At 36.4% G+C, this 136,957-nt stretch overlaps 9 protein-coding genes, 2 long non-coding RNA genes and 3 pseudogenes across 14 annotated transcripts; 5 read left to right on the plus strand and 9 right to left on the minus strand.

The window, feature by feature from the left end:
• Positions 1-11,929: 11,929 nt before the first annotated feature.
• LOC116022258 (histone H3.2-like) lies at positions 11,930-17,419 on the minus strand. The gene is made up of 2 exons (XM_031262890.1): positions 17,089-17,419; positions 11,930-12,323 (listed from the first exon to the last, which is right to left on the minus strand). Exons 1-2 carry the CDS (start codon positions 17,350-17,352, stop codon positions 12,120-12,122), a joined length of 468 nt encoding a protein of 155 aa, XP_031118750.1. The 5' UTR covers positions 17,353-17,419; the 3' UTR covers positions 11,930-12,119.
• Positions 17,420-19,686: 2,267 nt separating this feature from the next.
• Positions 19,687-21,569, minus strand: LOC116023513 (annotated as a pseudogene).
• Positions 21,570-31,722: 10,153 nt separating this feature from the next.
• LOC116021942 (cytochrome P450 CYP736A12-like) lies at positions 31,723-34,353 on the minus strand. 2 transcript variants are annotated; one of them, XM_031262477.1, is made up of 3 exons: positions 33,641-34,353; positions 32,312-32,825; positions 31,723-32,239 (listed from the first exon to the last, which is right to left on the minus strand). In XM_031262477.1, the coding sequence occupies exons 1-3, from the start codon at positions 34,328-34,330 to the stop codon at positions 32,010-32,012; spliced, it is 1,434 nt and encodes a 477-aa protein (XP_031118337.1). In that variant the 5' UTR covers positions 34,331-34,353; the 3' UTR covers positions 31,723-32,009. The 2 variants fall into 2 exon arrangements, with proteins under 2 accessions (XP_031118337.1, XP_031118336.1); XM_031262476.1 differs by having other exon boundaries at positions 31,723-32,825.
• Positions 34,354-41,899: 7,546 nt separating this feature from the next.
• On the plus strand, positions 41,900-45,646 carry LOC116023514 (protein SIEVE ELEMENT OCCLUSION B-like). Its single transcript, XM_031264519.1, has 8 exons — positions 41,900-42,028; positions 42,130-42,222; positions 42,382-42,800; positions 42,989-43,059; positions 43,207-43,343; positions 43,894-44,481; positions 44,682-44,795; positions 45,002-45,646. Exons 1-8 carry the CDS (start codon positions 41,900-41,902, stop codon positions 45,644-45,646), a joined length of 2,196 nt encoding a protein of 731 aa, XP_031120379.1.
• Positions 45,647-45,843: 197 nt separating this feature from the next.
• LOC116022172 lies at positions 45,844-46,649 on the minus strand. Its single transcript, XR_004099144.1, has 2 exons — positions 46,580-46,649; positions 45,844-46,176 (listed from the first exon to the last, which is right to left on the minus strand). It is a non-coding gene; the product is annotated as an uncharacterized LOC116022172 (long non-coding RNA).
• A 1,443-nt stretch (positions 46,650-48,092) lies between these two features.
• Positions 48,093-49,992, minus strand: LOC116022171 (B3 domain-containing protein At1g05920-like). 2 transcript variants are annotated; one of them, XM_031262770.1, is made up of 3 exons: positions 49,609-49,992; positions 49,365-49,418; positions 48,093-49,069 (listed from the first exon to the last, which is right to left on the minus strand). In XM_031262770.1, the coding sequence occupies exon 3, from the start codon at positions 48,910-48,912 to the stop codon at positions 48,226-48,228; it is 687 nt and encodes a 228-aa protein (XP_031118630.1). In that variant the 5' UTR covers positions 48,913-49,069; positions 49,365-49,418; positions 49,609-49,992; the 3' UTR covers positions 48,093-48,225. The 2 variants fall into 2 exon arrangements, with proteins under 2 accessions (XP_031118630.1, XP_031118631.1); XM_031262771.1 differs by lacking the exon at positions 49,365-49,418.
• Positions 49,993-52,063: 2,071 nt separating this feature from the next.
• On the plus strand, positions 52,064-52,999 carry LOC116022963. The gene is made up of 2 exons (XR_004099319.1): positions 52,064-52,488; positions 52,762-52,999. It is a non-coding gene; the product is annotated as an uncharacterized LOC116022963 (long non-coding RNA).
• A 7,106-nt stretch (positions 53,000-60,105) lies between these two features.
• On the minus strand, positions 60,106-61,709 carry LOC116021566 (cycloartenol synthase-like). 2 transcript variants are annotated; one of them, XM_031261998.1, is made up of 4 exons: positions 61,449-61,709; positions 60,557-60,631; positions 60,362-60,442; positions 60,106-60,142 (listed from the first exon to the last, which is right to left on the minus strand). In XM_031261998.1, exons 1-3 carry the CDS (start codon positions 61,644-61,646, stop codon positions 60,392-60,394), a joined length of 324 nt encoding a protein of 107 aa, XP_031117858.1. In that variant the 5' UTR covers positions 61,647-61,709; the 3' UTR covers positions 60,106-60,142; positions 60,362-60,391. The 2 variants fall into 2 exon arrangements, with proteins under 2 accessions (XP_031117858.1, XP_031117857.1); XM_031261997.1 differs by lacking the exon at positions 60,106-60,142 and having other exon boundaries at positions 60,303-60,442.
• Positions 61,710-61,983: 274 nt separating this feature from the next.
• On the minus strand, positions 61,984-72,052 carry LOC116023515. The gene is made up of 6 exons (XM_031264520.1): positions 71,907-72,052; positions 68,263-68,433; positions 68,000-68,096; positions 65,561-65,618; positions 63,752-63,855; positions 61,984-63,406 (listed from the first exon to the last, which is right to left on the minus strand). The coding sequence occupies exons 1-6, from the start codon at positions 72,050-72,052 to the stop codon at positions 62,192-62,194; spliced, it is 1,791 nt and encodes a 596-aa protein (XP_031120380.1). The 3' UTR covers positions 61,984-62,191.
• An 8,694-nt stretch (positions 72,053-80,746) lies between these two features.
• On the minus strand, positions 80,747-83,703 carry LOC116021966. Its single transcript, XM_031262502.1, has 5 exons — positions 83,194-83,703; positions 82,979-83,078; positions 82,332-82,431; positions 81,706-81,791; positions 80,747-81,255 (listed from the first exon to the last, which is right to left on the minus strand). The coding sequence occupies exons 1-5, from the start codon at positions 83,363-83,365 to the stop codon at positions 81,051-81,053; spliced, it is 663 nt and encodes a 220-aa protein (XP_031118362.1). The 5' UTR covers positions 83,366-83,703; the 3' UTR covers positions 80,747-81,050.
• Positions 83,704-87,845: 4,142 nt separating this feature from the next.
• LOC116023516 lies at positions 87,846-90,446 on the plus strand. The gene has a single exon (XM_031264521.1). The coding sequence runs from the start codon at positions 87,846-87,848 to the stop codon at positions 90,444-90,446; it is 2,601 nt and encodes an 866-aa protein (XP_031120381.1).
• A 381-nt stretch (positions 90,447-90,827) lies between these two features.
• On the plus strand, positions 90,828-123,206 carry LOC116023517 (annotated as a pseudogene).
• A 123-nt stretch (positions 123,207-123,329) lies between these two features.
• LOC116023518 lies at positions 123,330-124,336 on the plus strand. Its single transcript, XM_031264522.1, has 2 exons — positions 123,330-123,984; positions 124,134-124,336. The coding sequence occupies exons 1-2, from the start codon at positions 123,330-123,332 to the stop codon at positions 124,334-124,336; spliced, it is 858 nt and encodes a 285-aa protein (XP_031120382.1).
• Positions 124,337-133,486: 9,150 nt separating this feature from the next.
• Positions 133,487-135,913, minus strand: LOC116023296 (annotated as a pseudogene).
• Between the last annotated feature and the right edge of the window lie 1,044 nt (positions 135,914-136,957).

Raw genomic sequence — 136,957 nt, forward strand, 5'->3', positions numbered from 1 at the left:
TATATATATATATATATATATATATATATAAACGTGCTTCTTGGTAACATGGATGCGAATGATTTAAGTGTCTTGAACTGATGCACCTTAAGTGTCGAACTTATGCACTTTAAGCCCTGAACTAATACACCTTTAAGTGTCAAACTAATGCACCTTAAGTGTGCGAACTAATGCACCTTAAGTCTGAAATTAATGCACCTTAAGTGTCAAAATTATGCACCTTAAGTACTGAACTGATGCACCTTAAGTTTCAAAGTGTTGCACCTTAAGTACTGAATTGATGCACCTTAAGTTTTGAACTTATGCACCTTAACCTTCATACTTTTGCACATTAAACTTTAAATTTATGCACCTAGAGTATGGAAGTTGATATTCCTAATAAATCAAAGTTTTGCACCTAAAGAGTTAAATTCATGCACCTTAAACTGGAAACTGATGCACCTTAAGTTTGAAATTTATTCACCTAGAGTCTGTAAGTCATGCACCTTAAGAGTTAAAGTGATGCACCTTAAACTTTAAACATATGCACTTTAAACTATAAATTTATTCACCTTAAGTTATAAATTTACGTGCTTTAAACTTTAAACTTAAGCACCTTAAACTATACACACACACACACACACACACAAACACACACACAGAGAGTACCAAAAAAGCTAACATTCAAGTGCATCCACTTGTTCCCTGTGAGTCCCATGAGACCCTTTATAAATGCACACAAGCAACTACACAAATGCACACAGATTATATTGTGTGTAATTCGCGGCATGAATGCACACAATCTACCATGTTTGCATTCATATTGACGGTAATAATGTGTTACCGGATATATTATTTGAATGTAATGTTGATACAGTGTTTGAGTATTTGAGTACAATATTGAGTGTAGTGCTCAGTGTACAAAATGAGTTGAGTGTTGTTTTGTCTAATCAGAAGTGTCGTCCCTCTACTTTGCGTTGTGAGTCCTTTTATTCCCTTCAGCTCAGTAATGGGTCATCAATGCTGAGGAGCTGAACGTTGGCCATCAATACTGAGGAACTGAACGTTGGGCATCAATGCTGAGGAGTTGAACCGTTGGTCATGCTGAGGAGCTGAGGAGCCGTTGAGCATTGATGCTGAGGAGTGAAGTGTTGAACGGTTGGTTGACGTCCGTTGCCTTGCCTCTGGGTCCTGCCAGTAGTTCCGGGTCGGGTGTTGCTAGCCTGATTACTCTGTCACATATATATATATACATATATATATATACATATATATATATATATATATACACACACATATATATATATACATATATATATACACACACACACACACACACACACTCTTACTTTGTTCATGTGTCTACAACTCAAATTTACTAGTGACAGAGTAATCAGGCAAGCAGCATTCAACCCGACCACCAGCACTGACCCGAAGGCAACAAACGGCCACCCGTTATACAAAGACGACACGTTGAAGAGGAGTGGTCAGCACATTGAAGGGGAGTTACTTCTCACCATCATTATCAACAGCTCCACTACCATTGAAGGCTCAACATCATTGAACAACCGTTACAAGTCACAAATAGTCGTTGTACCTCAAGTATAAGAGGAGCCCTGTTGTAGAGGAGAGGGGGGCTTCGTTTTTGATACACAACACGAACATATTGTACTCACTCACTCTCACTAATACACAGATCTACGTTGTGGCACCTAAACCGTGGTTGCTCACTTGTCTGTTGTACTGACTACTCATTGTACTTACACATTACACTCATACTTCAATAATACTCAGATTATATACCGGTAACACATATTTACCGTCAACTAGTGTCCAATAATAGTTATATATATTCAGAAACCTCAATAATTCACTGGACAAAATAGCCAGGGAACTTGTGGTGTATGAGAATAGTACCATAGGAAAGAAATAAGAACCAACCTTAGTCTTAAATCTATAAAAACTTGACGGATCTGATCATATTTTTTAAAAAGAAATGCAGTGATATTTTCATAATTTCATCAGCTTCACTATACAAACTTGAACACTTAAATATGCAATCTTTAACAACTAAATATGCAAATCTAGTAAATTTATAAAATCAACAAAAATGCTGTTTTAAATTGAAATCGTAAATACTAACCTTAAGCAGTAAAAAGTGAACTGCTAAACCAAATAAAAAGTAAAAATACAATCATAAACTCTAAAATAAAAACTCTATGTGTAATCTTTTAATACTAAAAATGTAAAATAATGTTAATATTAAATGTACAAAATTTAAAAAGTCTGAAAATTACAAATTTTAATATTTAAATTTACATAATAAATTAGTAATAATTCTAATTATAAAAATATCACCACGTTTTTTTTTAATCTGATACACCCTTCACATTTCCTACAACTCAAATTTACTTGAGCGCTTGAGCGCAATAAAAATTATATATACTCCATCCACGTGTCTCAAACCCAAATTTATTTTCGACATTTTTGGAAGCATATATGTTTTTGTGGACCCTGTTGAATCTGTCCTGTTATAAGTCTAGAGAATTCCAAAGGGCTATGTGATTATATAGGCCTAAAAGAGTGATAGTACATGTCTCGCAACCAACACCGTCAACCATATCACCTCATAAGATTCTTTGGGACAAAAACGCTAAGTCGAGAAAAGAGACTAAGAAAAATGTGTATACACTTGTGACAACCAAACAAAAGAAAAATATTAAATACAAGCAAACATTAGCCTTTACGGGCTTTACAAAGTTCTACACTTGTTTTCAAAAAAAAAGTTCTACACTCTCTTTTTTTCTTTTTAAAAAATAGAGAAATTCATTAACTCAAATCAAAGTACAATTTATTGACGATAAAAGATGAAGGGATCATAATTCATTCTTGACATACAAATATAAAATAGGCTACCTTAGTAAGAGATAGAGTGATGGGTTACCCTATTCACAGTACAATTAACATGAAAGATAACTATATTGGTAGATAACCATAGTATATCTTTTACATCAAGAAGCACTAGATCAAAAGAATACACATCATCCACCTGGTTTAAACTTTGATAACCTGGAGCATGTCCGATTCCACTAATCCACCTCCAGGTTCCCTTATTACCACAGTCTCTGCTTCCTTTGGTGTGAAGACGGTATCCCCTTGCCCAGAATACTTGAAGTTGCAACGAAGAACTGCTCCTGCTCGTCTCATAAAATCCATCCAAACCCCATATGTCCTTTGGTAGTGTCAACGGAAGCATCAGTGAGTGACGAGATAAAAAAAATTTCCCACCTCTTCGAGACTCATGAAGAGCTAAATCGAACTTACCTCCCGACTTTAATTTCAGTCCAAATTAGTAAACTTTATCTTGGTATTGTTAGTGGTGGAGTTCAGACCCTACACCCTACCACTATAATAGAGTTTCAAATGCGATCTCTCAACCACTAGACTACTACCTAGTGTTTGATTAGAAGTTAAAAATGTCTTTTTTATTTTTTTAATTTAAAAAATTAATAGAAATGTATTACAAAATTAGTTCATATAAAGGATTAATTATTTTAAATTGATAAATGCAAGGGTCACACCTGTGTAAGACAGTCTCACGGATCTTTGTCGGTGACACAGGTCGGTCAAGATAAAATGCAATATTTTATTCATAATTTAGTATTACATTTGCTAATATAAGTACTACATTTCATCTTAACTCGACCCGTCTCATAAATCTGTCTCATATAAATTTTTGCCTAAATGTAATATTTTCATGTTAAAGACATTGAAAAAAAAAATTATTTTTTGACCTTGGGTTGGGTTGGACTAAATTTGTTACTGTTCAGTTTGTCACGCACTCACGCCTTGCCCAATCCAAGTCAATTTATATAGTTAAAGAGTAAATATCTAAAATGGCCTATCGACTATGTCATAATTGATAAATTAGTAATCAATTATCAATTTTATCAATTATTCAATTCTTACTCAATAATTCATAAATCAATCCTTCGTTAAGGACATTATTGAGTAAGAATTGAATAGTTGAGGACTTTATTGAGTAAGAATTGAATAGTTGAGAACGTTATTGAGTAAGGATTAAATAGTTGAGGACTTAATTTGCTAAATTTGATAGTCGAGAACCAATTTGTGAATTTTGTTATAAGTGAGGGACCATTTAGAGTATTAACTCTATAGTTAATTACGTCGAAACAGTAATTGGACAATCCTTATGTCATGAATACTGTGAACCCTAGTGTACGTGTATGCGTCTTATATTGCAAATTTTTATGTCTTGTGTTATATATGAAATCCTATACCCTAGTGTATGAATTCTGTATCGGGAACAAATTAGTATTTGTGTCATATGTTATGAATTTATGTGTCTTGTGCTGTGAAATTTTGTGCTAACGTAAATTGTGTACCTAAATCAGATTTTAAAAAAAATAAATATATAACATGTGTATGTGTCTTGTGTTATTTTTTGTCGTGTGTTATGAAATTATGTACTTTATGAGAATAAATTATGTACCTCGTCATTTCGATCCATTGTTCATAATGTTACGTGGACTTTGATTCATGATATAAATTGTCGTAATTGAAAAAAATGATATGTCAATATGATCAATGGTCCGCATAGTATTATGGACCTAAAAAAAAAAAAAAAAAAAAAGGTACATTACAAATTTTAAAAATGACCTTTGAATATTATTTTTAGATTCCTAAACGACCCTAATCTTTTGAGCAACAAGAGCTCCTTTTTATGTTATAACATAGTCAATTCAAAATGAAGATCACATTTACCTGCAAATTATAATGTGGATCATGGTCATGGTTGATATTGCAATTGTGTTGAACGGATTCTGTAATTGTATTGAAAAGATACTGCAATTGTATTGAAAGGAAACTACAGTTGCGCGGAACAGAGGTCGTTCATCCGTTCAAGACATCTACAGTATTCGTTCAACACAACTGTAGTTTCTGTTCAACACAAGTGTAGTTTCTGTTCAACACAACACTTCCAGACGCATGAAACGGTCTCTGTTTTGTACAACTGCAGTTTCCTTTCACCACAACTGCAATATCCGTTCAACACAACTGCAATATAAGTCATGACCATGGTCCACAATGCATTGTGGACCATGGTACACGGTATAGCTATTGCACATTGTGGACCATGGTACACGGTATAGCTATTGCACATTTACCTACGCATACAATCAATCAATAATTTACTAATAATTCAACAATGTGATGAAAAGATATATACTTTCTAGAATTGTATAGAAACAGTCATATAGTTAATAATGGAATATTATATTCATGTATTAAAGTATCAAAAAGTTTCATAGATGGAGACCATTGGTACATGAAATGACCCATCTTGCTAGATAAAAACCATTCCTGGAAAGTGCTATAAGAAAATAGAAAATTTATAACCTCAAATCTCACTTTATCGTACACGTCGGTCGTTACTTTCGTTACTTTCTAATCTAACCTTTGTAATTTTAACGAGAGAAATTCACCTTATTTAACGATGTATATTAAATAAATCTTATTTTGTAACTGCTTATAAATGATTACGAAAAGTTTAATCATTTATGTTATTCATAGTTAATTAGCTCAAATAAAAAATATCAATAATAAATTATTCACATTAATAGTCAAACTTATAATCTCGTGGGTACTAAGTCAAAAGTGTCTTATCAACTAAGGTTGCTCAATTTAACCTTTGTTTTATGGGCATCATTGATTTATTTTAACCTAGATTTTTAGTACCAATTCAATGGCAAGATATACGCCACGGCTATAAGTGGGGTGTAAAAGTAGAAAGCAAGTGAGACATGATCATTTTGAGTAGAATAAAGCTAGTTCATAAAAAAACAATTATTAAAATTATTATCAAATGTTAATGTGACATATGCTTAATCAAGAGAGGTTTTCATAAATTGATTAATGACAATATATACATTATACCAAAGTCTTTACCGACTAAGAAGAGTTTTAATATGCTTACACACTCAAGCCTATACCACTTATATTTGAAAAAAAAAAATCACAAATTTGATTCATCAAATATTATATTCCACATTTTGAAGTATGGTTCTTCAATTTCTAAGTATATTGATGAAGAATATTTTTTCTTAATATACTGATATGTCATTAAATAGCCTCATATTTATGCTCATTTACGCTTGCTTTTTCTTCAAATGCTATATAAAAGAATGTGGAATAATGCTTAATTTGTTGTATTTTGTTTGCAAGAAGAAAAGATCAAGTAAGGGGCAAGCAAGCATGAAAAGATGTTAATCTTAAGAGAAAACGGGACTTTAAAGCACAAGAAAAACACCAGAGGGCACACCGGAGACCGAAGGAGTAAAACAATGGCGTAGAGGTCAATTAGAAGAACTCACGCTGATACTCACACCGTGAGTGTCAGCATGAGTCCTGAGCATGGTTTCTGATCAGGGACTCACGCTGAAACTCACGATGTGAGTTTCAGCGTGAGTACTCTGATCAGAAACTGATCATTGAACTCACGCTGAGTGTCAGCGTGAGTCTCAATGATCAGTTTCACCGTGACTCCTGATCCTGAAGAGTGTGAAAGTGCGCAAATTTGGACTATAAATATCTCTTGGAAGTTATTTTTTAGAAGACTTTTGAATTTCTAAACTCCCCTTTTAGTTTTTCTCTCTAGCTAGGAAACTTCAAAAACATTCTCCCACACTTGTAATCTACCATGAATTAGGGAATTTAGAAGAAGAATTCCTTTGTATTCACAACATTCAAGTTCAATTTCAAGATTATTTCCTTCCATTAAATAATCAAGTTAAGTTCTTTATATCATACTTTAGCATTTATATTTCTTAAAGTTTCTTTTGAATTCCATGTTTATTATTTCAATTGCTTTTAGTTTTACATTTCAAGCATGAGTAGTTAAACATTCCTAAGATTTGAATTGAACTTCCTTGAATCTGAATCCCAATATGAATTGAATTGCATAAATTAGGTTTTGTATTGTCTTAATGTTGAACTTGGCTATGAATTGAGTAGAATTGATTTGACTCTTCATAATTATGGCCAAATTATGCCAGAGATATTTGAAATTGGTGTTCCACCTATGAGAATAGGGCTACACCATAGCCACACCTCTCATATTTCTTACTCACCTTTGAGAAAAGGGAGTTTGAAGGAAATAAGCATACAAAGTGTTTGTTAAATCGCCCCTTCTAGCCAAGTTGCCATGAGAATGGGACTTATGATTAGTTAATAGTCCAAGTGATCACGAGAGTGACATTGGCACTTAAACCATTTCCCCAAGTTCATCATCTAGACTTGCGTAACTTAAACTTTAGACATAAACATGATTTTATTCAAGGATGTTTGATTCAAATCTCTATTTCATTTATTATCTTTTAATTCCCTTATTTGTTCTCGTTATTGATTTCTTGAACATGCAACACTCCAATCTCTTTAGGTTAGCTTTCAAACACTCTATGAACTTGTGCTTAACCCCTCATTACTTAAACTCCAATTAAGTCATTCCTAGAGGATGACACTCACTAATCAAACCACTAAAAATACAACTTTCATTGAGTAATTGGCGTTCTCTTGAGAATTGTTGATAGATATTTACTTAAGTTTCTCTCACTCACAAAATACTAAAACTTTTATACAAATCTAGCCCTAATTAGTGTAATTAGTGTGAATGAATATTATAGGCTTGAGTTGTATAAAGATTATTATATGGAGCCTCATAGTATTCTTCTTGTGGCATGTAGTCCTCATAGCCACCATATTGATTCAACCAATAGAATAGAGGATTATTAGATGGAGCTTCATAGTATCCAGCTCGCTTTTTTTCACTTTTTGACATCCCAATTGAGTTCTGATTTACAAGATTTTATAATAAATGTCTCAAAATCACCTTAATTACACAAAGGGGTCAAATAAGCATATACTTAGATTCTAATTAACACAAAATTATATTAGTTTGATGTCAAATATGCACATAAAAATAATAAGAAAATAAAAAATTGACACTCATCATGTACAAATGCGACCCATCAATTTTTATTCAACTCGTCACTTTGATCTTTCAATTGTCGGCCGTCAAATTTGTTATGTGGAGGAAACAAACTCACGACTTAAACAAAAATTGTGGGACTACATTTGTTTACTTAGAAATTGAGATATTACATTTTAAAATATAGAATTAATTGAAAAACTAAAAATATGATTGTTTTTCTTAAAATATATTTTAAAATTATAACTCAAATTGATACTTTAGTTGTTCTTTTATAGACACACCTTCACATTCAAAGCCATAAGGATATCCAGGTAGGTTGTTATTTTTAAAACAATCTTTTTTTTTTTTGGTAAATTAAAACAATCTTTTAATATGTCTATTTTCTATCTAAGGGAGGGGGAACTAGACACTCATCGTAGGAATCTCTATGCGGTCATTCCAACACAACCAACCTATTATGTCTATTATGTCTAACTGCCCTTAGCTTCATTAGCCAAGATAGATGTTTTGATCTCACCAACCACATTTGTGGTAGATTAGGTAGGGCAACATCTGATGCTTGCACTACCGGTGTCACTCCTTAGTTGCATATATACAAGTTTCTTTCCATCAAATTCCTTCTTCTGGTAACCACCCTTAGACGTATTGGACTTTAATTTTAAAATGTTAAAAATTTTAGTTGAGTCCGCTAGATAAATCTAATAGTTTAGTGGTTTAGGGTAAGGGCTAAAAAAATTTGTACCTCATATATAAAAAAATCAGTCTGAAACTAATAAGTACAACAATATGATAGGGTTGACCCAAAACCTATAAGGTTGGACGGATTGACATCTAGTAGTAAGGTATAAAAAAAAATACATTTTTAGAAGGATTTGAAGAATATCCCTGATATTCGATTTGCAACTATACAAATCTTTTTATAATGTTTTTGGTGTCGTTGCTAGGGATTATGATATTAGGAACACTTTAGTTTTATTGATCTAGTCAAAAATTATTTTAACTTTTATTTTAGCATTTCTTTTATTTTTTGGATACCTTCGATTTGTTTTTGTTTTTTTTTGCAAGGTGTGAAGATTGAAGACAATCCATCTAGAGTCATGGAAGATGAATATAACTCTCAATACTATCCATCTCAATACTCACCATCATATCATCAAAATTAATGTCCACTACAACATATATATATATATATATAGATGTGCCAACTATATATCTTCATCCACCACATTATTCTTTAAAATTTTAATTACATTAATTCTTCTTGTGGTATTCTAATGTATGCTCCACCCATGGCTATTGATGAGCAACAAAAAAGTAACTTGGATGAGGTATTTGCTACCTTCATGTATACTTTTAATGACTTCAAGAATTATCGTGAAGCATCTAAAATTTGTGCTCAAGAAAGTGCTTCGCAAATGGCCATTGAAGAGCAACTGAAACATTACTTAGAGGATGCACTAGGTCGCTTAATGGAGAGTTGCTAAAAAAAAAATGTAACTTAATGGAGATTGTCGATAACTTCAAGAATTATTGTGAAGAATCTAAAATTTGTGCTCAAGAAAATGTCACTTATTTTAAAGAATGGACATCTATCAAGAAACTTTCATCTATAATTAATAAGCCACTAACCGCATTATCAAGATGCTATTGGAGGAGTTAGGGAGAGCTTTGCCTAATAACACTGAATCAATTCCAAATGAGCAAGTGCAAACTATCTTCCTTGAGAGTGTGATGAATGCCAAACTGTACTACTTTTCGTGCATTTAAGGGCTAATTTGAGATTGGATTTGCTTTATTTGTGCTTAAAATGTTCAAATATGTGATAAATTATGTTGAATGACTAATTTTGGGTATTTTCTGTATTTTGAAGGTAAAAATGACAAATTCATGGGTAATTTGGAAAAAAGGAGCAAAAATAGGATGGTAGCCAACTTTCTACTATTACGAGCAGTGTTACCCTCGTAACCGGGCTTGTAATGCTCAAGTTCAAAAAGTCCATCTATGCTATTACAAGAGTAGCGTTACGCTCATAACAGGGTTTGTAATGAGAAGCATTAGAAAGTCATCTTTGTTGTTACAATCAGTGTTATGCTTGTAACAGGGTTTCGTAATGTAATGCATCTGCATGTCATTTCTGTTGTTACAAGGCACGTTACTCTCGTAACAGACGGGGTAACGCATACCAAGTCCTAGACTTTAAAAGGAGAGAGTTAGTTTTTCATTAAGGGGGTTAGATATTAAGTTAAGCATTAGTTTCATTTCTCCATTCTTAAAAGCCTAGATAGAAAATTTGTCTTATTTCTCCTTTTAATTCCAAGTCTTAGTTCCACTCAAATTCCATTTACTACTTTTAATTTGAAAAAAGCAAGTTTTGAAGATTCAATTTTATCTCCAAATAGCTAAGTTCATTCAAATTTCTTTTTTATTGCAATTTTACTTTTGTCATTTTTTACTTTTATCTATTATTTTGTGCTTGTTATGAATTACTTCTTTGACCTTAAATCTACTTATATTTCTATTATGTCTGATTAGTTATCCTTGGGGGAGAGAAATATAATATAGATTATGTTCATGGAGATGTAACATTGAATTGGTTTATTAGGAGTGATGAGACTTGGTTTTGACGATGTTAATCACCATGACCTTTAATAAAAGGGATTTGGATTAACTTTACTTTACCTTTAAGCAAAAGGGATGTTTGGGATGGCAAGACTAAAGTATTTGATGATATGCCTCTTAGACACTCATGAGTCATGAGAATGTTATTATGTGTTCTTAGAGTGTGAAATGACCTTAATAAAGGTTTCCTCCTGATTAACATTCCATCCATCAACGTAACAAGTCATTAAATGACCTTAATGCAAGTTTCTATTCCCCTCCAGCTTTCCTATTATTGTTATTTTTTTTGTTTTTGCTATGTGTTTTATTATTTGCCATCATCAATATTTGTTAGGGCTAACAATAAGATCATGTATGTTTTGCTTGAGAACACATAAGCTATGCTCCTATCCCAAGTCCTAATCAACAGCTAGTCCGTCATTGGGAGACCATGTCACCAGAAAACCAGTGCAGGTCCAATGGCAGAAAATCAGTGGTCTGGACACACCACAAAATATTGTTGCAAAAGTTAATTGTAGGGATCACAGGACTATTTGTAGTGTTGCTCATATACAGCGTTAATGTTTAATTTTATAACTTTAATTAATATAAGTGTTGTATTGATATATACTGCCAGATCCATGAAGGACGGATTCGGGTGGATATTCACAATCAAAATTATCATCCCTAGATATGTTGCCTTTCAAAATCTATAAAAATAGAAGACAGTGAGCCTAATTTATTTTGTCATTACTCATACCAATGTCCTTAAGCCAACCGAGAGCTTCCCAAAGCCTTAGAACCTCAGCTTCTTTTTAACTGTATAATTCCCTGGCTTACACATTCTTGGCTGCGAGCCTCAGCCTGACTTTCATTTCTTTTAACTCACAAATTACATGCAATATTTCAACCATTTAACATTTCAATCCTTTGAATTTTCAAAATTAAAAAAACATTTGCAAAGAAATTGAAGATCATTGCAAATTTTGTTGCAAAAATTGTGACCAATGTAGGCTTCAATTGCAATTTTTGTTGCAAAAATATTTCTCCATTTTTTTCACCAAAATTTAGACATTGGTAAAAATTGTAACTGAAAGTTTTTTCCATTGCAATTGTGTGACAGAATTCATTCAATTGCAATTTTCAACTGTAACTCAAACTTTTTCCAGTAGTGCAATGAGATCCGACCTCTTCCCTACCACCAACCTGGACACCAGAGAACCAAGTATCACCATTGATGCCCATGGTTAGTGGCTACACCATGTTTAACATTTTGTTGAAACATTCCAAGAAGGTTTGATTATGTTTGGGTTTTCTTTCCAATTTGCAGCAATGAAGGTATAATCCAAGAACAGAATAATATTAAGACAATGGATTGATTGATAAACATCAATACTACTACTGCATCAAAGGTTTACATCAATTTCTTACCGATAAACTCTAAGATTTACACCACTTCACTTGGCAATAGATCTAATTTAAGAAAACACATTAAGCACAATCTAATAACCAACCTTCTTCATCTCAAATCTTAAGCCCTCTCCCCACGAATCCTCCTAGCGAGCTGCATATCCTTGGGCATAATGGTGACCCTCTTTGCGTGAATAGCACAAAGATTGGTGTCCTCGAACAATCCAACAAGGTAAGCCTCAGCCGCCTCTTGAAGAGCCGCAACAGCGCCGCTCTGGAATCTGAGATCGGTCTTGAAATCCTGAGCGATTTCCCTCACCAGCCTCTGGAATGGAAGCTTTCGGATCAGAAGCTCAGTTGATTTCTGGTATTTCCTGATTTCCCTCAGAGCCACCGTCCCCGGCCTGAATCGGTGGGGCTTCTTCACTCCGCCGGTCGCCGGAGCAGACTTCCTGGCGGCCTTGGTGGCAAGCTGCTTCCGTGGAGCCTTCCCTCCGGTGGATTTGCGGGCGGTCTGCTTAGTACGAGCCATTTCAACAATTGATTGTTGAGATCTTGAGAGAAAATAGGGAGAGAGAGAGGGAGGGAGAAATAGGGATTGGTTTGTTTGGCTATGAACTGAGAGTAGAGAGTGTTTTATAGGGAATTGAGGATTTGAGGGCTGGGCGGGAGCGAAAAGAACTTTGAAATTTTAGGAGGCGGCTTGAAATTTGGGGATTTTGAAGGTGAGTAGGAGCCGTAGATTGAGTGAAAATTTTGATGGTCAGGATTGGGCATGAAATGGAGAGTCGGATAGTGATCCGCGTGAGGATGCTTATGCCAATGATGTTAGGACGCATCACTTTTGGCGTTTTATTTTGGCGCTTGCTAGCCAAATTATAATATAGAGCATAGTATATCTTATATTGTAGACTCTTCAAAATTTTGTATTTATAGTTCACATATTTTCTTTCAAAAGGTTGAATTTTCAATCTTAAAAGTCTCTTATATCTTGGTCCAACAAAGTATCATGCAGTTAATTATTTTTATGCTTGTAAATAAATTGAGTCAAATTATGCTATGGACCCGGGTCCACCTTGCAAGGTAATTTAGAACTCTACGTTCACAAATTTAAAACTTTATGTTCACAATTTTAAAATTCAATATACAAAATTACATTACTCATTATTCACAATTTTGTTATATAGATTCAAAAGTTGTTTTATACTGTTGAACATAGAGTTTTTATATTATTGAACATAGATTTGTGAAATTGTGAACATTGAGTTACGAAATTGTGAACTTAGAGCTATAAAATTGTGAACATGAAATTATGGAATTGTGAACATGAAATTATGAAACTGTTAATATGGAGTAATGAAATTGTGAACATGGACCCGAGTCCACCTTGTAAGGTGGACCCGGGTCCATGGCAAAACAACTGATAAATTGAAAACATATCACCTGATAATTACATACATATAACATGTTAATTATAGACACATAAATTATTATTTGCAAATACATAATATTTTAACTATAGACACAACATGTTAACCAACAACATTTTATGTGTTCGCAGTTTACAATTTATGCGTTTGTAGTTATCATGTTATATGTCTGTAACTACCTTTAATTTATTTATAAATACAGAAATTATTAACTGTAAGTATAAAATATGTTAACTACAAATACATAATCTTTAGACTATGGTTCACGATGCAATATAATCTTGGTCCATATAAGAATTAATATCACTTTTGGTCCCTCGACTTTTGGGTTTTATCAATTTTGGTGCACAACTTTAAATTTTTTCAATTTTGGTATCTAACTTTGTTGTTTTTATCAGTTTTGGTCGTTCCAACCAAATTGACAGCGAAATGTTGCCGAATTTTATATTTGAGTTTTTTGCACTTTTGGTCCCACTACTATAATGGTATCAGCTTTGTACCAGGACTTTTAAACCTTGCAATCTAGGTCCACGACTATTATTTTTGTAGTAAAAATGGTCATTCCGGTGCATTTTTCGTCAATTTCTCACCGGAGAAAAAAATTTCCCTTTCAAGCGGGGTTAAAATGGAAATTTCATTTGTTCATCCCTTGCGAAATAAAAATAAAAAACGAAGCTAAGCCTAAATCAATTTCCAAATCATGAACCCTAAACTCGTGAAGTTTAATCTCTTGATTTTGGGTTAGAGTTGTTATCTGAGAAATTGAGATGATAAAGTGATAAGTGATGATGTTTAAATATTAATATGATGATTACGAAAAATTTGTAGTCTTTAAGTTATTGAAAGTAAAGTTTCTGACTCGCCAAGTTCTTGAAAGTTTGGTGGATTTGGGGATAAGTAAGTTCTTCTCTGAAGGGTTTGGATTTATAGGAGGTGAGAGAGAGAGAGATAGTTTCTGAGGTTGAATAATGGAAAAACAAGCTAGTTTTCGTGGGGTGATGGAGAAACGGCAAAGTTTTCGAAATATGGAAAAGCAATAGAGTTTCAAAGGACTGATGGAAAAGTAGAAAAGCTTTAGGATAGCAATGGAGATGCAGTTGAGCTTTGGTGGTTAGAGGAAAAGGGGTAAGGATTCACCTGGGAAACGAGGTGATAAAACGCTTCACCTTGCTGCACGAGCAGGGAATTTACGTAAGGTGAGAGAAATTTTACAGAGGTTTGACAGTAAAACCATCAAGGATATGCTATCAAAGCAGAACTAAGAGGGTGAGACTACTATTTATGTCGCTGCTGAGAATGGGAACACCTTGGTTATCGGAGAAATCTTGAAGCAGCTGGACCTTGAAACAACCTATATTGTCTCTAACAATGGATATGATGCATTCCATATTGCAGCCAAGCAGGGCCATCATGTGTATAGGCACAAGAACACCAATGAACAATACCTAGAGAGCGAAAGACATAGTGCAGTTTTTGATACTTACCCCTAAATCAGACTGGACAAACTTGATTAAACTGGAAACCAAACGCTCAACCATCACACGAAAGTGCTCAAACACTTTATAAACATCAGATTTTAAGCGTAAAGGAAACAACCAAGAGTAACGTGTATGATCATCCACAAATAAAACGAAATATCGATTACCAGTAAAAGAAATACATGGAGCCGAACCCCAAATATCAGTATATACCAAATCAAGAACATGTCTACTTCTAGAATCAACTCTATATAAACTAAATCTCGAGGACTTGCCCATCTGACATGCAGAACACAAAGTCAGTGAACTAACATTATTAGACCTAACTAAACAAGTGCATAAAACACGACTTAAGACTTTATAATGCGGGTGACCTAAACGATGATGCCAAACCGCAGATGACGCACGAGCAGACACGTAAGCAACAGGTGAACCCGGAAGAAAAAGAGTACAATCCCCCCGAACTGGGTCCTCTAAGCAGAACCGCCTTGGTGACGCAGTCCTTCACAACAACAAAAAAAAAAAGAAGAAGAATGGAATTCAAAAAACACATTATTATCGGAGGTGGTTCCCTTCTGATTGAAAGCAATCAGGCTTTCATCCAAGTTTCATGAACTACTTCTTGGCAACTTCAACATTTGTTCCTCCTTGAAACGTTAACTCTTATATATACTTCAATGTTACTCAACTGATCACTGTAAAATTAAATACCTGTGTTCATTTGCTGACAGACTAAAAGATCAAATACAAACCAATAACAATCCAAAGCAGTCAGACTTACAAGATCGAAGCATTACTACTCGAATGATGATTTCATGAAAGAACTTCGGCAGTTCAACAGTATCTTCAACAACTTGATTCCTTGCATCCTCCAATGCAGCGATCTATGAGTCACAACAAAATCTAGGTAAAAAACCATGCTAAGCTATTAGGCAATATTGAGTGCCTCCACTGCTAAGATTTGTTGCAGTGAGAAAAAAAGAACATCAATGAAACTAACACAAAACTCGCCCCCATTACCCTGGACTTCCTGAACATTATTGCACATTGCTTAAAACAAAATCTATCAAATACATAACTATTTTCAGAATATGAACAAAAAGAAAAAACAGAACAAAACATAATGAAAATATGAGCAGGCCTCTACAGAGATGGTGCTAATTAAGCCTTTAACAAGGCTATTTCCCAAGTCATGAAGGTCTGTAGAAGGCATCACTTTTCTGCAATCTCAATAAGTTCAAGGGGATCATTCATATTCTCATCTCAATAGTCTCTGTTGACAAATCTATTGTCAAAAAACAAATAAATGTTCCGTTTTGTTCAACTACATAAATTTCCCTCTTAACTTTCCAGATATGAAGTAACTTAAATAATTTAAAGCAATCACAGTTTGATTTCCAAAGCATAGCGGGATATGACAATTAGAATGTGTAAGAAGTCAGTATAAAATTGAAATACAACAATTATGGTGGAATATTTGCTTTTTGCAATTTGAAAGTGAATCTCAATGCATGTAATCTTTGCTGCAAAAAAATCCATTCACTACATCTTAGAATACTTAAGACACATACCTGATTCCTGTATCATCCCATTCCCATTCAAAAGGCTAGCTTATTCATAAAGATGCAGGTCCTGTCAAACCTGAGCCAGTAAATCATTATTTGGAATATGCAAGGAACACTCAATATAAAGAACAATTTGGAGACATCCAGAAGAAGAACCTGCACTGATATTATGAATTCCATAACACAAAATAAGAGCATTTATATAACAAAATTAACCATACTATCATTCAAAATAAATTAAACAGTATTTGATAGAAATTCAGAACTCTTTGAATTAATTTTAAAAACACAATAAAGCATATACAAAGAGCATAGTTGAATCTCCTAATTCCTAAACTGAAGTGCTAAGTTGACTAAAAGATCAAGACAGCCTAACTAGAGCCATCTACATGTCTATGTTAACCCAAATAACCCACAATTGAACTATCATCTCGCTTTCAAATTTACTCCATCTTCGGATTTCATCTTAATTAAGCCCTCTCCCCACGAATCCTCCTAGCGAGCTGCATATCCTTGGGCATAATGGTGACCCTCTTGGCGTGAATAGCACAGAGATTGGTGTCCTCGAACAGTCCAACAAGGTAAGCCTCAGCGGCCTCTTGAAGCGCCGCAACAGCGCCGCTCTGGAATCTGAGATCGGTCTTGAAATCCTGAGCGATTTCCCTCACCAGCCTCTGGAACGGAAGCTTTCGGATCAGAAGCTCAGTTGATTTCTGGTATTTCCTGATTTCCCTCAGGGCCACCGTCCCCGGCCGGAAACGGTGGGGCTTCTTCACTCCGCCGGTCGCCGGAGCAGACTTCCTGGCGGCCTTGGTGGCAAGCTGCTTCCGTGGAGCCTTCCCTCCGGTGGATTTGCGGGCGGTCTGCTTAGTACGAGCCATTTCAACGATTGATTGTTGAGATCTTGAGAGAACGAGAGAGAGAAATAGGGAATGGTTTGTTTGGCTATGAACTGAGAGTAGAGAATGTTTTATAGGGAATTTAGGGCTGGGCGGGAAATTTTCAGAGGCGGCTTGAAATTTGGGGATTTTGAAGGTGAGTAGGAGCCGTAGATTGAGTGAAAATTTTAATGGTCAGGATTGGGCATGAAATGGAGAGTCGGATAGTGATCCGCGTGAGGATGCTTAAGCGAATGATGTTACGACGCATCACTTTTGGTGTTTTATTTTCGCGCGTGCAAGTCATTTTTCCGGCGGAGAGGGGAAAACATGGGATTCCTAATAGGAACTTTTTTGGTTTACGAGATAAGGAAAAAAAGACTTTGTGTTAGGCTTGTTCTATGTGAATAAAGGTCTTGCCAAGGATTCTGTTAGTAGATATTGGACAGCACATTGGGCTTGTTTAGTTATCAACGGTTGGTGGTTAGCGGTAGCGGGTTGTGTTAGCAGTTATCAAATAGCGGGTTGTGTTAGCGGGTTTGACTAGCGAAATGTATTAGCGATTTGTAAAAAGATGTTCGATAAAATTATCTGTTTAGATTAGCGGTTAACATGTAAAATGAACAAAAGGGTATGCATATATTTAATAATAATGTTTTAATAATTGCTACCACATACTGGCCAAGCGTATTATGGCATTCTAATTAGAGATGGAGCTGGTGGATTTGTGGCAGCCAATAATGGCCCTCTGCGGTGTTTAAATGACCCTCATTTAGCTGAGGCTCTTGCGGTGAAGGAGGCTCTTTCATGGACAAAGGAAAGGGGCCTCTCAAAGATTAAAATTTTCTCGGATTGTCATAATGTCTGCAACTTCATTAATGGTGAATAAGCTCGCCCACACTTTAGCTAGAGTGCCTCATTCTCAGTATGGTTCTCTTAGTTGAATTTTTGATATTCCGTCTTGTATTGCGCATTTGATATAATAAAATTCGATATTTTTCCTCAAAAAAAAAATTTAAAAATAAAAAGAAAAAGAGATTAATAATTTAATAATAATAATAATGTTTTTAAATAAAAAATAAAAGCGCGGCTCCCCTAAATCCTCACTTATCCCACATCGATGGGATAAGTGAGGAATGGAGCCTTGAGGCTCCTATAAAAGGAGCCTCAAGGCTCCACAGTGTGTTTAACGGAGGCAAGCTTAGCATGTCCCCTTAGTTTAATTTTTTTTTTTTAAATGTAAAGGCCATTGGAAATCCCCCAAAACGCCATTGCAACACGCTGCAAATTGTAGCGTGTTGTACCTTGGTGGCTTGGAGCAAATCTGCTGCTCCAAACCGCCATCAACCAAACATGGTTTTCAGTGTTGGCAGATCCGCCATTAAACAAACACAGCCATTGTGTTAATGGGTTTGACTAGTGGATTGTATCAGCAGTTTTTAAAAAACATTAGATTAACGGTTAAGATGTAAAATGACCTAAAAGAACATGCATATTATTATTATTATTATTATTATTATTATTATTATGTAATAATAAAATAAAATTTGTATGAAAAATAATAATCCAAAACACAACAAAATCATACGTAAATTAAAATAAATAAATAAAAAACTAACTAACGATGATATAGGATCATTTTTATCCCACATGGAAATTCTTTGGAATAGGAACATTTGAGCATCTCTACATAAGAGGAGTAATGCTCCTCTTCTAAACCAACAGCCAAAAAGGCTCCTTAATTTATGGAACTTTAATGGCTCATTAATAATTTTTTTTATAATAATAGGGACATTTTTGGGAAAGTTTGAACTTTCCCCAAAATTCTGAGTTGAAACGTTGCAATATGCAGTGTTTCAATTCTTAGCGATTTGGAGTGCTGAGTTATCAAATAAGGTTTTTGGCATTTTGATTGAAGTAAAAAAGCGAAAATGATGGATTCGTCAAAATTTTGGCGAATTTGTCATTTACCGAACATGGCCTACAACCATCTCAACACCAAAACACTAAATTTTTACATCAAAAGAAATATTCTCAGCATATTCTCACACCAAATTTTATTCCTCCCCATTTACACCAAAACATCAAACTGCTACACTAAAATAATTTGATTTCTCAGTTATTAGTTCGAATTTAATTAGTTTAATATAATTTAGTTTGAACTTAATTAGTTTAATATAAAATATAACGTGTGATATAAATAATAATTTTTATTAACATTATTTTTTTATAACATTAATGAATTTTAAAAAATCAAAATTAACAAAAATTTAGTTTATTCCACAATAATAATATAGCAAAAAATATCTAGTACATTTAATTATCGGAATTACTATATCATTCCCACAAATGCTCAATCAATGCATTACGGAATGCATAATGAGCTTCTTTATCTTTAATTTGTCGAAGCCAAGCAAGAAATTCTTGAAATATAATATTTTCATCTCTAGCTATATCAACTTCAGGAGCCGGTGCTTCCCTCCAACCTTGTACATTTGCTTGCTCATCACGTTCATCCTCAATGATCATATTGTGCATTATAATGCACGATGATATTATATCATGAAATACACTTTTATCCCAAAAATGTGCCGGTCCCTTGACTATTGCAAGTCGTGATTGGAGAACTCCAAATGCACGTTCTATGTCTTTTCTACACGATTCTTGCATCATTGCAAATAACTTATTTTTTTGCCCTCGAGCTTCATGAATGGTTTATATCAATGTAGACCATTTTGGATATATATCATTGGCTAAATAATATCTTGTGTTATACTCTTATCCTTGAATAACATAATGACAATGAGGTGTTATACCGTTTATAAGATTTGCAAACAAATGAGATGCCTCCAACACATTAATATCATTATTTGACCTTAGCATACCAAAATGTGCATGCCAAATCCACAAATTATAATCAGCTATAGCTTCAAGAATAATAGTTGGTTCTCACTCCACCTAGCATATTGTCCAGCCCAAGTAATTGGACAGTTTTTCCAGGTCCAGTGCATGCAATCTGAACCTACGTTTTTGCCAATTTGAAGCAATCTTGCAACATCATTAGCATCAGGTGTTCTTATATATCACTCCCCAAAGACCTCTACAATTGCTCGACAGAATATCTTCAAACTTTCAATTGCAGTTGATTCTCCAATCTGGATATATTCATATGTTGCATCTGCTGGTATTCCATACGCCAAAATTCGAAATGCCGCTATTACTTTTTGTAAAGTAGATAAGCCTAGTCTTCCGATTCTATCCTTCCGTTACACAAAATAGTTGTCATCAGAGACGGAACCACCCTGGGGGCAGTGGGGGCACCTGCCCCCACCCCATGTATAGCCTTTGTATGTATATATGTATATATAGTACATGCTTTAGTATAAATATATAAAAACAGATATGGTAATTAACAGAGGTGCTAGATGAGGTGGTATAACTGTTTGTTATCATGTCAAATCTTGTTGACAACACACTCTCTTTGGCTTTATTATATATATATATATATATATAGATTTTTATTCAAATGTGGCCGCGCCCTTACGTGCGGCCGTGCGGTTTACACCACTCAATGTTAAGAAATGCACCACTCAATGTTACGAAATGCACCACTCAATACATTGAGTGGAGTGGTGTGTTTCTTAAATATGAAATACACCACTCAATGTTATTGAGTGGTGCATTTCGTAACATTGAGTGGTGCATTTCTTAACATTGAGTGGTGTAAACCGCACGTAAGGGCGCGGCCACACCTGAACATGACCCTATATATATATATATATATATATATATATATATATTAATAATGAGATGTGTAATTTACAATGTGTTCTTTTTTTCTTTTTTTTGAAAAGTACAACGTATTCTTTATTTGAATTATTTTATCAAATTAATTATGTTTTATATTTCATTATGAATATTTTTATGAAGTTTTAATGTGTTGTATTTTTCGTCAATATCTAACAATATTTATTGCTATATTTCGCCCCCACTGGACTACATTTCTGGATCCGTCCCTGGTTGTCATGGCCTTTAACAGCATTGGCAATTCGTATGAACAAATTTTGACTCATTCGAAATCGTCTACGAAACATTGCTTCAGAATATTTTGGATACTCTGAAAAATAATCATTCCATAATCTTCAATATGTTTCTTCACGATCACGATGAATCACTCTATGACCAAAAGTCAAACCTCCATGCCTTGGTTGATTTTCCATATTTTCTAGGAAGATATGGCAAGGTTGTGGCTAGTATATGTATTGGTTAATAGTTGTGCTTGTGCTCGTATTGCACTTGTGAGATCAAACTCAGCGTCCGATGATGAGGATGATGAAGAAGAAAATGGCATAGGACGTTTACCAGTGCTGGAATTCATATTTGAATTCATATGTTTAGAAATAGATGATAAGTGGATGGATGCTCAATTTGTTGGTGATGCAAAATGTTTTTATAGGCATGATAAGAATTGATTACAACAGCTAGATTAGATCGCAAAGATCTCATCCGTTAATTGGTATGCATGTCCTTTTTTCAAACACATATTCCAATAAAAGATATCAAATCTTTGAATAAGCTTTTATTGGAATTGTTTATAACCGTTATATTAGACCGCAAAGATCTCATTTGTTAATTGGTATGTATATCCTTTTTCAAACACATATTCCAATAAAAGATATCAAATCTTTGAATAAGGTTTTATCAGAATTGTTTACAACCGTTAGATTAGATCGTAAAGATCTCATCCGTTAATTGGTATGCATGTCCCATTTCAAACACATATTCCAATAAAAGATATCAAATAATTGAATAAGCTTTTATCAGAATTGTTTACAACCGTTAGATTAGATTGTAAAGATCTCATCCGCTAATTGGTATGCATGACCTTTTTCAAACACATATTCCAAGCAAAAGTAATAAACAAGAAATACCAACGTAAGATTAAAAGGAAATAGCAATGAAATTAACTAAAACAATAGTAGAGAAAAGTTACCACATGGATCTAGGATATCCTATTACATATTCACTCTCATCTATCTAGCTAAATCTCCATGGGAGAACCAATCTAAGCTAAGGAAATGGGGGATTTCCCCCAAAGGGGAAAAAGCAAATGAAATCAGATCTGGAAATTGGGCCTCACTTCTCAAAATTGCAGGGGAAGGGTTTAAATAGCCAACTCAAAGTCAAAATCCTGAAATTGCCCTTAATGGCCTGAACCGCGTTGCATCCACGCGTGGATGGAGGCGTGGTTGCGTACTGGAATCGATCCATGCTACCTCCACGCGTGGATGAAAAGTGATTTGATCCTACCCGGTTGCTTCTTCGTTTGCTGATTCTTTTCGGCCTCGGATCCTGTTCCGTCCTGCGGAAATGACTTTGAAACATTTTATAAAATGGAGTTTGCAATTTTAATCACATCAGAGTCTCTAACCGACCCTAATCTCGACTATTCTTGGCGCTTATCAATTTGCAAGAATAAAAACTCCACAAAACTCACCTCTTTCATTAGTAAAAAAATCATAAGTTTTTTTTTTTTGCTTCCTCAAAAACTTAAAAAAAAATAAAAATCATTGAAGCGAATTATCTAAGAAACCAAATAAGATTTTGATTTTATGAAGTACTGTTGAATGTTAACATTGAAAACGAAAATAAATGAATTGAAAAGAAAATTTTGTATTTTGGAATTATATATATATTTTATAATTTTTATTGCAATAGTAATTGCATGATTGTGTTAATTGATTTGAACAAGTATTAATTGTTTATAAAAATCGTAAGATAAAATTAATGATTCCGTACTAATTTTAGCTTATAACATGAAAAATGCCTTTTAAGGATATATATTTAATTTACAACAGTAATTTATTAATCATATATAATTACATATAAATAAAAATAGTTGTTAATAATTAATTTTGTAATAATCAAAATAAAAATTAAAGAAAATTAGTAAAAAATATTGGTTTTCACAAAAGAACACATTAGAATTTAAAATAAAATAAAAATTATAGGATGAAATAAAAAGTGTATATAATTTTCAAAATACCAAGAAAGCATATTGCTTCTACAAGTTCTTAGCAACGTCTTTTCATTCTTTGTAAATGGCTTTGAGTATGTAATTGAGCTATAGCCTTTGTGATATTTATGGTGTGACAATTGTAACTCTTTGCGACCTATTTATACTTTGTATGAGTATCCTCATAAGTTGAGGATTTTTGTCATATCCATGTAGGAGAGAAAGGGAGGAGGAGAGAGGAAAGCAAGGAAAAAAAATTAAAAAGTTCTCTATTTTTTTTTGAATACTACTAACTCTATTACAATGCAGTATCTGTTCATAACTATTTTCTCAACCTATTGAAGCACAAGAGTCAATATTGCCTCCACTGAGGTTCGAACCCACCACCTCCCGTATAAAGGGAAGGGTTTGGTTAAATTAAAACAGATAGCTCTAATATTAAATCTTCATTTTGTACACATAATTACGAGAATAAGGTGTATTGTCTTTTTATTTAGGAGTATTTATATTTGTTAATTGTTTCAATTATGCTTGTTGGTGAAAAATTCTAAACACTTTTATTTTATGACCATTATATATATCAATTTGACGATATTACCTCTAGATTTAACACATATTTAACAGAAATTTTAATGGAGGACTATTTGTGGTCAAAAAATGAAAGTCAGAGGACCATTTGTGGTCGAATTGAAAGTCGAGGACTAAAAGGAGTACTACCCCAATAGTCAGAGGACCATTTGTGGTATTAACTCTTATTTAATCACATAGTTGTTGCGTGCGCAGTAGGTGAGCAAAACACACACCTGCAGATTAACTCTTCCCATTTCTTCTCAAAGCCTTGTGCCCACAAAAAATCAAATTTGCAAGAATAAAAAATCCACAAAACTCACCTCTTTCATTAGTAAAAAAATCATAAGTTTTTTTTTCTTCCTCAAAAACTTTAAAAAAAAAAATCATTGAAGCGAATTATCTAAGAGACCAAATAAGATTTTTATTTTATGAATTATTGTTGAATGTGAAGATTGAAAACAAAATTTTTTATTTTGGAATTATATATATATTTTATAATTTGTATTACAATAGTAATTACATGATTGTTAAAATCGTATTGTGAATCTTGAATGTACAATAAGCGTCTAAGGTTCCTACTTCATTTTAAGCGAATTATTTATCTGAATAAATTATTAAATTAGAAACCGATAAATAACGAAAAGAAACTATAAAGCAAAGTAAAAGAACCAGATACCAAGAATTGTTTACGCAGTTCAGAGCTACACTCCTACGTCTACGGGGCACTTCACGTCAGCCCAATCCACTAGATGATCACTAGGGTTACAAGGAGTCACGAAGCAACCACACTACAACAATGATTACAAAAAGTACTCCTAGCTAAGCCTTCATCATCTTCAAGCTGACACTATGCGTTCCATACTTGATCACCAACAATGACGAAACATCAAACACACTTCCACGCTGATAATAACTCAAGAATAATAGAATAGTTCTGTATTTAGAGCTCACGTAAATATGGAATATATATATAAGAAAGAGTGTTATGAATCCCATGATTTAGAGCTCTATATATATAGCCGAATGTCCAACCACTTAAACCTGGAATTTTGCTGCTGTTATTTCCTCAATTGAAGCTCCAACAAGTAGTGTATATCAGACCCAAAATTCGTTGATCAAGAAGACTTAGTTTGGTTTGAATAAAACTATCTCTGACGCTGATCTAGACTGTGTGGGAAGAAACTCCAGTGCTGATACAGTTGATTGAAACTAACTACCTATAATATAAACCTAATCTAAGATTTTTGACAAATAATTAAGCCAACAAAACAGAGGTCCAAACGTGTATAAATTTTTACACTTACAATTGTGTTAATTGATGTGAACAAGTATTAATTGTTTATAAAAATCGTAAGATAAAATTAATTATTCCATACTAATTTTAGCTTATAACATGCAAGATGCCTTTTAAGGATATAAATTTAATTTACAACAGTAATTTATTAATCATAAATAATTACATATACATAAAAATAGTTCTAAATAATTAATTTTATAATAATGAAAATACAAATTAAAGAAAATAAATAAAAAATATTGTTTTCACAAAAGAAGACATTAGAATTTAAAATAAAATAAAAATTATAGGATGAAATAAAAAGTGTATATAATTTTCAAAATAGCAAGAAAGCATATTGCTACAAGTTTTTAGCAACCGTCTTGTCATTCTTTGTATATGGCTTTGAATATGTAATAGAGCTATAGCCTTTGTGATATTTATGGTGTGACAATTGTAACTCTTTGCGACCTTTTTATAGTTTGTATGAGTATCCTCATTAGTTGAGGATTTTGTAGGATTTTTGTCATATCCATGTAGGAGAGAAAGGGAGGAGGAGAGAAAAAAGCAAGGGAAAAAAAAGAAAAATTAAAATTTTTTCTATTTGCTCACATAGTTGTCGCGTGCGCAGGAGGTGCGCAAAACACACACGTGCAGATTAACTTTTCCCATTTCTTCTCAAAGCCTTGGACCCATAAAAAAAATCAAATTTGAAAAAATAAAAACTCCACAAAACTCACCTCTTTCATTACTAAAAAAATCATAAGTTTGTTTTTTTCTTCCTAAAAAACTTTAAAAAAAAATGATTGAAGCGAATTATCTAAGAGACCAAATAAGATTTTGATTTTATGAAGTATTGTTGAATGTGAAGATTGAAATTGAAAACAAATGAATTGAAAACAAAATTTTTTATTTTGGAATTGTATATATATATTGTTTTAATTTGTATTACAATAGTAATTACATGATTGTTTTAATTAATTTGAACTAAGTATTAATTAATTGTTTATAAAAATCATAAGATAAAATTAATTATTTTGTACTAATTTTCGCTTATAACATGCAAAATGCCTTTTAAATATATAAATTTAATTTATAACACTAATTTGTTAATCACAAATAATTACATATAAATAAAAATAGTTTTTAATAATTAATTTTATAATAATCAAAATAAAAATTAAAGAAAATTAGTAAAAAATATTGTTTTCCACAAAAAAAACACATTAGAATTTAAAATAAAATAAAAAGTATACGATGAAATAAAAAGTGTATATAATTTCCAAAATAGCAAGAAAGCATATTGCTTCTACAAGTTTTTAGCAACCGTCTTGTCATTCTTTGTAAATGGCTTTGAGTGTGGAAAAGAGATATAGCCTTTGTGATATTTATGGTGTGACAGTTGTAACTCTTTGCGACCTATTTATAATTTGTATGAGTATTCTCATTAGTTGAGGATTTTGTTGGATTTTTGTTATATCCATGTAGGAGAGAAACGGAGGAGCTGAGGAGAGAGGAAAGCAAGGAATAAAAACTTAAAAAGTTCTCTATTTACTCACATAGTTGTCGCGTGCGCAGCAGGTGCGCAAAACACACACGTACAGATTAACTCTTCCCATTTCTTCTCAAAACCTAGGGCCCACAAAAAATCAAATTTGGAAGCAGAACAAAAATTCCCAAAACCTCACCACTCCCATCAGTATAAAAAAATCATAGGTTTGTTTTTTTCTTACTCAAAAACTCAAAAAAAAAAATCATTGATGCGAATTATCTTAGAGACCAAATAAGATTTTGATTTTATGAAGTATATATATATGTTGTACAATTTGTATTACAATAGTAATTACATGATTGTGTTAATTGATTTGAACGAGTATTAATTGTTTATAAAAATTGTAAGATAAAATCAATTATTCCGTACTAATTTTAGCTTATAACATGCAAAATGCCTTTTAAGGATATAAATTTAATTTACAACAGTAATTTATTAATCATAAATAATTACATATAAATATAAATAGTTTTTAACAATTAATTTTATAATAATCAAAATTAAAATTAAAGAAATTTAGTAAAAAAATATTGTTTTTCACAAAAGAACACATTAGAATTTAAAATAAAACAAAAGTTATAGGATGAAATAAATAGTGTATATAGTTTTCAAAATAGCAAGGAAGCGTATTGCTTATACAAGTTTTTAGCAACCGTCTTGTCATTCTTTGTATATGGCTTTGAGTATGTAATAGAGCTATAGCTTTTGTGATATTTATGGTGTGACAATTGTAACCTCTTTGCGACCTATTTATAGTTTGTATGAGTATCCTCATTAGTTGAGGATTTTGTTTGATTTTTGTCATATCCATGTAGGAGAGAAAGGGAAGAGGAGAGAGGAAGTAAGGAAAAAAAGAAAAATTATTTAAAAAGTTCTCTATTTACTCACATAGTTGTCACATGCGTAACAGGTGCGCAAAACACACAAATGCAGATTAACTCTTCCCATTTCTTCTCACAGCCTTGCGCCCACAAAAAAGCAAATTTGCCAGAATAAAAACTCCACGAAACTTGACTCTCCCACTAGTAAAAATATCATAGGTTTGTTTTTTTTTTCTTCCTCTAAAACTGAAAAACAAAAAAAAAAAATCATTGATGCGAATTATCTTAGAGACCAAATAAGATTTTGATTTTATGAAGTATTGTTGAATGTTAACATTGAAAACGAAAATATATGAATTTAAAACAAAATTTTTTATTTTTGAATTATATATATATTGTACAATTTGTATTACAGTAGTAATTACATGATTTTGTAAATTGATGTGAACAAGTATTAATTGTTTATAAAAATCGTAAGATAAAATTAATTATTCCATACTAATTTTAGCTTATAACATGGAAGATGCCTTTTAAGGATATAAATTTAATTTACAACAGTAAGTTATTAATCATAAATAATTACATATACATAAAAATAGTTTTAAATAATTAATTTTATAATAATGAAAATACAGATTAAAGAAAATTAATAAAAAATATTGTTTTCACAAAAGAAGACATTAGAATTTAAAATAAAATAAAAATTATAGGATGAAATAAAAAGTGTATATAATTTTCAAAATAGCAAGTAAGCATATTGCTTCTACAAGTTTTTAGCAACGGTTTTGTCATTCTTTGTATATGGCTTTGAGTATGTAGTAGAGATATAGCCTTTGTGATATTTATGGTGTGACAATTGTAACTCTTTGGGACCTATTTATAGTTTGTATGAGTATCTTCATTAGTTGAGGATTTCGTTGGATTTTTGTCATATCCATGTAGGAGAGAAAGGGAGGAGGAGAGATAGGAAAGCAAGGTAAAAAATTTAAAAGTTCTCTATTTACTCACATAGTTGTCGCGTGCGCAGCAGGTGCGCAAAACACACACCTGCAGCGCAAAACACACACCTGCAGATTAACTCTTCCCATTTCTTCTCAATGCCTTGGGTGCCCACAAAGAATCAAATTTGCAAGAATAAAAACTCCACAAAACTCACCTCTTTCATTAGTAAAAAAATCATAGCTTTTTTTTTTCTTCCTCAAAAACATGAAAAAAAAAATCATTGAAGCGAATTATCCAAGAGACCAAATATGATTTTGATTTTACGAAGTATTGTTGAATGTGAAGATTTAAAACGAAAATAAATGAATTGAAAAAAAAAATTATTTTGGAATAATATATATATTTTATAATTTGTATTACAATAGCAATTACATGATTGTGTTAATTGATTTGTACAAGTATTAATTGTTTATAAAAATTGTAAGATAAAATTAATTATTTCGTACTAATTTTAGCTTATAACATGCAAAATGCCTTTTAAGGATGTAAATTTAATTTACAGCAGTAATTTATTAATCATAAATAATTACATATAAATAAATATAGTTTTTAATAATTAATTTTATAATAATCAAAATAAAAATTAAAGAAAATTAGTAAAAAAATATTGTTTTTTCACAAAAAAAAAAACACAATAGAATTTAAAATAAAATAAAAATTTATAAGATGAAATTAAGAGTGTATATAATTTTCAAAATACCAAGTAAGTATATTGCTTCTACAAGTTTTTAGCAACCATCTTGTCATTCTTTGTATATGGCTTTGAGTATATAATAGAGCTACAACCTTTGTGATATTTATGGTGTGACAATTGTAACTCTTTGCGACTTATTTACAGTTTGTATGAGTATCCTCATTAGTTGAGGATTTTGTTAGATTTTTGTCATATCAATGTAAAAGAGAAAGGGAGGAGGAGAGAGAAAAGCAAGGGAAAAAGAGAAAAATTAAAAAGTTCTCTATTTACTCACATAGTTGTCGCGTTCGCAGCGGGTGCGCAAAACACACTCGTGCAGAATAACACTTCTAATTTCTTCTCAAAATTAAACCTTGGGCCCACAAAAAAATCAAATTTGAAAGAACAAAAACTCCAAAAAACTCACCTCTCCCATTAGTAAAAAAATCATAGGTTTGTTTTGTTCTTCCTCAAAAATTCAAAAAAAAAAATCATTGATGCGAATTATCTTAGAGACCAAATAAGATTTTGATTTTATGAAGTATTGTTGAATGTGAAAATTGAAAACGAAAAATAAATGAATTGAAAACAATTTTTTTTTATTTTTGAATTATATATATATTGTACAATTTGTATTACAGTAGTAATTTCATGATTGTGTTAATTGATTTGAACAAGTATTAATTGTTTATAAATATCTTAAGTTAAAATTAATTATTTCGTACTAATTTTAGCTTATAACATGCCAAATGCCTTTTAAGGATATGATATAAATTTAATTTACAACAGTAATTTATTAATCATAAATAATTACATATAAATAAAAAATAGTTTTTAATAATTAATTTTATAATAATTAATTAAAGAAAATTAGTAAAAAAAATATTGTTTTTCACAAAAAACACATTAGAATTTAAAATAACATAAAAATTATTGGATGAAATAAAAAGTGTATATATTTTTAAAAATAGCAAGAAAGCATAATGCTTCTACAGGTTTTTTTGCAACCGTCTTGTCATTCTTTGTATATGGCTTTGAGTATGTAATAGAGCTATAGCCTTTGTGATATTTATAGTGTGACAATTGTAACTTTTTGTGACCTGTTTATAGTTTGTATGAGTATCCTCATTAGTTGAAGATTTTGTTGGATTTTTTTAATATCCATGTAGGAGAGAAAGGGAGGAGGAGAAAGGAAAGCAAGGAAAGAAAAAGAAAAATTAAAAAGTTATCTATTTACTCACATAGTTGTCGCCGCAGCAGGCCGGTGCGCAAAACACACACCTGCAGATTAACTCTTCCCATTTCTTCTCAAAGCCTTGGGCCCACAAAGAATCAAATTTACAAGAATAAAAACTCCACAAAACTCACCTCTTTTATTAGTAAAAAAATCATAGGTTTGTTTTTTTCTTCCTCAAAAACTCAAAAAAAAAAAAAAATCATTGATGCAAATTATCTAAGAGACCAAATAATATTTTGATTTTATGAAGTATTGTTGAATGTGAAGTTATCTCCTATTAGTTGTTTTCGATACTCCTTCTTTATTAGCCATTAACTCTCAACCCCATTCCAAGCCGAATAGGTCCGTATTCCAAGCAGAATAAAGACTTATTTGATCTTGACATGCCGATCCCATTCAAGGTATTACTTTCTTTCTATTTGGCTGGATCAAATTGCAATTAATGACTTGTTATTTATGGGATTGACTTTTTTAATTTAGTCAAATATCTTAATGAGTAAAGGGTGTAGTATAAATACCTTGAAAAAGGAATTGTAAAGGGTTTGTATTTACCTATTCTAGAAGACAAATAGCACTATTTCATTGTATAATTTTTGCAAAAGCTTCTTTATTCCATTTATGGTTGATTGTGTTGACGTACCGATTGGTGTAGTACGTAATTAAAACCAACAAAGGGTATATTTTGTAACTTTTGATATTGGTTGACCAAAATGATCAGCTCCAAATCATTGATAAACAAAAATGCATTTTCCATCTTTGAGTCGTTGAGATTTACCATGAACGTGCCTCTTAACACAAAAAAATTGAACTATATTATATTCAAAATTGGTTACAAGGAATATCAATGCGGTGCGGGTACAAGATCTCTGAACATTCCATTGAAGGACTCAAATTGGCTTGATCTTCAATGGAGGATTGGATCAACATGCTTGACATAGTCTTGGAAGGAATTTTAGAAGTATTTTATTTTCAAGAGCAAGCTATAAGCTTTCCTGAATCTTTTCGGGATGATCCCATGATTTCTAGGATGAATGAGAGCTCCTATATATGTTTAAACTCTTTTTATATTATCTAATTAAAAAAATTAGATAATATCAATATTATCTAAAAATGTATTTAAATATATTAATATTAAAAATATTTATCTTTATCAAATTTTCAGTGATAATTGTGCCAAAAATTTGTAAACAATGCAAAGCATATGCACTAAAATGTGAAACAAATCGAAATGAAAGGATGTGGGTAAATTCTTCATTCCAACCGGACTTAATGATGTTTATTGTGATAATAAAAACAACGATTCCAATAAAGCATGGTATTTGACAACAACTCTATCAACATTATAAGCGATAAGAGACCAAGGTTCAACCATTGACAGCAGCAATGTGGGAATTATATCTAAAGTGGGCATATCCTTTGTGCACACTAATATTTGACCCTGTCTACTAAGTCACAGTGATTGACATCTTCCTAAATGTTTTGTCAAACCCTTAAAATTGGAAATTCAATCTTTTCAGAGAAGTAAGTGATAAGATGGAATTGCAAGCAAGTGCTTTGATTTTGCAGTTACCAACCCATAAGCCTCGTCCATGTCCATCTCACTAGGTGACTTACCTTTAGGCAACTCCCAATTAAAGCCATGAACCAAATGACTCACAATCAATTTAACATTGAGTAGCCCCAACTTTGCTCCTGGACACATTCTCTTCCCATATCCAAATGGTAGAAGAACAAAATCATGCCCTACAATATTAACATCACTATCAATAAATCTCTCGGGAATGAAATCATCTGCATTAATGTTAGGACAAATACTTGAATTACGCCCAATTGCCCAAGCATTTATTATAACTCGTGATCTTTTAGGTATGTAATACCCATTTATCTCGATGTCCTCCATTGACTCTCTAGGAACGAGCAAAGGTGCTGGGGGATGGAGCCTGGCTGTTTCTTTAATAACCATCTCTAGATATTGCAATTTAGGCAAGTCTTTCTCCTCAACCATTCTATCGAGTCCAACATTGGCTTCAAGCTCCTCTTGTAGACGTCTCATTGCCCTAGGACTTCTTAGGAGTTCAGCCATAGTCCATTCGATCCATGTGTATGAGGTATCAATGGCTCCTAGGATTAAATCGAAAAGAAGTGATTTAATGTTTTCTTGGTCAAGTTTGTCTGCCGAGGATAATGTTTTCGAAAATAACATCATATCTACGAAATCCATGTTGCCCTTTTTATTGCCATTTCTTGCATCTTCTTCATGTTTGTTTATAATTTCCCCAATTACGTTGTCCATGGCTTTTCGAACTGCCTTCATTCTCTTATACAGTCCCTGCAGTTTGTTTGCACATTAAATCAGACGAAAAATACTCTCTATTTCAGTTTGATAGGTACATTCTCTGATTTATTATTTTTATAATCAATTTAAATTTGGACTAAAGTTTAATTTAATACTTCTAAGCTTAACTCTTATTAAAAAAAAAACTCGAAATAGTCAATTAACTACGACCAAATACCAATAGCTACAAGAATTTGAGGGGAGATGTTAATGTAAGAAGACCAATTATTATTGTGTGGATCATACGATCAAATAATGTATATTCAATATACAATAATATACTTTAAATATATTAAAAATGTAAATTATATTTAAGAAAAGTACATTATTTTTGTATAAAGTACATTCAATTCACGAATAATGTACTTTTAGTATATTAAAAATGTAGTACAACAATGTGTAATTTGCCTAAAGCCATCCATACCAATGGTTATTGCTTTGGTTTATGTCAGATTGAGGCCAACTTGGAAGAGAGAGGTGAAGGAGAGAGAAGGAAGAAGCATTGCCTGCAAATGAAGAAATAATACTAACGAACTGGGACCCATTGCTTTTACTAACCAACCGGGACCCACTGGAACCCACGCGTGGCTGCCACTTTATGCGCAGATTTGTTTAATTTTTTTTTTCTCCTTTCACATTTTCTCTTTCTTAATCACACTTAAAAAATCCCTCAATAACCGCGAAAAAACTCCATTCATAAGGATGCTCTAATGTACATTCAGTACACCAAGTACATAGATGATTTGAGGTTTGAAACTAGATTCAAACATGATTTTAACCATAGCAATAAAAATGTGAATGTTATTTACCTGAAGATCAAATGGCTTGAGAAAGGACACATAATCCGCAATATTGAAGGCTCCTATCAATGCCATAGCCTCGTGAACAATGCGCTTCAACCCATACTTCTTCTCGTTGCTCCCAAAAAGCATTTTATAAGTCACCTTCTCTATCAACTCCCCCACCATCTCACTAAGATCCACCACCTCCCCGCCGGAGGCCGCCGTCTTTATAGACGCTAACAAAGCCTCAACTTCCTCTCTCCTAACGCCGGCAAAAGACTCAATCTTGGCGGAGTTGAGGAGTTGTTGAATTGAAAACTTCTTGGTTTTTCGCCACTCGGGAGAATAAGGAGGCGCGAAGGCCATTCCCTTAGAACTATTGGTGATATGTTCCACGGCATCGAGCCTCGGCCGGTCGGAGAAAACGTTGTCGTGAGTTTTAAGGATGAGCTCGGCGGCGGAGGGGGAAGAGATCACCACCATGGGTATGCTGCCTAGTTTTAAGAACATGATGGGACCGTACTTTTTGGATAGGCCATTTAAGGCACGGTGAGGGGTATTGCCTAGCATGTGGAGGTTTCCGATGATCGGAAGGCCGCGCGGCCCAGGTGGAAGCTTCTTGTGGGTTTTTGACGATGCCGGAGTCCATCTCCGGGCGATGAACCACAGGAGGATTCCGGCGAGGATTGGTAGAAGAGATGATAGAATGAGGAACATTATTTGTACGAATTATGGTGCAATGAGTGGTGTTGATGATACTTAATAGCTACGGATTACAGTATTATATCTGCACACGTCTTGTCTGTCGTAGCTTTTCATGTTTTATTGGTTGAAAACATTGACAATGAGAAAAGAATGGGTGCCACTAGTAAATACAAGTGTGCTAGGTACATGAATCTAATTTTACTTATGTAATTGCTTAAAAACCTTGTCAAGTCAATGATAAAAATGAGTGCCAATAAAGACAAAATGAAAAAATATCTAATTAAAACTTGTTTTGATGCTAACAATTATATAGTGTGATGATACCTCAGTTATCCTATCATTTCAAATGGGTGCTCACAATATCGAACCAGGTGTCTAGTGGTGAAACATTGATTCTTTAAGTTGAGAAAGTATAAAACATATACTACCTTAATAATAAAGAATTTTGAGTGTACAAAAAAAAGGGTTTTGCTAATGAGAAATTGACACTATTTTTTTTGGGTGACAAAATGAACTTGCAGCCGCTATTTGATAGTACGTGTGTTGAGTAAATTCTAGTCATACGTAACAATATATAGCTTGTAACTGCACCGGAGAAACTTGACACAATTTTATTTGTATGTTGCAAGTGTTAGGACCAACATTCTTTCTGTAGCCGCCTAAAATTTGTTTGGCAAAGTTAGCACTATGCTATTTGTTCCTTGGATTAAGTTTTGTACTAGGTGTAGGTGTGACTCTTCGTGAAGCATATGCTAACAATCATTTTATCAAACTCAAATGGTATAATTTAAGAATCAATTTTTATTCATTCATTATATATTTTGAGTGTATAACATCTCAAAATACATCTCACTTAGGAGAATCAAATTTCACTTTGACCTAACCCAGCCCACTCAAAACTATGTTAGAAAATTATTATCATTTTTACATACCAAAAATTAGTAATGTGTCAAAATGGGTAAAAACTTGTCCAGCTTATAATGGGTCGGGTTATGCCATAAAAAGAATAGACCGCAAAAAGAAAAAGTGAATCTCACGGCCTTAGTCAGCAATGGACTATGTATTATTTTATGTAATAGTTATTATGTCAACCCGTATATTATACTCCATAATACATATATATTATATTAATATATATAATACTATACACACACATGTGATACTTGTGTGCTGCGCATGCACACACACATGTGATAATTATGTGGTTGATATAATTTGGATATTATAAAAATTGGCAGCCACAATTATAATAATATTGTTGTTAGATTCTTTTATTTTTTTATTCGATCAAGAATATTGTTGATAGATAAGTGGTAGGTTATCGAATCACGTACGATATATTAGGGACCTATATTAGTTATACGTTGTACGTTTAATTAATAAACATGTTGGAATTTGTTTATATATATAACTCAGATTTTGTCATATTATATCTTAAATTCTATTAACTTGTTCTTAGGTTTATAAGTTGTGATAAATCGAGTCTATCTAATTTTGAGACCAATCTCAATTCGATACTATCTCCAAGATCTCTTGGTCATTGGTCTCATTAGGCAATTCAACAAGATGCCAAATCCCATTGCTCTTCATGGAATTCATTTCATCCCTCATGACTCCAAACCATAAGTCAGAATGTGCACAATTTGTGGCTTAAGAAAACGTTTCAGGATCATTTTCGGCTCCTATGTCAGATTCTTGTAGATATGAAACGTAATAACTAGAAACTGCTGATCGTCTTATTCTTGTAGACCGTCTTAAAGTTGGAAGCTTAGAGTTGCTTAATTAGCATACTCCGCACCATATCCAGAAGGGTTTTGTTTCTTCTTTCAGCTACACTGTTTTGGTCTAGATCGGAGAACCAGACATGGTGTATTGGGCAACAATCTCATGCTCTTGAAGAAACTTAGCAAAGGGACTAGATGCTTGTCCATTTTCAGTATATCTACCATAATATTCACCACCTCTATCAGATCTAACAATCTGTATTTTCTTGTTACATTGGTTTTCAACTTCAGATTTAAATAATTTAAAGGCATCCAATGCTTCAAGTTTATGATTAAGTAAATACACATAGGAAAATCGTGAGAAGTCATCAATGAAAGTGATGGAAATATTTTTGACCTGGTATTGTCATAGCAGGAAAACATATGTTAGTATGAATAATTTCCAACAACGTTGAACTTCTATTGACACATTTCTTTGACTTGTTTGTCTGCTTACCCTTAATGCAGTCAATGCAAGTCTTAAAGTCAGTATAGTTTAGAGTAGATAGTACTCCATCCTTTACCAATCTTTTAATACGCTCAAGGGAGATATGACATAATCTCTGATGCCATAATATTGAGGAATTTTCGTTAATACTGCACCAATTAGTGCCGTTTTGAACATGTAAAGAATTATTAACTGAATCATTCTTTAAGTTAAAACGATAGAGACCATCAAACATGTACCAGTACCAACACAAGTAGAATTATGAAATAACTTGAAATAATTAGTATTAAATTCAAAATTGAATCCGAAGGGTACAAGTCTAGAAACTGAAACTAAGTTCTTTGAGAATCTAGGAACATAAAATGTTAACATCAAAACAAAACCACTATTCAAAACTAAAGTGCAAACTCCGACAGCTTCCACTGGTGATGCAATCTTATTTCCAGAGAAGATGTTACACTCAGTTCCCGTCGGCTGTCTCAGTTTTGTCATATCCTTCAAAGAATTTGCAATGTGGATTGTTGAACCAGAGTCAACCCACCAAAAATTAGTATTAACTTCTGACATATTGGATTCATAACATACAAAAGAATGGGAAACATTACCTTTCTGGGACATCCACTTCTTAAACTTGATACAATCATTCTTCATGTGTCTCTTCTTTTTACAGAAAAAACACTTTTGTATCTTCTTTATGTTAGCTTTTGGGGTTAGTTTGCCCTTAGCCGCTATGGTGGATCCCTTGGTCTTTCCAGATTTCCTTTTAGACTTTGTGGTAACCACTAAAGCATTCTCCCCAAGCTCAATCATAAGCCTTGTTTCCTCTTGTGCACACATGGTTATCAATTCATTGATACTCTAATCCACTTTATGTGTGTTGTATGAAATCTTAAATGGGTTATATTCTTGAGGAAGGGTATTCAGTGTAAATGCACCACAAAAGTATCTGGTAAACTGATTTCCAACTTCTTCAATTGAGCCGCAACCTCTCTTACTTGCATGATGTGTTTGCGCGTGCCCTTAACAGTGGAGAGAAGAAGATTGATAAACTTCATTATTAGAGTGCTCACCACAGATTTCTTTGAATCAATGAATTGATCATCAATGGCTTTGAGCAAAGGCTTAGCTTTCTGAATGTCCTCAACGGAACCACGCGCTTCTTTGGGAACTTTTGAGTTAATGAAGTATACGCCCAAGCGATTGGATCTCTCCCACTGGGCGTGAAGCTCCCTAACTTCCTCAGTGCTTTGCGTAGTAACCTCAGGAGGTTTGTCATTGAGAACAGCATAATCTACCACTAACAATCCTAAATGAAGGAGAATAACATCTTTCCACTCTTTGTGGTTATCGTCGGAATATTAATTGTTATTGATTGAGTAATGGGTAGAGTTGCTATAAAGAATAATAATGGAAGCTTGATTAGAATGAATAATAATGGAAGCTTGATTAGAATTTTCGAAGCACAAAATAGAGAGAGTAACTGAAGTACATAATACTACCAATGTAAATTATGCAAAAGACAAACTCGAATGCCATAAAAATTGCATGTGGGCTAAAATTTTACGCATAATGAATCTATCAAAACTGAATGGTGGAAAACAGAATGGGTACGGTTTGAGTTTAATTTTTCCACCCTTAATGATAAAACTACCTAACTATGTGCCGATACATAATCCCTGTGAGCAAATTATGATTATAGTTTAGTATTTCATCCTAATTAACCCTACAAATATAACAAAATTGCTTGTGGGCTAAATTCTGCCATATTACGCAGAGTTAACTACAAGATTCTTGCCTGAACTTTATGTGAGTAAAACTTAATATGTAATTTCAGTAAAGATGTTGTGGCTACTCTTTAATTAACCAAAACTAAACATAATCACAATGACAAGGGTATTTAAAGCCTAATCAAACAAATTAAACCAAAACATGATAGAAAATTCTTAGGTATACTCCCAAGAAAGTTGGTTGGTGCTAAGGCTCCATTAGCAACCCTTAGATAGAGTAGCGTCGCAAGGCCGGGGACTAGTAGCAATAAGGCTTTTAAGCCAGGGCAAGGGAACTAGTATTCCTCCCCAAGAAACTTCATTCCCTAATTCATGTGTTCTCATATTTGAAGTAAAATCGTTTGGTTGATCTATAAGAAAGTAGATTCACCTATGGATAAGGCTTTAAATAGGGTAATACTATGAAGATTTTTATGTACTTTATGTGCTTTAAGATCTTTTAGAAGAAGCACGAATGGAGTAATAACCGAAGAGTAAGGTGCGTAATCTATTCTTAAAGGCACTAATTCACCTAAAAAGCACTAAATCATGCATAATAGGCATTTAATTCAAACTTAAAAGGCTCTAAATTCACTCTTAATAAACATGCTTTTCTAAAGGCAAATTTATAACAGCCAAATAATTATTGCAATAAAGAGATATATAGAATGCTCAGATTATGCATATTACTAACTCACACTCCACAATGAAATATTTAAATTGCAACACTTAATACAATTTAAACTGAAAATTCAATATTAAAATTAAAATTCAAACAAATTTAAAACTTAATAATTTGTTCAAAATTTAATAATAATTTTAATATTGACTTTAGACAAATTCAATTGGATAATTTAATAGAAAAAGTCCAAATATGATGAAGATTATAAAAAACCTTAAGCAAACCCAAACCAAATAGGCCCAGAATAATAATTTTTTTATATGAAAGGCCCAAGTCCATCCGAATTGGGCCAGACTCGGCACATACTTAAGCTTCATCATCTTCTTCATTCTCGCCCTAGCGGTAGCCATGGATGGACGTGCAGCAGCTCAGCGAGGGAGAAACCATGGTCGTCGGCTTAACTGAATGGAGGGAAGACAGCAGTGACATCACCGGAAAACTAGCTCCGCCACCGCCACTTAGCCTCGATGCAACGCCAGCGCCCGCCGCCTTTCGTCAGCAGCTGCGACGCGAACCAGCCACCACTATCCTACTTGCAACCTCGAAGTTAACCAGCCGTGCCAACGTCTACCTCCGTCTCTTAAGGCCGCCGGCGAACCAAAAAAAAAACCGGCGAGCGTAGTAGTCTAGTAGATAAAACAACATAGCAATAGGAAGAATCCAATTGAATTTTTTTTTTTTTTTTTTTTTTTGTTTCTTAATGCGAAATAGACAAAATTTCCAGTAGCCCAAGAAATTAATTGCAAAGAATATTCAAATATGTATCTCAATTATACAATGTATACAATATATATATTTCAATATCATATATATGCAATTAAAAGAACCAGGCAGAGGTTATACCGGCTCGGATACTAACTGTTAGATTAATTATATCACATGGTAACATAATATGCGATAATATGGATTGTACTAACCTACAACCATAGCTCTAAATCAACGAAGGTTGAGTGATCTGGACTGCTGCAGAGTTTATGTAAGTATTTTTTCTCTCCCTTTGCTTAGCTCTCTCTATGGGGAATGTAGTGTGAGCAGTGAGAGGACTTGTGACCTTATATAACCACCTACTATCGTTGGGATTGTTGTATATCAATAGGTCTCCAAAACCCTAACCAGACTCCGTTGGGGTTGTTGTATATCAATAGGTCTCCAAAACCCTAACCAGACTCCTAACTTATTATTGTTGTATATTAGGTTATTAGTGTTGCACCACATAAACACTTAATATTATCATAACTTATCCTAATGTTATAATAATAATAATAATAATAATAATAATACTAATAATAATAGGAAAACGTTACAACTTAGTCATAATTGGTGGATACCCAACATGGGTACCCAATCAGAGCCATTCACCAGGTAGTTGGGCACGCTAGTAAGCCAGATAGTCAGACTAGAGCTCGGACTCGGCATGTGATTGGCTTTGGCGGCGAAGGAAAGAATTAAAGTGACAATCACGAGATTATGGCAAGTCAATCCATACAAACTACTTTCCAAAATATCATCATTTTATTCCCCAAATCACCTGCACTACCTAAATATTTTTACATTTACTAAATCTCTCTACATCCTATAAACACTAGTACAAAATAGAGCATAAATTTAGGACCAGCTGCGTCCGAAGTTGAAACTCCGGACGCACAAAGTGACGCGGTGGCATTTTTGTAATTAAATTGTATACATTTTTTTTTTTAAATAGTATACATTCTACATCTCGTGAGAAGAAGAAAGTGAAATAGATAAAGCTCTTTAATTTATTCGTTCCCGTAACACTTTGATTTATGGAGAAATCTGCAACCGTTATCTAAATATACATTTTAAATGAAGGACGCCTTGTAATTTTAACGGACAAAAGAACACAAAGAGATAAATCAATCTAAATTTTTCTTGACTTACTCAAACAAAGAAGATTAATAGACCGTTTCCACAAGGAGTTAAACTCGGTACCTTGTAGTTACCAATCTAATTGTAAAACGAAATTCGTTAGGATTGCACATGCTATTATAACACTTTAATCTACTATAACTCACCTTAAACAAGTTAAGAATCAGATCATTTGCAAAAAATTCTCGTTTGATGCACCTATATACACTTCATATTGTGTCTTCCACTTAAGTTATGTTTGTTCTTAGAATAAAATTTGATATAGTCTCTGACTTTTGTAAAGAGAATATATGAAATATGTTTATGTATTGGAGACAAAAGAAAATAAAAGATAATAGGCATTACATTCTATATATGCTTTCCACTTTTATTCTTTTTATATTATTCTTTGAATAGATAGGAAGCAATTTCTCGTGATTTAGCTCCAATACTACTTTTTAAGATCAAGTTAAGTGCTTACTACTATGTCGATCAAAAGTTATAGCTAATAATGAAGACGTAATTTTATTTCCTTTACCGTCACATTTTGGAGAGACATAGAGCTGGACTTCATACTTTAGGCCTCCACCCAATTATCCCCTAATCACATTGTGCTGGACTTGACTCTTCACGGACCTCCGCCCAACAATCCCCTAGCACCTGCCAACCGCCTTAATTGCACTCGAACTATGACCTGACTCTGATACCACTTATTAGATCAATAATTTACCACTACGCCAAAAAGTTATAACTCTTTGGTGAATATTAACTTTATTTCCTAATACCCTCCACATGGTGCTGGACTCAACCCTTCACACCTCCGCCCAAAAATTCTTTAGCCACTTGGTGCTAAACTTGACCTTTCACCGGACTCCACCCAATAATTTTCAACTTCTTCGGTCTTCATGTACTATATATATATATATATAGGTGATGAGCGAATAGCACACCAAGAAATGGTATAAACAATATTATCAGAGGATCGGAAGGTCTTTTTGTCATTCTTGAATTACTATACATTTGGCTTGGCTCTTTTCTCATTAATTAGAATTGAAGATGGAGAAGTTGCATATTGACGACAATGCTATCATTGAGCTTGTTTCTGCAACTCACAATCCAGATGGTACAGATTTTGACATCAATGTTGCTCTCAGTGTAGCAGAGACTATTCTCAATTTTGAAACGGTTAGCCAATTTCTTTATCACTATATATCGACATTTGTAGATTACTATATGCATGTGAATAAGATATGATTAGAGCATACACTTGGATTTTATGAGTTTAGGCCACGGATGGAGAAGCCATGGAAGGGAAATTAAAGGAGCTTGGTCTCAATTATAAGAATGTTCCTTTAAAAATACGACAACTTTGCTTGGAGGTATGATTCTTAATTGACATATGAATAGTGGCAAATTAACTCACATAGGATATAGTGAAGTCAATTAACTCCACTACCCAAAAAAGTTTTTGTTTTTTTTTTAATAGTAAATTTTGTCTTTAATATTCCCTTTTATTTTGAATTATTTCATTTTTTTAGATACCGTCCGAGCAGTTAAGCACCATAGACGGACACCTTACCACAATATGTTTATTGAGCACACTCTCAGCGTATTCATGGGAGGCAAAGTTGGTGCTAATGCTTATAGCTTTCTCCATTAATTATGGTAAACTCAACATTATTTCTCGATTAGGCTACAAGAAAGGATTGACAAAGCAGTTGACATTCGTAACACAAACCACCAATCCAACATCAACCTCTTATAAGCAAAACCCATTTAATGATTCGATCAAGCATGCCTTAGACCTCACTAGATGCATTGTGGAGCTCAAACAATCGACATCTTACTCTTTGACACAATCAGTCATTTCAGCCATGCCAATTGCTAGTTATTGGATTGGCAGAAGTGTTGTTACTAACGCTACTTATTGTCCCGGTCTTCTTACCGCGGGTGTCAAGTAAGATTTATATTCTAACATATTGATATTAGTGTTGAATATACATGTGTATTTGCTCAAACAATAAAATTAAATTATTAGAAACAATACATATTTAGCATACCCCGTATTTATCTTAAAATTAAAGCCAAAATATAATTAAATTGGAGTGAATATTTCATATTTTGGCGTGACTATTAATTTTTCAGGTTTCAAAATGAACAAGATGTTATTACTACCAAAATCAAAGGCATACTCGCCACATGTTGCCCTGCACTAGGTTGGTTTCATAGTAGACATAATTATTTATATATATATATATATATATATATATATATATATATATATAAAATGTAAAATAATTATTTTTCTATTTTAAATATTTTTGTTTTTTTGTTTTTTGTTTTTTTGTTTTTTGTACATACAGAAGAGAAAAGGGAAGAGGAATCTTATCAAGCATTACAACATGCTTTGCTTAACAACTCTTCTACTAATGTGGAAGTTTTAAAGTTAATATTGAATGTTAATGATGATAATAAGGATGTATATTTTAGAAGGAGCGAGGTAAGGCTACATGCTTTGACCAACATCTTTGTAACTTTAAAGGTTGAGCCTATGCTAAGGCATTATATATTGATTTTAGGGTGTACAACAACAATACTTTTAAATAACATTATAACATTAAAAAAAGAAAAAATAGTAGTTTATGGATTATAAATTAAATCTATAAATATTCCTATTACTTTTTTCATTTGAAATATGAAAACACATATTTTGTATATTCTGATGGCTTTCCAAGTTGGTGTAGTATAATATTTGATTTCCCATAGGTAAATTGGCTTAATTTTTAACAATGACATTATAATACACATTATTGTTTTACAGTAAAAAAAAAAAAAAAAATAGCTAATCAGCCGACTAGGCGGCCTAGTCGGCACCTAGACCACCGATTATGGTGATATGCTAGGCGGCCGGCTCGCACCTAGCGCCTAGACGCCGATTAATCAGCGCATAGGCGGGATTTTTGTTACACTGCTAAGTAAACATGTTTGGCACTCGAGATTTTATATGCTTCTCACAGTTTGTATCTTTGTTTTAATATTTTGTACATTAGCGGCGGGAGAAAACAAAGTTAAAATTTTTCAGGCTCAGAAGAATGCTGCTCCTACTAATAACATCAGGTCATGACATCTCTGAAGAAAGAATTTGGGTTCTCAATTCCTTTTACTCGGCAGCAAGTTTAGAAATGCTTTGGATTCCAATTGTGGATGATCATGTCGCATGGACAAATGAACAGTTTGAAAAAGTGGTACTTAAGATGCGATTTTTGTCAATGGATGATCCAAGGAAACAGATCGCACAAAGATTCATTAGATTCGTCAACGAAAATCTCTCCTCTACCTTTCACATTGGAAAGGAGCCCGTCATCATTTCACTAAACAAACAAGGAAAGATCATTCATTCAAATGCAATGCACATGATGCTAATATGGGATCCTCGTAATATTGAAGGACAATCAATGAGAATCCAGGAACGAGACAATATAATCCCATTTATCGAAAAAGAGATGAAAGAAAGGACTCAAGGTATTGATGATAGTTTGATGACTAATATTGATGAACTGATAAGTCATTTGGCCTGTGAAGTTAATGACAAAATAAATGCTTGGTCACGGGACATTCTAAATAAGATACAAAAGTTGGTATGTTTTTCTTTTACTTTCACTACATTTACATTGTTACCAACATATAATTTCTAACTATGCAATTTGAAAAGCATAAAAATACTGTGAATAGATGATTTGCAATTTTATTGCCCAAAAAAATTTACATTTAAATTTTTTAATCTAAATTATGTCATTTTGTAGCATTACTTACCTATTGTGCTTTCATTCATATTCAGAAATCTACTTCAAGTATGTACACAAGTGAAAGAGAAATTACTCTATGGCAAAAAGAAAAAGCTTGGAGTCTTGGCCTTTTGGTGGGGAATATTGATGATATCATAAAATCTTGGGTAAGTCCATTTTCAACCTCTTATTACTAATTACAACTATAAAATCTTATATTGTTTGAAGGAGTAAGGGTCACAAAAACTAAATAGAATAATTTTTTAAGGATTAAATACACAAAATTTATTTTCAATTCTTTAACATTCCATATGCTAATAAAATATTATTTAATATATTATTATTGTTTGTAACACTTATTTTCTTTCACCAGATTATCCAGGAAAATTATATTTTCTTATATGGAGGGAATGACGCTAAATGGGTTCGAGAGTTCACTTCTAAAGTAATTGAAGTAAGCTCTAAAACTCACTCAAATATACAGTTGGCTTATGTAGGGAAAAATGAAGTGATAAGAGCAAGCATTATTAAAGAAAACACGGGCCGTATATTGACCAGTCCCTACCATGTTTGGTGGTTTTGGACACGACTCCAAAGCTCTTTCCTATCAAGGATCAATTATTTAAATGCAACAAGTCCGGGTGGTGATGAGTGCAATGATGAAATTGCACGAGGGTTCAAAAATCTATTGGCTTATGAAAGTGAGAGCGCAACAATAAAAGGATGGGCATTGTTAAGTAAAGGGCAAAAAGTGATTGTTAGTGGTTATGGAGCTAAAATGTTAAGAGTCGTGAATGAGTACCAGAATTGGACGAAAAACATGGCTCCTGAAAGTTTTGGCCAAGAATTCAAAGATTACTACCAGATGCTTTCTTCTAGTTCATTCAATAGCCATCCTTATTGTGCTCTTGAATATCCAAACACTTTGGAAGAAACCATAGAGAATGAAAAATGTCCCGAGTGCTCCTATCATATGCAAAAGTTCATCACATTTACATGTAACCATGGTGATATTTGATTACAAGGATGATGACAAACTTTTTCATGGCTAGGCATTCAAAGACAAGCACATGATGAGCAGCTTGTTTTCTCTTGTGCAGTGTATTCCTATACCACCCACTTTTGTGTTTATGAGAACCCAACTACTTAGATAAATTTGCGGAGCACATTAAATCCTTCAAATATTTATGAACAATCCAGCCATTCTTGTAGGAATTTTCTCACAAATTCTTGGCTCAAAATAAAACTGCTCATGGAAAATATAATGTGTATAGTTGAGCTAAAAATATATACTTGAATTCTTAAACAGAGACACAACTCACACAAGTAATAAGTAAAATTAGTACAATAAAATTTTGGTACAAAATCAACTTTTCTCATCTGTGAGACGGGCTCGACCAAGAACAAGTTAGCAAGAATCATATTGGTGACCAATACAAGAATCATGCTCCACCACCCGCTTGACCATCTTGGCTTCATATTCTGGCCATTGTGCCTCAAATTGTTTTACTTGTTCTTTTATTGCTGCATTTTCCTTTTAATTTCATTCTGTTCAATGATAACCTCAAGCCATAAGAACCCACTTTTGGAGTTATTCAACAATAGATGCCAAAACTGCAATAACATTAACACTAGAATAAATATGCACCAAAAAAAGGTTGTTACACTTCATTTCCAGTAAGAGATATCGTTAGCTTCAATTCAAACACATGAAGAGAAGCTAAACCTTCAATCTTTATCTTAAAGCAAAGACTTTTCAGTTGTCTCACTAAAGGAGAAAATTTTATTTGCTGTCATTCCCAATTATCCTATTTGGATGAAGATTGAAAAGGATACACATTTGTTTTAACAGAACTTTGAAATGGATTTCGGTGCCACCCTAATGACAGACTCAAGTTAAGGAAAGAGATAAAATTGCAGGATTTCAACTGATTCTCATGTTACATAGTACCTTAAAACTCCAAAGTCTTTCTGCCTGTTTCTTGTTTCTTAGTAATTAATGTTTGTGAATTCTGCAGGCTATACAGATGTGTTCAAGACAAAAAGCCACATACTGCTGCATTAGGATACAAATTTGTCATTGTTAATGGAAATGTCAAATGACTAAAACCTTACCTTACCTGATTGCTATTTTTGTGAGCAAACTGAACTTTTGAATTCACCAAAGCATTATACTGCCTTCTGGGAATTTCACCACCAACAAGACTACAAGAAAGCGCATTAACCAATATGAAGCCAAAGCCTGATTAAGATCCACTAAAACAAATGATAGTTTCTAACACAATTTATAAGAGTACTCTGTCAATAAATTTAGAAATTCTTTCTCGGTATATTGGTTCATAAAGAAGCCTAGCAGATGGTAAATTTTAGAATCACCCTACTGGCTTAACTTCTAATGTATTGGTTCTATAAGATTTTTTAAACCAATAACAAACCCAAAGCAGTCAGACTTACAAGATTGAAGCATTACTACTCGAATGATTTCATGAAAGAACTTCTGATTTATGAGTCACAACAAAATCTATGTAAAAAACCATGCAAAGCTATTAGGCAATATTGACTGTCTCCACTGCAAAGATTTGTTGCAGTGAGAACATCAATGAAATCTATCAAATGAAACTAACACAAAACTCACCCCCATCACACTTGACTTCCTGAACATTATTGCACATTGCTTAAAACAAAATCTATCAAATACATAACTATTTTCAGAATATGAACAAAAAGAAAAAAAAAACAAACAAACATAATGAAAATATGAGCAGGCCTCTACAGAGATGGTGCTAATTAAGCCTTTAACAAGGCTATTTCCCAAGTCATGAAGGTCTGTAGAAGGCATCACTTTTCTGCAATCTCAATAAGTTCAAGGGGATCATTCATAGTCTCATCTCAGAGTGCCTAAGAATAGTCTCTAAATTATTGCGCAAGAAGTGTGTTAAATTTATTCTATTGTCAAAAAACAAATAGATGTTCCATTTTGTTCAACTACATAAATTTCCCTCTTAACTTTCCATTAGATATGAAGTAACTTTAATAATTTAATGCAATCACAGTTTGATTTCCAAAGCACAACAGGAGATGACAATTAGAATGTGTAAGAAGTCAGAGAGCATAAAATTAAAATACAAAAACTATGGTGGAATTTTTGCTTTTTGCAATTTGAAAGTGAATCTCATGCATGTAATCTTTGCTGAAAAAAACACCCATTCACATCTTAGAATACTTAAGAGACATACCTGATTCCTGTATCATCTGATTCCCCTTCAAAGGGCCAGCTTATTCATAAAGATGCAAGTCCTGCTGGACCTGAGCCAATAAATCATTCTTTAGAATATGCAAGGAACATTCAATATAAAGAAAATATTGAGAGACATCCATAAGAAGAAGCTGCAACAATATTATGAATTCCATAACACAAATAAGAGCATTTATATAACAAAAATAACCCCTACTCTCATTCAAAATGAACTGAACAGTATTTGATAGAAATTCATATCAAAATTCAAAACTCTTTGAATTAGTTTCAAAAACACAAAAAAGCATATACAAAGAGCATGTTTGTATCTCCTAAACTGAAGTGGTAAGTTGATTAAAAGATCAAGACAGCCTAACTAGAGCCATCCACAAGTCTACATCAACCCGAATAGCCCACAATTGAACTATCATCTTGCTTTCAAATTTATTCCGTCTTCGGATTGCATTCCAAGTATTAGCTATGACATAAGACACACTGAAAACTCCACTTTCCTTCTTCATCTCCCACCTCCTCAAGCTCCCCTTTGCTACTTCCATCATTGGTGTGATCAATGGAACTTCTATAGAACACACATTCTTCCCATTGTGCTGACAAAGTAGAAGATGCTCTTCTTCCGTAAGGAACTCCTCCCTCACAAGACTTGCTGGGATTGACAGCCTATTCTGGGTGCTCTTTACATCTGTTTTGGTAAGCTCCTTTTGAATCACCAATTTCTCAACACATACTGCCCGGTTACCATCCAATTGGAGAATTAAATTTTTGAATTCAACCGGTAGTCCGGGTGGTGGTTCTGGACCGTTTTTGGGCACCCTCTTTCGCTTCTTGGAATTATTGATCCTCTCTGCCACAGCTTCTCCCCCAACCTCATCACTGCCACTGGAATGTGAAATAACTGGCTCTGGGATGTTGCTTAGTGCTGTACTTTGCACCACAGGCTTCACAACAACAGTATTGTGCCAAGATAAGCAGCCATAAAATGAACCCATCAGTTTTTTCCTCCATTCCTCCTTATCAGGCAGTGAAGGCATGATCAAACTCTGATTGAGATCAACCCCACCTAAATAGTACTGATCATCATCATCATCATCATCATAGCATCCTCCTTTCTTTTGTTGCTTACCCTTCTGTTCCTCTTTCTCAAGTAGTAATCTCTCCCGCTCACACACCGCAAGTAGATAATCAAATCTGCAAGAACCCGCGGGAAGGGTAATGTCAGCAAAGTCTTTACGACAAACCATGGTGAAAATAAACACCACACCAAGCCAAGGTATGTATTAAAAACTGAATATACAGCAGAGCAGATAAAGAAACTGAGTTGAGAACAGAAGAAAAACTAAAGAAACTCTAGTTAAGAATGAATGAAGATTAAGGATATGTGTATCTGCGATGGATCATATACATATATACTAAATAAATTTGTATGTTTCCAAATCCCATCAGAAATCAAATCCCATCAAAAAGCGAATTGGGATATAGTTACCGTTGGTATGATACGCTTATTCCCTCCAAACTTCCCGCCGCTCCCCGGCCGACTCTGAGTAATTAAAATTTCAAATAGAAAGTAAAATCGTCCCTTACCGGAAGCATTGAGTTATAGGAAATCTTGAGTTACCGTTGGTAGTATGATTCCCTCGAAACTTCCCGCCGACCCCCGATAATTAAAATTTTAAATATTCGTATTTAATTTTTATTTAAAAAAAATAGAAATTAAAAGCGTCCCTTACCGGCGGCACTTCTAGGTTGAAGAGCAGCTCCGGCTCAGGCGATGATAAGAGCTCCGATCCACAACCACCGGTCCACCCCTCCTCTGCTCCTCCGCCGCCGCATTCTCGTCAGAACTGCTGTGCTTTGCTGCTGCTGCGGAGGAAGACTCTTGGCCCCCCAAGCAAGAGAAGAGAAGAGAAGAGACGCAGCGCCATTCTCGTCGCGTTGTCTAAAGAAAATGGTTTTCACTGTTTCAGACTAAGCGAGAAATTAAAATGGTTTTGAATGTTTGGAAAAGCAGAGATTAGCCCTAAAAACTGCTTTTGTGTAGCCCTACAATTGCATCCCATTTCAATTCCATGAAATCATCTTAAGCCTAAAAACAAAATTAGTATCACTTGAATTGTTAGATTATCAATTTTTTTCCTCGAAACTCATCCTAACCAAGACTAATCAATAATTAACTCATCTAATCAATGCATTATTGGAAATATTATCTGTACGTGAATTTCCACAATGTTTTAAAACATTATGGCATTTTTATTAAATTTTTAAATAAGCAAATAATTGTTTGATATGTATATGGTAAATTGTTGAATTGTTGAATACTTGGATGTATTAGTTTAAATATGTTTACCTACGGGAAGTATAAATAATATTTTTGTATTGTTGAGTTGAAAATATTATTTACTTGTTGAATTTAGGGTGTGTTTGGTTCGCACATGGGAATCGGAATCGGTATGAGTATCAAGGGTGTGTTTGGTTGATAGGTTTTGGTATAAGGTATGGTTATTAAAGTGATTGTTATTGTTTGATTGAAAGGTTTTTAGAATACTACTATGGGTTTGGAATACCCTATTAATTGAAAAACATACACCCTTATTAAATAAGGGTTTCATTTCCCTTCATCATTTCTTCCTCAACTATTAATAATCATTCAAATTCCACCCTACTACCAAACATGTAAAATACTTTTACCAAAACTCATTACCATTAATTACCAAGTATTTGATACCCATTCTGATTCTGATTCCCATGTACAAACCAAACACACCCCAAACACTTGGTAAGAGTAATGAGTTTTTGTGAAAGTAGTTTGCATGTTTGGTAGTATATTGGAATGGGAATTAATAATAATAGTTGAGGAAGAAATGAGGAAGGGAAATGAAACATTTATTTCATTATGGTATGGGTTTTCCAATTAATGGGTATTCCAAACTCATAATAATATTCTAAAAACCTATCAATTAAACAATAACAATCACTTTGATACCCATACCTTATGCTAAACCCATGAACCAAACACACCATTTATTAGATTTCCATTCATAACAAGTATTATATATTGATCATAGAATTTTATTTTATTTTTGGATTGTGGGTATTAGAATTAAGCACCTATATATTTATTAGATAGTAAACATATATCTTAAATATAGTAATAAAAACATGACAATTTTTTTTGTTGCTAAATCAAGCTAAAGGATTACATATTTTGTTGTGACATTATATTACATGTCTGTTATATTTGGTAGTTGAGATGTTGAAGGTTTGGAGAAGCAAAGAGAAGAGGGAAATTAGGATAAAGACTAAAGAGAGTGCGTGGTAAGACATTTTTGGCATCTAGTCAAATACTCAAATGTGTTGTCTTGTTAGATTTCCCATTTACTTTGTCTTCTTTTTCATTTTGGATAAGATTCAAAAGTCTTTGAACTATACATACTTATGCAATTAAACTCCTAAACTCTAAAAAGTTTTAAATATATATTCAAATTAACAAAAAAAAAATCAGGTTTTACTTAATTACCTATATACTAGATCACATAATAAATGGTCTCCTAAATGTTCTCTAGCTTATTGATCAATATGGGAGTCTTCATCGTAACCACTAGTCGTGGATATTAGAGATGGATTGATGGCGATAGGGTTATTCAAGTATGTATTATTGAATTTTCTGTGGTTTGGACCAAACGAAGTGACTTAATGGCGGGATCGGAAACCCAATGATCATCTCAACTTTAATTAATCAAGAAGGGATTGGAAACCCATCAGGGGTACCTTTTATGGAGGAATGACAATGGGGGAAAATATGTTGGGATACATTCAAAAGACTGTTGTCTCACATTGCTTTTTAAAGGGTATTCTACCCATTTTATAAGTAGGGAGCTAGACTTCTATGAAAACTTGAAATGTTATAGAAAGAAAATAAGAGAGAACTATTACTTACTCATTATGTCCTGTTTTTGGCATGATGTAGCTTTTAGGGCAGTGTTACACGTCACATTTTTTTTTCTTTTAATTTTTTCTTAGTTCTAAGCCAACCTACATTCAACGTAGTTCTACTACAAAATTTTCCTTTTACATTCCCAACAGTTAAAAGCGATTCGCTAAAAATATCAACCTCTGTTAGTAAGACTACTGCAAATCTATCTCTCAAAAATCGAGCCTCTTACCGCTCTAAAACAGCCAAGGAGGAGTGTAAGCGGGATTGTGGACTTGAAGGCAAAGAAGAGGATTGTCAAAGACTAATAATGGACATCGTGTCCTAGTCTATGGAAGGCAGAATTGGTATTTTTGACACCATGACCAACTCCAAAGCAATTATCATGGAGTTAGTTTTGAAGAAGCACAATGCTAGCTTGCTGGTTACCTTTACTGGATAATGAGGGATAAAGAATGTCACTTTCAACAGAAAACAGTCTTTGGTTGGATACATGTTGGAGAAGAAGAGAGTTGAGTTGAAGTCCAAGAAGAAGAAGAAGAAATCTAAGAAAGCACTGCCAAACCCTTAAGCTACAACACTTTCAACCACAATTATTACTCATGATATAGAACCAACAACCAGGAATGCAACAACGTTAATCTTGCGTAGCAGTCAATTTCATCACGTCAATCCTGAGGTAACCACTGAATTGGGTGTAGTAAGCATGCCATGTCAATTGGGTGTACTTTATTTCCTTATACTTATACTGAAAACTTGCCTATGCTTTACTAGAGAATTGAAGTTCGTTGCAGAGAGTGAATTCATGCCCTTATTTCTTTTTTCCCCCTCTAAAATTGTATTGTTGATTAAGTCTCTCTTTATATAGAAGCATGTTCTTTATTCTATCATTAATATTTCTTTTTCATTTAGTAATTTTTTTTTTTTTCAAAATCATTGTTTATAATGGAAGCTATCAGGCAGTATATATGCAGAGAGAGACTAAAGTCTGTACTGGAAAAATCATGTGAATTATCTGTTCTAGTGGTATGGATTCCAAATGGCCAAATGGGAATGTGGAATGTGAAATAGTAAGCAGAAGATCGATAATAAGATGCTTGGGGCTTATTGAAAATAGTAACCAGGTAAGCTTAGTGAATAAGATGCTTTGCGTGATTGAGCACTTTCTCGGGAGTATTGGTGTTAAAGAAGATGAAGTAGAGTGCTATGATGTTTATGGCTTGCAATGGTTATTGCGTGGACCACATGAAAAAACAACGTAATTTTGCTTAGTTTCATTGTTTCGCGCCCAACTACAACAATAACTCATAATTTACATTATTTTAAAATGTAAGGTACATTATTCTAAAGTATAATGTACATTATTTTAAAACATAATATAATTATATTAGCTCAAATGTTTCATTATTCCAACACGTAATGTACATTATTTTAACACCTGCATAATATACATTATCCTAACACATAATGTACATTATTTTAAAACATAATGTACATTATTCTAACACATAATGTATATTATTTTTACTCATAATATTTATGACGATATTTTGGACCGTGGTCCATACACCTGTGTGGACCACAACCCACACAATAATTTGCCTATGGCTTGGTTGAAGAGCTTCTGACTATGGCCCCTACTCCCTAAGCCTGTGTATGTATATATGTGGTTCTCTTTGTGTATCTTATCTCTTTCTGGCTATGGTCCCTAGCCCCTGTGGATAAAATCGAAATTTAGTTTCCTGTGATTATGGGTATATGTGTGTGATAAGATAATTGAAGCTAGTATATGCACTGTCAAGTTTAATATGGAAAGAAAGTGTTGTTGTGGGTATTTATTGTATCTTTACTTGTCTGCTCCACAATTTTAATGTGATATTTTAATTTTGAATATTAATAGGTCGCTGGTGGTTGGAAATGATTTTTTTTTTTGTTTTTTTGTTTTACTTCATTATTTTTTTATTACAGGTGGTCGGAAAATATGTAAATGCAAACTTTCTCGCCCCAAACAATTTTTTCGATCACTTTACAATTGTGGACGCTATTTCCAACCACTTCATGGGGTGGTCGAAAATAGTGACGAAAATTTTTCCAGATCCTTTAAGTGGTTGAAAAAATGGTTAGAACAAGGGTTTCTGACTGGATGTTGGGGATTTTCGATCACTTTTTGGTGGTCAGAAAATTAATATTTTCAGCGGGACAAGAGAGTGTGGGAGTCTATGTAGTATTTTCGAAATAAAAAATGGAAAAATTGATTTAAATTGGTCAAAATTATTGTAATATTAGCAATGGAAAAAGACAGAACAAAATTGAAAGGACAAGAATAACACAAGAATCGAATTGATGTTTCAGCCACATCATAATAATAATAATAATGCATTTACAAATTTGTTACAAAGTTAAGTAAATTGAACACAAAAATTTGAGCAATGAAAAGAATGTGTGGTTTATACTACAATTTATTGAATAAAATTTGAGCAAAGAAAGAAGCAGCTATACAAAACCATGTAAGTCTTTGAAGAATGGTTGATTGGGTATTGTTCGATGGGTGATTTCCATGATGAGGAACCACCGGTAACGGACGCACTCTTCTACTTCCACCACCGCTTCTGCCATAACCGCCTCTCCCGCCGCCGCCGCCGCCGCCTTTGGCCCATCCTTCGCTTACGAGGAGGCATATGATGCACAACACAAGAACTAGCTTCACACCTTGCTGCATTATATTTTTCTCCCTCAATATAATTTTTCTAAGCTCTTATGCTTTGTAATTTACAGCGTATTTATATTTATATTGGGCGTCTGTTTCAGATCCGACGGCGAATAAAGGGTCAGGCACTCACGCACGAAGTTTCTGTCACGCGCTCTGGGACTTTCGTACCAGTCAACAATTAACGACAATAATGATGAAATAAGGACGTGTGAATGAGTCATGTGCCCATGTTGGTTTGGTGTGAGACACGCAATTTATACTCTGGACTATGGTCTAATTTAGTACATAATTCATGTTTATAATGCACAGAATTATATAGTTAATTTAAATGTATTATTACATATTTTTTATGAGTAACAAACACTTAGCCAAAAGTGTAATACTTTTGATTAAAAATATACTCCGTAATACTTTTACCTCAAAATGTAAAAGTAACAAATACTTTATCCATGATTAGTATTACATTTTTCAGTATGGGTATTACATTTTCATATTAACCTGACCTGTCACCTATCTTACGGATAAGGATATGTGAGACCATTTCATACAAGTGTGACCCTTGAACTTTTTAAACTGTACTAATTTAAATGGTAAATTCTTGTGTAAGACTATCTCACAGATCTCAATCTATGAGACAAGTTGAGTGACTTGAGTCAGAAAGGTTTGAGTCTTATGATATATGAGTTTAGTAATATTATTTCTTGCAAATGATCTATTATCGTTTTGCGAAAAAATATTCCATTATGCTATAAAGTATTATATATAAGGGCAACTACACCAATGATTTTTTTTATGGCTTTTGTCAGATTAAAAATTTCAAGATAGTTTTTTGTTGATGTGGAGCATGGTTTTCATGGTGGTCTTTTCTCCTACCAGCACTATTGCAAAAATCCCGCCTAGGCACTGATTAATCGGCGCTAGGCGCTGGCCGGCCGCCTAGCGTATCACCATAATCGGTGGTCTAAGCGGCTGGCCAACTAGGCGGCCGCCTAGACTTTTTAGGCGCAGACTCGACCTCCTAGGCATCAACTAGGGCGCCTAGGCACTGACTAGGTTGCCTAGTCGGCTGATTAGCTTATGTTCCCATCTTTTTTAAATGGGTTATTTCACTCAAAACGACATTGTTTTGAGTAAATTAAAGTAACCCTAAATTATTCAAACAATGTTTTTAGATTAATATTTAATATTTAAGTATTAACTATTAAAGAATTAAATAGTTTATAATTATCAAGTCTTTAAAAATTAAAAAAATTTAAACAAATTTTAAGAAATAAAAAATAAAAAAATACGCAGGCACCTAGGCGCCGATTAATTGCCGCCTAGGCACTCTAGGTGCTAGGCGCTCGTTTTCAACCATGCGTACAATAACATATTTTTTGTGGGTCCCATTGGAGAGAGAAAGGGAGAAAATACTCAGCTATCTTCTTACGTGTGTTTCGTGCACATTAGTGTCCAGCTGAGCACGTGCCATCCATGTGCCCGTTAGGCCTATTCTTTTTTTTTTTTTTTTTTTTTTGAGATGTCAGCTTTTGTTTTTTTCTTTTTTTTTTTTTTTTTTTTTTGAGATGTCAGCTTTTGTTTTTTTCTTTTTTTTTTTTTTTTTTTTTTGAGATGTCAGCTTTTGTTTTTTTCTTTTTTTTTTTTTTTTTTTTTTGAGATGTCAGCTTTTGTTTTTTTCTTTTTTTTTTTTTTTTTTTTTTGAGATGTCAGCTTTTGTTTTTTTCTTTTTTTTTTTTTTTTTTTTTTGAGATGTCAGCTTTTGTTTTTTTCTTTTTTTTTTTTTTTTTTTTTTGAGATGTCAGCTTTTGTTTTTTTCTTTTTTTTTTTTTTTTTTTTTTGAGATGTCAGCTTTTGTTTTTTTCTTTTTTTTTTTTTTTTTTTTTTGAGATGTCAGCTTTTGTTTTTTTCTTTTTTTTTTTTTTTTTTTTTTGAGATGTCAGCTTTTGTTTTTTTCTTTTTTTTTTTTTTTTTTTTTTGAGATGTCAGCTTTTGTTTTTTTCTTTTTTTTTTTTTTTTTTTTTTGAGATGTCAGCTTTTGTTTTTTTCTTTTTTTTTTTTTTTTTTTTTTGAGATGTCAGCTTTTGTTTTTTTCTTTTTTTTTTTTTTTTTTTTTTGAGATGTCAGCTTTTGTTTTTTTCTTTTTTTTTTTTTTTTTTTTTTGAGATGTCAGCTTTTGTTTTTTTCTTTTTTTTTTTTTTTTTTTTTTGAGATGTCAGCTTTTGTTTTTTTCTTTTTTTTTTTTTTTTTTTTTTGAGATGTCAGCTTTTGTTTTTTTCTTTTTTTTTTTTTTTTTTTTTTGAGATGTCAGCTTTTGTTTTTTTCTTTTTTTTTTTTTTTTTTTTTTGAGATGTCAGCTTTTGTTTTTTTCTTTTTTTTTTTTTTTTTTTTTTGAGATGTCAGCTTTTGTTTTTTTCTTTTTTTTTTTTTTTTGTTTCTTTTCTTCCTCCCTCTTCTTTCTCTATTCTAATGTCACTGCAAAAAAATTCAATAAAATCTAAAACAAATGTGGTTGCTCTAAGGATTAAAGTATTTATTATATCTGCAAATCTTTTATTATATATTTTTTATTTTCTACAACTGTATATTACATTTTTACTATAAAGTATTATATATAAGGCTTAGAGTATTGATGATATCTGTAATTATGTTATGTTATTACTTTATTTCATAAAAATTGTCTATTACAACTTTGATATACATTATAAAGTACTACATTTATGATAAAGGCACTAGTGTGGCACCGCCTAGGCGAGCGCCCAATTTTTATTATTTTTTTTAAAGTGTTTTTTCTGTCCTATAGGGCGCAGCAACATTGCAGCTCTTGTCCAGCTTATCATCACGGCTACTGCTCCCAACATTGCGTTCTTCCGCTGCTAATTTGCGTGGTGGAATCTGGCACCGGTTTGGGTAAAGAGAAGACCACCGTTTCCCTCCAAAGAAGTATACAAACCACTTAATAAAGTACCACCCTCCAAAAAATGTAGACACTTATATTGAGATTCACAAAAAAAAAAAAATAGTTTATCAAAACCCGCCACATCAGAAAGTAAATTGAAAAAGTAAGATTTGAAAATACATTTAGTAGAACTCATCAACTTGGAATGAAATAAGTGTTGTGACACTCCTGCATGGAAATCAACCAGCTCAAACATAACTATTTCATCAATTTTGATAAAATTGTCCCCATAAAATGTAAAGGGCAGTATCCTGTTAGACAATCTCATGGAAAGAGTTCGGTCAAAACGAAAATGTAGTACTTATGTTGAAAAAAATATAATACTAATCAAAAATAATTTTTTTATTGAAAAAGTGAAATATTTTTAGTAAAATTGTAACACGTTTGAATCAAAATGTAATATTCACGGCTTATTTGGTTGGATGGAATTAGAATTCTGCTCCTACCTCATTTTGAAGACAAGCACTGTGCGAGCTTTTCCTGCGACTTTAGTCTGTTTTTCTAGGGGTGGACGCTTTGGACTTTGGTTCAATTTTTTGTTTCGGTTTATGTTTAAAAAAAAAATGAAACCATTCAGTTTAACATTAGAGTTCGGTCTGAAACAGTTCGATTCGGTTCGGATTTAATTCGGTTCGGTTTAAGATTCTCAAATTTCAACATTTCCTAATTTTTCAAACAATACTTAAACGTGTACCTTTCCGCCAGATCAATTCTTTTGGTGAATCACTTGGAATGCCACACAAAAAATTATTAAAACAATAACTTTCAAATATTCATAAAAAATTTCAACACATAACCGTTTAAACAAAGTGGAATGAGCTGCTTAGGATGTGGCGAAGAGGAGACTGATGTGCATGCCCTCTTTACGTGCAGCTCCATCTTCAGAGTCTGGTCCGCTTTTCGGTGGCCATTACTAGACAACACCTCACTGAAAGTTTGGCTACAAAATCTCATGACCTCTGCCACCAAAGAGGAGATTATTGACGCAATATTTAAGCTTGATGCAGTATGGCATGCGCGTAATCAGTTGCTGTGGAATAATAAAAGGTCGTCAATCACTGAAATTATGAAGGAAGCAGATGCCCAACGGCTTGCATGGAAGCACCTCGGTCACAAATGCTCCAATCTTGAACAAACGGTGAAGCCACTCGAACCAGACCCTCTATCAGTAACTATCTGTCAAGTGGATGCTTCATGGATCTCACCAATGTCAGCTTCGTTTGGAGCAATCCTCCTCTCTAATGCAGGTGCTTTCATAGCAGCCACCAATGGAAAACTTCACGGAGCTATTGATCCTTATATGGCAGAAGTTATGGCCTGTAGAGAAGCCCTTTCATGGCTTAAAAATCGGGGTACAACCATAGTCAGACTAGAATCAGATTGTGCCAATGCAGTATCAGCTTTGACTCATAAAAAAATTGACTTTTCCGGTACTGGGCACATTTCAAGTCATTGTTTTAATATCATGTCCTCCTTTCAATTTTTCTTTTGTTGTTTTATTAAGAGATCAGTGAACCTGCTAGCTCATACCTTAGCTAAAGATGCAGACTCTCAATCTGAGTCTCACTCTTGGGATACTTATCCCCCTGATTGTATTCTTTCATTACTATCAGTTTAATATAGCTAATCTTTTGCTTTCAAAAAAAAAAAAAAAAAAACAGAGTGGAATGAAATTCCAAAAAATTTAAACAAACTGGAATTGAAATTCCAAAAACTTATTACCGAGTACTATTTTATTAGTATTATAATATGTTATATGTATTTTATTAGTATTATTATTCTAATTTCTAAATAGCCCTTTTGGTCTGTAATAACTAACTTCTAAATATGTAGATTTTTTTTAGGTTATGGACTTGTGTCGTTGTGCTAATCTTGGATTTCAGGTTTTTTTGTTTAGCATAATAATTACTAAGTTGCTAATATGCTTCTATATATATTAGTAATTTAGTACATTATTATACAAGTATTTGTTAGTATCACTTTTGTATAATATATATTCTTAATTTTTTTAGTACTTTTGGTTAAATTTTTAATTGTTTTTCTAGTTGTTTAAAAATCGAACTAAAGTTGGTTAATTTAAAAATTTTTTAAAAAATTGGATATTTAGAATTGAAATATGAAATTCACTCGGTTATCGCATCCATCCATCTGAACCGATCCAATCCGTCTGATGCTCAACCCTATATATATATATATAGAGAGAGAGAGAGAGACGTATGCTTATATATCTGTATTATATTTTTTTATTTGTTTATTTTTATTTTAATTAATTAATTATTTATTTATTTATTTTGATTTCAATTCTTATTTACTACCAAACAAAGTTACTATGTTGGGTAAATATGCATGAAGTTACAATTAATCCCCATCACTCATTCACTCTTCACATTTCTTCAAACCCTTTCTATGCTATGTAGCATGAAAAACACTCCCAATCTTGTGAACATGCTATGCTGGACCAAGGATTTCCATATCACACAAACATACACCCTTTTCCCCCTCCCCTCTATTCCCCCCAGGTCAAGATTTAATCTTGCTGCAATCTGCCATGGCCATCTTGCTGCAAAGGTTAAACACCTAATGTAGAAAGGGAAAGAAGAAAGGAGAAGGGATCTGTTGATTTTGCACTTCTGCTACCCCTGTTCCAGCTGCATTGAATATCTCCACCTATCCAAAATTTTGCAAAACCAACACAATAAACTATACAATATATTCTTCATAATTACACAATAATATATTATAATCTTCACAATCATACAAAACTAACCATCCAAACCTAATCAACAATATGAGAATCATGTAAATTGAAATTCACATCCCTAATTAAGAAACCAGCAGAGTTCATTACACCAGTAAACCATTTCAAGCAGCAAACTTGATGCTTACCTCTCCAGCAACAATGAGAGACAGCATAGCTCATGCCATATGTACTACATGAGATCTGTTGCCTTCAATATTTGTATAAACCTAATAGTGGAAAACAGACGGTGAAGAACAAAAATAAAAACAAAAACTGTTGAAATTTCTGCATTTGAAGTTCCTATGTTGTTAACAAGAATACAAATTCAACACAATACTTACCACTTCACCACTAGATAGGTAACTCTCTCCCCAGCCACCAGAAGGAAGTTGCTTGGACAACAGAAACTCACAAACCTTGCAAATGCAGCCACCATATGTTAAGTCTCAATTTTCTTGACAACCCAATGAAGAAAAGCCAAAACGATGTTCCAACTAAACATACATCTCAACAATAGTGAATATGGAGAAGAAAAAATAAGCAAAATGATGATATGAGAAAGGATTGTTAGTCCATTGCCAGCATTTTTACTTCAGGGAGTCATTTGGTTCATAAAATTGGAATTCAACAAGTATCCTAATTTAATCCCTCAAGGCATTGAGTAAGGGAAGTTGCAAACCTGTAATGTCTTATGGCTTCAGTTTTGTTTCCTTGAGTAACTATTCATAAAAGTTGAAATAAAATGTCCCTTGATATCAACTTATAAGAATTGAATTGAATGATGTGCACTTTTGAATTTTGATAAAGCTTTAATCAAATAATTGGTAATAACAAAGTTACAAATTAAATAATCCACTTTCAAGTTTCAACATTTCAAGCAAAGATTAATTATATAAGTTACGTATTCTACAACAATTATATATAATTTAAACCAACAATTCTTAGGTAACTTGGAGTTGATTACAGATTATTTAGAATCAAGAATCATAAACTATAATCAAAATAAAAAATTACAAGCATTATCAGATCAGACCTATGTATTCCAACAAATTGGTCTTGGATTACACTGAAGCCTACAATTAAAGTATCTCTCATGTTCACATAACCAAAGGTGTACCACGAGAAGTTTGATAAATAGTAGTTTCATATAGATATGTCATGATCCAAATTCCAAATCATTGTTCATTATTCTTAGATGATGTATGGAAACTTTAACAGTTTAACTGAACATACCTTCTGTTGATACTTGGGGTCTCCTGTCCTTTGAGAAAGAGCAATAAATTCAAGCTGCTCAGTACCAGAATCTGCCAGAATACTATCACCCTGAGAGCAGAATTTTATAAATTCACGACATAAATAAAATCTAAAAGCAAGAAAAAAATTCAGTTTCCTTACAGCTTTATGTAAGGAATCCCTCCATCTACTTCTCATTGGAAGACTTATAGCCAGGAGCTAAATAAGTTATAAAAGGCAAATATGATATTCAGAAAACTATCTGACCACTTTAGATATATAATCAGATCAAGGACATTATATTTGTATCAAGGTTTAAGTTTATGGCAGCAAATGATTATATTGTAACTTTATAGAGTATGTTCTCAATATGTAGAGTCCCAGTAGTATTGAAACAGCTAAAGGAATAGCAGATATTTCTCCTCACATGGAACCATCAAAAGCCATTGATCCAAAAGTTCTGCAATTTAGTAAAAAAAACTTGCAAGGAACACTCAATATAAAGAACAATATAAAGACATCCAGAAGAAGAAGCTGCACCAATATTATGAATTCCATAACACAAATAAGAGCATTTATATAACAACATAATCCCTACTCTCATTCAAAATGAATTGAACAGTATTTGATAGAAATTCATAACAAAATTCAAAACTCTTTGAATTAGTTTCAAAAACACAAAAAAGCATATACAAAGAGCATATTTGTATCTCCTAAACTGAAGTGGTAAGCTGATTAAAAGATCAAGAAAGCCTAACTAGAGCCATACACAAGTCTGCGTCAACCCGAATAGCCCACAATTGAACTATCATCTTGCTTTCAAATTTATTCCGTCTTCGGATTGCATTCCAAGTATTAGCTATGACATAAGACACACTGGAAACTCCTTTTCCCTTCTTCATCTCCCACCTCCTCAAGCTCACCTTTGCTACTTCCATCATTGGTGTGATCAATGGAACTTCTATAGAACACACATTCTTCCCATTGTGCTGACAAAGTAGAAGATGCTCTTCTTTCGTAAGGAACTCCTCCCTCACAAGCCTTGCTGGGATTGACAGCCTATTCTGGGTGCTGTTTACATCTGTTTTAGTAAGCTCCTTTTGAATTACCAATTTCTCAACACATACTGCCCGGTTACCAGCCAATTGGAGAATTAAATTTTTGAATTCAACTGGTAGTTCTGGTGGTGGTTCTGGACCGTTGTTAGGCACCCTGCTACTTCCCCTCTTTCGCTTCTTGGAATTATTGACCTTCTCTGCCACAGCCTCATCATACTTTAAAGAAGCAGCCTCATCACTGGAATGAGAAATAACAGACTCTGGGGTGTTGGTTAGTGTTGTACTTTGCACCACAGGCTTCACAACAACATTATTGTGCCAAGATAAGCAGCCATAAAATGAACCCATCAGTTTTTTCTTCCATTCCTCCTCATCAGGCAGTGAAGGCGTGATCAAACTCTGATTGAGATCAACCCCACCTAAATGTAAATAGTACTGATCAGCATCATCATCATTGTAGCACCCTTTCTTTTCTTGCTTATCCTCCTGTTCCTCTTTGTGAAGTAGTAATTTCTCTCGCTCACACACCGCAAGTAGTAATCTCTTCTTTAGAGAAGCTCTTCTGTCATCACTGCCACTGGAATGTGGAATAACAGATTCTGGTATGTTGCTTCGTGCTGTACTTTGCACCACAGACTTCAAAACATTATTCTGCCAAGATAAGTTGCCATAGAATGAACCCATCAATTTTTTCCTCCATTCCTCCTTATCAGGCACTGTATGGTTTGAAGGAGTGATCAAACTCTGATTGAGATCAATCCCACCTAAATAGTACTGATCATTATCATCATCATCATTGTAGCATCCTTTCTTTTCTTGCTTATCCTTTTGTTCCTCTTTGTCAAGTAGTAATCTCTCTCGCTCACAGACCGCAAGTAGATAATCAAATCTGCAAGAACCCTCAGGAAGGGTAATGTCAGCAAAATCTTTAAGACAAACCATGATATGATGAAAATAAACACCAGAACACAGCAAGGTAATGAATGAAGATTAAGTTGAGTTGAGTTGAGTTGAGTCTGCGTGCGTATATGTAGGGAGGGATGTTTCCAAATTCATCATCAGAAATCAAATTAGAAATAGGAAGGAATTAGGAAATTGAGTTGAGTTACCGTTGGTATCAATCATACCGTACCGTTGCTATGATTCCCTCCAAGCTTCCCGCTCCCCCGCCCCCGCCGACTTAGTAATTAAAAAATTTCAAAATTCCGTATTTAAAAAAAAATAAAAATTAAAAGCGTCCCTTACCGGCGGCACTTCTAGGTCGAAGAGCAGCTCCGGTTCAGGCGATGATAAGAGCTCCGATCCACAACCGCCGGTCCACCCCTCCTCTGCTCCTCCGCCGTCGCATTCTCGTCAGAACTGCTGTGCTTTGCTGCTGAGGAAGAAGAGGACTCTTTGCCCCCGAAGCAAGAGAAGAGAAGAGACACGCCATTCTCGTCGCGTTGTCTCAAGAAAATGATTTTCAGACTCGGCGAGAAATTGAATGTATGGAAAAGCAGAGTTTAGCCCTAAATAAGGCGCCATTCTCGACTTCTCGTCGCGTTGTCTAAGCAGACTTTAGCCCTAACTGGTTTTTCCATTCCAAAACAAAATTAGTATCACTTACGTATTAGATTTCTTCCATAATTACCAATTTTTTTTTGCTCGAAACTCCTTTCAACGTATTTAACAATTCAATGAAGACTTTGATATTGAATGTCGTGCTTGGGCCTGTCTTCACTAACATTAATTTTGTAATTAACAAGATAGTAATTCACTTTTTAACTCTTAAATTTCATGGGACAAATGAAACTGGATGGTAATGGATGACTAAGTCATAAAAATGTCACCCTAACCAACACTAATCAATAATTAACTCATCTGATCAATACATCATTTAAAATATTATGTGTGAGTCAAATTTCGCAATGTTTTAAAACATTATGATATTTTTTTTAAAAAATTTTAAATAAGCAATAAACCAATAATTGTTGGAAGATAGTGATATTCGTTATTCCCATAAGATCTTCTATGTTGGTGAAAGTCTAATATTAAATATTATATTTTTAATTTGATAAATTCTTGATCAAAATTTAGTAGATGATTTACTATCTATTGACTATATTTCTATATGTTAACCATTTATAACTTTTTAAAAACTTAAATAAAATGGTAATTAATTAAAATGAGGTAACAGTATTTCAACATTTGCAACAAATCGATTACATGCAAATCATATCTTTATCACTTGAAGGGTCACTTCGAATTGTTCTCCTTCAAATACTGACACGTTTGGAAAAGGATAATCAAGTGGTATTACATTAGACATGATCACAAATCCTGGACAATGATTGATATAACATTTAGTTTTTCCATGTCTATAAATTTGATACATTATTGGTTTACATTAGTTAATTATTATTGAAAAAGCAAAAGTCTTTTTTTATAATTGTAAAAATACTAACTGTCCATCTTCTAAACAATCGAGTACGTGAATCACCGTATAATGCAGGGTATACCTAAATAAACATATTAGAATTACATAATAATTGGATAAAAATTATTAATTATTGCATATTGAATTCAAAAGCATGCATAAAAGAGTAACTTACTATCCATCTAGCTCGTATTTGGTTATCTCCATCCTCTACGACTCTACGTACAAAGAAGTTGAGCTATATTGGTGATCTCCTCTTATTATTGGATTCCAAATAGACATGGTAGCTTTAGCACCTGAAAATCTTTCAGAATGAGCATTTCCAACTTTAAGCCTTGCAAATTGAATAATAATAATTTTAATCTCAAAATCAACATTAATACTTCACATTTAATTACTAAAAATTTTCATAAGTGTCTTACATCAAGATAACTTTCAGCAACATATGAATGATTGTCCAACTTCTGCGGGGTGTATGTAATGGACTCTTTGTAAGTTTTGAATTTTTTGTAATTGTTGTTTGGACATTTGGCGAATAGGGACACTTCCAATAGGTCACCCTTTCTTATTCAACCATAAGTGTTTGGGATTGATACTATAATTTTTCATAGCTCCATTATAATATTTAGTCGTTGAACTTTGTTGATCATATGCAAATATTGCCTTTTGCTTCTCTAATTCCTTAGCAATTATCATCTGCGTATACAACATTTTAGTAATTCCATTTTGCTAAAAATGAAAATAAAACTTTATATAATAGATAACATTTGAACAACATACCCGAGTTCTTTTCATTGCCATTATTGGATGGTCCATACCCGATTGTTTATATATGTCAACACAATCATAAACATCACCATAGATAGTCTATCATATATACAAATATACACGTGTCAAGTTATAAAAATATTTGTATATATATAATCAAACACATGTATGTAGTAGTAGTAATAATAATAACAATGAAAATGTAACATTAATATTTAAATTTAAAAAGTATATCTTAACAATGATCAAGAATACCTTTAGACTCGTGATAATTGAACTGTTGTTGTATCCTTCTGATCTATCCAAAATATCAACCTTATTGTTTATTTTTCCATAGCAAAAACTGATAACAAAGGTAATAATTACAAAAAGAATTGCATGTACTCTCAAAGCCATGAATTGTCAATCCCCGCTAATGATTTCTATAGCCTGGTGATTATATTTATAAGTTGGCAAAAAATTGTGTGAGACCATCTCACCGCGAGACGGGTCGGGTCGGGTCAAGATGAAAATGTAATACTTATACGCACAATTGTCATACTTATATGCTCAAATGTAATACTAATAAGGAATAAAATTTTTGTTAGTTATAAGAGCAAATGTAATACTTTTAAGGGAAAATACAATACTTTTACATTTCGATTTAAAAGTATTACATTTTCCTCAAAATTATTATATTTTCCTTTATAATAAGTATTATGGAAAATGTAATACTTTTTCTCTTATAAGCAACAAAAATTGTATTCATGATTAATATTATATTTGAGCATATAAGTATAACGTTTGCATGTTGCTTTGACCCGACCCGACCCGTCTCACAAATAAGGATATGTGAGACGGTCTCACACAAGTGTGTAGAGTTGGTTGGCATCCAATAGGAAAAAAAACCAAAAAAAGAAAAAGAAAAAGAATATTTCATAAAAAAATGTATACTATATTTCATATAATTGGATAATGGCGTATATCAATATAATGCGTATATTTATAAAACTTGATAGAAATGGATATCAATATACATGGATTTGATTATGAATCTTAAATTTAATCGGTCACAGTTGTGTAAGACTGTCTCACGGATCCTTATTTGTGAGTATAGTCGGGTCGGATTGAATCAACATGCAAATGTCATACTTATATGCGCAACTATCATACTTATATGCTCAAATGTAATACTAATTAAGAATAAAAATTTTGTCATTTGTAAGGAAAAAATGTAATACTTTTGAAAAAAAACATGTATAGTAATCTATATCTTTCAACTATCTCATTCAATACGATACATTAATGTTCCCTTTACTTATAAGGAAAAATATGAGTAAAACATGTAATACTTTTAGATCGAAATGTAAAAGTATTGCATTTACCATTATAAGTAACAAAAATTTTATTCCTAATTAATATTACATTTAAGCATATAAGTATGACATTTGTGCGTATAAGTAGTACATTTTATATCGACCTGACCCGACCGACTCACGGTGAGACGGTCTCAGTTTTAGCATTCTTCTTTTCATTTTTGTGGGAAGAAAGGCTAAAGAAAAATCTTAATTACTATCAATTGATTTTACTGTAGGCTTTGCTTATTTCTTTCAAGGTAAGTCTTAGTTTTCTTTAATGTGTTTATAACAAATTTATTCTTAATTGAAAAATAATTAAATGAAGAAAAAAATCAAATCATTATATGTTATTTACGTGTTACCAACTAACATTAAATAACTAATTTACTACGGAGTATATTTTTTAATTTATAAATAACTAAGGGTGTGTTTGGTTGGTGGATTTAGACATAAGGAATGGGTATGAAAGTGATTGTTTGTGTTTGGTTGATAGGTTTTGTGAATGCTACTATGGGTTTGGAATACCCCATTAATGACAAAACCCATACCCTTATTAAATAAGGGTTTCATCTCCCTTCCTCCTTTCTTCCCCAACTATTAATAATCATTCTCATTCCACCAAACTACCAAACATGTCAAATACTATCACCAAAACCCATTACCATTACCAAGTATTTGATACCCATTCCGATTCCGATTCCCATGTGCGAACCAAACGCACCCTAATAATATAAATCGTTGATTAAGCTACTAATGCAATACGCTAATCATCATATCATATTTAGTAAATCAAGATTTGTAAGATTGTTTTCCATTATTAGCCAAGCTATTCATAAACGTACACTTGGTAAGGTGACAGCAAACGCAAATTATATTGTGGACCATGATCGTGGCTGATACTGCAGTTGTAGGCATCTTATTAATCAAATATACCGCAGACTCAAAAGCATAGTCCCAAAATCGAGATGGAACAGAGACATGAGCTAACAAAGTAAGACCGGTCTCAACAATATGACGATGCTTACGCTCAACGCGACAATTCTGCTCGTGAGTGTACGCACACAACTGCCTATGAAGGATACCAAGTGTAAGAAACTTAGAGTGTAGCTTCTTATACTCAGCACCAAGATTAGATTGAATGGTCTTAATGGAACAACCAAAAGAACACTCAACCAAAACACGAAATTGAGCAAAAATGGTATACAAATCTGATTTCAAACACATAGAAAAAAAACCAAGTATGACGCGTGCAGTCATCAACAAAAATATCGAAATAGCGATAACCATTAACAGATAAAACAGGAGCAGGACCCCAAATGTCAGTATACACCAAATCAAGAACACGCAAACTAGAAGACTGAACGCTAGAAAGAGGGAAACGCGCAAATTTCCCCATTTGACACTCACTACAAATAGAATCTAACCGTCACGAATTACTACACGAATGCGCAGTGCATTCATGTAGCAGTCACAGAGATGGAGTAGTTATTGTGCATTCATGTAGAACATAGCATTATTGAAGAAGTTTGCATGTTCTCACATTAAATGATATTCACCCCTAAGAATAAATAAATAAATAATATTAAAGAATGACATTATCACTAGTGTTGAAAACCAATATGTAACATTCATCCCAATAACCTGAAATTTAATTCTAAAATAAAAATTGAAATTAATTCCAAAAAGGTTATAATTAAATCTTCTAGAACGGTACTCCGAAAAGTAGTTGCGTACACGTGTCAAGCATTTTCAGACTCATTTTGAAATTTGATTTACACCTCACATGCGCACAAGAGAGAGCATATATGCTATACAATTCGACCCATTTCTAAAAGGCTTTTGTATATATATAGTGTTCAAATCCACTTCACAAATGAATGAGAATAAGTGCTTTTTACAAACTTTTCCACCTTCATTTTCTAACTCAAATGTCATTTTATGCTAAGAATTCCAATGCTTAATGGGGAGGATTAAGGCTAGACAAATTTGGCCCACGAAGCTCATAGAAATTCTAGTCCATGGTGGGACGAGTTTGCTTACATTGACACTTCTAAAGTTAATCTTGTATTTTCTCTTCCTATTTATTGGTCTAATAGTCTTGATAATTACTTCTCACCATTATGAATGACAACGAATAAGATACCTGTATACATATACACACTTTAATTTTTTTTTTTGAATATTACTAACTCTATTACAATGCAGTATCTGTTATATACACACTTTATTAGGTATCGTTTATTGGTTATCAGGTTTTTACAACAACTTAGAATCCTACAGAAACCCGTGACACGTATTATTTTATCTATATAAACCTGTTTGTTAAATATTTAAGACATATAATATTAAAAATATCCAATATTATTTAACTCATTATCATCCTTACTCACCTTCTATAAGGCTCGCCCACTCTTAGATAAATGGAAGCACGTAACTGTCTACATGACTTTCAATAGCACTTTCACCAGTTGCTATACCGTGGAACATGGTCATGACTGATAGTGCAGTTGTGTTGAACTGATACTGTAGTTGTGTTGAAAGGGAAATGCAGTTTCGCGGAACAGAGATCGTTTCATCCGTATTGTGTTGAACTGATACTGCAATTGTGTTGAAAGGAAACTGTAGTTGCGCAGAACGGATATCATTTCATCTGTTTGTTTATAATCAAAACGACGGCGTTTTGATGCCGCGTTCCGTAGTATAAGTTGCGCACTTTCACCACTTCTTGAGGCTAACCGATCAATCCTACTGTCAAATGATGCTTAGAGCACCACCGTACACCTTCTAAATTTGACATTTTGCATTAAAAATGTTAGCTCAATTGGATCAAAGCAAATTATTAAACTCGTTAAATCTATAATTTTTGGTCAAAATGTTATTTATCAAACCTGCTCATGGTACTACTTATCAAGCATATTAGTCAATTTTGACTTATTTGACCACTATTAATTAGTCGTTTGACTTAGTTAAAAAATCAATATAAGTGTTTGGTTAATAAGCTTTTTGTAACTCCAAAATGCTAAAATTCAAAATGCTACTCAAAGCAGTCTTTTCAATTAGCTTTTTTAGAAAAGAAATTTGAGTTAATTTCATCAATGGTCCTCCGATTATGTTGATTTTTCAAAATTAGTCCCTGACTTTTAATTTGGACAATTTAGGTCCCTTGACTTTCAAATTCTTTCCAATGTTGGTCCTTTCGTCAAATTTTTGTTAAATTGAGGTCAAATGAAGGGGTAAAATTGTCCGTTCACTTGTATACTTGTATTTCTTCTGTCTTATACGCTATATATATGAATATAATATCAGTCCAAGAGACATCGACTGAGATTATATGGCTTCGATTGAGACTTCGACTGAGATTATATTCATATATACAGCGTATAGGACAGGAGAAATACGAGTAATAATACACTAAACAGGTGAACAGACAATTTTACCCCTTCATTTGAAATCAATTTAACCAAAATTTGACGAAATGACCAACATTGGAAAGAATTTGAAAGTCAAGGGACCTAAATTGTCCAAATTAAAAGTCGGGGACTAATTTTGGAAAATCAACATAGTCGGAGGACCATTGCTGGAATTAACTCAAAGAAATTTTATCAAACAACTTTCTACAATTAGCTAATGTTATTAACAAATCATACATTCTAACCCAAACAGGGCCTATATGAAAACGATAGCTTTTATAGAGTATTACTTATCAAACCAGCTCGTGGTACTCCATATATGAAAATGATACTCCAGCCGTCTTATTTTATGTGTCTGTTTGTTTAATAAGGCTTTACAACTAAAGATATTTTTAATTCAATTTTTAATAATATTAAGTTAAGTATTAGTATATAAATTAAAATTTATATATTTATAAATTACATTAAAAGTATTTTTAAACACATAATAAAAATTTAAAAATAATTAAAAAATATCAAAGAAATTAAGTAAATAAGAATGATTGATTTAATTAATGAATAGTAAACATAATAGGTAAAATGAGAAAGAAATACTAACTTTTATTGTTACCAAAGTGCATTTTAAACCACTAAAATTGTCAGAAAAGGTAGCTGGGTGAAGGAAAATAAAAAATGGACAAATTGATTTATGGGAAATTTGTACTTTTCGTTCTTAAGTTATACGATAAAGGTAGAGTTTGTCCCTAATTGTTTGTCATGTTTACTTTTCGTTCTTAAATTATCATTGGCGTTCCACTTTTTGTTCATTTACTAACAAAATATTATAGACGAAATTTGCAATTTTAATATAACTTATGGACAAAAAATGAGAACGAAAAAGTTAATTAAAGGATGAAAAGTGCAACACCAATGATAGCTTAGGGGCGAAAAATAAACACAACTAATACTTAGGGACAAAATTTTACAATTACCCTATATAACTTACGGACAAAAAATGCGATTTTTCCTTGATTTAAATTGGTCACAAATAATGTAACTTTAGCGATTGAAAAAGACAGGACAAAATTGAAAGGACAAGAATAATACAAGAATCGAATTGGTGTTTTAGCCACATAATAATAATAATAATAATGCATTTACAAAGTAAAGTAAACCCAATACAAAAATTTGAGCAATGAAAAGAATGTGTAGTGTAAAGTAGCTTAATGGTACCTTTATAGCTTTTCTAAATAAGAGGTTACATATTCGAATTCTAATGAGGCATTGATCTTTTGTACTTTAATAAATTAATCAAAATATATGTATAGATAAATATTATATTACAATAAATTGAGGACTTCTAAAAAAAATTATATGGTTTATACTACAATTTAATGAATAAAATTTGAGCAAAGAAAGGGGCAGCTATACAGAGCCACGTAACAATGGGTGATTGGATGTTGTTTGATTGATGATTTCCACGAGGATACACTCCAGATCCGGCGGTTCTGCCAGTACCGCCGCCGCCAACACCACCACCGCCTCCTCTTCCGCCGCCGCCGCCTTTTGCCCATCCTTGGCTTACAAGGAGGCATATGGTGCACAACACAAGAACGAGCTTCACAGCTTGCTGCATTTTTGTCCCTCAATTTTCTGATTTTTGTTTCTAAGGTTTTATGCTTTGGGCGAGAGTTTTAATTTACAGGCTACAGCGTATTTATATTCCAAATCTGACGCGAATACACGTTCAGGCGCTCAGCCACGAAGTTTCTATCACGCGTTCTGGAACTTTCGTATCAATCAAGAATAACGACGACTGATGAAAAAGACCCGTGTGATTGTGTCGTGACGTCGTGTGGTCAGTTGGTGCGCAAATTATATTGTGGAACAGGGTTCACAATGCATTGTGGACCATGGTCATGATTGAATTGATACTACAGTTGTGTTGAACAGATACTGTAGTTGTGTTGAAAGGGAACTGCAGTTGCGCGGAACAGAGGCCGTTCATTGACTTCATTCGTTCAACACAACTGCAGTATTAGTTCAACACAAGTGCAGTATCCGTTCAACACAACTGCAGTATCAGTTCAACACAACTAAAGTTCTAGACGGATGAAACGGCATCTGTTCCGCGCAACTACAGTTCCCTTTCAACACAACTGCAGTATCAGTAATGACCCATGGTCCACAGTATAATGACTGCAGTTGGTGCAAGACAGGTGCAGTTGTTATACACTAGAACATGGTCCATTCATCGCTGTATGGACCATGATCGTCTAATGATATGTAGTAAAATTAAAATAAGGGAAAATTGTAATTTTTGTCCCTTCATAATATGTCAATTATCAATGTCATCCCTAAATTATTAGTGGTATAAATGCATGTTGCCCCTCAATTTTTAAAAACGGTACATATATTGCCCTTCCCGTAACGAAGGAGAGGCAATATTTACACCACTAATAATTCATGGGGGACATTGGTAATTGGTACATTATGGAGGGGCATAGATTACAATTTTCCCTTAAAATAATGATTTAGTGTTACTATATTGAAACTAGTATATGTGTAAAATAAAATTTAAAAACATAGTACATTATTATCAAATGAGATTGTAATATGATTATAATTATACTTTAGTATTACTATAATAAAACTAGTATACATGAAAAATGAAATTAAAATTCAGAGTCATACAATAACATATGTTGTCAAATGACCTAAAATGCAATTAAAATAATAGCTTAACATTACTATAATTAAACTAGTGTGTAGAAATTAAACAAAAAATAAAGCTCAAGTAATAACGTATATAATCAAATGAAACTAAAATGTAATTTATATAAAATGATACATACTTCATGGTCATGATGCTAATAAGCTAAAAATGGAAAAGTTACTTTGAAATTTGAATAGCATGAATATTAATATCAACTTATTGTATTTTCGTTTTAAAAGTCTAATTTACACTAAGTGTTTATATTTATTCAAGTTTTATTTAAATTTACATTTTTCATATTATCAGAACCCTCCTAAAGCCCAATATATGAATTGACTATCGACTCAAGACACTTTATATATATATATATATATATATATATATATGGATGAGTTCAGGTGAAGATATAGCTTTCAGTGTGGTTGTGCGGTTAACACAAAAAGACGCACTTTAAGCATTAAAATGGTACACCTTAAGTACACAAACCACGTAACTTAATCACACAAACAAACCATTTTAAGAACACAAACCATGCACCTAAAGTTTTAAAATGAAGCACCTTAAGTACACAAACCACACATCTTAAGCACACAAACAAAGCACCTAAAGAACACAAATGACACACCTAAAGTTTTAAAATGGCGCACCTTAAATTTCAACAACTGACGCTACCTTAAGTACACAAACCACGCACCTTAAGAATGAAAACCACACACCTAAAGCTTAAGATCAACGTACTTAAATTTTCAACACCTGACGTACCTTTTTGCATCTAAGTCAAATTTAAGGTGCATGATTTTCTTTTTTAAAGTGCGTGATTTTCCTTCTTAAGGTGCGTGATTTTTTTTTGCTTAAGGGGAGTGCATAATATATCGATTTAAAACTCTTACTTAGGAGAACTCAAATACACCTTGACCCAACCCGAATTAAAAATTAAACTCACTCGAAACTTTGTCTCAAATTGACCGTTTTACATACCAAAAATAGGTAATTTTCCAACAAATTAAAATTCATTTTGATACAACCCACTCAAAATAATGTGTGAATATAACCACTCACATGTCATTTTTATACAAAATTTCAACCTTTATTAATATTTATTATGATATAATTCGTAAAAGGTACTTTTTTTTTTCAAATGTTGTTTAGAGAAACACTTAAATTTGACTTTTTGGACAAAATGTGCTAATAGAAAATGTTGTTTACCAAACATTTATTTTATCAGTTTGATTAAGTCAAACTCTTGAAGTGATCAAATTAATCAACTTTTGTAAAAACATTATTTAAAAACATAGTACTCCTGTCCTCCATTTAAAAATGGTTGCTTTTATAGTCATCAAAACACCTATAGATAGGCAAAATGAAGAAAATGGAAACATGGTGAAGGAAATGGACAAATTGAATTAAATTGATCGAAATTATTACTGTAGTATTAGCAATACAAAATAAAAATAAAAAATTGAAACAACAAGAATAATATATGAATAAAATTGATATTTGAACCACTGCACATAATAATAATGCATTTACAAATTTCTTTGCAGACTTTACAACTTAAAAGTAAATCCAATAAAGAAATGCTATTTCTCTACTCCAAGGGATGTATATTCATGTCACGCAGTTTTATTAATTGAACAAACTATCAAGATTTAAAAAAAAAAAACCAAAAAAACAAAAATAGACTTTGGGAATGTTTTGTAAATAGCTATTAGCTGATTGAGTTAGTGGGTTTAACTAATTTATAACATTAGCTGATTGCAGAAAAATATTTAGTAAATTAACTGTTAGCTAATATATAGATGATTACATGCAAAATGACTTTATAAAAAAGTTTATTGAAAATTTGTATTTTAGTGTTTTTGGAGCAATACGCCATTACAAAAGTTAATTAATTAAATACTTATATTGGTGTTAAACAACTAATAGTAGTCAAATAAATCAAAATTGACTGATAAACTAACTATATTACCAAACAGAGCCTTAATCTTTAAGAGCGACTCTTCTGTATGATGTCTCACCAATCCTTATTCGTAAAACGGATCGGGTCAAGATGAAAATATAATACTTATACTAATTAAAGTATTGCTAAGTACTATATAATCGTCGATCACCTCTAATACCATTCCAAATGAATTGTCCATTAAACTCCGACAAAAATATTTAAAAAGTATTACATTTTGATCGGTTCTCACACACATTTTTACAAACCTTTAAAAAGGGTAGGGTATAAAATGGGAGTAGGCTAATTACACACAAATGAAATTGAATAAATTTATGAAAAGAATACATACATACACTACAATACAAGCAATGAAATATGAGCAAAGAAATATGCAGCTATACAGAGCCATGGAACAATGGTGGAGGGGCTGTTGTTTGATGGATGATTTCCATGAGGATACACCGGTACCGGACGCACTCCACTTCCGCCGCCTCTGCTCGCCGTATCTCCGCCACTACCGCCGCCAACTGTGCCTTTATCACTTGCGCCGCCGCCGCTCCCACCGCCCTTGGAACCTCTCCCACCGCCGCCTCCTCTAAAGCCGCCGCCTTTGGCCCATCCGCCGCTTACAAGGAGGCATACGATGCAAAACACAAGAATAACCTTCACAGCTTGCTTCATTTTTCTCTGTCAATTTTCTGAGATTTTTTTTTTGTTTTTTGTTTTTTTCTAAGCTCTTATCCTTCAGGTTAGAGTTATAATCTTCTGCGTATTTATATTGGGAGATCGTCTGATCTCTAATATGATAAGAACGTTGAATACACGGTCAAGCACAAAGTTTTAGAGAAAGTTTCTATCACACGCGCTGAAACTTTCGTATTTGTCGTGAATTAATAAAATGAATGGTGAACCAGCTAAGGACCCATTTACCTATCAATGATTGAGTGTGATATTATCTTTGAATTCTTTAAACTAATGTATGCTGTAAGCTATTAGTTTTAAAGATTTTTTTTTTAATTATTAATTGGATAAGGGCAAAAAGTGTTAATTTGATTTCTATAATATACCTCAATGTCGTCAAATTTTTATATGCTTATGTTCTGTTTAATTAAAATGTCAATAACTAATAGCCTCCAAAACCCACGGGTAGCTGAAGCAATGGGCTGCACTGAAGCACTTTCTTGGTTGAAGGGCAAATGTATAAGAAAATTAAGGCTGGAAGTTGATTGCATTGGCTTAATCAATTTGCTGAATAATTCAAATCCAAATAGGACTTTCCTAGGGTATATTATTCATGCATGCATATATTTGATGAGTAGCTTCTATAGTTTTTCATGCCATCATATTAATAGGTCGGCGAACCAAGTTGTCTACTCGTTAACGAGGGCAGCTAGCTTTATAAGTATGTTTATTTGGTTGTCAAAAAAAGTCAATAACTTGACTTTTTTTAAAGCATCAATAACTTGACTTAGTTCCATTTGATTATATCTTTTTTATTCAAAGAACAAATTTCACTTTTTTTTTGAGTACTTAGAACAAATTTCAATTTTAGTTATCAAGAATTATGGTATTATATGTTATATTTAATAAAATTTTTTAAAAAAAATTGACTTTATCCATCACTTCTTTTTCTTTGAGGTGTGTTTCCCCCTTGGATTGCTTTCCCTACATGCGGGTTGATGAATCGCCTTCCGTTGCAAGCTCCTTGGGCCACCATCCCTACGTGCAAGCCCGCACAACATTTTTTTTTTCTCTCATTTTTTTGCTTAATGTACGTTACCTCTCTAGATCGTCTTCCCTACTTGTGATCCTACAAAAGATGATTTTCAACCACCTTCCCTACATGCGGGCCGATGAGCCACCTTCTTTGCTTTTAGGTTCATTGGATCACCTTCCCTACATCCAGACCCACCAGAGATGATTTCCAAACACCTTCCCTACATGCAGGCCGATTATAGACTTCCTTACTTATAGGCTTCTTGGGCTGCTTTTCCTGCATGCAGGCCCACATAACTTTTTTTCCTCTCTTTTTCTTCTTTGAGGTGTGTTACCTCCTTGGGCCGCTTTCCCCGCTTGCAGGGCCACTAAAGATGATTTTTCAGCCATCTTCAAGCTTCCTGACTCCTTGGGATGTCTTCCCTGTAAGCAGGCCTGTACGAATTTTTTTGCTCTCTTTTTTTTTTTTCCTGGTTGTTTTAATGTGTGTTGCCTCCTTGGGCTACCTTCCCTATCTACTTGCAGGCCAACAAAAGATGATGTTCAACCATTTTCCCTACATGCTAGCCAATGAGCCGCCTTCATTGCTTGTAATAAGCTCCTTGGTCCACCTTCCTTACATGTTGGCATGTATGACTATTTCTTTTCTCTCTTTTTTTTTTTCTTGAGGCGCGTTGCATATTTGGGCCACATTCCCTACATGCGGGTTGGATAAAAAATGTGTATTTTTTTTTTATCTCCTTGGGCGGCCTACCTAGTTTGCAACCATAACTAGAAATGTAGAAATATTTTTTCTTACCTCCTCGGGCTGCCTGCCCAACTTCCAAGCCCACCCAAGTGTTGTTGTTCGATCTCAGGCAAGGTGAGTTGATCTATCTCTTTTTAAGGGCATGACACTCATTAATATCGTGTCCATGTCGCTTGTGGAATCGACAATACCTAGACTTATTGACTTCATAAAACTTCGTGGTGGATGGCTATAGTAATTGCTCAATTTTACTCTCTTCTACATGAAGGGTGGGCTAATCGTGATTTTCGGGATCACTAGTATATCTACATGTTCCTTCTACCGTACCAGTTCTTCGATTTTCTCATTCTCTTTGTTAGCCCACCCCTCAAGAAGGGCTACACAAGTTCTGCTATGCATGTTGATAGTCCGTAGGCCTTTAATGGTTGGGGTGCAATCGGTACTCTCATACATAGTATCCATATGAATGGGCTCGGCCGCTCGGGCACTCCCTTAGCGAGTTCCCTCTTTTTGGCCCAGTTCACGACTTTGGGTTGCCTGGCTTTAGGCCCAGTCTTTGGTGGCATCCTCTTCCTAGCTCACGGAGTGCTAAGCCGGGACGCACTCCCCACAGTTGTTGAGTTGTCCTATGCCATTGATGTTGGCTATCTCTAGGGCCCAGGGCTGGGCCTCAGAGACTCTAAGTTGGTTCCATCGACAGTAGCATCCTCCCCGATGGCTAGGGTGTTGATGGTACCTCTAATGTTTCCTATTTGGGGAATTAATCCTCGCGAACCGAAGTCACCCCCGCCTATGTGTTAGAATAATGAAATTTTTGGGGTAAGATAATGTATTTTATGAGTTAGAATATTATTGTATTTTATTAATAGTTAAAATGATGTACTTTATATGTTTTTGGACCACGGTTCACGCAATAATGATTGACATTCTTCCCCCCTTCCTTGTGGGTTCCTCTCTTTAAATCCAATAGTTGGCCTAGGCCCCAAGGTGCCATTTAAAAAAACTAAAAAAAAAAAAGAGGAATAAGAGTCAAATAGGCTATCAAACTACACACGAAATTGTAATTGGATCATTGAACTCAAAAAATTACAATTGGATCCATGAACAATGCAAAATCATGCAATTGAACCAAACGTGACATGTTTACCTATTGACCAAGGGCGAAGAGTGGTTGTTTTTTTTTTAATTATTAAAATAAAATTAAAAACATTAATTCTGTAAATGTCACATCAGCCATCAACAGGTAAATATGTCACTTTTGATTTAATTGCATGATTTTGCGTTATTTAGAGACCCAATTGCAACTTTTTCAAGTTCGATGGTCCAATTGCAGTTTCGTGTGTAATTCAATGACATATTTGATCCTTATTAAAATAAAAAAAAAATCTCACTAATTTAAAAGTAATTGCATGCTCAACACCTTTGGTTAAATTGAAAAACACATACACAATCTCATCTGTATCACATGGATTCTCTACATGAATTTAAATCTAAGCATTTCAATGATCTTCAAAGAACTCTAGAATATTTAATTTTGTCAAAAATGATAACTTGAACGCTACTAATTTGAGCTTAAATACATTACAAATTTGTAGTTAAACTTGAATAATTGAACAACTTGCTTAAAACTTCTCTAATACTTCGACTGAAAGAATACTAGAAGAACTTTCTATATTTTTGTCTTCAAAATTATTCTACCACCCCCCCCCCAGTTGTTTTTTTTTTTTTTAAATATTATCCCCTCATCTTTCTTTAAAATAAATAAAATAAAAAGGAACACTATTTATATTTTATAGTAAATAAAATAAAAAGGAACACTATTTATAGTGGTGGAACATTTGAATTAAAAATGTTTAAATTTAAATATTTGAATAGATACATTGATAGGGTAAATTAAAAATTAATTGACCAATTAATTCAGTAAGCCAAATTAATTAGATAACTCAAATATTTTGCCCACAAAAGAAAAAATCTCTCGCCCCAAAGGCACACTCTCTGGCCTGACAAAATGGTAGATGAGTAAATCATGGTAACTTAGCGATTTTTTAGATGGGATGATCAATGTCTAGTGTCCACAATAAACTCACCATATTAGATGTAACTCTTACACTTGATTGTCTAATCTTGATTTTCCATATTTACCCACAATTTATCACCAGAATTGCTCATGCAAGTGTTACTCAAATAAAGGATGACAATATGTTAGGAGTGGGTTGGGGAGGATTACATCCATCACCCGACCCACCTTATATTTTTTCTCCACCAACCCACACTGGGTGGACTTTTTCAAAGCTCACTCCTGCTCCACTGGGTGTGGGTGCCACAATAGGTACCCACAACTTATTATCTTATTAAAAAAATAATATTTAAATTACTTACACATAATAAAATAATAAAATTCACTTGTCATATTAAATTAAAATATAAAATAATAGAAATATTCAAATATAAAAATTAAATTGTTATTTAAAAAAAAAATAAACTTGTTAGTTTAAAACTAAAAATAATAAAAAATTAATAAAAGTGTTAGAAATTTTTATAATTAACTACATACTAGTATTTATATATATATATGTGTGTGTGTGTGTGTGTGGGGTCAGATTGGATTCGAGTTTTATGTACAAAACTCTCTTAGAACCCCACCCAACTCACCATGGGTATATATGTGGGGCTCTAAGTGAGTTTTGTACATAAAACCCGAATCTAATCCAACCCACATCGAATTTAATTTTTTAAAACTCACCCCGACCCACCACTCATTATCACCCAAAAAAATCTGATACATATAGGGTGAATTCGGATATATATGTACAGAATGGATTGAAATTGCCATTCCTACAAATAACTTGAGTGCTCCAATTAAATATGCGTCGTTATTTGCAACCCAAAGTGATTCAAAACTTCAATTGCTACAGAATAGGTAAGTAATACGAGAGAATTAGAGAAGTGTGTAAATAGTGCATGAAACAAGATGCTAGACAATTAGTGTTGATCCAAGCAAGCAAGACTCTAAAAGGGAAAGGGGTTTAAACTTTTTAAAACATTTTAGATTTAAAAATGTAATTGAGTAAGAGAATGTGCAACAAAAGTCTTTGCTTGCGAGTTACGACTTACGACTTGATATAGTAATTACAATTTGGTTTGAATAAAGTTGTTTGCGTGAAAGTGTGCTAGTGTAATGTTTTATGACCCTCTAGTAGACCAAATCTGGGGCAAATTGAATAACAGTTCTCATTGATTATTGTTTTCTTGACCTTGATTCCAAAGTAACAAAGTATTACGGAGTATTAATTAATCCAAAACTAATAACCGTAGTATCATACTGCAGAATCACTGATATGCATATTAGAGTTCCAGAAATGTACATGACTAGTTTCCTCAAACGCCAAATTCTCAAAATCTTACCGCTCTGCCTTCCTGTCTCGTTCCAATTCAAGTTTAACATTGTCGTGTAACTGTACTTTTCCAGAACTCGCTACGACTCTATCAGCTAGTCTTTTTGCATTGCTCTGTCACCCCTTTCGTGTCTCTGATCTAGAAAATCTACTGTTCGAGAACCACTTTTTCAGGGAAGGAGCCGACCTGCATTCATAGTTGCTTGCAACAGTAACACAGTCTTCCTCATCGATGTCGATATCTATGGTATGGTACTCTAGCTTTCCCTGATGATTATTTTCTTCTTTGCATTCCTGCTGCCTATCCCCGTTGCCTTTAGATCTGCATAATGCATTTTATTGCCAATAAGTTACGCAGAATTAAGTAAAATTCAGAGCTGTTTCAAATTCATCTGAACATTTTGGCACCCGTTAGTTGATATATCAATGCATGTGAACTATTTCGGGATACTTGTAATATAATGGTGCTGTTAAGAGTCCTCGTTGAAAAATAAGAGAGAAACATATGAGTTTATAAGGTCATGGGTTAGACTTGCTAATTGATTGGATTTAGTTTTTAGTGTGGTTTGACCCATAAGAGGCGCCAAGACAATTCGGATCAAATGGCAATGATACATGCAAGGTACAGTTTATAGGCCACAAATTTTATTAAATTATGGCAAAGCAATATTTATATCTTGCTCAACAATTATGGCAAAACAATATTTTTAACAAGAGAATGATTTTCTGCCACGATCTCATAAACAAGAATGCAAGTGAAAAAGGAACTTACTCTCTAGGCTCATCCATATAGGTGTCCTCTCTTTCTGATCGCGTTTTTACAGGGTAAGTAATGGAGACATGTCGCACAAATTCAATCTGCAAATATTATAAGCAAGGAAAACACAGACACACACAAAAGAACATTTTAAAAATTTTTATTAATGCAATTTTTGAAGATATATTTAAAATATCAAAGGGTAGCATAAGGTCTGAAATGAGAAACTGGGGAAAGTGTGAGCAAGATGTAATGCTTTTGCCTCAACTAGCTTTTCATTTCTATTTAATGTGTACTTGGACATAAAATTTGTAACCAAAGGACATTAATACTTCAAACTCATAAATCACATGTTATTCACAATCAAGACAACGCTAATTATTATTTGCTTTCACCTGCAATGAGAGGGAACATTCCAATAAGGGCTAGGAATCCAACAGAAATAAGTTAAAGTGTAGAATTAGAAAACTAACTTCGTGATCCTAAATCATTCAATTGCTCGGAGTATGTAATGCTCAAAGGTTTAATCTATACTTGCATTCTTAAAGTTATCCTAAGCATTTTCCCCATTACAAAATGTTTTTAATTTCCAGCAACAACAAAATAGATCGGGAAGGCCTGGCTAGCTATTGACAGCATACCTGACCACCGTCCTTGATTTCATAATCTCCTATAGAATCAGAGTCGGTGAGAAGCTTCTGACCATCATAACTCAAGCAAAAATTTCCCCATACATGCGACCTGTATAAGATCAAAACCAAAGTTAACAAAAGTTAGAAAGAGCTCCTCAAGACACAATCCAATCACATCTTGCAAAGAAATAGATGACCTTTGAGACAGTTCAAGTCTAATCAGGACTCGAGAGAATTAAGTAACCTCAACTGCTCAGAAAAATGACAACTACAATAAATTAATTCACTTTGGCAAACACCCTCAAGTTCAGGAACCAAACAGTGAACTGAAAGAAGTCAAAGAACAAAAGAGCCAATATAATAGCATAACATCTAAACCAAGAGGGGTTATTATCAATGCAAGCCAAAATAAGCATAAACAGAAGTGGCAAAGAGAGTGTTTTAGCTAGTCTCTTAACAAGATGATTAAGGACTTTAAACTCCATTATCCTCTGCACATGAATCATCCAAATCAGAGAATTTCCATGGATCTTTTTAGCATGAAATACAGAAATTCCTACTCTAATAGTATGGATACAAAACCAAAAATTTGAAAATTCACTAAAGATGCAAATTTGATCCCACTTTTCCCTGTAATATACAATATACGCACATACCATGAGACTGTGCCCGGACCATTCTTAGGCAAATGACGGAAAGCCATCTCCACCCCTCTTTTCAGGTCAACAACGGTCCCATTCCTCGCTACACAGATCTCTACAAAACCCCACAAGAACCAATTGTTAAAAATTACTAAATATACGAATGCTCATATACACATTTAAACAAACAACTTATAAGCAGAGATAGAGGGGGTTATATGAAAGGATACCAAAACAAGTGCCGTCCAATTTAAGAACGTTGATCCTCATTGGCTCCTGCGGGAGCTTGTTGTAGGAAACGCTTTTCCTGGATTTTTGATCGCGCAGCGAGAATGGGACTCCACAGGAGGACAATGAGACCCTTGGGCTTTCTTTATATGTTTTCGCCCTGTGAACCTGCATACTCAAAGACTAGAAAACCACAGCCACCACCGCCTCAACGTTCATCACCATTTATAAGAACACAATTTTTTCCCCTTTTTTATTATTATGATTAGTGTTCTCTCTTTTTTTTTTTTGTCTACTTGGAATAGCATAGAGAAAACCTTCTCCAAGGGCTTTCGTATTGATTTCAGAGATTCTTTGGTGAAGAGTTGAAGGCAGGGCTTGGCTTGTGTTTGGAGAGATTCTAGACTGAGAACGAGAGAAGAAGAGGAGAGAGAGAGAAGGATCTCTCACCTCTTCTGCCTCACGCAGTCACGCAACTTTTCCTGTGTGTTTTGGGTGATTTCTGCAAAGAGGAAGTGCCGCCGAGGCTAACTTTATCCTAGATTTCATTTCAAATTCAAAAATTGATTAGGTTATCCGCAAATCTCTCTCACTCTCAAAAATAGGTTCTATTTTCACGTCACCCAATTTATATTACATTCCTGTAAATTTATAAAATGAAAATCTAAACACATAATTGTTTATATAAATTACTTTTAAATATTACAAATAGCGATACTGAAAATCTAAAAACGTAATTTTTAAAAAATAATTTAAAAAATTATTCGTACTATAGATTTTTATTCAAATGTGGCCGCGCCCTTACGTGCGGCCGTGCGGTTTACACAACTCAATGTTAAGAAATGCACCACTCAATATTACGAAATGCACCACTCAATAACATTGAGTGGTGTATTTCATATTTAAGAAACACACCACTCAATGTATTGAGTGGTGTATTTCGTAACATTGAGTGGTGCATTTCTTAACATTGAGTGGTGTAAACCGCACGGCCGCACGTAAGGGCGCGGCCACACCTGAACATGACCCTCGTACTACATATATAACCGAATGCAAATTATATTACGATTTGAAGTGTAAAAATAAGCCTCAAATGAACCTTGCAAATTCAAAGTAATTAGAATCATTAAAATTAACTCACGTACAGATTTGAAGACATTGAAATAATCAAATTAAAAATTCAGAGACACTGAAATCATTAAAAGTTAAGAAATTACAAGTAATCGATTCCACTGAAAGCAAATACATTTATTCATATATTTCGTCTCCATCAAACCGATTACATATCTTCTCGATCAAGTCTTCTTGTAGTCGATGGTTTGTTGGCCTATTGCGAATCCTTGCATGATTTCGAATATAATACTCATTTCAAATGAAGTGGTTAGGACTATTTTCAGGTAGAGATACATTACAATTCACACTTTCATTCATATAATTAAAATCAATAATATATGAATCTCGTTCATCCTCTACAATCATGCATATTGTGAATGATTATACATGCTCTCATAATTTGTCCAAGTGTTTATTTAGAACCACGGCGGGAAATCATCAAATTTCCGACAACTTTTCCGACCACCTACAAAAATGGTCGGAAAAACTAACATTTTTTCATTTTTCCGTCGAGCAGTCGGTTTGGACAGAAAAGGGTCGGAGTTTCCAACCACTTTTAAAAGGTGGTCGGAAAATTCCGACCACCAAGTAGAATGACATTGTTGCATTTTGTTTTGGAATAAGCATGGTTGTTGTTAACTTGCCAACTTATATTCTTCAACCTGTATTTTTGTTCACTTTTATCTTATTTTTGGTTCTGTATTTTGTTTATGCTGACAATTCAGGTGGGTGGCTAACCTCTACTTCCTTATGATATCAATTCTGTCATGCACTCTAATCAGGTATGTTCTTCCTCTACTTCATTTGCTGTGAGAGTATTTCTGTGACAGATCATTAACTTGAGTCTTGCATAACTTAAACTCTGCTGTCTATTTTGATGTGCCAGAACTACTGCTTATATTCTCTCTTCAAAATTGTGCACAGAAATGTTTACAGAATGACATGTCAATTTATAATACTCCTGTAGTGGTCTTTCAAGATCAGAAATGGATGAGTGTTCCTTGGAAGAAGCTTTAGGTTGGGGACATTGTGAAAGTAAGTAGACCGCTAAGTCTAGTGCTATTGGACCCTAGTCCACACGTGTTTGATCATTTTGTAGGTAAAACGTTGTGCAAAGAGGTGAAAAAGGCATGGATTTCAAAGAATGATTCACGGGCCAAAATCGGAAGCAAAGGACAGGCACGGACGCGCCTTGGACGCGCGTCCGCCCAGGCGTCCACGACTACACGCTGCTGAGGTTCGAGGCAGAGCGCTGCAGACGCCCCGCGTTTGGAAAATAGCCCTCTGAAGTTGAGACATCTGCTTAGGACGCGGGAAAGACGCGGACCGGACGCCCCACGTCCGAAAAAACACCTCTCTGAAGTTGCAATGTGTGCTTAGGACGCACAGCGGACGCGAGTCGGACGCCCGCGTCCGATTCCGAGATCTCTCCGAAGTTTCAAAGCCGCGCACAGAATCCCGCTGGACGCGCAGCGGACGCGCGTCCAGTCGGGCGTCCACTACATGTTATTTTGGCGGTTTGGCGCGATTTAAATAGAGATTTGGGGCATTTTTCAGGGGGATCCCATTCATTTTTCCAGATTAGTCTAGTCTAAAATTTCTCTCTCTAGAATTAGGTTGAAATTCTCTCCCAATTCCACTTCAATTCCATTCACATTTCATTTCAAGTAGCTAGATTTGGAGAAGATTGTGGACATCAACTTGCAATTGATCAAGATTTGTAGAAGAATTCCATTTACATTCAAGTAATCATCCAATTTCCTCTCTTGTTCTTCAATTTTAGTTTGTGAATTGAGTTGTGATTTGCTTTGTTGATTTGATTTGTGCTTTGATTTGTGTTTAGATTTCAATCCTTATAGCTTAGATTTGTTTAATTGCTTTGATGATGCTTAGCTTAGAGATGTGTGGCTAGTTACCTAGTGGATTTGGACTAGTTGAACATGCATGTTGTTCTTGAGCTCTTATGTCATATATCTAGGGTAGAATGATGCTTTTTGGATATCTTGATAGCGATTTGGGATGTTTGTGTGACCTCTACTCCGATTAGGCCAATCGGACTTGAGAGTTAGTGTAGAAAGCTTTCACCTATGAGATTAGGGAATGCTTGAGACCTCACCAACCTCTTTTCCTTCTTACCTTTGAGAAGAGGGAGTAGGAAGGCAAGAGGCACATAACGTGTTTGTCATAATGCCTCTTCTAGCCTAAATTTCACAAGGATAACTTTATGGTCTAAGAAGTGAGTCCATTGACCACGAGAGTGGCGGTGGTGTGAGTGACCTTGTCTCATGTTAGTCCCTTAAGCGTTTTCAAACCCCTAGTACCTTAGGAAATCAAGAGTGGCATGTGTGCTAGATTAGTCCGAATCCTCCCTTCCAATACTTGTTTACAACACCTTTCGTTTTAGTGTTTGAGCTATTCTTAGAATGACCTACACAACCCTTATGCTAGGACTAGCTTTTGAAACATAGGAACTCTTGTGTCTAATTCCTTGTCTACCAAATCCTTTCTTACCGTTCCTTGAGACGATACTCGGGAACTTCTTCCCGTTTTATTCACCTACACTCTTTCCACCTCCCGCTAAAAATCCAACTCTTCAAATGGCGCCGTTGCCGGGGAATGGTAACGGTTTTGTTTAGACAAGTCTTTGTGGATTAGCATGAGTAGGTTCCTTAAGTAGAGAGCCTAGTCCTTTTTACTTGTTTTTGTCCCTTTACTATCAGTTCTTTTTAGTACTTGACACTTCTTGTTGAGCTACTTTGAGTTGCAAACCTTTCTCTTGTTCTTGAGTGTTCCATATATGCACACTCGCTCTAGAGGGAGTGAAGGTCTACTTCCTTTTAATCCGGAGATTTACGCATTGAATCGGAGGAGAAAGAAGGCCAATAGAGACCAACAATGCCAACAAATAGATCAAGAAGAAGACATGGCAACTACTAGTGCAAACATCCCTAACGTCAATACGAATGAATCACCAATACACACCGATACGGACATACCGAGAGAAAATGTTAGAGGTGATCAATTTAATGTCCATGAGGCACCTCCACCACAAAGGGAGGAGTCCTGACAAAGACCACCACCACCCAACCAACCACAATATCAACAAGAGAACGTAGCATATGACGAACCACTACCATGTAGGAGATATGCACCGAATTTTCAAGAGCAATTCAATAACCCTCTCTATGACATGCCTCCAAGATAACAACAACACCAACCTCCTAGACAAAGGAGGGATGCTTACTACGAACCACGATATGATGATGAATATTATGAACCACAAAGGCCAAGAAGGAACGAACCAAGGAATGAACTAAGAAATATACCAAGGAACCAACCGAGGGGAGAGGAAAGGAGAACCATAGCGGATTATATGACACCCGACTTTAGTGTCCACAACTCTATTTACATTCCCCCGGTTGAAGCCAACAACTTTCAAATCAATTCCGCTGTCATCACACTAGTACAAAATCAACCTTTTGGAGGATTACCGGCGAAGGATCCACACGTACATATCACCCGATTCATCCGATAGTGTGGTATGTACCGTCAAAATGGAGTTACCGAAGAGGTCGTAAGACTCAAAATGTTCCCGTTTTCGTTAATAGGGGAAGCCGCGAGGTGGCTTGATTCCCACGTAGACAACCACTTTAGATCATGGGAACAACTTCACCAAGAGTTCATGCAAGAATTCTTTTCGTTGACCAAGACATTGAAAATAAGAAAGCAAATCCAAGACTTTAAACAAGGGTCGTTGGAAACTTTAGCGGATGCGTGGAGACGGTTTAAGACACTTAAACATCAATGCCCACCCGACGTTCTACATCCATGGGACGTCATTAGTTCATTCTATTCCGGTCTCACCGATGAATGTAAATTACTTTTGGACTCATCTTCTAGAGGATCTTTCGTTTCTACAAGTCCTGAAGACGCGGAAGAATTGATAAGAACTATTTCATCAAATACCGGGAATTGGTACAATCAAAGGGAGTCCAAAGGAGGTTTGTATGAAGTTAGTGCCGACACCGCATCTCAAGCCAAGGTGGAAGCACTAGGACTTGAAGTCAAGAGGCTACAAGCACAATTGGAAAAGATGAATAAGAGTCAAAGAGGAAATCCGTGCATGACATTAGCACTTTATTGCGACAAGTGTGGGGGTGCACACGGAGCACACGAATGCACTTCCAACTACGAGGATGTTCCGTATGAACAAGTCGAGGCCGTAGGATATCAAAGGCCGAATGACTACAATACTTATGAAAATAATAACAACCAAAATTGGCGTCAAGGTCAAGGATGGCAAAACCAACCATCCCAAAATCAATACAATCCAAGACCGAGTCAAAGTGAGCCAAGTTACAATGCAAACTACAATAGAGGATACCAAGACAATCGAGGGAATCAATACAACCCAAGACCTAACCAAGGGGGAGCGTATCGACTACCTATGTACCAAGGAAATAATCAACAAAGAGAAGAAGCTCCTAAAGAAAGCATAGAAGACAAAATGGTGAGAATGTTTGGCGAACTAAGGCAAGATGTGACGAATATGAGGCAAGAGTGGAAGCAAGACTTGAGGCAAGAGATATCCACAATAAGACAAGAGGTCTCTAACTTGAGACAAGAAAATAATGCTTCCTTGAGGCACTTGGAGACACAAGTTGCACAAAACTCCAAGGCTTTAGCCGAAAGACCACAAGGCACACTTCCGAGTACCACGGTAAATAATCCTCGAGAGAGGGTGAAAGCCGTGACCCTTCGGAGTGGAAAGGAACTTCCCGAGCCAGCATTGAAGAAGAATACTATCTCCAAGAATCCAATCGAAGAAGAGAAAATAGAAGAAATCCTTGAAGAAGACAAAGTGCAAGAAAAGGAAACATCTCCAGTACCCTTGAGTCCAAAAGCCACTCAATCTCGAGATAAAGGAAAGGAGAAGGTGGATTTACCGATGTACCAACCACCACTCCCATTTCCCGGGAGGGTGAAGGAAAGCATAGACAAGACACAATACGGCAAATTCCTTGAACTACTAAAACAATTGCATATCAACGTACCTTTCCTCGACGCATTAGGTCAAATGCCGCGTTATGAAAAATTCTTAAAAGATATACTCACCAATAAGAGAAAGCTGGAAGAGTCAACTACGGTTTTGCTAGGGGAAGGATGCTCCGCTTACGTGCGCCATCAACCACAGAAGCTCACGGACCCCGGAAGCTTCACCATCCCATGTCAAATTGGCGAAGCCGAGTTTAAGAGAGCTCTAGCGGACTCTGGGGCAAGTATCAATATAATGCCTTTTTGTCTCTTTAAGAAATTAGACTTGGGCAATCTAAAGCCCACTCGCATTTGTATCCAGTTGGCCGATAGATCAATCAAGCAACCCAAGGGGGTTGTAGAAGATGTGTTAGTGAGGGTAGACAAGTTTATTTTTCCCGTGGACTTTGTCATTATTGACATGGATGCCGATCAAAAGGTGCCATTGATTCTAGGTAGGCCGTTCTTGGCCACCGCTCGGGCCCTCATCGATGTAGGGAATGGGAAACTTGTCCTAAGGGTAGGAGACGAATGTGCTACCTTCGATGTGTCGAAGTTGACTAAGTACCCGATGACGACAGATGATGCGTGCTACTTTGTGGATGTTTTCCATGAGCACGTTAATTCTATTTACCCCAATCTTGTGGGTAAATTGAAAGATGACGCCCTCTTAAGAGTTTTGGATAATAATGATGACCTTGAATCTTTTACTTTCGATAATAATGCTTCAATTAATGAGAATGATGATGCTTTACATAAGATAGTGTGTGGTGATGATGATATACATGTTGATGATAATGTGTGTGATGTGAATGAAATTGAATTTGTGAATTTCTTTGATGATTGTATTGATGATGCTATATATATTCATGAATTGATTGGTGAAGTTGAGGAGGTGATGGATGGAAATGAAGGGGATGATTTGTTGCATAATGAGAAAATAAATGAGAAAAAGAATATAGTAGACGAGAAAGAAGTGAAAAGTGAACTTAAAACGTTACCGGATAGTCTACAATATGCTTTTCTAGGAGAAAATTCAACCTTACCGGTAGTAATCTCATCAAAACTAGATGAAAATCAACAAGACAAGCTTGTGAACTTGTTATGAAAATATAAAGGAGCAATAGGGTGGAAATTACAAAACTTAAAATGCATAAGTCCTAGTATGTGTACGCATAAGATCTTACTAGAAGAGAATGTTAAGCCAGTAGCCCAACCCCAAAGGAGGTTGAATCCAAATATGACCAAAGTGGTGAAAAACGAAGTAGTAAGACTTATGTATGTAGGAATGATTTATCCAATTTCTAATAGTGCGTGGGTAAGTCCTACCCACGTAGTACCTAAAAAAGGAGGAATAACTGTAGTGAAAAATGACAAAGAAGAATTAATTCCTACACGAAGCGTAACGGGGTGGCGGGTTTGTATAGATTATAGAAGACTAAATGATGCCACTAGAAAGGACCACTTCCCTTTGCCCTTTATTGATCAGATGGTTGAGAAGGTGAGCGGGCATGCTTATTACTGTTTCTTAGATGGTATGAGCGGCTATTTCCAAATACCCGTAGCATTAGAGGACCAAGAGAAAACAACCTTTACTTGTCTTATGGGTACCTTTGCGTACCGACGCATGCCATTCGGTTTGTGCAATGCACCAGCGACCTTCATGAGGTGCATGCTAGCAATTTTTGAAGATTATATTGGGGAGTTCATGGAGGTGTTCATGGATGATTTCACCATATGGGGAGAAACCTATGACGAATGCTTAAGTAATCTAGAAAAAGTCCTCAAGCGGTGTTTAGAAGTAAACCTAGCGCTTAGTTGGGAAAAGTGCTACTATATGGTAGAAGAGGGCATAGTATTTGGTCATAAGGTATCAAACAAAGGAATAGAGGTAGACAAAGCCAAAACATCCGTGATTGACACCCTACCACCTCCAAACTCCGTCACAAGTTTAAGAAGCTTCCTAGGTCACGTCGGTTTCTACCGACGTTTTATAAAGGATTTTTCCAAAATTGCTAGACCGTTGACCAAACTCCTAGAGAAAGATATAGAGTTTGAATTTGGAGAAGACTGTTTAGTTGCTTTCAAAACCCTTAAGGAGAAACTAGTGAGAGCACCGATTTTAGTTGGACCTGATTGGAACCTTCCATTCGAAATGATGTGCGATGCTAGTGGGTTTTTAGTAGGAGTCGTGTTGGGGCAGAGGAAGGAAAAATACTTTCAACCAATAGCGTTTGCAAGCAAAACACTAGACAAGACCCAACAAAATTACACTACTACCGAGAAAGAGTTGTTAGCGGTGATATTCGGTTTAGACAAGTTTAGATCCTACCTCCTCTTATCCAAGATTGTAGTATTTACGGAACACGCGTCCCTTAGATACTTGATGTCGAAAGCCGAGGCAAAACCGAGACTAATTAGATGGATTTTATTGCTTCAAGAGTTTGATATAGAAATCAAGGATAAAAAAGGAAAGGAGAACGAAGCCGCAGACCATCTTTCTAGAATAGAGAATCTAAACTTAGGGGAGGAAAGCGCTAGCATCTTAGAATTGTTTCCAGAGGAGAAATTGTTGAAAATTGATGATGTACCGTGGTACGCCGATATCGCAAATTATGTTGTAGGAGGAGTTATCCCGAATTATTTTGATGTGCACCAAAAGAGAAAATTCTTAGCGGAAAGTAGGCATTATTTTTGGGACGATCCCTACTTGTTCCGAGTATGCGCGGATCAAGTAATTCGAAGATGTGTAGTGGGACAAGAGGGATTGAAAATCATAGGAAATTGTCATGCCGGACCCACCGGGGGCCATTATTCAAGCAATAGAACCGCCAAGAAAGTTCTTGAGGCGGGTTTCTATTGGCCCTCGTTGTTTAGAGATGCTCAAATGTGTGTACCAAACTATGATCGATGTCAAAGAGTTGGAAACATCACAGCGAGGAACGAAATGCCGCAAACATACATTCTAGCCTGTGAAGTTTTCGACATCTGGGGCATTGATTTTGTGGGACCATTCCCGAGTGCAAAAGGGTTTAAGTACATCTTGGTTGCAATCGATTATTTATCAAAATGGGTATAGGCACAAGCCTTACGAAACAATGACGCTAGAAGTGTAATCAACTTTCTAAAGAAGTTGTTTACAAGGTTCGGAGTGCCTAGAGTTATAATCAGCGACCGGGGGACACACTTTAGGAATGCGTTGATGGAAAAGATGTTGGCCAAATACGGAGTGCAACACAGGGGGGGAGTTCCATACCACCCCCAAACCAGTGGCCAAGTGGAGAACGCCAATCGTGATATTAAAGCAATACTAGAAAAGACGGTTGGAATCCACCGAAAAGATTGGCCCGATCGCCTAGATGATGCTCTGTGGGCATTTAGGACTGCTTATAAGACCCCGATTGGAACGACACCCTTTAGACTTGTATATGGGAAAGCCTGTCACCTACCCGTCGAAATCGAACACAAAGCCTATTGGGCGATTAAGAAGTTGAATAGCGATATGGACCTTGCAGGGCGTGAGAGGCTGTGGCAACTTGATGAATTAGAAGAATGGAGATTAATGTCATATGAGAATTCACGTGCCTACAAAGAACGCACAAAGCTTTATCATGATAAGCACATCAAAAAGGGGAGAGAATTCCGGGAAGGAGACCAAGTGTTATTCTTTAATTCGAAATTGAAACTCTTTCCGGGAAAGTTGAAATCAAGATGGTCGGGGCCGTTCACGGTCACAAAAGTTTTTCCCTATGGAACGATCCAAATCAAACATCCGAGCAAAGGAGAGTTCAAAGTGAATGGGCACCAAGTCAAGAAATATTTCGGAGGAATGGAACCGCGCGAGGTAGATGCCTTGCGTTTGATTCAATTGGAAAATTGAAGCTTACAAAGACGTCGGGCTAAAGACGTTAAACATAGCGCTTCTCGGGAGGCAACCCGGGGTTACTTTTACTTTTAAATGCTTTATCTTACATGTTTTTATTTTAGATGTAGTATGTTTTTGCAGGGCCACAACAGGTGAAGTCACGAAGACCGAAGAAGAACAAGAAAAAGTCAAAATTGGCGAAAATCCGAGCCTGGACGCCAGACCGGACGCGCGTCCGATCCGCGTCCAGTAGCCCAGTTCGAAACGTCAGAGAGCGCTCTGATAGACGCGAGGCGGACGCACGCGTCCGACCCGCGTCCATCAGAACGCGAAGCAAGTACTGAGACCGTAGTTCCTGACGCCAAGCGGACGACTANCAAGTACTGAGACCGTAGTTCCTGACGCCAAGCGGACGACTACGTCCGGATTTCGCCCGCCACATGCAGAACGAAGGAGTAAACCGGACGCCAAGCGGACGACCGCGTCCGGAATTCGCCTGCCACATGCCGAACGAAGAAGAACTTCGGACGCACGCGTCCGACCCGCGTCCGATGCTACGGAAAATCGCAAGGAATTAAAATAAAATGCGGACGCCATGTGGACGCGCGTCCGACGGGTTAGCCTAGGCAGTTTTGCGGACGCGATTGAGGGATTTAAGCCAAATTCTTCCTCTTCTACTTCATTCTAGCGGACGAACACCCACTCCAAAAATTACCAAGTAAGTCTTTCAAGCTCCAAAGCTATTCCAAGGCAAAAATTTGAAGCTTTCATCTTTGTACAACCTTTCTACAACAAAATTCAAGGTATGTGCATCTTCTTCAACCCTATTTTTAAGCTTTCACCATTGTTATGACCTTATTTTGGGATTTCTTGCTTTGACAATTGCATTGCTTGTTTGTTGTTAGAATGTGATTCCTTATGTTATAATGAGCATGCTAATGAGTTTTAATTGCAATTTGTATGGTTAAACATGAATTTGAGTGTTGAAAAAAGCTTGAAACCCTACTTTAATGGTGGAAAAATTTGGGTTTGAATAAGTGTGCTTCATTGTTGAAATTAATGGTTGATAAATGAAATTAGATGCTAATCAAGAGCTTATATAGAACCAATTTGTGATTCTTGACATTGCATTATGCTTAATTGAAAAGTTTGTTTACTAGTTTCACAAATTTGGGGCTTTTTGAACTTTGGCATGAAATTATGATATGTGATAGGATTAACATGGTGTTGTTGATGAAGAATGGTTGTAGAATTGTTTTAGGTTGATAAAAGTTGGAATTGCTTATCACATTGTGTGATTTGAAAATAAATGTACTTAAAGTTTGTAAATTTGTGAAGTTTTGGAGTTATGCTATGAATTGTATATGCATGAATAACTTGAAACTAGATGATGATACATGCTATCTTTTGTTATCTCCTTAGTATAAACACATGTAGTAGTAATATGCTTAAATGTGCATGCTTTCCAAACACATGTAGTAGTAATATGCTTAAATGTGCATGCTTTCCTTTCACATGTAGTAGTAATATGCTTAAATGTGCATGCTTTCCTTTTGTCTAGAATTTTAATTGATAAGAAAAATGGTTAAGTATGCTAAATAGTGATGATGTTGTTGTGCTAAGTTTTGCCTTTAAATGGGGAGTCAATCAAGCATGTGTATGGCTTTACTTTCTTGAAAATTTGTTTAAATGCAATAGATGCTTGTTTAATCACCTGAGTGCAAAAGATTCAACTATGCTATGGCTCACATGCTTTATTATTAAAATAGATGCCTCCAAAGACTAGACGCAAGGAATGTGCCAAGAAGAGAAAGCACGACGTTGGATCAAGTTCAAGGGTAGTAGAAGGCGAAAGTGACCTTTTGATTGCAGGAGGCCGAAGCCTGAGACACCTAACTGCTAAACAATATGAACGGGTGGAATAGCTTATAACAAAAGGAGTATCGGGAGGCTTTTACTTCGACTACACAATGCTCGATGCATATGGGTGTCGAGAGGAGGTGGAGAGGATGATGTCGCGGCGATCTTGGGAACTTCTCTTTAGCTGGAGAGATGACACATATGAACCCGTCGTGCACGAGTTTATTGCTACCTATACGCCTATGCCATCAAACCACATGTGGACTCCTTGCATGAAGTTCACACTATTCGGTCGAGAGCACGAAGTCTCATTGATCCAATTGGGGGAATACCTTGGATTTTACACCGCTGAGGACATTCACACAAAAGAGTGGCGCAACCTTCCCTCAGATTTTGACTCCGATGCGGCGGCAGAAGCTTACTAGGACAGAATTACTAATGGGCAAGGAGGCAGGTTCACCGGTATTAAGCCAAACACCTCAAAGATCGTGAGCCCGGCACTATTGATGATGAAGCTTCTACTAAACCTTACATTTGGAGGAAGGAATAAGAACCTCCACAAGGTATACAGATTTGATCTCTTCAACCTTTGGAGTCTAGAAATGAATGAGCCAATACAAATGGCCTGCATGGTGCAACAGCTGTTCACCTCTCAGACACACCCGAAGTGCCCATATGTCTGGATAGGGCCGGTGGTCACAAGACTGTGCCACGGGTTGGGCTTGCAAAGAGAGTTGACGAGGGAGAAGAGTATTGCCTCCATGCGACCGTTTACTGATGCGCATCTCAATAGGAGCTATGCCCCAAAGATTGGGGCCGCGCCTAGACCTCCACAGGGTGAGCCTCAACAAGAACAGGAGCCGGTAATTCAGGGAGGTCCGGATGTGCCTCCGGAATATGCAGAGTATCCCCCAGTATATGACTGGGCATCCATGAGGGCTTTTAAGCTTCAGTTGCATAATCAGTCTATGAACACTTTCAACCAGAGGATGGACCTTCACCATGAAGAGTTGATGAGGCAGAACGAAGCAATCATAAGGCAGAACGAAGCAATCCTAAGGCAGAATGAAGCATACGCGAGGCAAGAGGAATGTCAAGAGCAACAATTTCAAGCAATCGAGCAATTGCGCCTATGGATGGAGCATCGTTTTCCACCCCCCTCACAGGGTGGGGACGCACCTTATTGACGCTGCTTGGGTTTTTAAGTTCTTGTGTTGATGTGGCCCGGCTAGAACAATAGGTACCCCGTGCGTGGGGTGCCGACTTTATCTTTCTTTTACTTTCGTTATTCGGTTTGTTTAATTTCGGTTTTAGTACTACTCTCGTTTACATTTACTCTCCACAATGCACTTTGGTTTATGATGCTTTCTTTTAATTGCTTTTAAGTTTGAAGCTTATGATCGTTACTTCTAATAATTGCAAAAATTTTCAAAAATATTTGTTAGTGTTGTTTTTAAGCTCAAGACGACAGGGGGTACGAAGACATACGAATAAGCAAAAATGCGGGGGAAGAAACACGCGACATCATAGATAAAAATGAGCTGGAAAATGCAAAACCTAGGGCCGGACGCGCGGCGGACGCACGCGTCCACCCGGCATCCAACAATTAACCGAAGCAGAAAGAAGCAGAAACAGAGAAGTCTCTGCTGGACGCGCCTCTGGACGCGCGTCCAGCAGGGCGTCCGCCCGACGAATTTAAATACTCCAAGGGTTTTTCAACTTCATTCTTCTTCCCTCACTCCAAAATTCCTCTCTATCACTCCCTACTATCAGAAAATGATGAACATAGGTAACCTCTTCTCCTCTCCTTTATCAAGCATTTGTGGATCACCTCCACCGAGCCCAAAGGTAATTCTCTTGACATTTCTTCTTCTTCTACTTGATTTATTAGGATCTTGATCTAGTTTCTACTCAATTTTAGTAAGATCTTATTTTGATCCTTTACTCTTGTGAGCTTTGGGTGATGATATGCTTGTGCTTTTGTACTCTATAGTGTGCAGATCATGCATATTTCATACATTTGTGCTTTTGTAAAACTTGCATACCATGTGTTTGATAAAATGCCGCTTATAATATATGGTACAAGTTATGCTTTGAGTTGAGATCACAATGCTTATTTTGAGAATGTCATAATGCTTATATTGAGAATGCAAATACTTGAAATGAGAATGTAATATCTTGAATTGAAAATCCAATGTTGTGAATTGAGAATCTAATGCTTGATTTGATAAATATAGGGACTTCCAAGGGCCGAAATGATGGTCCCTAGGCACACTCTTGAAAGAGGTGAACCTAGTAGAGTGCCCAATGAGGACACATCAAGCGAAGAAGGGGAAGCACCGAATATGAAATTTGCACACTGAGGCCTCATGATCAAAGTGGAGGATCTTTTTAGATATAGGCACTTCCGAGACAAGCAAATAGTCGAATGGAGTTACATAGAAGCCCAGTCTTAACCATCCTAGGCATTCGAGAAGAATTTGAAAGGATGACGTCCCAACCATTTTGGAGACACATTTGTAGTTGGAGGGATGCGACGTATGTCCCTATCGTTAGGGAATTCATTTCTACTTTGGAAGTCAACGAGGGGGTGCATAACCGGAGACAACCTAGCATTAAGTTCAAGCTATTTCATAGACAGTACGACATCTCGTCGGATGAACTTGGTAATTTGCTAGGATTCTACACTTTACATGACCAAGAGCAAAGATGGTACGCAAACCTTGTTGACGACTTCCTTAATGAGCATCAACCCGAGTTGTTTTGGTGGGGAATAGCTAGACAGGGGATAGCTTGGAGACCCTCATACACGAGTGCCAAATATATCAAAGTCCCGGAGCTTAAGATCATGTGGCATATTATAGCACGGTCATGGTTGGGAAGGCAAACTCCGAATGACAATGTTACAAGGAGGGAACTATTCATGCTTTGGAGCATATATACGGAGATGCCAATCCACATGGGAGAGCTTTGTAAGACCCTTCTAAAGCGACAAAGCTATGAGGATAGTGAGAGTATCTTTGTGGGGCCTATAGTTAGTAGGCTATGTGAAGCATTGGGGTTTGGAGACGCACTTGCATATGAGGTGGTAGCAACCACCATGACACCGTTAGACATAGGTGACTTTATCCAATTTGGAGTGCCACCCGAGGAGTCTAGTGATGACGAGGCTAGAGGAGAGCAAAGAGATTTGTGGGGAACTATCGAGAGGCTTGAAAACCGAGTCAATATGCTTGAACATGAAGTAAGAAGGCTCACACTTGATCAATATGAAGAAGAGTCCGATGGGTCGGGCGAATGATCTTGTGCGCCCCGATGATCGTAGTTGCTTAGTTGTAGGGATTTTTGAGTTTTAGCACTTGTTCTTTTATGCACTCGTACTTTGTTTTTAATTCATATTTTGTTTGCATTATTGTTTTGGGTTTTTACTTTTAATATTGAGTCTTTATCTTGTTGATCTCTTGAATTTAGCTAATCGAATGTGAATCAATGTGTTTGGAAGCTTATGTTGTGCAGGGAATTTAAGGAAAAGAGAGATGATATGAGCACACTCATGTAGATCTTTAATGCCGTAGGGGAGTCTCTTTATCTCCCTTACCCTTTCTTTTACCTATATGCTTTTGTTATAAAGTGTGGAAACCGGGTGTGATGGCATGACTTTTGCATTCGCTTGTTTTAAATCATTCATAAAAGCATGTTGTGTGACCCAATAGCCCATAGCACACTTCTAAAGTGTGGAAAGGGGCATTTTATGTTGAGACCTTTGTAGCTTTCCCACGTTATGCTTAGTGTGAACATCGAGGACGATGTTCGGTTTAAAGTGTGGAAAGGAAAGCACCTTTGTGCTTGAAAGACTTTGAATTGCAAAAGTATTGCTTGACTTAGAACGGTGGACATGTTTGAAATGAATGCGATGCTTAATCTATCTTGGAAAATGTGTGTTTTGAAGGTACACTTGATTCTCAATTAGGACTATCCCGTGGAAGAAAATTCTTATACTTTTGTTTAAATTATTGAATTGTTGCATGATTGTGTGATGTTCACCTCTCATTTAACCTGGACCATAGTCAAGGAGGTAACGAAGTGGGAGTGTGCACCTATCAAACCTAGTAATATAATGTTTACTAAGCCCGGAAATGAACCTAATTTTCTTTGTTTTTGCTCTCCCGAAGGTGTAGTGTGGGGTTGTGAAGGTGATGCTTTGCTTTATTTTGTTTAAAAGAGCCCAATGAGGCCAAAACCCCAAAAGAGCCCAATGTGGCCACCTTAGGATATGAAAAAGATGAACCGTCTAGCTAGGACAAGTTGGGGGGCAACCATCGCACTGTCTTCGAAAAAGCGTAGAGCTCTACGTGAAGTCGGTTGCCCCGATACGAGGTCTTGGGAGATGAGAAAATTGAAGAGAGCCATTCCGCCAAGATTCGGGCACCCATTGCACCATCTTCGAAAAAGCATGGAGATCCATGTGAAGTCGGGTAGCCCGATGAGGTTATCTTGGGGAATGAGAAAAGGAGAGATCTATCCCGTTGGGACCGGGCACCCATTGCACAGTTCTCGAAAAAGCATGGAGCTCCATGTGAGATCGGGTAGCCCGATGGTCGGTCTTGAGGGGTAGTAGATAACCTTAAAGCCTTTTTGTTTATCAGGTTAGAATCTAGGGGGTTTGAGGTTACAAGGGTGGTCTAATAGGTTTGGTTTGTGCACATCGGTCCCACTAGTTGGCTCGGCTAGTGGCCCGCTTTAAATGGTTGGTGAACTCGTTATTGGATTGCATGCTTGACTCGTATGATAATGAAAGTTAATCAAAACGCTTTATTTTTGCGAAAGGTTTTGTTCTTGGGATAGTCGTTATTGAGAATCAAAGGTTGTTTAAAAGCTCATTTTCATGATAACTTGAGAATTGTATTGATTTCAAGTGTGTGCATCATTCTTGTGGTTTAGCTTGCTTGCATATCAAAGTGGTGGCATCATTTGCACTTAGTTTTTGCTTTGTCAATGATAGCTTGCCTGAGGACAAGCAAGTTCTAAAGTGTGGAAATTTTGATAAGTGCAAAAGATGCTACACTTATAGGGTCGTTCTCGTGTCACATTGCACGTACTTGCTAGCTTTTGTGATTGATTTAAGCTTTAATTGCGTTAAAATGCTTGTTAGTGCCATTGGATCCTAGTCCACACGTGTTTGATCATTTTGTAGGTAAAACGTTGTGCAAAGAGGTGAAAAAGGCATGGATTTCAAAGAATGATTCACGGGCCAAAATCGGAAGCAAAGGACAGGCACGGACACGCCTTGGACGCGCGTCCGCCCAGGCGTCCACGACTACACGCTGCTGAGGTTCGAGGCAGAGCGCTGCGGACGCCCCGCGTCCGGAAAATAGCCCTCTGAAGTTGAGACGTTTGCTTAGGACGCGGGAAGGACGCGGACTGGACACCCCACGTCCGAAAAAACACCTCTCTGAAGTTGCAATGTGTGCTTAGGACGCACAGCGGATGCGGGTCGGACGCCCGCATCCGATTCCGAGATCTCTCTGAAGTTTCGAAGCTGCGCACAGAATCCCGCTGGACGCGGAGCGGACGCGCGTCCAGTCGGGCGTCCACTACATGTTATTTTGGCGGTTTGGCGCGATTTAAATAGAGATTTGGGGCATTTTTCAGGGGGATCCCATTCATTTTTCCAGATTAGTCTAGTCTAAAATTCCTCTCTTGTTCTTCAATTTTAGTTTGTGAATTGAGTTGTGATTTGCTTTGTTGATTTGATTTGTGCTTTGATTTGTGTTTAGATTTCAATCCTTATAGCTTAGATTTGTTTAATTGCTTTGATGATGCTTAGCTTAGAGATGTGTGGCTAGTTACCTAGTGGATTTGGACTAGTTGAACATGCATGTTGTTCTTGAGCTCTTATGTCATATATCTAGGGTAGAATGATGCTTTTTGGATATCTTGATAGCGATTTGGGATGTTTGTGTGACCTCTACTCCGATTAGGCCAATCGGACTTGAGAGTTAGTGTAGAAAGCTTTCACCTATGAGATTAGGGAATGCTTGAGACCTCACCAACCTCTTTTCCTTCTTACCTTTGAGAAGAGGGAGTAGGAAGGCAAGAGGCACATAACGTGTTTGTCATAATGCCTCTTCTAGCCTAAATTTCACAAGGATAACTTTATGGTCTAAGAAGTGAGTCCATTGACCACGAGAGTGGCGGTGGTGTGAGTGACCTTGTCTCATGTTAGTCCCTTAAGCGTTTTCAAACCCCTAGTACCTTAGGAAATCAAGAGTGGCATGTGTGCTAGATTAGTCCGAATCCTCCCTTCCAATACTTGTTTACAACACCTTTCGTTTTAGTGTTTGAGCTATTCTTAGAATGACCTACACAACCCTTATGCTAGGACTAGCTTTTGAAACATAGGAACTCTTGTGTCTAATTCCTTGTCTACCAAATCCTTTCTTACCGTTCCTTGAGACGATACTCGGGAACTTCTTCCCGTTTTATTCACCTACACTCTTTCCACCTCCCGCTAAAAATCCAACTCTTGAATAAAATAGCACGATCCTCATCGTCAATTACGACATCAATATTTTCCAAGTTCAATAAAATAGAATTGAATTCATCCAAATGAGACTGAATTGAAGTACTTTCCGTCATACGGATTGTATACAGCTGCTCCTTCAGGCGCAGCGTATTCGCTAGAGATTTGTCCATGTAGAGCGAATTCAGCTCGGACCATAAATCTGACGTAGTCGTCTCACCTATCACCTCACGTAGAACCGATTTAGACAGGCACAACTGAATGGTTGAACGTGCCTTGTCATCCAAATCTTCCCAATCTTCATCTGTCATTGTAGCTGGTTTCTTCTTCTTCCCAGCTAGAGCTTTTTTCAAACCGTTCTGGGTTAGAACGGCTTCCATTTGAACCTTCCAGATAGANTTCCTCTCTTGTTCTTCAATTTTAGTTTGTGAATTGAGTTGTGATTTGCTTTGTTGATTTGATTTGTGCTTTGATTTGTGTTTAGATTTCAATCCTTATAGCTTAGATTTGTTTAATTGCTTTGATGATGCTTAGCTTAGAGATGTGTGGCTAGTTACCTAGTGGATTTGGACTAGTTGAACATGCATGTTGTTCTTGAGCTCTTATGTCATATATCTAGGGTAGAATGATGCTTTTTGGATATCTTGATAGCGATTTGGGATGTTTGTGTGACCTCTACTCCGATTAGGCCAATCGGACTTGAGAGTTAGTGTAGAAAGCTTTCACCTATGAGATTAGGGAATGCTTGAGACCTCACCAACCTCTTTTCCTTCTTACCTTTGAGAAGAGGGAGTAGGAAGGCAAGAGGCACATAACGTGTTTGTCATAATGCCTCTTCTAGCCTAAATTTCACAAGGATAACTTTATGGTCTAAGAAGTGAGTCCATTGACCACGAGAGTGGCGGTGGTGTGAGTGACCTTGTCTCATGTTAGTCCCTTAAGCGTTTTCAAACCCCTAGTACCTTAGGAAATCAAGAGTGGCATGTGTGCTAGATTAGTCCGAATCCTCCCTTCCAATACTTGTTTACAACACCTTTCGTTTTAGTGTTTGAGCTATTCTTAGAATGACCTACACAACCCTTATGCTAGGACTAGCTTTTGAAACATAGGAACTCTTGTGTCTAATTCCTTGTCTACCAAATCCTTTCTTACCGTTCCTTGAGACGATACTCGGGAACTTCTTCCCGTTTTATTCACCTACACTCTTTCCACCTCCCGCTAAAAATCCAACTCTTCAAATGGCGCCGTTGCCGGGGAATGGTAACGGTTTTGTTTAGACAAGTCTTTGTGGATTAGCATGAGTAGGTTCCTTAAGTAGAGAGCCTAGTCCTTTTTACTTGTTTTTGTCCCTTTACTATCAGTTCTTTTTAGTACTTGACACTTCTTGTTGAGCTACTTTGAGTTGCAAACCTTTCTCTTGTTCTTGAGTGTTCCATATATGCACACTCGCTCTAGAGGGAGTGAAGGTCTACTTCCTTTTAATCCGGAGATTTACGCATTGAATCGGAGGAGAAAGAAGGCCAATAGAGACCAACAATGCCAACAAATAGATCAAGAAGAAGACATGGCAACTACTAGTGCAAACATCCCTAACGTCAATACGAATGAATCACCAATACACACCGATACGGACATACCGAGAGAAAATGTTAGAGGTGATCAATTTAATGTCCATGAGGCACCTCCACCACAAAGGGAGGAGTCCTGACAAAGACCACCACCACCCAACCAACCACAATATCAACAAGAGAACGTAGCATATGACGAACCACTACCATGTAGGAGATATGCACCGAATTTTCAAGAGCAATTCAATAACCCTCTCTATGACATGCCTCCAAGATAACAACAACACCAACCTCCTAGACAAAGGAGGGATGCTTACTACGAACCACGATATGATGATGAATATTATGAACCACAAAGGCCAAGAAGGAACGAACCAAGGAATGAACTAAGAAATATACCAAGGAACCAACCGAGGGGAGAGGAAAGGAGAACCATAGCGGATTATATGACACCCGACTTTAGTGTCCACAACTCTATTTACATTCCCCCGGTTGAAGCCAACAACTTTCAAATCAATTCCGCTGTCATCACACTAGTACAAAATCAACCTTTTGGAGGATTACCGGCGAAGGATCCACACGTACATATCACCCGATTCATCCGATAGTGTGGTATGTACCGTCAAAATGGAGTTACCGAAGAGGTCGTAAGACTCAAAATGTTCCCGTTTTCGTTAATAGGGGAAGCCGCGAGGTGGCTTGATTCCCACGTAGACAACCACTTTAGATCATGGGAACAACTTCACCAAGAGTTCATGCAAGAATTCTTTTCGTTGACCAAGACATTGAAAATAAGAAAGCAAATCCAAGACTTTAAACAAGGGTCGTTGGAAACTTTAGCGGATGCGTGGAGACGGTTTAAGACACTTAAACATCAATGCCCACCCGACGTTCTACATCCATGGGACGTCATTAGTTCATTCTATTCCGGTCTCACCGATGAATGTAAATTACTTTTGGACTCATCTTCTAGAGGATCTTTCGTTTCTACAAGTCCTGAAGACGCGGAAGAATTGATAAGAACTATTTCATCAAATACCGGGAATTGGTACAATCAAAGGGAGTCCAAAGGAGGTTTGTATGAAGTTAGTGCCGACACCGCATCTCAAGCCAAGGTGGAAGCACTAGGACTTGAAGTCAAGAGGCTACAAGCACAATTGGAAAAGATGAATAAGAGTCAAAGAGGAAATCCGTGCATGACATTAGCACTTTATTGCGACAAGTGTGGGGGTGCACACGGAGCACACGAATGCACTTCCAACTACGAGGATGTTCCGTATGAACAAGTCGAGGCCGTAGGATATCAAAGGCCGAATGACTACAATACTTATGAAAATAATAACAACCAAAATTGGCGTCAAGGTCAAGGATGGCAAAACCAACCATCCCAAAATCAATACAATCCAAGACCGAGTCAAAGTGAGCCAAGTTACAATGCAAACTACAATAGAGGATACCAAGACAATCGAGGGAATCAATACAACCCAAGACCTAACCAAGGGGGAGCGTATCGACTACCTATGTACCAAGGAAATAATCAACAAAGAGAAGAAGCTCCTAAAGAAAGCATAGAAGACAAAATGGTGAGAATGTTTGGCGAACTAAGGCAAGATGTGACGAATATGAGGCAAGAGTGGAAGCAAGACTTGAGGCAAGAGATATCCACAATAAGACAAGAGGTCTCTAACTTGAGACAAGAAAATAATGCTTCCTTGAGGCACTTGGAGACACAAGTTGCACAAAACTCCAAGGCTTTAGCCGAAAGACCACAAGGCACACTTCCGAGTACCACGGTAAATAATCCTCGAGAGAGGGTGAAAGCCGTGACCCTTCGGAGTGGAAAGGAACTTCCCGAGCCAGCATTGAAGAAGAATACTATCTCCAAGAATCCAATCGAAGAAGAGAAAATAGAAGAAATCCTTGAAGAAGACAAAGTGCAAGAAAAGGAAACATCTCCAGTACCCTTGAGTCCAAAAGCCACTCAATCTCGAGATAAAGGAAAGGAGAAGGTGGATTTACCGATGTACCAACCACCACTCCCATTTCCCGGGAGGGTGAAGGAAAGCATAGACAAGACACAATACGGCAAATTCCTTGAACTACTAAAACAATTGCATATCAACGTACCTTTCCTCGACGCATTAGGTCAAATGCCGCGTTATGAAAAATTCTTAAAAGATATACTCACCAATAAGAGAAAGCTGGAAGAGTCAACTACGGTTTTGCTAGGGGAAGGATGCTCCGCTTACGTGCGCCATCAACCACAGAAGCTCACGGACCCCGGAAGCTTCACCATCCCATGTCAAATTGGCGAAGCCGAGTTTAAGAGAGCTCTAGCGGACTCTGGGGCAAGTATCAATATAATGCCTTTTTGTCTCTTTAAGAAATTAGACTTGGGCAATCTAAAGCCCACTCGCATTTGTATCCAGTTGGCCGATAGATCAATCAAGCAACCCAAGGGGGTTGTAGAAGATGTGTTAGTGAGGGTAGACAAGTTTATTTTTCCCGTGGACTTTGTCATTATTGACATGGATGCCGATCAAAAGGTGCCATTGATTCTAGGTAGGCCGTTCTTGGCCACCGCTCGGGCCCTCATCGATGTAGGGAATGGGAAACTTGTCCTAAGGGTAGGAGACGAATGTGCTACCTTCGATGTGTCGAAGTTGACTAAGTACCCGATGACGACAGATGATGCGTGCTACTTTGTGGATGTTTTCCATGAGCACGTTAATTCTATTTACCCCAATCTTGTGGGTAAATTGAAAGATGACGCCCTCTTAAGAGTTTTGGATAATAATGATGACCTTGAATCTTTTACTTTCGATAATAATGCTTCAATTAATGAGAATGATGATGCTTTACATAAGATAGTGTGTGGTGATGATGATATACATGTTGATGATAATGTGTGTGATGTGAATGAAATTGAATTTGTGAATTTCTTTGATGATTGTATTGATGATGCTATATATATTCATGAATTGATTGGTGAAGTTGAGGAGGTGATGGATGGAAATGAAGGGGATGATTTGTTGCATAATGAGAAAATAAATGAGAAAAAGAATATAGTAGACGAGAAAGAAGTGAAAAGTGAACTTAAAACGTTACCGGATAGTCTACAATATGCTTTTCTAGGAGAAAATTCAACCTTACCGGTAGTAATCTCATCAAAACTAGATGAAAATCAACAAGACAAGCTTGTGAACTTGTTATGAAAATATAAAGGAGCAATAGGGTGGAAATTACAAAACTTAAAATGCATAAGTCCTAGTATGTGTACGCATAAGATCTTACTAGAAGAGAATGTTAAGCCAGTAGCCCAACCCCAAAGGAGGTTGAATCCAAATATGACCAAAGTGGTGAAAAACGAAGTAGTAAGACTTATGTATGTAGGAATGATTTATCCAATTTCTAATAGTGCGTGGGTAAGTCCTACCCACGTAGTACCTAAAAAAGGAGGAATAACTGTAGTGAAAAATGACAAAGAAGAATTAATTCCTACACGAAGCGTAACGGGGTGGCGGGTTTGTATAGATTATAGAAGACTAAATGATGCCACTAGAAAGGACCACTTCCCTTTGCCCTTTATTGATCAGATGGTTGAGAAGGTGAGCGGGCATGCTTATTACTGTTTCTTAGATGGTATGAGCGGCTATTTCCAAATACCCGTAGCATTAGAGGACCAAGAGAAAACAACCTTTACTTGTCTTATGGGTACCTTTGCGTACCGACGCATGCCATTCGGTTTGTGCAATGCACCAGCGACCTTCATGAGGTGCATGCTAGCAATTTTTGAAGATTATATTGGGGAGTTCATGGAGGTGTTCATGGATGATTTCACCATATGGGGAGAAACCTATGACGAATGCTTAAGTAATCTAGAAAAAGTCCTCAAGCGGTGTTTAGAAGTAAACCTAGCGCTTAGTTGGGAAAAGTGCTACTATATGGTAGAAGAGGGCATAGTATTTGGTCATAAGGTATCAAACAAAGGAATAGAGGTAGACAAAGCCAAAACATCCGTGATTGACACCCTACCACCTCCAAACTCCGTCACAAGTTTAAGAAGCTTCCTAGGTCACGTCGGTTTCTACCGACGTTTTATAAAGGATTTTTCCAAAATTGCTAGACCGTTGACCAAACTCCTAGAGAAAGATATAGAGTTTGAATTTGGAGAAGACTGTTTAGTTGCTTTCAAAACCCTTAAGGAGAAACTAGTGAGAGCACCGATTTTAGTTGGACCTGATTGGAACCTTCCATTCGAAATGATGTGCGATGCTAGTGGGTTTTTAGTAGGAGTCGTGTTGGGGCAGAGGAAGGAAAAATACTTTCAACCAATAGCGTTTGCAAGCAAAACACTAGACAAGACCCAACAAAATTACACTACTACCGAGAAAGAGTTGTTAGCGGTGATATTCGGTTTAGACAAGTTTAGATCCTACCTCCTCTTATCCAAGATTGTAGTATTTACGGAACACGCGTCCCTTAGATACTTGATGTCGAAAGCCGAGGCAAAACCGAGACTAATTAGATGGATTTTATTGCTTCAAGAGTTTGATATAGAAATCAAGGATAAAAAAGGAAAGGAGAACGAAGCCGCAGACCATCTTTCTAGAATAGAGAATCTAAACTTAGGGGAGGAAAGCGCTAGCATCTTAGAATTGTTTCCAGAGGAGAAATTGTTGAAAATTGATGATGTACCGTGGTACGCCGATATCGCAAATTATGTTGTAGGAGGAGTTATCCCGAATTATTTTGATGTGCACCAAAAGAGAAAATTCTTAGCGGAAAGTAGGCATTATTTTTGGGACGATCCCTACTTGTTCCGAGTATGCGCGGATCAAGTAATTCGAAGATGTGTAGTGGGACAAGAGGGATTGAAAATCATAGGAAATTGTCATGCCGGACCCACCGGGGGCCATTATTCAAGCAATAGAACCGCCAAGAAAGTTCTTGAGGCGGGTTTCTATTGGCCCTCGTTGTTTAGAGATGCTCAAATGTGTGTACCAAACTATGATCGATGTCAAAGAGTTGGAAACATCACAGCGAGGAACGAAATGCCGCAAACATACATTCTAGCCTGTGAAGTTTTCGACATCTGGGGCATTGATTTTGTGGGACCATTCCCGAGTGCAAAAGGGTTTAAGTACATCTTGGTTGCAATCGATTATTTATCAAAATGGGTATAGGCACAAGCCTTACGAAACAATGACGCTAGAAGTGTAATCAACTTTCTAAAGAAGTTGTTTACAAGGTTCGGAGTGCCTAGAGTTATAATCAGCGACCGGGGGACACACTTTAGGAATGCGTTGATGGAAAAGATGTTGGCCAAATACGGAGTGCAACACAGGGGGGGAGTTCCATACCACCCCCAAACCAGTGGCCAAGTGGAGAACGCCAATCGTGATATTAAAGCAATACTAGAAAAGACGGTTGGAATCCACCGAAAAGATTGGCCCGATCGCCTAGATGATGCTCTGTGGGCATTTAGGACTGCTTATAAGACCCCGATTGGAACGACACCCTTTAGACTTGTATATGGGAAAGCCTGTCACCTACCCGTCGAAATCGAACACAAAGCCTATTGGGCGATTAAGAAGTTGAATAGCGATATGGACCTTGCAGGGCGTGAGAGGCTGTGGCAACTTGATGAATTAGAAGAATGGAGATTAATGTCATATGAGAATTCACGTGCCTACAAAGAACGCACAAAGCTTTATCATGATAAGCACATCAAAAAGGGGAGAGAATTCCGGGAAGGAGACCAAGTGTTATTCTTTAATTCGAAATTGAAACTCTTTCCGGGAAAGTTGAAATCAAGATGGTCGGGGCCGTTCACGGTCACAAAAGTTTTTCCCTATGGAACGATCCAAATCAAACATCCGAGCAAAGGAGAGTTCAAAGTGAATGGGCACCAAGTCAAGAAATATTTCGGAGGAATGGAACCGCGCGAGGTAGATGCCTTGCGTTTGATTCAATTGGAAAATTGAAGCTTACAAAGACGTCGGGCTAAAGACGTTAAACATAGCGCTTCTCGGGAGGCAACCCGGGGTTACTTTTACTTTTAAATGCTTTATCTTACATGTTTTTATTTTAGATGTAGTATGTTTTTGCAGGGCCACAACAGGTGAAGTCACGAAGACCGAAGAAGAACAAGAAAAAGTCAAAATTGGCGAAAATCCGAGCCTGGACGCCAGACCGGACGCGCGTCCGATCCGCGTCCAGTAGCCCAGTTCGAAACGTCAGAGAGCGCTCTGATAGACGCGAGGCGGACGCACGCGTCCGACCCGCGTCCATCAGAACGCGAAGCAAGTACTGAGACCGTAGTTCCTGACGCCAAGCGGACGACTACGTCCGGATTTCGCCCGCCACATGCAGAACGAAGGAGTAAACCGGACGCCAAGCGGACGACCGCGTCCGGAATTCGCCTGCCACATGCCGAACGAAGAAGAACTTCGGACGCACGCGTCCGACCCGCGTCCGATGCTACGGAAAATCGCAAGGAATTAAAATAAAATGCGGACGCCATGTGGACGCGCGTCCGACGGGTTAGCCTAGGCAGTTTTGCGGACGCGATTGAGGGATTTAAGCCAAATTCTTCCTCTTCTACTTCATTCTAGCGGACGAACACCCACTCCAAAAATTACCAAGTAAGTCTTTCAAGCTCCAAAGCTATTCCAAGGCAAAAATTTGAAGCTTTCATCTTTGTACAACCTTTCTACAACAAAATTCAAGGTATGTGCATCTTCTTCAACCCTATTTTTAAGCTTTCACCATTGTTATGACCTTATTTTGGGATTTCTTGCTTTGACAATTGCATTGCTTGTTTGTTGTTAGAATGTGATTCCTTATGTTATAATGAGCATGCTAATGAGTTTTAATTGCAATTTGTATGGTTAAACATGAATTTGAGTGTTGAAAAAAGCTTGAAACCCTACTTTAATGGTGGAAAAATTTGGGTTTGAATAAGTGTGCTTCATTGTTGAAATTAATGGTTGATAAATGAAATTAGATGCTAATCAAGAGCTTATATAGAACCAATTTGTGATTCTTGACATTGCATTATGCTTAATTGAAAAGTTTGTTTACTAGTTTCACAAATTTGGGGCTTTTTGAACTTTGGCATGAAATTATGATATGTGATAGGATTAACATGGTGTTGTTGATGAAGAATGGTTGTAGAATTGTTTTAGGTTGATAAAAGTTGGAATTGCTTATCACATTGTGTGATTTGAAAATAAATGTACTTAAAGTTTGTAAATTTGTGAAGTTTTGGAGTTATGCTATGAATTGTATATGCATGAATAACTTGAAACTAGATGATGATACATGCTATCTTTTGTTATCTCCTTAGTATAAACACATGTAGTAGTAATATGCTTAAATGTGCATGCTTTCCTTTTGTCTAGAATTTTAATTGATAAGAAAAATGGTTAAGTATGCTAAATAGTGATGATGTTGTTGTGCTAAGTTTTGCCTTTAAATGGGGAGTCAATCAAGCATGTGTATGGCTTTACTTTCTTGAAAATTTGTTTAAATGCAATAGATGCTTGTTTAATCACCTGAGTGCAAAAGATTCAACTATGCTATGGCTCACATGCTTTATTATTAAAATAGATGCCTCCAAAGACTAGACGCAAGGAATGTGCCAAGAAGAGAAAGCACGACGTTGGATCAAGTTCAAGGGTAGTAGAAGGCGAAAGTGACCTTTTGATTGCAGGAGGCCGAAGCCTGAGACACCTAACTGCTAAACAATATGAACGGGTGGAATAGCTTATAACAAAAGGAGTATCGGGAGGCTTTTACTTCGACTACACAATGCTCGATGCATATGGGTGTCGAGAGGAGGTGGAGAGGATGATGTCGCGGCGATCTTGGGAACTTCTCTTTAGCTGGAGAGATGACACATATGAACCCGTCGTGCACGAGTTTATTGCTACCTATACGCCTATGCCATCAAACCACATGTGGACTCCTTGCATGAAGTTCACACTATTCGGTCGAGAGCACGAAGTCTCATTGATCCAATTGGGGGAATACCTTGGATTTTACACCGCTGAGGACATTCACACAAAAGAGTGGCGCAACCTTCCCTCAGATTTTGACTCCGATGCGGCGGCAGAAGCTTACTAGGACAGAATTACTAATGGGCAAGGAGGCAGGTTCACCGGTATTAAGCCAAACACCTCAAAGATCGTGAGCCCGGCACTATTGATGATGAAGCTTCTACTAAACCTTACATTTGGAGGAAGGAATAAGAACCTCCACAAGGTATACAGATTTGATCTCTTCAACCTTTGGAGTCTAGAAATGAATGAGCCAATACAAATGGCCTGCATGGTGCAACAGCTGTTCACCTCTCAGACACACCCGAAGTGCCCATATGTCTGGATAGGGCCGGTGGTCACAAGACTGTGCCACGGGTTGGGCTTGCAAAGAGAGTTGACGAGGGAGAAGAGTATTGCCTCCATGCGACCGTTTACTGATGCGCATCTCAATAGGAGCTATGCCCCAAAGATTGGGGCCGCGCCTAGACCTCCACAGGGTGAGCCTCAACAAGAACAGGAGCCGGTAATTCAGGGAGGTCCGGATGTGCCTCCGGAATATGCAGAGTATCCCCCAGTATATGACTGGGCATCCATGAGGGCTTTTAAGCTTCAGTTGCATAATCAGTCTATGAACACTTTCAACCAGAGGATGGACCTTCACCATGAAGAGTTGATGAGGCAGAACGAAGCAATCATAAGGCAGAACGAAGCAATCCTAAGGCAGAATGAAGCATACGCGAGGCAAGAGGAATGTCAAGAGCAACAATTTCAAGCAATCGAGCAATTGCGCCTATGGATGGAGCATCGTTTTCCACCCCCCTCACAGGGTGGGGACGCACCTTATTGACGCTGCTTGGGTTTTTAAGTTCTTGTGTTGATGTGGCCCGGCTAGAACAATAGGTACCCCGTGCGTGGGGTGCCGACTTTATCTTTCTTTTACTTTCGTTATTCGGTTTGTTTAATTTCGGTTTTAGTACTACTCTCGTTTACATTTACTCTCCACAATGCACTTTGGTTTATGATGCTTTCTTTTAATTGCTTTTAAGTTTGAAGCTTATGATCGTTACTTCTAATAATTGCAAAAATTTTCAAAAATATTTGTTAGTGTTGTTTTTAAGCTCAAGACGACAGGGGGTACGAAGACATACGAATAAGCAAAAATGCGGGGGAAGAAACACGCGACATCATAGATAAAAATGAGCTGGAAAATGCAAAACCTAGGGCCGGACGCGCGGCGGACGCACGCGTCCACCCGGCATCCAACAATTAACCGAAGCAGAAAGAAGCAGAAACAGAGAAGTCTCTGCTGGACGCGCCTCTGGACGCGCGTCCAGCAGGGCGTCCGCCCGACGAATTTAAATACTCCAAGGGTTTTTCAACTTCATTCTTCTTCCCTCACTCCAAAATTCCTCTCTATCACTCCCTACTATCAGAAAATGATGAACATAGGTAACCTCTTCTCCTCTCCTTTATCAAGCATTTGTGGATCACCTCCACCGAGCCCAAAGGTAATTCTCTTGACATTTCTTCTTCTTCTACTTGATTTATTAGGATCTTGATCTAGTTTCTACTCAATTTTAGTAAGATCTTATTTTGATCCTTTACTCTTGTGAGCTTTGGGTGATGATATGCTTGTGCTTTTGTACTCTATAGTGTGCAGATCATGCATATTTCATACATTTGTGCTTTTGTAAAACTTGCATACCATGTGTTTGATAAAATGCCGCTTATAATATATGGTACAAGTTATGCTTTGAGTTGAGATCACAATGCTTATTTTGAGAATGTCATAATGCTTATATTGAGAATGCAAATACTTGAAATGAGAATGTAATATCTTGAATTGAAAATCCAATGTTGTGAATTGAGAATCTAATGCTTGATTTGATAAATATAGGGACTTCCAAGGGCCGAAATGATGGTCCCTAGGCACACTCTTGAAAGAGGTGAACCTAGTAGAGTGCCCAATGAGGACACATCAAGCGAAGAAGGGGAAGCACCGAATATGAAATTTGCACACTGAGGCCTCATGATCAAAGTGGAGGATCTTTTTAGATATAGGCACTTCCGAGACAAGCAAATAGTCGAATGGAGTTACATAGAAGCCCAGTCTTAACCATCCTAGGCATTCGAGAAGAATTTGAAAGGATGACGTCCCAACCATTTTGGAGACACATTTGTAGTTGGAGGGATGCGACGTATGTCCCTATCGTTAGGGAATTCATTTCTACTTTGGAAGTCAACGAGGGGGTGCATAACCGGAGACAACCTAGCATTAAGTTCAAGCTATTTCATAGACAGTACGACATCTCGTCGGATGAACTTGGTAATTTGCTAGGATTCTACACTTTACATGACCAAGAGCAAAGATGGTACGCAAACCTTGTTGACGACTTCCTTAATGAGCATCAACCCGAGTTGTTTTGGTGGGGAATAGCTAGACAGGGGATAGCTTGGAGACCCTCATACACGAGTGCCAAATATATCAAAGTCCCGGAGCTTAAGATCATGTGGCATATTATAGCACGGTCATGGTTGGGAAGGCAAACTCCGAATGACAATGTTACAAGGAGGGAACTATTCATGCTTTGGAGCATATATACGGAGATGCCAATCCACATGGGAGAGCTTTGTAAGACCCTTCTAAAGCGACAAAGCTATGAGGATAGTGAGAGTATCTTTGTGGGGCCTATAGTTAGTAGGCTATGTGAAGCATTGGGGTTTGGAGACGCACTTGCATATGAGGTGGTAGCAACCACCATGACACCGTTAGACATAGGTGACTTTATCCAATTTGGAGTGCCACCCGAGGAGTCTAGTGATGACGAGGCTAGAGGAGAGCAAAGAGATTTGTGGGGAACTATCGAGAGGCTTGAAAACCGAGTCAATATGCTTGAACATGAAGTAAGAAGGCTCACACTTGATCAATATGAAGAAGAGTCCGATGGGTCGGGCGAATGATCTTGTGCGCCCCGATGATCGTAGTTGCTTAGTTGTAGGGATTTTTGAGTTTTAGCACTTGTTCTTTTATGCACTCGTACTTTGTTTTTAATTCATATTTTGTTTGCATTATTGTTTTGGGTTTTTACTTTTAATATTGAGTCTTTATCTTGTTGATCTCTTGAATTTAGCTAATCGAATGTGAATCAATGTGTTTGGAAGCTTATGTTGTGCAGGGAATTTAAGGAAAAGAGAGATGATATGAGCACACTCATGTAGATCTTTAATGCCGTAGGGGAGTCTCTTTATCTCCCTTACCCTTTCTTTTACCTATATGCTTTTGTTATAAAGTGTGGAAACCGGGTGTGATGGCATGACTTTTGCATTCGCTTGTTTTAAATCATTCATAAAAGCATGTTGTGTGACCCAATAGCCCATAGCACACTTCTAAAGTGTGGAAAGGGGCATTTTATGTTGAGACCTTTGTAGCTTTCCCACGTTATGCTTAGTGTGAACATCGAGGACGATGTTCGGTTTAAAGTGTGGAAAGGAAAGCACCTTTGTGCTTGAAAGACTTTGAATTGCAAAAGTATTGCTTGACTTAGAACGGTGGACATGTTTGAAATGAATGCGATGCTTAATCTATCTTGGAAAATGTGTGTTTTGAAGGTACACTTGATTCTCAATTAGGACTATCCCGTGGAAGAAAATTCTTATACTTTTGTTTAAATTATTGAATTGTTGCATGATTGTGTGATGTTCACCTCTCATTTAACCTGGACCATAGTCAAGGAGGTAACGAAGTGGGAGTGTGCACCTATCAAACCTAGTAATATAATGTTTACTAAGCCCGGAAATGAACCTAATTTTCTTTGTTTTTGCTCTCCCGAAGGTGTAGTGTGGGGTTGTGAAGGTGATGCTTTGCTTTATTTTGTTTAAAAGAGCCCAATGAGGCCAAAACCCCAAAAGAGCCCAATGTGGCCACCTTAGGATATGAAAAAGATGAACCGTCTAGCTAGGACAAGTTGGGGGGCAACCATCGCACTGTCTTCGAAAAAGCGTAGAGCTCTACGTGAAGTCGGTTGCCCCGATACGAGGTCTTGGGAGATGAGAAAATTGAAGAGAGCCATTCCGCCAAGATTCGGGCACCCATTGCACCATCTTCGAAAAAGCATGGAGATCCATGTGAAGTCGGGTAGCCCGATGAGGTTATCTTGGGGAATGAGAAAAGGAGAGATCTATCCCGTTGGGACCGGGCACCCATTGCACAGTTCTCGAAAAAGCATGGAGCTCCATGTGAGATCGGGTAGCCCGATGGTCGGTCTTGAGGGGTAGTAGATAACCTTAAAGCCTTTTTGTTTATCAGGTTAGAATCTAGGGGGTTTGAGGTTACAAGGGTGGTCTAATAGGTTTGGTTTGTGCACATCGGTCCCACTAGTTGGCTCGGCTAGTGGCCCGCTTTAAATGGTTGGTGAACTCGTTATTGGATTGCATGCTTGACTCGTATGATAATGAAAGTTAATCAAAACGCTTTATTTTTGCGAAAGGTTTTGTTCTTGGGATAGTCGTTATTGAGAATCAAAGGTTGTTTAAAAGCTCATTTTCATGATAACTTGAGAATTGTATTGATTTCAAGTGTGTGCATCATTCTTGTGGTTTAGCTTGCTTGCATATCAAAGTGGTGGCATCATTTGCACTTAGTTTTTGCTTTGTCAATGATAGCTTGCCTGAGGACAAGCAAGTTCTAAAGTGTGGAAATTTTGATAAGTGCAAAAGATGCTACACTTATAGGGTCGTTCTCGTGTCACATTGCACGTACTTGCTAGCTTTTGTGATTGATTTAAGCTTTAATTGCGTTAAAATGCTTGTTAGTGCCATTGGATCCTAGTCCACACGTGTTTGATCATTTTGTAGGTAAAACGTTGTGCAAAGAGGTGAAAAAGGCATGGATTTCAAAGAATGATTCACGGGCCAAAATCGGAAGCAAAGGACAGGCACGGACACGCCTTGGACGCGCGTCCGCCCAGGCGTCCACGACTACACGCTGCTGAGGTTCGAGGCAGAGCGCTGCGGACGCCCCGCGTCCGGAAAATAGCCCTCTGAAGTTGAGACGTTTGCTTAGGACGCGGGAAGGACGCGGACTGGACACCCCACGTCCGAAAAAACACCTCTCTGAAGTTGCAATGTGTGCTTAGGACGCACAGCGGATGCGGGTCGGACGCCCGCATCCGATTCCGAGATCTCTCTGAAGTTTCGAAGCTGCGCACAGAATCCCGCTGGACGCGGAGCGGACGCGCGTCCAGTCGGGCGTCCACTACATGTTATTTTGGCGGTTTGGCGCGATTTAAATAGAGATTTGGGGCATTTTTCAGGGGGATCCCATTCATTTTTCCAGATTAGTCTAGTCTAAAATTCCTCTCTTGTTCTTCAATTTTAGTTTGTGAATTGAGTTGTGATTTGCTTTGTTGATTTGATTTGTGCTTTGATTTGTGTTTAGATTTCAATCCTTATAGCTTAGATTTGTTTAATTGCTTTGATGATGCTTAGCTTAGAGATGTGTGGCTAGTTACCTAGTGGATTTGGACTAGTTGAACATGCATGTTGTTCTTGAGCTCTTATGTCATATATCTAGGGTAGAATGATGCTTTTTGGATATCTTGATAGCGATTTGGGATGTTTGTGTGACCTCTACTCCGATTAGGCCAATCGGACTTGAGAGTTAGTGTAGAAAGCTTTCACCTATGAGATTAGGGAATGCTTGAGACCTCACCAACCTCTTTTCCTTCTTACCTTTGAGAAGAGGGAGTAGGAAGGCAAGAGGCACATAACGTGTTTGTCATAATGCCTCTTCTAGCCTAAAGTTCACAAGGATAACTTTATGGTCTAAGAAGTGAGTCCATTGACCACGAGAGTGGCGGTGGTGTGAGTGACCTTGTCTCATGTTAGTCCCTTAAGCGTTTTCAAACCCCTAGTACCTTAGGAAATCAAGAGTGGCATGTGTGCTAGATTAGTCCGAATCCTCCCTTCCAATACTTGTTTACAACACCTTTCGTTTTAGTGTTTGAGCTATTCTTAGAATGACCTACACAACCCTTATGCTAGGACTAGCTTTTGAAACATAGGAACTCTTGTGTCTAATTCCTTGTCTACCAAATCCTTTCTTACCGTTCCTTGAGACGATACTCGGGAACTTCTTCCCGTTTTATTCACCTACACTCTTTCCACCTCCCGCTAAAAATCCAACTCTTGAATAAAATAGCACGATCCTCATCGTCAATTACGACATCAATATTTTCCAAGTTCAATAAAATAGAATTGAATTCATCCAAATGAGACTGAATTGAAGTACTTTCCGTCATACGGATTGTATACAGCTGCTCCTTCAGGCGCAGCGTATTCGCTAGAGATTTGTCCATGTAGAGCGAATTCAGCTCGGACCATAAATCTGACGTAGTCGTCTCACCTATCACCTCACGTAGAACCGATTTAGACAGGCACAACTGAATGGTTGAACGTGCCTTGTCATCCAAATCTTCCCAATCTTCATCTGTCATTGTAGCTGGTTTCTTCTTCTTCCCAGCTAGAGCTTTTTTCAAACCGTTCTGGGTTAGAACGGCTTCCATTTGAACCTTCCAGATAGAAAAGTTAATTTTCCCGTCGAATTTCTCGATATCGAACTTGGTAACAGTCGTCATCTTTGAAAATAATTCTCAATTAAACCGCTCTGATACCACTTGTTAGGAATATAGCGGAATAATGCGAAAGCGAATAATCGAAAATTGAGAATTATAAAAGTTAAATAATAGGAAAAATATAGAAATAACAAATGAATTTCTAAATGGGACAATATAATAAATATATATATATATATATTAAACTCTTAATTAAAAGAGTAACAAAAGAGAATATATATNCGAATGAATCACCAATACACACCGATACGGACATACCGAGAGAAAATGTTAGAGGTGATCAATTTAATGTCCATGAGGCACCTCCACCACAAAGGGAGGAGTCCTGACAAAGACCACCACCACCCAACCAACCACAATATCAACAAGAGAACGTAGCATATGACGAACCACTACCATGTAGGAGATATGCACCGAATTTTCAAGAGCAATTCAATAACCCTCTCTATGACATGCCTCCAAGATAACAACAACACCAACCTCCTAGACAAAGGAGGGATGCTTACTACGAACCACGATATGATGATGAATATTATGAACCACAAAGGCCAAGAAGGAACGAACCAAGGAATGAACTAAGAAATATACCAAGGAACCAACCGAGGGGAGAGGAAAGGAGAACCATAGCGGATTATATGACACCCGACTTTAGTGTCCACAACTCTATTTACATTCCCCCGGTTGAAGCCAACAACTTTCAAATCAATTCCGCTGTCATCACACTAGTACAAAATCAACCTTTTGGAGGATTACCGGCGAAGGATCCACACGTACATATCACCCGATTCATCCGATAGTGTGGTATGTACCGTCAAAATGGAGTTACCGAAGAGGTCGTAAGACTCAAAATGTTCCCGTTTTCGTTAATAGGGGAAGCCGCGAGGTGGCTTGATTCCCACGTAGACAACCACTTTAGATCATGGGAACAACTTCACCAAGAGTTCATGCAAGAATTCTTTTCGTTGACCAAGACATTGAAAATAAGAAAGCAAATCCAAGACTTTAAACAAGGGTCGTTGGAAACTTTAGCGGATGCGTGGAGACGGTTTAAGACACTTAAACATCAATGCCCACCCGACGTTCTACATCCATGGGACGTCATTAGTTCATTCTATTCCGGTCTCACCGATGAATGTAAATTACTTTTGGACTCATCTTCTAGAGGATCTTTCGTTTCTACAAGTCCTGAAGACGCGGAAGAATTGATAAGAACTATTTCATCAAATACCGGGAATTGGTACAATCAAAGGGAGTCCAAAGGAGGTTTGTATGAAGTTAGTGCCGACACCGCATCTCAAGCCAAGGTGGAAGCACTAGGACTTGAAGTCAAGAGGCTACAAGCACAATTGGAAAAGATGAATAAGAGTCAAAGAGGAAATCCGTGCATGACATTAGCACTTTATTGCGACAAGTGTGGGGGTGCACACGGAGCACACGAATGCACTTCCAACTACGAGGATGTTCCGTATGAACAAGTCGAGGCCGTAGGATATCAAAGGCCGAATGACTACAATACTTATGAAAATAATAACAACCAAAATTGGCGTCAAGGTCAAGGATGGCAAAACCAACCATCCCAAAATCAATACAATCCAAGACCGAGTCAAAGTGAGCCAAGTTACAATGCAAACTACAATAGAGGATACCAAGACAATCGAGGGAATCAATACAACCCAAGACCTAACCAAGGGGGAGCGTATCGACTACCTATGTACCAAGGAAATAATCAACAAAGAGAAGAAGCTCCTAAAGAAAGCATAGAAGACAAAATGGTGAGAATGTTTGGCGAACTAAGGCAAGATGTGACGAATATGAGGCAAGAGTGGAAGCAAGACTTGAGGCAAGAGATATCCACAATAAGACAAGAGGTCTCTAACTTGAGACAAGAAAATAATGCTTCCTTGAGGCACTTGGAGACACAAGTTGCACAAAACTCCAAGGCTTTAGCCGAAAGACCACAAGGCACACTTCCGAGTACCACGGTAAATAATCCTCGAGAGAGGGTGAAAGCCGTGACCCTTCGGAGTGGAAAGGAACTTCCCGAGCCAGCATTGAAGAAGAATACTATCTCCAAGAATCCAATCGAAGAAGAGAAAATAGAAGAAATCCTTGAAGAAGACAAAGTGCAAGAAAAGGAAACATCTCCAGTACCCTTGAGTCCAAAAGCCACTCAATCTCGAGATAAAGGAAAGGAGAAGGTGGATTTACCGATGTACCAACCACCACTCCCATTTCCCGGGAGGGTGAAGGAAAGCATAGACAAGACACAATACGGCAAATTCCTTGAACTACTAAAACAATTGCATATCAACGTACCTTTCCTCGACGCATTAGGTCAAATGCCGCGTTATGAAAAATTCTTAAAAGATATACTCACCAATAAGAGAAAGCTGGAAGAGTCAACTACGGTTTTGCTAGGGGAAGGATGCTCCGCTTACGTGCGCCATCAACCACAGAAGCTCACGGACCCCGGAAGCTTCACCATCCCATGTCAAATTGGCGAAGCCGAGTTTAAGAGAGCTCTAGCGGACTCTGGGGCAAGTATCAATATAATGCCTTTTTGTCTCTTTAAGAAATTAGACTTGGGCAATCTAAAGCCCACTCGCATTTGTATCCAGTTGGCCGATAGATCAATCAAGCAACCCAAGGGGGTTGTAGAAGATGTGTTAGTGAGGGTAGACAAGTTTATTTTTCCCGTGGACTTTGTCATTATTGACATGGATGCCGATCAAAAGGTGCCATTGATTCTAGGTAGGCCGTTCTTGGCCACCGCTCGGGCCCTCATCGATGTAGGGAATGGGAAACTTGTCCTAAGGGTAGGAGACGAATGTGCTACCTTCGATGTGTCGAAGTTGACTAAGTACCCGATGACGACAGATGATGCGTGCTACTTTGTGGATGTTTTCCATGAGCACGTTAATTCTATTTACCCCAATCTTGTGGGTAAATTGAAAGATGACGCCCTCTTAAGAGTTTTGGATAATAATGATGACCTTGAATCTTTTACTTTCGATAATAATGCTTCAATTAATGAGAATGATGATGCTTTACATAAGATAGTGTGTGGTGATGATGATATACATGTTGATGATAATGTGTGTGATGTGAATGAAATTGAATTTGTGAATTTCTTTGATGATTGTATTGATGATGCTATATATATTCATGAATTGATTGGTGAAGTTGAGGAGGTGATGGATGGAAATGAAGGGGATGATTTGTTGCATAATGAGAAAATAAATGAGAAAAAGAATATAGTAGACGAGAAAGAAGTGAAAAGTGAACTTAAAACGTTACCGGATAGTCTACAATATGCTTTTCTAGGAGAAAATTCAACCTTACCGGTAGTAATCTCATCAAAACTAGATGAAAATCAACAAGACAAGCTTGTGAACTTGTTATGAAAATATAAAGGAGCAATAGGGTGGAAATTACAAAACTTAAAATGCATAAGTCCTAGTATGTGTACGCATAAGATCTTACTAGAAGAGAATGTTAAGCCAGTAGCCCAACCCCAAAGGAGGTTGAATCCAAATATGACCAAAGTGGTGAAAAACGAAGTAGTAAGACTTATGTATGTAGGAATGATTTATCCAATTTCTAATAGTGCGTGGGTAAGTCCTACCCACGTAGTACCTAAAAAAGGAGGAATAACTGTAGTGAAAAATGACAAAGAAGAATTAATTCCTACACGAAGCGTAACGGGGTGGCGGGTTTGTATAGATTATAGAAGACTAAATGATGCCACTAGAAAGGACCACTTCCCTTTGCCCTTTATTGATCAGATGGTTGAGAAGGTGAGCGGGCATGCTTATTACTGTTTCTTAGATGGTATGAGCGGCTATTTCCAAATACCCGTAGCATTAGAGGACCAAGAGAAAACAACCTTTACTTGTCTTATGGGTACCTTTGCGTACCGACGCATGCCATTCGGTTTGTGCAATGCACCAGCGACCTTCATGAGGTGCATGCTAGCAATTTTTGAAGATTATATTGGGGAGTTCATGGAGGTGTTCATGGATGATTTCACCATATGGGGAGAAACCTATGACGAATGCTTAAGTAATCTAGAAAAAGTCCTCAAGCGGTGTTTAGAAGTAAACCTAGCGCTTAGTTGGGAAAAGTGCTACTATATGGTAGAAGAGGGCATAGTATTTGGTCATAAGGTATCAAACAAAGGAATAGAGGTAGACAAAGCCAAAACATCCGTGATTGACACCCTACCACCTCCAAACTCCGTCACAAGTTTAAGAAGCTTCCTAGGTCACGTCGGTTTCTACCGACGTTTTATAAAGGATTTTTCCAAAATTGCTAGACCGTTGACCAAACTCCTAGAGAAAGATATAGAGTTTGAATTTGGAGAAGACTGTTTAGTTGCTTTCAAAACCCTTAAGGAGAAACTAGTGAGAGCACCGATTTTAGTTGGACCTGATTGGAACCTTCCATTCGAAATGATGTGCGATGCTAGTGGGTTTTTAGTAGGAGTCGTGTTGGGGCAGAGGAAGGAAAAATACTTTCAACCAATAGCGTTTGCAAGCAAAACACTAGACAAGACCCAACAAAATTACACTACTACCGAGAAAGAGTTGTTAGCGGTGATATTCGGTTTAGACAAGTTTAGATCCTACCTCCTCTTATCCAAGATTGTAGTATTTACGGAACACGCGTCCCTTAGATACTTGATGTCGAAAGCCGAGGCAAAACCGAGACTAATTAGATGGATTTTATTGCTTCAAGAGTTTGATATAGAAATCAAGGATAAAAAAGGAAAGGAGAACGAAGCCGCAGACCATCTTTCTAGAATAGAGAATCTAAACTTAGGGGAGGAAAGCGCTAGCATCTTAGAATTGTTTCCAGAGGAGAAATTGTTGAAAATTGATGATGTACCGTGGTACGCCGATATCGCAAATTATGTTGTAGGAGGAGTTATCCCGAATTATTTTGATGTGCACCAAAAGAGAAAATTCTTAGCGGAAAGTAGGCATTATTTTTGGGACGATCCCTACTTGTTCCGAGTATGCGCGGATCAAGTAATTCGAAGATGTGTAGTGGGACAAGAGGGATTGAAAATCATAGGAAATTGTCATGCCGGACCCACCGGGGGCCATTATTCAAGCAATAGAACCGCCAAGAAAGTTCTTGAGGCGGGTTTCTATTGGCCCTCGTTGTTTAGAGATGCTCAAATGTGTGTACCAAACTATGATCGATGTCAAAGAGTTGGAAACATCACAGCGAGGAACGAAATGCCGCAAACATACATTCTAGCCTGTGAAGTTTTCGACATCTGGGGCATTGATTTTGTGGGACCATTCCCGAGTGCAAAAGGGTTTAAGTACATCTTGGTTGCAATCGATTATTTATCAAAATGGGTATAGGCACAAGCCTTACGAAACAATGACGCTAGAAGTGTAATCAACTTTCTAAAGAAGTTGTTTACAAGGTTCGGAGTGCCTAGAGTTATAATCAGCGACCGGGGGACACACTTTAGGAATGCGTTGATGGAAAAGATGTTGGCCAAATACGGAGTGCAACACAGGGGGGGAGTTCCATACCACCCCCAAACCAGTGGCCAAGTGGAGAACGCCAATCGTGATATTAAAGCAATACTAGAAAAGACGGTTGGAATCCACCGAAAAGATTGGCCCGATCGCCTAGATGATGCTCTGTGGGCATTTAGGACTGCTTATAAGACCCCGATTGGAACGACACCCTTTAGACTTGTATATGGGAAAGCCTGTCACCTACCCGTCGAAATCGAACACAAAGCCTATTGGGCGATTAAGAAGTTGAATAGCGATATGGACCTTGCAGGGCGTGAGAGGCTGTGGCAACTTGATGAATTAGAAGAATGGAGATTAATGTCATATGAGAATTCACGTGCCTACAAAGAACGCACAAAGCTTTATCATGATAAGCACATCAAAAAGGGGAGAGAATTCCGGGAAGGAGACCAAGTGTTATTCTTTAATTCGAAATTGAAACTCTTTCCGGGAAAGTTGAAATCAAGATGGTCGGGGCCGTTCACGGTCACAAAAGTTTTTCCCTATGGAACGATCCAAATCAAACATCCGAGCAAAGGAGAGTTCAAAGTGAATGGGCACCAAGTCAAGAAATATTTCGGAGGAATGGAACCGCGCGAGGTAGATGCCTTGCGTTTGATTCAATTGGAAAATTGAAGCTTACAAAGACGTCGGGCTAAAGACGTTAAACATAGCGCTTCTCGGGAGGCAACCCGGGGTTACTTTTACTTTTAAATGCTTTATCTTACATGTTTTTATTTTAGATGTAGTATGTTTTTGCAGGGCCACAACAGGTGAAGTCACGAAGACCGAAGAAGAACAAGAAAAAGTCAAAATTGGCGAAAATCCGAGCCTGGACGCCAGACCGGACGCGCGTCCGATCCGCGTCCAGTAGCCCAGTTCGAAACGTCAGAGAGCGCTCTGATAGACGCGAGGCGGACGCACGCGTCCGACCCGCGTCCATCAGAACGCGAAGCAAGTACTGAGACCGTAGTTCCTGACGCCAAGCGGACGACTACGTCCGGATTTCGCCCGCCACATGCAGAACGAAGGAGTAAACCGGACGCCAAGCGGACGACCGCGTCCGGAATTCGCCTGCCACATGCCGAACGAAGAAGAACTTCGGACGCACGCGTCCGACCCGCGTCCGATGCTACGGAAAATCGCAAGGAATTAAAATAAAATGCGGACGCCATGTGGACGCGCGTCCGACGGGTTAGCCTAGGCAGTTTTGCGGACGCGATTGAGGGATTTAAGCCAAATTCTTCCTCTTCTACTTCATTCTAGCGGACGAACACCCACTCCAAAAATTACCAAGTAAGTCTTTCAAGCTCCAAAGCTATTCCAAGGCAAAAATTTGAAGCTTTCATCTTTGTACAACCTTTCTACAACAAAATTCAAGGTATGTGCATCTTCTTCAACCCTATTTTTAAGCTTTCACCATTGTTATGACCTTATTTTGGGATTTCTTGCTTTGACAATTGCATTGCTTGTTTGTTGTTAGAATGTGATTCCTTATGTTATAATGAGCATGCTAATGAGTTTTAATTGCAATTTGTATGGTTAAACATGAATTTGAGTGTTGAAAAAAGCTTGAAACCCTACTTTAATGGTGGAAAAATTTGGGTTTGAATAAGTGTGCTTCATTGTTGAAATTAATGGTTGATAAATGAAATTAGATGCTAATCAAGAGCTTATATAGAACCAATTTGTGATTCTTGACATTGCATTATGCTTAATTGAAAAGTTTGTTTACTAGTTTCACAAATTTGGGGCTTTTTGAACTTTGGCATGAAATTATGATATGTGATAGGATTAACATGGTGTTGTTGATGAAGAATGGTTGTAGAATTGTTTTAGGTTGATAAAAGTTGGAATTGCTTATCACATTGTGTGATTTGAAAATAAATGTACTTAAAGTTTGTAAATTTGTGAAGTTTTGGAGTTATGCTATGAATTGTATATGCATGAATAACTTGAAACTAGATGATGATACATGCTATCTTTTGTTATCTCCTTAGTATAAACACATGTAGTAGTAATATGCTTAAATGTGCATGCTTTCCTTTTGTCTAGAATTTTAATTGATAAGAAAAATGGTTAAGTATGCTAAATAGTGATGATGTTGTTGTGCTAAGTTTTGCCTTTAAATGGGGAGTCAATCAAGCATGTGTATGGCTTTACTTTCTTGAAAATTTGTTTAAATGCAATAGATGCTTGTTTAATCACCTGAGTGCAAAAGATTCAACTATGCTATGGCTCACATGCTTTATTATTAAAATAGATGCCTCCAAAGACTAGACGCAAGGAATGTGCCAAGAAGAGAAAGCACGACGTTGGATCAAGTTCAAGGGTAGTAGAAGGCGAAAGTGACCTTTTGATTGCAGGAGGCCGAAGCCTGAGACACCTAACTGCTAAACAATATGAACGGGTGGAATAGCTTATAACAAAAGGAGTATCGGGAGGCTTTTACTTCGACTACACAATGCTCGATGCATATGGGTGTCGAGAGGAGGTGGAGAGGATGATGTCGCGGCGATCTTGGGAACTTCTCTTTAGCTGGAGAGATGACACATATGAACCCGTCGTGCACGAGTTTATTGCTACCTATACGCCTATGCCATCAAACCACATGTGGACTCCTTGCATGAAGTTCACACTATTCGGTCGAGAGCACGAAGTCTCATTGATCCAATTGGGGGAATACCTTGGATTTTACACCGCTGAGGACATTCACACAAAAGAGTGGCGCAACCTTCCCTCAGATTTTGACTCCGATGCGGCGGCAGAAGCTTACTAGGACAGAATTACTAATGGGCAAGGAGGCAGGTTCACCGGTATTAAGCCAAACACCTCAAAGATCGTGAGCCCGGCACTATTGATGATGAAGCTTCTACTAAACCTTACATTTGGAGGAAGGAATAAGAACCTCCACAAGGTATACAGATTTGATCTCTTCAACCTTTGGAGTCTAGAAATGAATGAGCCAATACAAATGGCCTGCATGGTGCAACAGCTGTTCACCTCTCAGACACACCCGAAGTGCCCATATGTCTGGATAGGGCCGGTGGTCACAAGACTGTGCCACGGGTTGGGCTTGCAAAGAGAGTTGACGAGGGAGAAGAGTATTGCCTCCATGCGACCGTTTACTGATGCGCATCTCAATAGGAGCTATGCCCCAAAGATTGGGGCCGCGCCTAGACCTCCACAGGGTGAGCCTCAACAAGAACAGGAGCCGGTAATTCAGGGAGGTCCGGATGTGCCTCCGGAATATGCAGAGTATCCCCCAGTATATGACTGGGCATCCATGAGGGCTTTTAAGCTTCAGTTGCATAATCAGTCTATGAACACTTTCAACCAGAGGATGGACCTTCACCATGAAGAGTTGATGAGGCAGAACGAAGCAATCATAAGGCAGAACGAAGCAATCCTAAGGCAGAATGAAGCATACGCGAGGCAAGAGGAATGTCAAGAGCAACAATTTCAAGCAATCGAGCAATTGCGCCTATGGATGGAGCATCGTTTTCCACCCCCCTCACAGGGTGGGGACGCACCTTATTGACGCTGCTTGGGTTTTTAAGTTCTTGTGTTGATGTGGCCCGGCTAGAACAATAGGTACCCCGTGCGTGGGGTGCCGACTTTATCTTTCTTTTACTTTCGTTATTCGGTTTGTTTAATTTCGGTTTTAGTACTACTCTCGTTTACATTTACTCTCCACAATGCACTTTGGTTTATGATGCTTTCTTTTAATTGCTTTTAAGTTTGAAGCTTATGATCGTTACTTCTAATAATTGCAAAAATTTTCAAAAATATTTGTTAGTGTTGTTTTTAAGCTCAAGACGACAGGGGGTACGAAGACATACGAATAAGCAAAAATGCGGGGGAAGAAACACGCGACATCATAGATAAAAATGAGCTGGAAAATGCAAAACCTAGGGCCGGACGCGCGGCGGACGCACGCGTCCACCCGGCATCCAACAATTAACCGAAGCAGAAAGAAGCAGAAACAGAGAAGTCTCTGCTGGACGCGCCTCTGGACGCGCGTCCAGCAGGGCGTCCGCCCGACGAATTTAAATACTCCAAGGGTTTTTCAACTTCATTCTTCTTCCCTCACTCCAAAATTCCTCTCTATCACTCCCTACTATCAGAAAATGATGAACATAGGTAACCTCTTCTCCTCTCCTTTATCAAGCATTTGTGGATCACCTCCACCGAGCCCAAAGGTAATTCTCTTGACATTTCTTCTTCTTCTACTTGATTTATTAGGATCTTGATCTAGTTTCTACTCAATTTTAGTAAGATCTTATTTTGATCCTTTACTCTTGTGAGCTTTGGGTGATGATATGCTTGTGCTTTTGTACTCTATAGTGTGCAGATCATGCATATTTCATACATTTGTGCTTTTGTAAAACTTGCATACCATGTGTTTGATAAAATGCCGCTTATAATATATGGTACAAGTTATGCTTTGAGTTGAGATCACAATGCTTATTTTGAGAATGTCATAATGCTTATATTGAGAATGCAAATACTTGAAATGAGAATGTAATATCTTGAATTGAAAATCCAATGTTGTGAATTGAGAATCTAATGCTTGATTTGATAAATATAGGGACTTCCAAGGGCCGAAATGATGGTCCCTAGGCACACTCTTGAAAGAGGTGAACCTAGTAGAGTGCCCAATGAGGACACATCAAGCGAAGAAGGGGAAGCACCGAATATGAAATTTGCACACTGAGGCCTCATGATCAAAGTGGAGGATCTTTTTAGATATAGGCACTTCCGAGACAAGCAAATAGTCGAATGGAGTTACATAGAAGCCCAGTCTTAACCATCCTAGGCATTCGAGAAGAATTTGAAAGGATGACGTCCCAACCATTTTGGAGACACATTTGTAGTTGGAGGGATGCGACGTATGTCCCTATCGTTAGGGAATTCATTTCTACTTTGGAAGTCAACGAGGGGGTGCATAACCGGAGACAACCTAGCATTAAGTTCAAGCTATTTCATAGACAGTACGACATCTCGTCGGATGAACTTGGTAATTTGCTAGGATTCTACACTTTACATGACCAAGAGCAAAGATGGTACGCAAACCTTGTTGACGACTTCCTTAATGAGCATCAACCCGAGTTGTTTTGGTGGGGAATAGCTAGACAGGGGATAGCTTGGAGACCCTCATACACGAGTGCCAAATATATCAAAGTCCCGGAGCTTAAGATCATGTGGCATATTATAGCACGGTCATGGTTGGGAAGGCAAACTCCGAATGACAATGTTACAAGGAGGGAACTATTCATGCTTTGGAGCATATATACGGAGATGCCAATCCACATGGGAGAGCTTTGTAAGACCCTTCTAAAGCGACAAAGCTATGAGGATAGTGAGAGTATCTTTGTGGGGCCTATAGTTAGTAGGCTATGTGAAGCATTGGGGTTTGGAGACGCACTTGCATATGAGGTGGTAGCAACCACCATGACACCGTTAGACATAGGTGACTTTATCCAATTTGGAGTGCCACCCGAGGAGTCTAGTGATGACGAGGCTAGAGGAGAGCAAAGAGATTTGTGGGGAACTATCGAGAGGCTTGAAAACCGAGTCAATATGCTTGAACATGAAGTAAGAAGGCTCACACTTGATCAATATGAAGAAGAGTCCGATGGGTCGGGCGAATGATCTTGTGCGCCCCGATGATCGTAGTTGCTTAGTTGTAGGGATTTTTGAGTTTTAGCACTTGTTCTTTTATGCACTCGTACTTTGTTTTTAATTCATATTTTGTTTGCATTATTGTTTTGGGTTTTTACTTTTAATATTGAGTCTTTATCTTGTTGATCTCTTGAATTTAGCTAATCGAATGTGAATCAATGTGTTTGGAAGCTTATGTTGTGCAGGGAATTTAAGGAAAAGAGAGATGATATGAGCACACTCATGTAGATCTTTAATGCCGTAGGGGAGTCTCTTTATCTCCCTTACCCTTTCTTTTACCTATATGCTTTTGTTATAAAGTGTGGAAACCGGGTGTGATGGCATGACTTTTGCATTCGCTTGTTTTAAATCATTCATAAAAGCATGTTGTGTGACCCAATAGCCCATAGCACACTTCTAAAGTGTGGAAAGGGGCATTTTATGTTGAGACCTTTGTAGCTTTCCCACGTTATGCTTAGTGTGAACATCGAGGACGATGTTCGGTTTAAAGTGTGGAAAGGAAAGCACCTTTGTGCTTGAAAGACTTTGAATTGCAAAAGTATTGCTTGACTTAGAACGGTGGACATGTTTGAAATGAATGCGATGCTTAATCTATCTTGGAAAATGTGTGTTTTGAAGGTACACTTGATTCTCAATTAGGACTATCCCGTGGAAGAAAATTCTTATACTTTTGTTTAAATTATTGAATTGTTGCATGATTGTGTGATGTTCACCTCTCATTTAACCTGGACCATAGTCAAGGAGGTAACGAAGTGGGAGTGTGCACCTATCAAACCTAGTAATATAATGTTTACTAAGCCCGGAAATGAACCTAATTTTCTTTGTTTTTGCTCTCCCGAAGGTGTAGTGTGGGGTTGTGAAGGTGATGCTTTGCTTTATTTTGTTTAAAAGAGCCCAATGAGGCCAAAACCCCAAAAGAGCCCAATGTGGCCACCTTAGGATATGAAAAAGATGAACCGTCTAGCTAGGACAAGTTGGGGGGCAACCATCGCACTGTCTTCGAAAAAGCGTAGAGCTCTACGTGAAGTCGGTTGCCCCGATACGAGGTCTTGGGAGATGAGAAAATTGAAGAGAGCCATTCCGCCAAGATTCGGGCACCCATTGCACCATCTTCGAAAAAGCATGGAGATCCATGTGAAGTCGGGTAGCCCGATGAGGTTATCTTGGGGAATGAGAAAAGGAGAGATCTATCCCGTTGGGACCGGGCACCCATTGCACAGTTCTCGAAAAAGCATGGAGCTCCATGTGAGATCGGGTAGCCCGATGGTCGGTCTTGAGGGGTAGTAGATAACCTTAAAGCCTTTTTGTTTATCAGGTTAGAATCTAGGGGGTTTGAGGTTACAAGGGTGGTCTAATAGGTTTGGTTTGTGCACATCGGTCCCACTAGTTGGCTCGGCTAGTGGCCCGCTTTAAATGGTTGGTGAACTCGTTATTGGATTGCATGCTTGACTCGTATGATAATGAAAGTTAATCAAAACGCTTTATTTTTGCGAAAGGTTTTGTTCTTGGGATAGTCGTTATTGAGAATCAAAGGTTGTTTAAAAGCTCATTTTCATGATAACTTGAGAATTGTATTGATTTCAAGTGTGTGCATCATTCTTGTGGTTTAGCTTGCTTGCATATCAAAGTGGTGGCATCATTTGCACTTAGTTTTTGCTTTGTCAATGATAGCTTGCCTGAGGACAAGCAAGTTCTAAAGTGTGGAAATTTTGATAAGTGCAAAAGATGCTACACTTATAGGGTCGTTCTCGTGTCACATTGCACGTACTTGCTAGCTTTTGTGATTGATTTAAGCTTTAATTGCGTTAAAATGCTTGTTAGTGCCATTGGATCCTAGTCCACACGTGTTTGATCATTTTGTAGGTAAAACGTTGTGCAAAGAGGTGAAAAAGGCATGGATTTCAAAGAATGATTCACGGGCCAAAATCGGAAGCAAAGGACAGGCACGGACACGCCTTGGACGCGCGTCCGCCCAGGCGTCCACGACTACACGCTGCTGAGGTTCGAGGCAGAGCGCTGCGGACGCCCCGCGTCCGGAAAATAGCCCTCTGAAGTTGAGACGTTTGCTTAGGACGCGGGAAGGACGCGGACTGGACACCCCACGTCCGAAAAAACACCTCTCTGAAGTTGCAATGTGTGCTTAGGACGCACAGCGGATGCGGGTCGGACGCCCGCATCCGATTCCGAGATCTCTCTGAAGTTTCGAAGCTGCGCACAGAATCCCGCTGGACGCGGAGCGGACGCGCGTCCAGTCGGGCGTCCACTACATGTTATTTTGGCGGTTTGGCGCGATTTAAATAGAGATTTGGGGCATTTTTCAGGGGGATCCCATTCATTTTTCCAGATTAGTCTAGTCTAAAATTCCTCTCTTGTTCTTCAATTTTAGTTTGTGAATTGAGTTGTGATTTGCTTTGTTGATTTGATTTGTGCTTTGATTTGTGTTTAGATTTCAATCCTTATAGCTTAGATTTGTTTAATTGCTTTGATGATGCTTAGCTTAGAGATGTGTGGCTAGTTACCTAGTGGATTTGGACTAGTTGAACATGCATGTTGTTCTTGAGCTCTTATGTCATATATCTAGGGTAGAATGATGCTTTTTGGATATCTTGATAGCGATTTGGGATGTTTGTGTGACCTCTACTCCGATTAGGCCAATCGGACTTGAGAGTTAGTGTAGAAAGCTTTCACCTATGAGATTAGGGAATGCTTGAGACCTCACCAACCTCTTTTCCTTCTTACCTTTGAGAAGAGGGAGTAGGAAGGCAAGAGGCACATAACGTGTTTGTCATAATGCCTCTTCTAGCCTAAAGTTCACAAGGATAACTTTATGGTCTAAGAAGTGAGTCCATTGACCACGAGAGTGGCGGTGGTGTGAGTGACCTTGTCTCATGTTAGTCCCTTAAGCGTTTTCAAACCCCTAGTACCTTAGGAAATCAAGAGTGGCATGTGTGCTAGATTAGTCCGAATCCTCCCTTCCAATACTTGTTTACAACACCTTTCGTTTTAGTGTTTGAGCTATTCTTAGAATGACCTACACAACCCTTATGCTAGGACTAGCTTTTGAAACATAGGAACTCTTGTGTCTAATTCCTTGTCTACCAAATCCTTTCTTACCGTTCCTTGAGACGATACTCGGGAACTTCTTCCCGTTTTATTCACCTACACTCTTTCCACCTCCCGCTAAAAATCCAACTCTTGAATAAAATAGCACGATCCTCATCGTCAATTACGACATCAATATTTTCCAAGTTCAATAAAATAGAATTGAATTCATCCAAATGAGACTGAATTGAAGTACTTTCCGTCATACGGATTGTATACAGCTGCTCCTTCAGGCGCAGCGTATTCGCTAGAGATTTGTCCATGTAGAGCGAATTCAGCTCGGACCATAAATCTGACGTAGTCGTCTCACCTATCACCTCACGTAGAACCGATTTAGACAGGCACAACTGAATGGTTGAACGTGCCTTGTCATCCAAATCTTCCCAATCTTCATCTGTCATTGTAGCTGGTTTCTTCTTCTTCCCAGCTAGAGCTTTTTTCAAACCGTTCTGGGTTAGAACGGCTTCCATTTGAACCTTCCAGATAGAAAAGTTAATTTTCCCGTCGAATTTCTCGATATCGAACTTGGTAACAGTCGTCATCTTTGAAAATAATTCTCAATTAAACCGCTCTGATACCACTTGTTAGGAATATAGCGGAATAATGCGAAAGCGAATAATCGAAAATTGAGAATTATAAAAGTTAAATAATAGGAAAAATATAGAAATAACAAATGAATTTCTAAATGGGACAATATAATAAATATATATATATATATATTAAACTCTTAATTAAAAGAGTAACAAAAGAGAATATATATATATATATATATATATATATATATATATATATATATATATATATATATATATTATATAAGTAACGTGAGAGGGAAAGAAACAAATAGATTAGATAAGGATGAATTACAATTGATGTAAGAATGAGTGCAATTTACAATGCAAAAGAACAAAGCTATATATACACTCTAAATTTGAGAGCTTTGCGGCACGGACAAGATGGAGAGTAAACCGCGGCGATGACGTGCAAATGAGTGGATGAATGTTGGTCTTCATAGACTAATTTGAGCCACACATTAGTATATCCTAACAATACTTCATTTGGACATGTTAATTACCAAATCCCTCATGGGGCTCTCTAATTAAAGAAGTGAAATAACCAAATTCAAACAAAAATAAATATGAATATTTCATCTGAAATGCAAGAAAATATTAAGCAGAACACCCATACATTATTATATATGTCATATACCTACGATACGTACAAGGCTTGTGCCGCCTCCCTTCTTCAATTCATTACAAATTGCATAATACAGATATAGTGAACAGATAAATAAGTAATAATACAAAGACAATAGAAGCCATGGTAACTTAGATTTCAAAGGAGTCGATTAAAAGGGCAATGATATAACGTTTCGCATCTTTCTCAGGGTAAGTATAGCCATCTAGCCTTTGCGCATATGTCACTTCATCCATGCGAGCATGGTTGATAATACGCATAAGAATCTCAGTCGTAGCAGCTGATGGAGTTTGTTGAAGAATACCATCGTTAGTATCTTTCCAGGCGTTCTCAGCCATTTCTTGAAACTTGTCCATTGCTTCTTCAACAGATACACCATAATCATTCATGTAATAGTCAATCCCTGTTGCAATTGGTCAGGTGCTTTTCTCACGCTATATAGGTAAACATCGATGGAGCTAGTTTATTAGAAAAATCAATTGTAAATAATATAAAATGTATAAGTGCGTGCCATCACACTACATAATAGTTCACATATTATCTCTTATTTAAATGTACATATTCTTTATAAATAAATATTGTATCTATATACATACCTCATAGGAAGCTATGTCATTTACCACACGACCCAACAAGGCATTTGCCTCAATAATTCTAGGGTTTTGACTCAACCATTCAAATGTTTCTCTTGTAACAGATTTCATGCCAAGGAAAGAAGCAGTGATGAGCAAGTAGAGGGTGCTACTAGCTTGAGCATTTTTTAGATAGTCTTCAACCGGTGGCATGCATCCTCCAATAGACCATTTTTGTTCAATGTTGTACGCCCTCACAAGTTCTTTAATCTATATCTCAAGAAAGAAAAATTAGAATTTCACATTTTCTATTCTTTAAAGTGGCAATTTAAAGACCACTACCATCATTTTCTGTAAATAATAATTAATAACAACAATAACAACAACAACAACAACAATAATAATAATAATTAACTAGACATACTCGCTCTTTTGTGTAATAAAGAGCAAAAGATCTTCCTTCTTCTGATAGTTCTTTATCATACTCTTCGCAAAGATCTATAAGAGCTTTATAGAGTATCTTCATATAATCAGGGAGATGGTTCATTTGACTTATGTCCCACCTAATAAACAATTAACTTTTAGTTAGTTATAAGACAAATTAATATATATTGGAGAGAAGACATTATATTGGGAGATGATACTATACATACTTTTGTATGGCATCGGTAAAAATATCCAATTCATCAAGCATACCAAAAGAATCATGTGTCATCTATAATAGAAGCCATTGCTATGATTTTCGAGAGCATGAGCCGAGCCTTAGAATATTTTGCCTCAAAATATACTCCTAGCGCCCAAGTAGCACTCCACAGTTCTATCCCTTGCATAAGGAAGTGTAGTAAGTCCTTCCACCACCTTTCCAATTTTATATATATATATATATATATATATATATATATATATATATATATATATATAACAGTAATAATTTTGATAAGCAATTAAATACAAAAAAATTCACATAAATAGAATTAAATTACTCTCAGTGAGAGTCATTTGTTAACATTTTGGGTAGTTTGTCATCGCCTCTAAGCTCTTGGCTTACTAGGAAATGTTTTGAAGTTATTGGCAAAAGAGAAATAGTTAATTCAATTTTTAATTTTGTTCTTTTATTTACCTCATCAATTCGCTGACTTCTTGCCTGTGATGCATTTGTAATAAATTAAAATCCAACTTTGCAAATCGAAGTAGAACATCATTCTTGGACTCATCTTCTTGATACACTTTGATGAAGCAGCTAATTTCTACTCTAGGGATGCCCTTGTGCAACGGCTGCTCAAGGGCACGTTTCACTTGCTTTCCAAAAGTAGAGTTGAGATGTGGACTAACAGCCTCCAAATGAGTTCTTGAAAAGGTAAAAGCATCATTTAAAGTACTGTCATTATGCCCTTGTACGTGCGAAGCTTCATATAAATTCAACAATCCCTTAATATTGCCAGAAAGCGTATTCTTGAATTTTCCATTCTCTTGAAAAGTTTCAAAGATTCCTAATAATTTATTTAAATAACAATCACAAAATCAGAAATTCAGAACCAATATATCCATGTAAGTGGAGAAATATTGAACTCATTTAATCTATGAATGCACAATTTAAGCATTTAAACGTATCATGACTAACCTGAAGAGATATTATAGCCATGTTGCCTTAGCAATCGAAATATAAGCGCAGAAATGCACAAATCATCTCCTAGCTCGAAACTGGGAATGACGTTGTAAATCTTTTCTAACATCTCATCAATCTCTTCATTAAAATGATATGAAATGCCGAGGCGTTCAAGGGTGTCAATAAAGTTGAGCTTTTTAGCCAATTTGGAGTTCCTAATACTTACTAGCATGCTCCTCACTCGTTCCTTCAACACCTCAATTTCCTGAGCGTACGTTTTTGCAACTTCATTATCGAAGACAAAGTGCTGGAATTGGTCTCCCCACAGGCTTTGGTGGGTAGTTTGTGACAGGACGGACAACCTCGTTGCATGTCGCCATTTCTAGTATTGATGAGTTTGGTGTCTTAGGTTGTTGGGAGTAATGAGATTTTGGAGTTGAAATTTGTCCTTTAAAAAAGGCAGGATCGGACAATGATTTTGTTCAGATAAAAAACAAATTAATACGTCTCTTGGAGTTTAGTCGTATTGTCTTTTTAATTTATTAATCCACCTATGAATGAATAGAACCACTTCTGTAGGTTTATAGTTTATTAAGTTTAGGTTTATTAATTCATAACGTTTAGGTTAATAAAATCACTCTATAAGTTTATTAAGTTATTACTACTATAGATCATTAAATAATTATTGTAGGCCCATCTATATTGATAATAAACTATAGGGCATGGACAATGAAATTGATACAATATAATTTCAATTCCTTTCAAAAACTACCTTCCAATAAAAAATATAAAATTAATTATTAAAATCCAATAACGCATACTTATTTTTTCTTTCTTATATCTTTTTTGTTTTTCAACTTAAATTTTCTTTTCTTTTTGTTTGTGCATGTACAAATAAAACTAATGTATTAAAAAAAATATAATTTCACTAATGAAATTGCTACATGTTGCACTTATTTTCTGTTCTTTTACCTTTTGTTCAACTAGAATTTGTTTTTACCTTTTCTTTGTGTACAAACAAATTAATGTATAGAAAATATATTATTTTAAAGATTTAATTGAGATGTTTTAAATGACACCCATATTGATATATTTTAAAATTAAAAAAATATATATAGGTACGTACATAAAGTCATTACTTTAGTGTAATGTTTATCAGGGCCGGTCCAAACATTTTGGAGGCCCGGGGCGAAATTAAAAAAATGGGTCCCTATATGAAAAACTAAAATTTAAATTTAATAATACTAAAAAATAATAATATCAAATAACTTGAAATACATTCATTTTTTTAGATTGTTTCAAATTTTCATTAGATGATTCTGATTTTTTGAAAAATTTATTTATAACTCCTCTTTGTAATTTTATTAGCTGCTCTACATATACTCGTTTGTTTGCTTTTTTTTTTTTTTTTTTTTTTTTTTTTC

Source organism: Ipomoea triloba, chromosome 6, assembly GCF_003576645.1.
Source record: "Ipomoea triloba cultivar NCNSP0323 chromosome 6, ASM357664v1".
Classification (NCBI taxonomy): domain Eukaryota; kingdom Viridiplantae; phylum Streptophyta; class Magnoliopsida; order Solanales; family Convolvulaceae; genus Ipomoea; species Ipomoea triloba.

What these genes read in the sequence shown, in the direction of transcription:
- LOC116023518 (XM_031264522.1), top strand. Translation starts at nt 123,330, where the DNA reads ATGGAAAAGATGTTGGCCAAATACGGAGTGCAACACAGGGGGGGAGTT. An exon ending in GCGCGAGGTAGATGCCTTGC is followed by an intron (nt 123,985 to 124,133) that starts GTTTGATTCAAT and finishes ATGTTTTTGCAG; the next exon opens with GGCCACAACAGGTGAAGTCA.
- LOC116021966 (XM_031262502.1), bottom strand. Translation starts at nt 83,365, where the DNA reads ATGCAGGTTCACAGGGCGAAAACATATAAAGAAAGCCCAAGGGTCTCA. An exon ending in AAATCAAGGACGGTGGTCAG is followed by an intron (nt 81,792 to 82,331) that starts GTATGCTGTCAA and finishes TAATATTTGCAG; the next exon opens with ATTGAATTTGTGCGACATGT. An exon ending in TATATGGATGAGCCTAGAGA is followed by an intron (nt 81,256 to 81,705) that starts GTAAGTTCCTTT and finishes TGCATTATGCAG; the next exon opens with ATCTAAAGGCAACGGGGATA.
- LOC116021566 (XM_031261998.1), bottom strand. Translation starts at nt 61,646, where the DNA reads ATGAGAAGTAGATGGAGGGATTCCTTACATAAAGCTGTAAGGAAACTG. An exon ending in ACCCCAAGTATCAACAGAAG is followed by an intron (nt 60,632 to 61,448) that starts GTATGTTCAGTT and finishes TGCATTTGCAAG; the next exon opens with GTTTGTGAGTTTCTGTTGTC. An exon ending in ACCTATCTAGTGGTGAAGTG is followed by an intron (nt 60,443 to 60,556) that starts GTAAGTATTGTG and finishes TTCCACTATTAG; the next exon opens with GTTTATACAAATATTGAAGG.
- LOC116022258 (XM_031262890.1), bottom strand. Translation starts at nt 17,352, where the DNA reads ATGGCTCGTACTAAGCAGACCGCCCGCAAATCCACCGGAGGGAAGGCT. An exon ending in ATCTCAGATTCCAGAGCGGC is followed by an intron (nt 12,324 to 17,088) that starts GCTGTTGCGGCG and finishes CTTCCATTCCAG; the next exon opens with AGGCTGGTGAGGGAAATCGC.
- LOC116023516 (XM_031264521.1), top strand. Translation starts at nt 87,846, where the DNA reads ATGTACCGTCAAAATGGAGTTACCGAAGAGGTCGTAAGACTCAAAATG.
- LOC116023514 (XM_031264519.1), top strand. Translation starts at nt 41,900, where the DNA reads ATGGAGAAGTTGCATATTGACGACAATGCTATCATTGAGCTTGTTTCT. An exon ending in TACGACAACTTTGCTTGGAG is followed by an intron (nt 42,223 to 42,381) that starts GTATGATTCTTA and finishes TCATTTTTTTAG; the next exon opens with ATACCGTCCGAGCAGTTAAG. An exon ending in TAAATAAGATACAAAAGTTG is followed by an intron (nt 44,482 to 44,681) that starts GTATGTTTTTCT and finishes ATTCATATTCAG; the next exon opens with AAATCTACTTCAAGTATGTA.
- LOC116022171 (XM_031262771.1), bottom strand. Translation starts at nt 48,912, where the DNA reads ATGCCTTCACTGCCTGATAAGGAGGAATGGAGGAAAAAACTGATGGGT.
- LOC116021942 (XM_031262476.1), bottom strand. Translation starts at nt 34,330, where the DNA reads ATGTTCCTCATTCTATCATCTCTTCTACCAATCCTCGCCGGAATCCTC. An exon ending in TCAAGCCATTTGATCTTCAG is followed by an intron (nt 32,826 to 33,640) that starts GTAAATAACATT and finishes AACAAACTGCAG; the next exon opens with GGACTGTATAAGAGAATGAA.
- LOC116023515 (XM_031264520.1), bottom strand. Translation starts at nt 72,052, where the DNA reads ATGCAGCAAGCTGTGAAGCTCGTTCTTGTGTTGTGCACCATATGCCTC. An exon ending in CTTTGTTAGCTCATGTCTCT is followed by an intron (nt 65,619 to 67,999) that starts GTTCCATCTCGA and finishes TTGTATACGCAG; the next exon opens with ATGATAATTGCTAAGGAATT. An exon ending in TCGACCTAGAAGTGCCGCCG is followed by an intron (nt 63,407 to 63,751) that starts GTAAGGGACGCT and finishes ACCCTTCCTGAG; the next exon opens with GGTTCTTGCAGATTTGATTA.